The sequence below is a fragment of the Heteronotia binoei genome, chromosome 3 (assembly GCF_032191835.1).
Source record: "Heteronotia binoei isolate CCM8104 ecotype False Entrance Well chromosome 3, APGP_CSIRO_Hbin_v1, whole genome shotgun sequence".
Lineage (NCBI taxonomy): Eukaryota > Metazoa > Chordata > Lepidosauria > Squamata > Gekkonidae > Heteronotia > Heteronotia binoei.
In genome coordinates, this window is record NC_083225.1 from 165,026,258 (window position 1) to 165,156,592 (window position 130,335).

General features: G+C 43.1%; 1 protein-coding gene and 1 long non-coding RNA gene across 5 annotated transcripts; both read right to left on the bottom strand.

Moving 5' to 3' along the window:
* Positions 1–18,144: 18,144 nt before the first annotated feature.
* Positions 18,145–24,697, bottom strand: LOC132568993 (uncharacterized). The gene is made up of 2 exons (XR_009555234.1): positions 24,398–24,697; positions 18,145–18,360 (listed from the first exon to the last, which is right to left on the bottom strand). It is a non-coding gene; the product is annotated as an uncharacterized LOC132568993 (long non-coding RNA).
* Positions 24,698–27,570: 2,873 nt separating this feature from the next.
* ZMYM2 (zinc finger MYM-type containing 2) lies at positions 27,571–121,449 on the bottom strand. 4 transcript variants are annotated; one of them, XM_060234823.1, is made up of 25 exons: positions 121,288–121,449; positions 99,928–100,042; positions 92,051–92,544; positions 91,696–91,789; positions 82,636–82,921; positions 79,557–79,722; positions 74,497–74,709; positions 66,064–66,214; positions 65,194–65,309; positions 60,121–60,237; positions 58,390–58,540; positions 56,167–56,339; positions 55,277–55,442; positions 54,197–54,231; positions 50,586–50,715; positions 50,368–50,483; positions 49,026–49,203; positions 40,840–40,947; positions 39,398–39,492; positions 37,366–37,534; positions 36,828–36,979; positions 32,110–32,224; positions 31,521–31,772; positions 30,892–31,015; positions 27,571–28,490 (listed from the first exon to the last, which is right to left on the bottom strand). In XM_060234823.1, the coding sequence occupies exons 3-25, from the start codon at positions 92,468–92,470 to the stop codon at positions 28,298–28,300; spliced, it is 3,720 nt and encodes a 1,239-aa protein (XP_060090806.1). In that variant the 5' UTR covers positions 92,471–92,544; positions 99,928–100,042; positions 121,288–121,449; the 3' UTR covers positions 27,571–28,297. The 4 variants fall into 4 exon arrangements, 3 of the variants coding, with proteins under 3 accessions (XP_060090806.1, XP_060090805.1, XP_060090807.1); XM_060234822.1 differs by having other exon boundaries at positions 91,696–92,544; XM_060234824.1 differs by lacking the exons at positions 65,194–65,309; positions 66,064–66,214 and having other exon boundaries at positions 91,696–92,544.
* Positions 121,450–130,335: the final 8,886 nt, after the last annotated feature.

Consider the following 130,335-nt stretch of genomic DNA (forward strand, 5'->3'; position numbering starts at 1 on the left):
ACAGTTTTTTAGCTTCTGGCTCACACATTTTTGTCATAGCTCAGGAAAAACGGCTCCAGAACAAACTAATTTATGCAGTAGCTCACAATTTTAATGCCAGTTGCTCACAAAGTATAATTTTTGCTCACAAGGCTCCACAGCTTAGAGGGCGCATTGCTCTATGGTATGTTGCTATAACTGATAGTCATACCTTGGAATACAAAAAAAAGCAGGCCATAAAGACCATATAAGGTCTGTAAGGGTTCCCTGGTCGCTGTAGCTGATAACAACAAAAAAACTGGGGGATTGGGAAGTTCGGGGTTTTTTACCAATTTAGTTTTTTTCACTGGCACATTTCTCCAAGGGGATGAATCATGGCAAGGAGCTATTATACATCATCATCTTGCCAGAATGTAATATTTTAAAGTTCTGTTAAGGACAGCAGGCCAAGTGTTGAGGAAACACTTACTTAGGGAACCTGCACACACTTGTATCTCCAAATCTTTCTGTAGTGAAGGAGTATTTATGATCAAATTCACATTAAAACCTTTTGCAGCCCCTCTCATAGTTAGGGATTATGTATGAAAAATATAAAGGCATGTAGTTTTATCATATTTCTGAAATGATTGGTGGAAGGCTGATTACAATTACATTTCAGTTTCCCTGTGCTTTACAATACACATGTGATTTTGGCTTGGTTATTTCTCTTTTCTTTACAAGCTCTAATCAAGGCAGATCAGAAAAAGGATAATTAAAACCCCCCAAACTAGTATTTTACAACCTTTTAACTTCTATCAACTGTTTTTGTTCCTTAATTAATTTAATTAGATACTGTGATTGACCTGCTGGGTTTTTAATTGAAGAGCTTTAATGTACTCTACATTCAATTTGTCAAATATGCTCTGTATGTTTGGTTTTTCTGATATTTAGATTCAATTGTTGACGCTGCACATTTTTTTTTCCTTTGTGGGAATAACCTCTGTGTAGGGCAAGGCATGTACAACAGTTATGAATCACACGTGTCTATTGCATTGTTCATATATTCAGTGCAGGAACTGCCCCGATCTTAATGGTGTATAAAACAAACATTCTGTAATTTACCCCAGCTGCTTTTTCCCGTGATCAGGGGGGAAAGCAGCTATGGGGAGGTATGCGCAGGGAATATAGGGGGCAGGGGACAAGATTCAGTGCCCTTCAGTTTGGCTGTTTTTGACTAGAAGTTGTCCCAACCCATCCTGCTACTTGATAACACAGTCTTCTTTCCAAAACACTTAAGAGTCCAGTAGCACCTTTAAGACTAACAAGTTTTATTGTAGCATAAGCTTTTGAGAAACACAGCTATCTTTGTTAGATGCATCTGATGAAGGCAACTGTGTTTCTCAAAAGCTTATGCTACAATACAATTTGTTAGTCTTAAAGATGCTACTGGACTCTCTACTATTTTGAAGCAACAGACTAACACAGCTAACTCCTCTGGATCTATTTCCAAAACACGTATCTGCCACTATAACTCACAATAAGACTCTTGTTCCTTTTGGAATTGCACATTAAGCTTAAATAAAATGCAACTGAAATTAAGAGACTTAAGCATGCATGGAACTTGTTCATAGGAGTCAAGCCTTAGTCTGATTCCAGTCCATTGAGTTAATCAGGATTCAATCACAACTTGAGCCCAACCACCACCGGTATAGTAGCTGTTGAGAAACTCAATTCTCCACCAATGCCACAAAGGGATACAGATATGCTAAAGCTGATTCATTATGCAGAACTATGCATGCATTTACTTTTCTCATGCTGTGTGTGTAAAGTGCTGTCAAGTAACAGGTGACTTAGGATATTCAAGGCAAGAGACAGAGGTAGTTTGCTATTGCCTGCCTCTGGATAGTAACTCTAGACTTCCTTGGTGGTCTTGCATCCAAGCACTAATCAGGGCTTCCCCTGCTTCGCTCCAGAGATCTGATGAGATCAGGCTATCCTGGGCCATGTAGCTCAGAGCTTCATCCTGCTACTACAATATAAATTTTCTAAATTAAGGACTACAAGCACTCAAAATGCCTCTGTGATAGTATGTAGATGCTGATTGTCTGTAATGTTGGTTCCATGGCTTGTACTGTCTTTACTACATTGCTTTTTGTAATCCACCTTGAGTCTCAATGAGAAAGGTGGATGATAAATTAAATAGATAAGTAGTGTTGCATGTATGATCACCTTTCACAGTAGCACCTCTATGGATGACACCAGTAGCTGAGATCCATCACACACAGCTGCTACCACTGACAGCAGATATAAGAGTCAGCCCTAATATGTGCTTGACTGGAGCGAGTGACATACAGGAGGGAAGGCGCATACATAGAAGTAATAAATATTTTTTTTTATTTTTATTTTATTTATCTGAGATTTATATCCCGCCCTTCCCACCAGGTGGCTCAGGGCGGCTTACAACATGTAAAACTAACATAAAATATGAAATTAAGCATTAAAATTAACATTTCATAATTTATAGTTAAAAATCTAGGCAATTGTTATATACATAAACGTTAAAAACACACAGCGGTCTTAAAGCTACACTCAATTCAAATTCAATTTCAGGTTCAGTATCCGGTGTTCAGTGTTCAATATACAGTGTTCAATATACATCTGCTATTGTGCTGGACAATACTATGAAATTAAAATATGATGTATTTATTGTCTTGATTGGTCTTGAATGTTGCTTCTGAATGGAATGTAGAACTGTGAGATCAGTTAGGCTGACCATGAAGACACTGAAGGTACACTACAGAATTCCAACATTTGTGAAAAGCTCACTGGTGGTTCCTGACAGGACAACTAGTTGGAATCTCACATGCAGATTATAATGTATTTCCTACCCATGTCTTTCTCTCCTCCATCTCCTGTGTATTTTAGACTGTAAACTTCTTTGGAGTAGGAATCTGGGTTTTCTTTAGGGGAGAGGTCAATGTAGCTCTGCAAAACACCAGGTACGCTAACAGCACTGTATACTTTTATTTGTTATTAGACAGGGTTTTTGCTGTGCCTATGCTCTCAGAAAGCCATTGTTTAACTGGTGCTTTGCAGAACAAAAGGTTTGGCTTCCCAAATGATCCTTAGTATTGCATGAAGTAGCCTTTATCCGAAAAGTTTCTTTGCAGTGCTTGAGACTTTACATACAAATGTGTTCGTACTGTGAGCAGCACCTGTTCCAAGCACAACTTGAAATTCCAGACCAAATTTTAAAAAATTTAAATAATCATTGTATTTCTTCCACATGGGAAATATTTTCCCTTGCTGTAAGCCAACATCCTTTACTGAGAGTTCCTTTGAAATTAGTTTATTTGCATATGCAGAAATTGTTCCCTTTTGACAGGTACAGATGTGCAGGTTTTAGTTTAAAAATTACATCTTATATGAAAATCTAATTTCTGATGTTTCAAGGTGTTGCTATATATTTGAGATAAGTGTGCAGTTAATAAGCATTCCCTTTTAACTATTTCTCCCAGCTGAGGGCTATGTCGCATAAGAAGGTTTAATGTCACTTAAATTGTGTGTCTTTTACATAACCAAACCTCACAGCAAAAAATAAACGAGAGAAAGGTTTTTGAGCAGTAAGAGACTTGTAATAATTTTTTTTAAAACACTCTAGCAAGCTGTTCTAAGTGCTGTCTTTGAAGAAGTGCCTTGTATATTAATTTTGTGAGAATGAGTTAAATGTTCATTTACCTCAAATGTTTACAAACCTGTTACTAAATAAACTTTTGTACCATAACTTTGTGTCTTTTAACTTACAACAAAACAAACCCTATGCAACTGGCATCTTTGTGCTTCCTATAATTAATGCAGCTCCACCAATGATCAGACAAACAAAAAGTGGTCTCTTACCTCCAAGTGTGCAATCTAAGGGTTCCCAAAATGGCAGGAAATGTGAAAGGCAACAAGGAAAGTATGTGAGGAAAAGAGGAGCTCATCTTCTGAACCAGAGGTGGACTTTGCCCAATAGCAGCTCAGGTCTGTGTAGACAGAGTCTATTCTACAGTGCAGTCCTTTCCCTTCTAAAAAGAGTCTCATTGGGCCTATTTTTAAGGTATTGGAACCAGTGGGAAGCAGTCTGTTTGGTAAAAAAGGTGGTCCCCCTGTTGAATAATTTTAGCCTAATGGCAAGTTTATAATGACTACGGTTTGCATGTTTAGCACATCACACAATGGCTTGCATGGATTCACTAGCCAATCACAAATCAATAAGCACCAGACAGAGATTTCACGTCACCTCAAAGCACAGTTTTTTAATTCCACTGAAAGTTACCCAGTGCCACAACAGATGCACATCCCTAAGAATATCATTGCAGTTACCTTTCCCCATTTGTTCACCATACAAAGAATTTGTCCTTTTCTGGATAGTAATGTCAGCAAGTGCTTTTGGATCAGGAGGAAAATAAAGAATGTCAGGGTGCAGAAATTCCATACATTCAAAAGGAGCCAGTTTGGCTAGATGTGCAATCCTGGGGGGGCAGTTCCCTGCGTGGGCTGACTGGTTGGGGAGAATTCAGATGCAGGGGCGGGTGGTGGATCTCCTCTCAGCTATGTGGAGTCCCGGTTGATGACTTTGCCTCCATTCATTGTGGGCACCCCTAGGCTTTTCCTGGAGTGTCCCTGCTTCTCTCTGATTTCATGAAGCGAAGGCTCTCTGTACGTGCACACCGCTATGGGTTTGGGTACAAAATGTGAGGATGGTTTGGTCTTTTTCACCCAGTTCCTTCATGATCTGCCCTTCTTTGTTGAGTCCCATGAACCAAGCTCTCCCAGATTCCTGCTGCCAGTACAGCATGGAGGACTATATAATGTAGTAGTTTTCAAAGACAGACTCTTTAAATTAGCACTCTGGTGTAAATACGTCCTGGTTGTACATTACGAATTCACACCAGCAACGAGGTGCAGAGTGTTGGAAGGCACCTGTCAAATCTGAAGTCCCAGGACTCTCAGAGCATGGCCTTCAAGAGGATTGCATCCACAGTAGAGAGACACAGGGTGGAAAAATGCCAGAGATCTGGAACCGTCCTTTCGACTTGTGCCATACTTATGCCACTTGCTAAATCTTCCCTGAGAGAGGTGAACACCAGAGGTTCCTGGCAGATTTTAGTTAGTGAACAGTCAGTTCCTCCAGCATATTTTTGTGTTCAGTGGATATTTTCAGCATCATGCTATGAACCAATCAATTCTATCATCTTTCCATTGTGCTGTAATCCCATCAGTTCTATCATGTTTCCATCATCCTGCACCATGATATTTGTTGAGTGCCTTTGTCTGGCTTCAGTTTACAATTGCAACCATCGATCCTGCTGTGAACCCATCAGTTTCATAATCTAGCATCCTGATATTCATTGATTTCCTTTGCCTAACTTCGGTTTACAACTGCAAAAATCCAGGCACAATGGCAATAAACATCCTGGCAAGCCCCTCCCCCCTAATATTATCTACTCAGATTGGCAGTAGCAACTGTAGTAGCTCAGGTAGTGGCCTTTCACACTGTCTTTTATTTGATTCTTTCTTTGATCTGATCCCTTAGGTGGAGCTGATGTAAACTGAACTTGGGACCTCCTAAATGCATGGATTAGCTCAACTGGCATCAAAATATAAAGTGTAATGTTATCATATTTAAGATTCTATATTTCCCACTGATCTTTTAAACAAAGATTATGGAAAACTTGAATGCTTGGACAACTTGTTGCATTATTCTGATTGGTCATAATAAAAAGCACTACACAGATTCTGGTATGAGATTTTCCTGAACAGAACACAGCCAACCCAAAGGACTTCTCTCAACACTACTTAACAAGCTCATGGATCCAAGTTTAACATGATCAAATAGTACTAGAGTAGAAATAACACCCTGCTCTTTTGAGCAAAGATTACAGTGAATATGATTGTGTTGCTGGATACCTCAAAACCAGCAGTATTTATTTTTCCTGTGGGCTCTGTGTGTGTGTGTACTGCCTTTTGCACAAACTGCAGACGCAAGCAGCCAAGTTGAGCTGAGTTAAATAAACTGTGTTTCAACTGAGGATCATCCAGGGAAAATCATAGCTGGGAGAAGTTGTGGGAAAGGACAAGCCAAATGAAGTGAAAAAAGTGTTTCTGTCAACTGGCTATTTTAATGTTTATGTTACTTGGAGACCACAGCAGCTTAAAAAAAATCTACATACTTCTTACTCATATAACACTCAATGATTATATTAGCCATTAGGAATAAGTCTTAATCTCCTCCCCCTCACTGAAGGCAGAATGGTCTCTGTTGATTTTAAATGCCTTTACTCTTCATGCACCTGTGTCTCAAACTCATGCATTTGAATTATGAATGTAATTGCAAACAGACAAATAGCAAGGCACATCAACAGCTGCAACAGGGGTCACCACCAACAAATCATGAATGATCATTGATTTTGGTTTTCACTAGCTTCTAAGAGCATATTTGCATACGAGGTTAGCACATGCTCAGTTTGGTGCCTTACAGAAAAAGCCCAGCAGGAACTCATTTGCATATTAGGCCACACGCTTGGCACCAAGTCAGCCAGAACTGTGTTCTAGTTAGTTCCTGCTCAAAAAAAAGCCCTAGTGCCTTACATAAAGTTCTGTATCTACCATGAGGGCAGGCATAGGCTGTTAGAAACTGATGTGGTAGAATGACATGAGGAAACATTGTATGGATACAAACTTTTTAAATATGTGATTCATGTGCCAAAGCTGACATGCCTGAAGTTACTGCCCACCCTGCTCCAGAATTCCTCTCCAGGAAGTTTTCAAAAGGCTGATTCATATACTATAAATTACACAGCTTGAGTCAGGACCCCTATCCTATCTTAAACATTACAGTCCAACGTGAGTTGCATGCCTCAATTCCTGTGAGTCCAGTGCCCAATTCAAATCAGGATGAGTGCAGGTGGAAAAGGAGCTTTAGTCTTCTACTCCACAGAATTTTCCTGATCTGCAGTGGTCTCAAGGGCACACTGTACCCCAGGGAACATATGAGTGTCCCCAGTGGGCTAAATAATACCTCAGGGGTGATTTCCAGTTAAGAAAATGGCACTAGTGCGGGTGAGTGGCTGAAGCCCCCTTTTTTATCCATTCGATGGTCCTGATCAGAATTGGGAACCACACACAAAGGAAATGAGGAGAATCCACAACTCACTTCTGACACAAGATGGAGACCCCCAGACCAAATCCACGTACTTCACAGCATGCTTGTACTCTCTTCATGTGTTTAGATTTCAAACCTAGAATAACCCATGTATTCCATAGTGTGCAAATTGTACTATCGTCATATGTTCAGATTTCAAACTGAGAATTACAGTCAACACTTTTTCTAGGCAACGTAATCCCAAAGCTATACATTCTGCATTTGTGTGGTTACCTTTTCCCACTTCCCCATCAAAATTCCAGTGTTTAATCAGTCACCTTCCTAGCACCTTAAAGAATACCCATATTTATTTTCTGCAGATTAAAGTCCAAGAATATGCACTCTTGCAACTGTCTTTTTATCAGCCGTTTAGAGATGTGCACAAGAATGAATTGACTTGCCATGACCAGTTGGCTAAAATGGTACTAAAAACCTAGTCAAAATAGAGAGTGTATTCTTAACATCCGGTTACTTCCAGTTAATTGGAACTCAACAACAAAATAGTTCTTATTGTTTAATGGCCAAAATAATGAGCCTCAATAGACATTGCCTTTCATATAACAGTACCTTAGTAAGTGCTGTGATGTCCTTTCTCTACTCACACAGGGTTCCTATCATCCTCATTTCTCTCAGGTTCAAGGTTACTAGAGAGCCATGTCTATTTCACCTCTCAGGTCCTCTCTCAAACACTGTTCCATTCACATGATGCTGCCATTTATTCATGCTGAGACACACAGCTAACAGGGCTAAACAAAGAAGTTTACTTTTATTTATAGTTTGAACATAACACTGAAGAAAGTTAGATTGAAATTACTACATTGCCCCTCCCCTTTAACTTTTGAACTGTTTTTCTATTCCAGCATTTGGGATCTTTTGCTACAAATTAACTTTTTATTCAATTTAGAATCATAGAGCTGGAAAGGACCTCCAGAGTAATCTAGTCCACCCCCCTGCACAATGCAGGAACTTCACAAATACCTCCCCCCACCCCCCCTTGACCCTTGCTCCATGCCAGTAAAGGTAAAGATAGTTCCCTGTGCAAGCACCAGTTGTTTCCAACTCTGGGGTGACGTTGCATCATGACGTTTTCACGGCAGACTTTTTATGGGGTGGTTTGCCATTGCCTTCCCCAGTCATCTACACCTTGCCCCCAGAAAGCTGGGTACTCATTTTACCAACCTCAAAAGGATGGAAGGCTGAGTCAACCTTGAGCCGGCTATGCCAAGAAGATGGCAAACCCCCCTCTAGGATCCCTGTCCAAACTGGCCTGGAGAAAAATTGTTTCATGACCTCAGAGTGATTATCGGTATTTATCTGGGCATGTAAGAAGGGGGAATGAGAACAAAATCAGCATTGCTGTCAGATGGCCATCTAGCTGCTGTTTAAAAGCCTCCAAAGGAGAGCCCACCACCTCCCAAGGAAGCTTGTTCTGTTAGGCTTCCTGAGGAACCATTCTGTCAGGAAGTTTTTCCTAATGTTTATCTGAAAACTCTTTTGATTTAATTTCAACCTGTTGGTTCTGGTCCCATCTTCCAGGGCAACAGAAAATAACTCAACACCATCCTCTATCTGACAGCCCTTCAATTACTTGAATATGGTGATCATATCACCTCAGCCGCCTCCTCTCCAGGCTAAACATGCCCAGCTCCTTCAGTCTTTCCTCATAGGACTTGGTTTCCAGGCCCTTCATCATCTTCATTGCCCTCCTTTGGACACGTTCCAGCTTGCCTATATCCTTCTTAAATTGTGGTGGCCAAAACTGAACACAATATTTGACATGAGGTCTAATCAGAGCGGAGTAAAGCAATTTAGCTTTAAGCTGCTCTTTGCCTCAGTTTATCTTGGTCACATACTCTTTTCTCTCTCACTGCTTAACTGCTGTTTTCCAACTGTCTCTCACTAACATTCCATTGGTTCTCATTAGTCACTGTTAGGGGGAGGCGGAACCTAACCTGTTCATCACAGGTGCCTTGATTTGAAAAAGTTATGAGGACCCAGTGACTTCAGTGGACACTGAGATATAAACAGACCAGTCTGTGGACCAGCAACTTCAGTAGACACTGAGACATAAACAGGCAAGTCTGTGAAGCCCAGCTTAGATGCTACTGATTCATGCAGATTGCCAAAAAAAGTCCTTGGCCATTTCCTGTGTATTTAACAGCTGCTTAGTGCTTGTCTACTATGTGCAGGGGGTTTTTTTGGGGGGGGGGGGCAGGGGGGAAGGTGCCAGTACTCATATATAAAGTTGCAATGATTTCCACCAATTCCCCCCTGGGGACTTGTGAAGGCTCCCCCTACCAAAGGTGCCGATATTCAGTACCAGAGAATATCACCACAAAAATAGCCCTGACTGCATACATGAAAAGCTGGAGTTAAAGGCACCAGAGGAAGACCAACTACTGGTTCTGACTGCAAAGATTACAGTCCAGCCCTAAGGCCCACCACACTGGTATGCTGTGCTGACACTGGAGTGTGACTTTCTGATGTCCCACTGAGGATCAACTTGTTAAGAGACTTGAAAGAGACTCATCAGGTTAATCCACACATGCTTTTGTGTTCAGATATTTTAACTGATACAAGAATGCTGAAACCAGGATGCTGGCTGGAGTGGGCTATAGGGACCCTGACACTCCAGCCACCCACACTGGCTTCCAGTTTGTTTATGGACACAATTCATGGTGCTGGCCTCTGAAGCCCTACATGGATTGGGACCAACATAACTGAATGGCTGCCCTTATGAATCCACCTGACCACGTTGGTCTTCTTGTGAGGCTCTGCTTTGGATGCCCCTCCCTTCTGAGACTGAATGGGTTGCAACCCAGGAGAGGGCATTCTTGTTCATGGCACCAACGCTCTGGAGCTCCCTAAGAAGATTCATCCGCCCCCTTCTGTTGCCATCTTCCACCTGTGGGTAATGACTTCTTTGTTTCATTTGGCATTCCCTCCGTGATCACTCCCTGATTTGTGTTTTAATTACTGATTTTATGCATTTTAAATGTTTTTGTTTTAATTATGTGTCTTTTAGGGAGGGGTTGATTTCAATGGCTTTAACATGTGATTTTATCATATATGTTTTAAATTGTTTGACGCCTTGGTAGTCCTTGAGTGGACAGAAAAGCAGTATATAAAAGTTGTAAATAACAAGGTGACTCACAGAAACCGCTCACAGTCAAATGAACATGTTACCTGCTTCCTCGCCTTCCTTATCCCAGTATTCAATTCAGTCAACACTACCTTGTCCGCAATAAATAATTCATGTATGCAAGCCATCTTGAAGGCACACTCAAGTGATGAATGTGTATATGTAAACCTGCTCCCCAAAACCTCAATATGTCAAGTTGAGCAAAAACAGCTCAAGCATCCTTGCCCTTCTGCCATGTCAGCAAACACATTCAAACATACTGAAAACACAAGCACCACAACAAAATACCATGCATAGTTTCACACTTTTGGCTACACAAACTTATTTTATTTCAATAATACTTAGCAGTTATTTAATCCCTGCTTCCCCCCCCCCCTCTTCCTAAACAATTCTATGAGGGGAGTTAGGCTAACACTGACAGGGCCAAGGTCACCAAGCAAAGTTCCACTGTTTAGCACTTCTTCATGCTGGCTTTTGAACACATTCATTACCTCACTGTAATGAGCTAGAACATTATTATGCCCTTACAGCTGATGGGAAGCTGTGAGAAACGGCTTGCCAACAGGTATTTCATAAGACAGGCAAGATTTAAACCTCTTTATTTGTAACTCAGAGTCTTCTTGGTCATAACATGCCAGTTCCTATCTTTCATCCACGTCAACAGAGAGCACACTCCACAATTCCTAATCAAACAGTGGTAAAGATTTGCAATTACCAACACGCTAGGAAGCAGCAGCAGCCCTAAGATACAAGCCTCTAAATAGCTGCAGCTCTTTCCATTTCTCCACGTTGCCTAAGCTGGCCCACACTGCACTTGCTTTAAACAAAACCTTCCTTTAAAAAAAAATGCAGCAGTCATCCATTCTGTTCCTTTGGCAGATGAACACTTTGTTGTTTTATAATAAAACAGTGACATTAGTTCATATCATGTGATTAAAAAGGATTCATCAGCCATTAGAGCCCATAATCGCCGCCCATAGTCCCAGTTTCACAGTTCTCACTGGCATGGCCCACTTGACCCTGCATACTTCAGCACTTTCATTGTGCTGGCTCAAAGGATGAGAGATTGAGCAGAAACAAAAAAATGCAGGGGAGCAAATTGCTGTCACCACTCACCGTTGTGTGTTCAGTGCCGTCCTGGCTCCAGATGAATAGGGGGGAAAGAATGGGAGTCTAGCCAACACCGCTTGATAAGGATCTCCAAGCTCCTCTGACTGCCCAAATCTACCCCTTTTTCTTTTTTATGCCAAGCTGGTTTTGAATTAACTCATACCAGTTAACCAGGTAACTCAATTTTCAAAAGCGTTAGAGCACTGTTTAAGAAATTGTATGTTTGTGACCAAAAAGGACCACCTACAGTCAATTTTAAACTGCAAAAAATTGGGATGGGGGAAGACACTGTTCTTGGATTTGCATAGTTTGCACCACTGCTAGGGCAATCAGCTGTTCAAAGCAAAAGAGAGTTCAATTGGTGTAAACAAGCCTCTATGGGACACCTAAAGTGTTCTGTTTGGATCCTGGCTGATCCAAACAGAAACTGAAAACCACATGGAATTGGTATGAGTTATTCTTTTACTGAATTGAAAACTGATAGCCATTTGGCTACTGTGATAGGCTAGTTAGGCTGGTAAACTCATATGATGACTAAGTCTTAAAGACTCCCCCCCCCCCAGTGCTACTAAAAGTAATACAATTATCGTTGCTACACTTTAGTTGTACCCAAAAATCTGCAACCTGAGATGGGCTGCTATATTTTGCTGAATGGTAGGGCTGGGCTCATGAATTTATACCCCACCCTTCAGTACCCAAATCTCCTTTCCCTTCCCCTCCCCACAACAGACAGCCTGTGAGTTGGGTGTACCTGAGAGAGCTCCAACAGAAACTGCTCTTGAGGAACAGCTCTGTAAGAACTTGCGACTGACTCAAGGTCACATCACCCGGTGCATATGGAGGAATGGGGAATCACCCAGTTCTCCCAGGTAACAGTCCACATACTTAACTACTACACCAAACTGGTTCTTAAGAAGAAAGTAGGTTTTTATACCCCACTTTTCACTACCTTAAAGAGTATCAAGGCAGTTTATGATCACATTCCCTTCTTCTCCCCATAACAGGCACCTGGTGAGGTAGGTGGGGCTGAGAGACTTCTGAGAACTGTGATTGGTCCAAGTTCACACAGTTGGCTTCATGTGGAGGAAAAGAGGGGAATCAAACCCAGTTCTCCAGATTGGAGTTTGCCACTGTTAAACCATTGGCTCTCAAGATACGCTGAGACTCTTAACTACAAAGAAGTCCCATCATCTTATCAAAAAAAGGATACTAACCTGATTTACAGGATTTGAACCCATGGGTTTGTGGGAAGAGCAGTGGTGGACATAGCATACCATAGCTCCTCTATTTGGTTTTTCTTCGAAGGCAGGGCTTATTTAAATATTTCTACCCTGGAAAGGACCCTCCTAGCGGCTTACAGCAATACAATTAATTAATATACATAATATACTGTAAAAAGGCTGAAGAGTCTAAACAAGAACCTACGATACTGTCTATACTTCCATTGAAAGAGTTTGCATTAATTCCTCGGCTGCATCAACGCATTGTTGGATATTGTGCTAGAGCAGTCATTTATGACTAGGCTGTCTTGTTCACACAGGCGAATCTAGTTGCAAACTGTTATAATTGCAATACCCAACCATGCATGGATGCAGTCCTTGGCTCCACCCAAGCCCTTGGAAATGCATTTTGAAAGAAAGCTAAGGAGCTGGCACAGTACTGGGCCAAGACTGCAGTGACAGTTCTACAGGAAGGTCAGCCCTACATCACCATCTTGTGGCAGAGTGCATTCTGTACATGCAAAACCAACCCCATGGTCTAACAGGTCCCCTGGTTAAGTACCCAGCTGCTTCCTGCTCCATCTACATATTTTATTAGATAAAAGTCCACCCCCCAAAAGTGTTTCCAGTACTGGAGTACAACAGAGAAAAGCTCAATAGAGAAATGATTCGACGGAAACTTCCTAGAGCAACAAGTGATGGAATGTCCATCAGAACTCAAACCTACATCATTAGCAATTATAAATATTGAAAAAAAATGAGCCTGATTTGTACTCCTGCAAAGTAAGTTTACTCAGCAGTTGAACAAACACAGTATTATGCTCAGGTTTGTTCTAGGGGAAACTGCTATCATTAATCTTTATTAGCTGCACAGCACATTGCTTTATTAACTTAACTTTAACTTTTTAAAATTTCTATCCCGCCCTCCCCACCTTAGCGGGCTCAGGGCGGCTAACAGCATATTACAAAACATACAGTGATATTATAAAAACATTTAAATCCAACAATATAAAACATCAACAATAAAACTACTAACATTAAAAACCAGTTCAATGATATAATTATTCTGCGGTGTGAATCTTCAGACCGCATTGGCGGCTCCTTAATTCTTGATCTTCCTAACAGTCCGGATGTGCCAGTTTAAAAAGGACGGTCTTGCAGGCCCTGCGGAACTGCTCAAGGTTCCGCAGGGCCCGCACCTCCTCGGGGAGTCGGTTCCACAGAGTAGGAGCCGCACTCGAGAATGCCCGTACTCTGGTGCTCTGATGTTTAATCTCCTTCGGCCCGGGGATGGTCATCAGATTTTTCCCGACTGACCTCAGTGCTCTCTGGGGTTCGTATGGGGAAAGACGGTCCCTCAGGTAGGTGGGTCCTCGGCCATATAAGGCTTTAAAGGTAACGACCAACACTTTGTACTGGACTCGGTATATAATTGGCAGCCAGTGCAGTTCACGTAGCCCCGGCTGTATATGCTCCCGTTTTGGAAGTCCCAACAACAGCCTGGCCGCCGCGTTCTGCACTAGCTGCAGCTTCCGAGTCCGGCACAGAGGTAGCCCCAAGTAGAGGGCATTACAGTAGTCTAGTCTTGAGGTGACCGTTGCGTGGATCACCGTTGCGAGGTCCCGGCGCTCGAGGAAAGGGGCCAACTGCCTTGCCCGCTTCAGATGGAAGAATGCTGACTTGGCAGTGGCTGCTATCTGGGCCTCCATTGATAGTGAAGGCTCCAGTAAAACACCTAGGCTCTTTACCTGGCGTGCTGCTTTCAATAGCGCACCGTCGAAGGCCGGGAGAGCTATTTCCCTTCCCAGGGCGCCGTGGCCCACGCACAGGACCTCTGTCTTCGCTGGGTTCAGCTTCAGCCCGCTCAGCCTGAGCCATGTCGCGACAGCCTGTAAAGCCCGGTCGAGATTCCCTGGTGCGGAGTTGGGCCAGCCGTCCATTAGCAGATAGAGCTGGGTGTCGTCTGCATATTGATGGCAACCCAGCCCAAACCGCCGGGCAATCTGGGCGAGGGGGCGCATATAGATGTTGAACAACATCGGGGAGAGAACTGCTCCCTGAGGCACCCCACAATCCAGTGTGCGCCTCCGGGATCGTTCTCCCCCAATAGCCACCCTCTGTCCCCGACCTAGGAGAAAGGAGGAAAGCCATTGCAGGGCCGACCCCTCAACCCCAATGTCGGCGAGGCGGCGCGTCAGTAGCCGATGGTCGACTGTATCAAATGCAGCCGACAGATCTAACAGCATCAGCACTGCAACGCCGCCTCGATCCAGTTGCCGTTGGAGGTCATCCACTAAGGCGACCAGCACCGTCTCCGTCCCATGGCCCGGCCGGAAGCCTGACTGACATGGGTCCAGGACAGAAGCGTCATCCAGAAACCTCTGAAGCTGCTGCGCCACAGCCCTCTCAATAATTTTACCTAAAAACGGTAAATTAGACACCGGTCGATAGTTCGCCAATTCGGCCGGGTCTGCTGTAGCTTTTTTCAAGAGAGGGCGGACCAAGGCCTCTTTTAGGGGTGTTGGAAATTGCCCCTCTAAGAGGGACCTATTTATGATGTCCCGTAAAGGACATCTAAGCTCCCCCTGGCAGGATTTAATCAGCCAAGAGGGGCAGGGGTCCAGATCGCATGTTGTCGGGCGAGCAGCGGAGAGGATTCTGTCGACTTCCTCCAGGCTGAGCGGGTCGAAGTGGTCCAGCACTAAACCTGAAGACAGGCACGGAGCCTCAATTTCACTCACTGTATCCAAGGTGGTAGGCAGGTCTTGGCGGAGCAACGAGATTTTATCTGCAAAATATCTCGCAAATGCCTCACAGCCTATTTCCAATTCTCTAACATTTGGTTTGCCTTGAGGCAACGTTATAAGATCCCCAATTATTCTAAATAATTGTGCTGGGCGCGAGTTTGCAGATGCAATCTTGGTAGCAAAGTATTCTTTCTTTGCAGCCTTGACTGCCATCTCATAAGACTTCATAAACGTTCTATAGGATGTTCTCGTTGCTTCGTCCCGAGTATGCCTCCACTGCCTCTCTAGTCGTCTAAGCCCTTGTTTCAGCCGGCGCAACCCCAGGGTGTACCATGGGGCCAGCTTCGTGCGAGGGCGTAGAGGACGCCGGGGTGCAATTTCGTCGATAGCCCTGGATAGCTGGTCCTGCCAGATCTCCACCAGGTCATCGAGGGAATTGCCAGTGGGCCAAGGATCCCTCAGGGCCGTTTGGAACCGTTCCGGGTCCATCAGGCCCCGAGGGCGAGCCAAAATAGGCTCTCCGCCCATACAGGGTTGGGGTAGCATCCCCATACGGGCCTTAAGGGCTAGGTGATCCGACCATGGTACCGCTTCTACGGCGATATCGTTCACCAAAATCCCGGACGCAAAGATCAGGTCTAATGTGTGCCCGGCCTGATGCGTGGGAGTCGTGACAAGTTGAGAGAGTCCCAGTGTTGCCATGGACGACACTAGGTCCATCGCCTGAGTGGAGGCCGTGTCGTCGGCATGGACGTTGAAGTCACCCAGGACCATAAGCCTCGGGTACTCCAACGCCCAGCCCGCCACTGCCTCCAATAGTGATGGTAAGGCATTGGCCGGTGCGTTAGGCGGACGGTACACCAGCCAAATTGCCAACCCCTCTCCAACATCCCACGCCAGACCGGCGCATTCAATCCCATCAATCCTTGGGCCCGGGAGAGCCCGAAAGGAGTAATCCTCCCGTATGAGTAATGCTACGCCTCCCCCCCGCCCGCTACTCCGTGATTGGTGGAAGACCGAGTATCCCGGGGGGGACATCTGGGAGAGAGCTACTGTCTCCCCGTCCCTCACCCAGGTCTCGGTCACGCAAGCCAGGTCCATGTTCTGCTGTAGCAGAAACTCCCTAAGGGTCGCGGTCTTATTATTTATGGACCTGGCGTTACATAACACCAATGACAGAGGCGAGCAATTCTTCTTAGACCCACTACCCGCCACCATTGGGATGGGAAGTAGACTGGAAGGTGGCCGAGCACCGCTTTGTCTCTGTCTCCTTCCATTATATTTCTGTCTATTCCCACCGTCGTATGCCATATATTAGATGGCATATGCACATGCTATTGGGTAACAAGGCTTGTAATGTAAATTTAAATAAGTTAATTCAGAGGTCTGTCACCTTCACACCCCAGGAAGGCATTTCTGTAAATAGCACTCAGAACACATGATATTGGATTAAGAATTCTTACAGTGATGTCTGAATGGCTACCAAAGTGAAATACTGTTGCATTTTGAAAGAGAGCAAAACAATGCACCAGGAAGATGAAGAATGATGCCACTCAAAGTCAGAAAGACCAATTGGAAGCAAGAGTTGAAAGAACTCGGAGCCTAACAGGCTACTTTATTTGGAAATGTGAATTAAGCTGACATGCAGGATTAACAGGCCTTTCAAGCACAGATCTTCTTCATTCAGGGTTACAAAACTGCTTACAACGAATGCAGAAAATGAGGGGTGGGTGAATTGTGGGGAGGGGATATGGCAGGAGTGTAACTCATATAGGTTACAAGCATTACCACAGCCCACCACTGTAATTTTATTTGACTGTGCAGATCAGAGCTTAATTCAAGACCACTTAGCCAAAGTTCTCGTTTTTAAGACATAGTGATCAGCATGGGCTAGAATATTCCCCTGCTATCAAAACATAAAAGACCTTGATTTAAAAAAAAAGGCAGTAATCAGATTCAAGTCAAGAGGCTCGCACAAACTCAGTGGAACTTTTGACTTCTATCATTAAGCAGCTGATCTCCATTTGAACAAAAAATTCTAAGGTGTGTATGTTGTAAAATTATTTTAATGGTTCTTTGGGTCTCAAGTAACAGTCTGTGGCATTCTGATCACTCCAAGCATACCCACAGTACTTCATGAGGCCATGCTACATCTTTACCAGACACTGCAATGTAGTGCCAAGAGATCTTCCACAGCACAGAAAATTGAAGTAATATGGCATGATTCATGTCAAGTGCAACCACACTGAAATATTTCAGACACCACACAGTCAGTTACTCTGGTGCAAATGTAAGGGGTGGGGCCATAGCATGGCAGTAGAGCATCGATTTTATAAAATTAAGATTTGAATACGTGTTTTGCAAGTTGAAAGTTCAAGGTACAATCCTTGACACCTGCAGTTAGAAAAATGTAGTAGGCAATGTGAAAGACCTCTACTCGAGACTCTGGAGAGCCAACACCAGAATGAAAGACAATACTGACCATGAAACAGCAATGGTCACGCTCAGCACAAGGCAGTTTCATATGGCTTAGTAACTTAAGGAATGCTTATTTGTAAAACATAAGAGCAGGATTCTGACAGAATAAACAAGAATCATTACCTTTAAACCATGGATACTTGGGAAGATAAATATGTATCTTGCAGAAGAACTCAGTGGGTTTGTAACACCCTGATTCCAAACATACAATGTGTCAATTAGACTTTTGAGATGCACAGCAAAAAGTGTTTTTAAAAAGGTAATTGGTTGCACCGCTGCATTAATTCGCCAAGGCTCCATTGATGAGGAATAAAATTAAGTTTTATTCAAAAAATTAGACAAGTTAATAAAAACAAAACAGAATGCCACAAATTTTAATAACAATGTGTGTGGGGGGAGATAACCCTTATTATATGTACAAGAGCAATTATATACAGAAAAGTAACTGCAGTAATCCTCCTGATTGCCCTTACTGCATAGTATAACCCATTAACCATCAATCACACAAGCTTAATTCACCTGTTGATCTTCTTCGTGGTCTCTGTGCATCACACTTGTGGGATGTACTGCGCCTGCGCTGGTCCCCAGTCGGTATCTGTAAGAAAGCCCGGGAAAGATTTCCGCGGACGGCGCCACTGGGCATGCGCCGGCGCCCCACTGCGCAGGCCCAACGGCGCCACCGCGGCAATCCCACCAGTTCCTTTCTGACCGCTGCGCGAAGAGTTGTGTTTCCTCGTGTTCCCGGTCGGTGAGCTTTGGGTTTTTTCTACCCCTTTTTCCCCGAGCCTCCTGTAAATATTAGCCTGTTTATTGTTTTCTGTAGTGTAGTAGTTAGTTAGTTCCATAGTTAGTTAGTTTAAAAAAAAAAAAAAAAAAAAGTGCGTTTTCGTTCGGGTGCGTGTCGCGGTGGGGTTTCTTGTCCTCCGGGACTTCCCCCCCCTCGCCCCTAGTTTTTCCTCCTCTCAGAGGATTCTGAGAGGATTTTTCCCAGCGACCGCTGTCTATGGACAGTCGCTGGGGATTTTTTAAGAGGTGCCAGGCCTGCGGCAAGAAAATCGCCCCTCCCGACGGCCACTCTTTGTGTCTGCTCTGCCTCGGCGAAGGACACCGCGTGGAAGCCTGCCCGCATTGCCTCCGCTTTTCGAAGCAGACCAGAAAGAATAGAGCGGCTAGGCTCTCGGCCGCACTAACTGCCTCGGCACTTCGCCCTCCGAAGCAAACGGCGTCTTCCTCGGCATCGGTACCGAAAATGGCTGCCGCCCAAACCCCGAAGGCCCCATCGGCCGATGCAGCCCCGGTCGACGTTGTCCCGCAGAAGGAGCAGCAGTCGGCGAAACGGCCCACCGACGAGTCGGTCGAGAGGCCCCAGAAGAAACGACGGGAGGATTCGGGACATGAATCCTCTAAGAAGGCGAAGAGCAAGGAGAAGCGGAAACGGCCACGCTCCCCTCCGCCTCCCCCCGACGTGTCGGCACCGATCGGCACCGACCCAGTGAGAAGGGTTCCCCCCTCTCCTCTCCGCACCCCCGCTACTCCAGGGGCTAGCGCGAGAAGGCAGCGCAGCCCTCCGACACCAAGGGCTAGCGGCCATCGACCACGCAGCCCTCCAACTCCGCGGGCTAGCGGCCATCGACCACGCAGCCCTTCAACTCCACGGGCTAGCGCGCATCGACGTCGTACCTCCCCGACGCCTGGACCCAGCGACCATCGGCTGCAGTCCTCGACACACGACGTGGAGATCGACCTCACCCGTCGGTCTCCATCGGTGGCGTCTCGTCAGCGGAGCTTCGACTCGGCATCGGACGTCGAGTCTCTTCCACCGGTCGACGTGACAACGCCTGCGGCACCCAAGCGCGTGAGGCCAAGGGAGCCTTCGGTCGAGCCACGCCACTACCCATCGATGCCGCATTGGGAGCACCATCGATGGCAGTCGACGTATCCCTGCTGCCCCCAATATCATTGGCATCAGCCACTCGACCACCCGGACTGGGAGCATCAATCTGAGCTATCCTCGCTCTCCAGGACATCGCATCGGTCCAAGCATCCTCAGGGATCGGCCACGACTCCTCGGGACAAACGCGTCACACCGACGGAGCCTCCGCGCCGAACACCGACACCGACCCGGTCGCCGCGAAGGGAGCCATCACCGCGCCTATCGGAGCGCTCGGGCCGAGGAGAGTCCTCCCCGTCGGGGTCGGAAAGCGACGAGGAGAGAACCTGGGAGCCCTCACCGGACCCCAACACGTCAGAGGACCTCCCAGTCTCGCCCTCTGAGGACCTACGCTCCTATGCGGAGATGGTCAAAAGAATGGCAGCGACCATCTCCCTCCCCATCTCTCAACCCAAGCCAACCGTGGACGATAGTGTTTTTGATATCGTCCAGAAGGACACTTCTCCAGCCGTCTCCCTCCCAATGACAAAGGTCATGCTCCAGGCGCTCAAGGATCCGTGGAAGAAGCCATCCTCTGCACCGGTGTCTTCAAGAAAACTGGACCACATGTACAAGGTCCAAGAGGCGGGGGCTGAATTTCTGTTCACACATCCTAGACCAAATTCAGCCATCGTCTCCTCTTCCTCGAGGTCACGTAAGGTGCACTCTACCCCCCCTGACAAGGAGGGGAAGAAACTCGACGCCATGGGGAGGAAGATCTACTCGGCGGGGTCCCTCGGCGCCAAGGTATCGAACTATACGGCCTGTATGGCCAGATACCAATACGCCATGTGGGAGCAGCTGTCCCCCCTCCTGTCCTTCCTACCGGATGACAAGAAAACCACTGCCAAGGCACTGCTGCACGAGGGCCAGAAGGTCGCAAAGCAGCAACTAACAGCAGCCAAGCACCTAGTGGACGTTTCAGCTGCGGCAATCATGTCCGCTGTCTCCATTCGCAGGCACTCCTGGCTGAGATCGACCGCCCTGCAACAAGACACCAGGGCGCTTATCGAGGACCTGCCATTTGAAGGGGACGGACTCTTTAGTTCCACCACGGACACCGCACTGCAGGAACTAGATAAGAACCTTAAGATCTCTAGGAGCCTTGGGGTGCAGCCACTTCCCAGACAACCCAGAGCCAGACAGTGGAGCAGGTCCTGGTCGAGAAAGACTCCGCATAAGCCATCTTCGGACCAACAGTGGCGACCACGCCCTCCACAGCCCGACAAGCAGGCCTACTCGGGCAACAACAGAGGGCGCTACAGTGCCCAGCCATCAGGCAAACCGAAGGGCACCCGCCCCGCCAAGCAGGGGCTTTGACTTTCCTGCACCACGCGTCGTTGCCACCACCCAGCCCACCATCCGCCTTCGCCCTTTCCTGCCTGCCTGGGAGCTGGTCTCCTCAGACAGGTGGGTCCTCTCTGTCATCCAAGAGGGCTACAAAATAGACTTTGCTCAGATTCCAACACAGTCAGTGGTGATCACCACCCCCCCATCCCCACCTCTGCTGGCGGAGGTGGACACCCTCCTACAGAAACAAGCCATAGAGAAATTACCATCGGAAACCAGGACGGGTGGTTTCTACTCCCGCTACTTCCTAGTCCCGAAGAGAGATGGGGGATTAAGGCCCATCATGGACCTCCGGAATCTGAACAAATTCATCCTGTATCGAAAGTTCAGGATGTCCACACTGCAGTCCATCCTGCCCCTCATCAACCAAGGAGACTGGATGGCCACTCTAGACCTCAAGGATGCTTACTTTCACATCAGCATCCACCCAGAGTTCAGAAAGTTTCTCAGGTTTGCAATAGGCTCACAACACTTCCAGTTCACTGCCCTACCCTTCGGGCTCTCCACGGCACCCAGGGTGTTTACAAAGATGATGAGCGTCGTGGCCGCCTACCTGCGGCTGCAGGGGGTGATAGTCTTCCCATACATAGACGACTGGCTCCTGGTAGCCAATTCAAGAGAAAGTCTGTCTACCCACATCACAGCCACACTGCACCTTCTCGATGCCCTGGGCCTGCAGGTCAATCTAGAAAAGTCAAATCTCACTCCATCAAGGACAGTGCAGTTCATAGGGGCAGTGCTGGACACAAACCTCCATCGAGCTTTCCTCCCCGCCCAAAGGGCAGAGGACATCACCAACTCAGTACAGTTACTCCAGAACCAAGGCTGGGGCACAGTAAAGCAACTTCAGCGAATGCTGGGACTGATGGCAGCAACGACAAGCGTGCTTCTTTACGCGAAACTGAGGATGAGGGACCTACAGCTATGGTTTCTTCGCCAGTTTCGCCCGAACAGAGACTCACCTCGAAAGAGGTTCACTATTCCCCTTATGACGCTCCAATCGCTCCAGTGGTGGGGATCCAGAGACAATATCTGCCAGGGAGCTCCCTTCCACCTCCCACCGCCCTCAGTGACCATCACCACCGATGCCTCCCAGTGGGGCTGGGGCGCCCACATGGAAGGCCTGTGTGTGGGGGGCCAGTGGCCTCCCAAGCTGGCTGTGCACCATATCAACTATCTGGAGCTACTAGCGGTTCACTTTGCCCTTCGTTCCTTCCGCCCAAAGTTGATAGGGAGGACAGTGGCACTACTCACAGACAACACCACCGCTTTGGCGTACATCAACAGGCAGGGCGGGACAGTGTCCCGCCGCCTCTGTGCGTTGGCGATAGAATTGTGGACGGAATGCATCCAGCACGACGTCTTCGTGAAGGCCGCACACCTCCCAGGGGTCCTCAACATTCAAGCGGACTCTCTGAGCAGGGGGGGGGCCTCCCCGCACGAGTGGGAACTTCAGTGGCGTTTCCTACAACCAGTTTTCCAGCTCTGGGGGTACCCACAGCTGGATGCCTTCGCCACGGCAGGCAACAAGAAGTGCCCTATGTTCTGCTCCAGAGGGGGTGCAGACCCTGCATCCCTGGGGGACGGGCTCCTCATCCCGTGGGAGGGCCGCTTCCTCTATCTGTTCCCTCCTCTCCCTCTGCTGACCAGGGTAATAAACAAGTTAGCGAGGGAGAGGCCACGCTGTATCCTGGTGACCCCCTGGTGGCCCCGCCAGAACTGGTTCGCCTCCCTACTGACCATGTCGGGGGGGAACTTCTACCACTTTCCAGCGGAACCAGACCTCCTGTCGTCCCAACGGGGGCGGGTGCTACACCACAACGTGCCACACCTGAAACTGACGGCGTGGCGCATAGACCCTTAGAGTTCTCGGGTAGGGTCCAGGAGGTCCTGTTGAATAGCAGGAAGCCCTCCACCAGGGCATCCTATGACAGGAAGTGGAAGAGGTTCTCGGACTTCATGGCTGGCCGGCCAGTCGCACCTAGGGAGGCTGGCCTGCCGGCAGTCTTTGATTTCTTGTTGTCCCTAGTAGACGCGGGCTTGGTGTTTTCCTCCATTAAGGTCTACTTGGCAGCCATTTCTGCCTTTCACGAACCTGTGGCTGGGTACTCCGTTTTCGCCCATCCCCAGTCCAAGAAGTTCATGAAGGGGCTATTTAGACTGCATCCACCGTCCAAACCCCCCACCCCACTGTGGGATTTGTCAATAGTCCTAGACAGATTAACCAGGCGGCCCTTCGAACCCATGGCCTCATGTTCCCTGCAGCTTCTCTCCTGGAAGACTGCCTTCCTAGTGGCCATCACCTCCGCACGCCGGGTGGGGGAACTCACGGCGATGCGTTGTGACTACCCCTACCTAGCCTTTAGAGAGTCGGGCGTCTCCCTGGCCCCTGATATCAACTTCCTTCCTAAGGTGCCCTCCCAATTCCACCTCAACCTGGAAGTGTGGCTCCCCGCCTTCTTCCCTAGCCCCTCCTCGGACGAGGAGCGTCGGCTTCACTCCCTAGACGTCCGGCGTGCCCTGCTTTTCTACCTAAGCCGATCCAAGTCCTTCCGTAAGGGACAGCAGTTATTCGTTTCCTACACCGCACCCAGAATGGGTGACAAGATTTCTTCACAGAGATTCTCGAAATGGTTGACAGAGACCATCAAGCTCTGCTACCTCCTAGCAAAGAGGCCACTGCCTGGACCTGTACGTGGCCACTCCACACGAGCGATGGCGACATCGGTGGCGTTCCTGAAGGGCGTGCCTCTGGCTGATGTCTGCAAAGCTGCTACCTGGTCGTCCCCGCATGCTTTCATGAAGCACTACGCGTTGGACGTGCATGCTCAGCAGAGGACCCGGTTGGGGACTGCGGTGCTACAATCTGTCATCTCCGGTTGACCGTCTTCCCACCTCCAGGTATGACTTGCTTGCTAATCTCCCACAAGTGTGATGCACAGAGACCACGAAGAAGATAGACAGGTTGCTTACCTGTAACTGTAGATCTTCGAGTGGTCATCTGTGCATTCACACTACCCACCCTCCTTCCCCACTGCTGACGGTCTCCCTTCCTTAGGGGCTTTCAGCGGTCAAGAAGGAACTGGTGGGATTGCCGCGGTGGCGCCGTTGGGCCTGCGCAGTGGGGCGCCGGCGCATGCCCAGTGGCGCCGTCCGCGGAAATCTTTCCCGGGCTTTCTTACAGATACCGACTGGGGACCAGCGCAGGCGCAGTACATCCCACAAGTGTGAATGCACAGATGACCACTCGAAGATCTACAGTTACAGGTAAGCAACCTGTCTTTTCAATGACCCGGTTCTGGCAACATGATATTTTAACTCACTAATGAAACTGCTTTACAATGCCTCTGGGCCCCAGTGCACGCATTCTCAATCTGCTAGTCCATGGTTAGGAATACAGAGTTCTGTTTCCTTCCTCTTGCCCTATGGCTTGCAGTAACTATGATACAGTATCATGCCTGCATTAGTACTAAACATAGTTAACCCTTGTTAGACTTCCATGTATGACCAGGGTTTGAAGGGGGCTTGCAAAACCCTGGTCACAAGAGGATCTGGTTAGCACATGCTACATTAAAGCAAACCTCCATGGTTTGGAAAATGATGGAACTCAGTGGATGGGTGGTGGGTGGGTGGTGTTTACGTTGTACCAGACCACAGTGCTGCTTTCCTACCATAGCTTTGTAGTCCTGGGAATGCTCCCATAAAATATTCCCATATCTAAGAATACAAAATGGAATGAGCATAGCCGTGTGACCATTTCCTAGACTGACATTTTTTTGAATCAAACTGAGAACAATGTAGCACATACAAATGGCCTCTGAAGGATGCATGCAAATAAACCTGGGCAACGCATTGAAGAGTGGTTTTTGAGCGTACTCTTATGCTTAGATGTGAATAAAATGGATAAACGGAATTCAGATGTGGATAAAACGGATAAAAGTACTTCTTCACCCAAAGGGTGATTAACATGTGAAATTCACTGCCACAGGAGGTGGCGGCGGCTACAAGCATAGCCAGCTTCAAGAGGGGATTGGATAAAAATATGGAGCAGAGGTCCATCAGTGGCCATTAGCCACAGTGTATGTATGTGTGTGTATATAACAATACAGTAGAAGTCTTGCCCCAAGGAAAACATACTGTAAATGTAGATGGTACCGAGGGTCATACATTTGGAAATCTGTTCATTGGTGTAGCTATACCCAATATTTCCTTTGCTCCCTGAACATAGGCTTGCTGATCTTTGTGCTCAGTATTGTCCTACTGCACCTGGTTCCAACAGCAGAGGACAGAATGGTTGCAGAGAACTGGGACAGGTTATGGTGCAAATAAATGGCTATGTTTTGTGGCATATGCACTATAGGTTGCATCATCTAGCTGCACAATAACTGAAACACAATGATCTAGCCAAATGCAGCTAGACAAAAACAGCTGCAAACTGAATCCTCATGTTGAAATCTCAGCAACACACAAACGAGGTAGAGCAGGGGTAATAGAGCACTATTTGCCTGCCCCTTCATTAAACAAGAGGAACTGGTTTGCTCTAACTTTTTATAGATGGGTTCAATTTCTACAGCAGGAAGGGAAGGAAGCATCCCTGAGCTTCACTTATTGCAAAGCTGAATTCACTTTCTGAACTAAAGCATACCTTTATGAGGTTTGGTCTGAATATTCTTAGGAACTTTGAAAAATTATTGCTGCAAATCTTCCAACACTGTGGCTGAGAAAACTATAAAAGGATGGATGTATACATGAATAGCTTTTATAGTTTAACAGAGGATGAATTCAGAAAAAAAAAGTACTGAACGCTGAACAAAGCATATTTTTCCTGCAACAACACAATCCTTTAATGTGGAATTTTCAAAAAATTACTTAATTTTAAACCATGCACACAAGTGTTTTTTTGAATTTTGTTTAAAAAACCTTTTTGCTTACCAAGTAAAAATTCTAGGGTCTTACAAACAAAGGAATATCCACCTGCACTTGTCTGGTTTTAGACTGTCAGTTTCAATGGGATCACTGCTATACATTTGAACCAGGCAGCTTCCTCCCTGAACAGTTGTGTTTGGGAACACAAAGCATAGTGTGATTTCTCATAAATATATCAATGTGCATTTTGCTGAACATCAGCTATGAAATCATAACTTTGTGCCTTTAACTTAACGTGCATCAAAATGTATCAAGCTGGAAAACTCAAAATTAACTAGCCAGCCTGTAAAATGCTGTTATTCCTGACTGAAAGAATGATCATGCTAAGTAATATGCACAGAATGGATGAACTGCATTTTGAAACAAATTCCTAATGTGAAAAGCTACTAGAGAACAGCTACTGTGCAAACCCACTAAAACCAGTGAGAGGCCTTTTGCAACATAGGCTGATACACGTTATTCACAGTATGCACCTCCTCCCTGAAGGATGCATTTCCATTGCTGGGGATCTTGTATGAGCCAAGAATTCAAAGGAATGAAGATTCCATTACCAAATTTGAAGATCTGATTTGTCTTTCTCTGTTCCAGTCAACTGCACTAGCCATTTGTTCAAGTGGCTTGCATGTCCTTAAATCAGAGCATGTATCTGCCTTCCACTCTTCTTCCAAGCTCCCCATCACTGCCTCAGAACTACAATATCTGAAAGCCCTCCCTCCTTTCCTGCATCAGGGAGTGTACCTAGCAAGATATAGGACTGTTAAAAGGGCGAAACAGAACAGCTCTTCCTGCCTGAAGCAAAACAACTGCCACTGCTTACTTGCATATCTATGAGAAGTCATGCTTGAAAGGTGATTTGCCAGAATATCTCACAAAGGCCACGTTTAAAAGGACCATATGCAGAATGCTGCATCTGCGTTGGGACTTTCCCTTCCCTGCTCTCCCCCCTTTCCAAAGCAACCTTTCAAGAAGCATGGGGGACCTTTTAAAGCAGGATTCAACCAGCCACAAAGAGGGCAGCAGCAGAAAACAAAAACTGACAGAATCCCTCTTCTGTATACATGGGGCATGAACGCATCCCAGGCAAAAGTAAAGCTGAAGCATGGATACACATTGTACAGAGCAGAATGGTGAAATAGAGTGCTTTACTTTTTAACTTTTTACTAACATTCCTAATCAACAAAAAAGACAGGAGGAAAATGCTGTGAAGTACAATTTCATCTGTGTGCACACCTTATCTGGCATGTGTACTACTTGCAAAGATTTTCCAGACCTTTCAGATGTACACAAACCATCAAGTCAAGGATTTACCGTACGTGAGACTTTGAAACAATGCAATTAACGAGGGCTAGAAAAGTGCCAACTCTTAATAAGGTAAACACCATATTGGAAGGTTGTTACATTGCTATCAGAGACATAAATGTCTATTGTACACTCTATAACTAATGTGTCACATGTCTTCAAGCCTGTACTCTTATCCAGTGTACACTGTATTTGTAAGGGCAATTCAGAGAGTCACAAATAAGGAAAGGATACTAAGGTTTTCTTTTAATAAGGGCAACAAAAGAAAAAGAAAAAGAAAAAAAGAGAAATTCTTTTCACCAGTATAGATCCACATCACAGTACATCAATATCAACAGCATTCTCTTTCGTCTATTTTTGGTACATAAGATGGAACCCTCTCTCTACATAACCTCATAAGGCTTCAGTAACTAAGTAAAAAACCTATTAGTTTACAATTTATTTAAAAAATTCTGAAAAGACACAGCAAGTTCTAAACTTTAGTAGTGTTACCCATACACAACTACCTGGCTTCAGAACCCAGTAAAAGCCCAGATCCCCCCTCTTTCAGGGAAGCTCTGCAACAGGGAAGCTGTGCAATAGAGACGTTGCTTACTATGACGCCCCACCCCCCCAAAAAAAATTACACATGGCACATTCTCATTCAAATTTTGCAATGTAAAAAGCTAAACATACCTAACCAAATAAATAATAATTAAAAAAATGAATGTGTTTGTTAAGTATCCTAAAACCACTATGAAGAATAATGGCCACTTTCGCGCTCACAGATTATTTACATGGTAATACCCAGTGGAGGGTACACTGCTACAAAACATGTTAAAACAAAGAGTAAACTTGAAATGTTTCTTTCCCCATAGTAAAAGTCTAGCAGCTTGACTATCTAATGCTGTTTTGTGAGTGTGTGTGTGTATGTGTGTGTGTTTCCCCTGCACAAATGGTTTGGAGGAGTGTTCAATCCATGTCTTCATCCAGTTCATAATTGTCTTTATCATAAATATCTTTTACTAAAAGAACCCGTACAAGCATATTTTCCAAAGTATTGCGGTCCAGTGAAGTGGAGGTGTACCAGAATGGGTCATCTGAGGAATCAGGGCAGGCTGGTTGCAAATAGAACACATCTGTTCTCTGACTGAGGTTTGGTGGGCTAAAAGGGAGAATGAAAAGGTTAGCAGAGCAGTACTTTAAATACAGAATCTGCACATGTTTAGCAAGCAGGGAGCTTGTGAGAGCATGGCTGCCAGTTACAGAAGATCAGGACTGAGAGTATGTCTCCTCCTCTCTCTGTTCCAGGTGTTAAAATACAGGTGAGGCCAAAAGCACAAGCTTTCTGGCAATGCTGTTGGAAAGTGCCATCAAGTCACTTATGTGACTCCTTGGGGTTTTCAAAACAAGAGATGTCCAGAGGTGATTTGCCATTGCCTGCCTCCCACTAGCCACCCTGGACTTCCTTAGTGGTCTCCCTTCCAAGTACTAACCTGGGCCAACCATGCTTAGATTCTGAGATTTAACGAGATCAGGCTAGCCTGGACCAGCCAGGTTAGGGTATCTAGTAAAATCAAAGGGAAAGAAAGAACCAAAGGGCTCTTGGCCCTTAGCCTGTGTCTTTGAGTGAGCTGGCCAAATAGATGTAAGGACCAGCCCTGGAGTGAACTGAATTATTTTTCTTTTGCTGAATGCTCAATTGTATTGCTGCTTTTAAAATGTAAGCTGCTTTGAGTTGATTGTTGGGAGAAAAGTGACATAAAATTTTAAATACATATTTTTACACAGATATTAACAATGTATGGCCGTAGTTGCACTAGAATGAAATGGCATTAATGTACCTATTGATATAATCTAATATCATCTAATGATCTCAGCCATACAACTTAAGAGCGAGGACTGGAACAATGATATAATAGTTTTTAACTTGCATATTTAATAGTGTATGAAGGGGGGGAGGGGGAACCTGGAAGACAAATGCTTTACTGTATAAATCCCAGTGCATTATGAGGAATTAGCTCCTCATCAGGTAAATGGGAAATCACTGCACTAACTTGCCCCAGAAAGCGAATTATTAGACACAGATTTATAAAATGACTTCCATTCCTTATCTCTGTTGCATTAAGATAAGGGTGTTATTTGCCATAACCGTAAACTCAAATGATAAGAGTGAATACAAACATCAGAAGTCAAAAAGGTGACTGGGATCATATAAGATTTGGCAATTTAAAAAAACAGCTAAAAACATAGGAGGAATATTCAGTTTTAGTGTTTTCTTTTTCCCTTTGCTGACCGGAACTTTGCTACGGGTTTCCCAATATATGTCAAGTGCTCCCCCTACTGGCTTTCCAGCTAAACCAGAGCACTTCAAATACAAATAAAGCCACTTCGGTGTGGCACCTCCTTTTCCAACTGCTTCTGATTAAGAGCTGCAGCACTCAAGAAAAAAGGCAACCGTAGGATGGCTCAACTGATGCATGTTCCTCAAAGGTGCAGCTTTGTACAGATGGGTTGATGTGACTGGGCATCAGTGCAAAACTGCATGGACACACACCTGGGTAAAAGCAAAATCTGGCAGCTGCTGAGCACTGCTGATATTGAGCAGTATCCTCCCTATGGGGCCTTCTGCCAACTGAAGTGACTCTTGGGGTTGCCTTATATTGAATAATTGGTCCATCAAGGTCAGATATGTCTACTCTGACTGGCAGCAGCTCTCCAGGGTTTCAGGCAGAGGTCTTTCATACAGACTCATAGGCTCCTAGCTATGGTGGGGCCCCTCAGAGCCCGCCCGGACTTCTTCCCAAGGCCTCCGGACTTCTCATCCAGCACAGCCCCTCCAGGGGCTAGCTGTTGCTTGAGCTGTGGCACGTTGCTCTGGCCCTGGGGGCTGCCCTGGGTGGGTGGGGCAAGCAACGTTGGGCTCTGGCCTCTGGCACAGACAGCTGGAGGGAGCGGGGCTGGGCAGTGGATGCACTCTGGGCTCATTGCAGCAGCTGGCTTCCTCACTATGTATGCACCATGGGCCCTGCTCTCTGCTGTGTTTATCGCTTGCTGTGGCTGTGGGACTTGGCCATGGGATTTTTTTTATTTTTGTGATGTCATTTTTGGGCTCCACCACTGAAAATTTCTTGACTACTGGCCTGCTTCCATACCATCTAATACCTGTTTTTTTTAAATGCCAAGGATTGAACCCCTGACCTCCTGCATGCAAAGCAGATACTCTACCCACGGAGCTGCATCCCCTCCCTCTAGAGAGGGAAAAGCCAGTCAAGTTAGAGGGAGTTTTCATTTGAAGGCTCCATGGCTTAGTGGACAGGTAGGATACAGGCGGCTAGTTAAATTAAACAAAATTTGTGTGTGTTTTACAGAGCTGAAAATTTTGTTTATAACTTATGAGAAGTCACCTGTCTCCCATTTGCATGGAAGTGCAAAGTCAGGATTTGCTGCAAGTAGCATTCTATCTCCCTTAAAGAGGGCTGAAAATCTCTATTACTGTATATTGCAAACAGTTAAGAAATCTTCAGATTTTACAATACATACACCAACTGAAAGAAAATAAATACCTCTTAGATAAATAGCATTCAAACATTTTCACAGGACATCTAGAGGGATCTGCTGTATTTTCAATTTGTTCGAATATTGGCTCATCATCTTCATGCTTCCTCTTTCCACTGGCAATTTTATCTTCTAGCACAAGAGGAAAATTAAGAAAACCTTAAATCTTTCAAGAGACACAGTATCAGAATGGGATGAAGGAATTACAGCTACAGATGAATCACAGCTACAGTTACTCTGCTGTAATGGACAAGGTATGCTTATTGTTCAGTCAAATGTACTGGGATTCCTAATTTTTGTTTTGCAAGGTTTAGCTATAACTCTTTTGCCCTTCCTACTGAGGCTGAGAGATAGGAAAGCTAAATAGCAGGAAAGCCCCTATCTTCCCCTTAAATGTGAGCCAAAACTAAATGTTGGCCTCTGTTTCAAATGAGGTAAACACTACCTTGCTGCTATCTGAGAAGAGCAAATTAACTCTTGAATTGTTTTCTGATTTTTGTAATCCACTCTGAGTCTCAGTTGAGAAAGGTGAGCTATAAATGAAGTAAATAAACAATCAAATACATGTCCAAAAACCTCTAAAACAAGGGTGCCCATGTATGCTAAACAATATGGACTTCAGGAGGTTAACAAGTACCTTCATTGTCTGTTCCACATAGGGAGGAAACCTGATATCCAAGACAAGCTTTGCTTTCCATTGTTAGAGGGTTTTTCTTCCAATGTCTGTAAATGGTGCCGAAGGAAAGTCTTAAGTGCTGCTCCACTGTTTTCAGCCCAAAATACTTGGTGTTAAAGTAGAAAAGTGTGTTCAGAAGAGCAACTGGAGAGTGGGATCCTAGTTGTTTTATCCTCCAGAGGTAGTCTTCTTCAACTCGAGAAAATACTGAACCTAACAGGAGAAGGAAAAGAACAATGTGTGCTAAGAGTTTTATACTATAAACAAGCCCAAGCAAATCTGCCAGATTCCAAATGAAACTAATAAACTTGATTATATCATCTCCTAAACTGAACTACAGCTCTCAGCGATGTTTCACACAACAGATCCATAGTCCCCGCCTAACCCATTAGATATTTGAATTTACAATCAAACTAGGACTTTTAATAGAGCTTAAACAGTTAAATCCACATGTCAAAGGCTGATTTTTAAAAAAAAAACTTGCACTGATCTCTGAACTGCTACATAATACCAAAGAAAAGACAGAAACAACTATGACAAGAAAAGTTACCATCTGGAAGAATGCTTGGTTGCCAACTTCTGAGTACTTTATTTAATTCCTGCTCAAATGTATGATAATTTGGATCCATAAAGATATTATCTTTTCTATTGCTTCCATTGAGATACTATAGAGAAAGAGAGGTACTCAGTTCAGTACAGATAAAAAACAACAAGAAGATAGCAAACTATTCTAGGAGTTATATGCAGTCTTCTATTCACTCTTGAAGTAGCAACACAAAAAGGAGCACTGTTCAGTTCAGCATCTCTCAGGCACGTTAATGTATAAAAATATTCCATCTAAGGTTAAAAATAGGCCAGTATTTGTTACAAAGGCTGAATTAAGCCAATAACCTACGTTTAGCCCCACAGTCCAAGCACACTGAGCTGCAGATAGTTTGTACATATCACAAAAGTTTCAACATAGCACACTGTATTTCTTCCAGATTTCTATATTATTTTGTAGGTTATGATCTAAAGAGCGTTCTTGCATGGAAGGTACTATGACACTGAGTTCCAATTCTAAATAAACAGTGACACTGAGAATCCTGAATCATACACTGAGCAGCCAGATTAATCCACAATTATGAATACATTTGGTCAGCCTGGCACACAGTGCACTTTTTATGGATTATATTTTCCTCCCTTCTTTGCAAAGGAGCTTATGCATACATGGGGGACATGCCTACAAGGCAGGTCAGCCAGGGAAACAGTTGACTGACCTAAGGTCACCAAGTGAGCTTACGGCTGAATAGAGATTTGAACTAGCTTGGTTCAGGTACAACACTATTCAGTACAAGAATGCAAGCATCTGCAGTCCTTTTATGAGAGGGCTTATTTGTCACACAACAAGGAATCCCCCTCTCCTTCACCCTGGGAACTGACTACATTATAAGCAGCTTTAAAATTTCTTCCTCTCTTTGGCAGATGGGAGTGCAGGCTCAGAAATAATGAACAAAAACTACCTGCCTTTTCCCCCAACCCACCAATCTCCTTAGATTCTGATCAATTTAAAACCTTCTGTCAATAAAGCATTTTAGGGGGGCATTTCACTGTCTGGGTAATAAAAGCACTGCTTCCTAACATCCATTAGACATTACTTCAAAAAGACCATCCCATACTTTGCAAATTAAAAGCTTACCATGATATCTATATCCTATAAATAATAATAATAAAATTTTATTTATATCCCACCCTACCCGCCTAAGCAGGCTCACGGTGGCTAATAACATCCATAAAATATACAATACAATAAATATACAAGACTTTAAAATCAACATTGTCCAAAAACAATTCTAAATACACATTTGACATAATTTGACAGTAACAGTGATGTTCCTGGCGCTATTTATGTCAGTTTACATGATAGCGAGGGTCCCTGGGCCAAGTCATTTTGGCGGATCCATTTGTTTAGAGATCATAAATCAGCAGTCTGTAAAAGCTGACCTAAAAAGGATGGTCTTGCAGGCCCTGCAGAATTGGTCAAGACTCCGCAGAGCCTGCACCTCTTCCGGGAGCTGGTTCCATAGGCATGGAGCTGCGATGGAAAAGGCCCGTGCGAGGGTGTTCTGCAGTTTGGCCTCTTTTGGCCCAGGGATAGTTAGCTTGTTCTTCCCTGCTGACCTCAGTGCTCTCTGGGGCTCGTATGGGGAAAGACGGTCCCTCAGGTAGGCAGGTCCTTGGCCATATAGGGCTTTAAAGGTAATAACCAGCACTTTGTAGCGAACCTGGTATGTAACTGGCAGCCAGTGCAGTTCGCGCAGCTCTGGCTGTATGTGCTCCCACTTCGGGAGTCCTAGCAACAGCCTAGCCGCCGTATTCTGCACTAGCCGCAGCTTCCAGGTTCGGCACAAAGACAGCCCCATGTAGAGGGCATTACAGTAGTCCAGTCTTGAGGTGACCGTCGCATGAATCACTGTTGCTAGGTCCCGTCGCTCTAGGAAAGGGGCCAACTGCCTTGCCCGCTTCAGATGAAAAAACGCTGACTTGGCAGTGGCTGCTATCTGGGCCTCCATTGACAATGAAGGCTCCAGTAGAACTCCCAGGCTCTTGACTTGGTGCGCCGCTTTCAGGGGCGCACTGTCGAAAACCGGGAGAGGTATTTCCCTCCCCAGAGCGCCGCGGCCCACGCGAAGGACCTCTGTCTTCGTCGGGTTCAGCTTCAGCCCACTCAGCCTAAGCCACATTGCCACAGCCTGCAATGCCTGATCCAGATTCCCTGGGGTGCAGCCAGGCCAGTCGTCCATTAGCAGATAGAGCTGGGTGTCATCTGCATATTGATGACAACCCAGCCCAAACCTCCGGGCAATCTGGGCAAGGGGCGCATATAGATGTTAAATAACATTGGGGAGAGAACTGCTCCCTGGGGCACCCCACAGTCTAGTGTGCGCCTCTGGGACCGCTCGCTCCCGATCGCCACCCTTTGTCCCCGACCCTTGAGGAAGGAGGAAAGCCATTGTAGGGCCAACCCCTTAAACCCTATGTCGGCGAGGCGGCGGGTCAGTAGCTGATGGTCGACTGTGTCAAACGCCGCCGACAGGTCTAATAACATCAGCACCGCGACGCCACCTCGATCCAGTTGCCACTGGAGGTCATCTACCAAGGCGACCAGCACTGTCTCCATCCCATGGCCCGGCCGGAAGCCAGACTGGCAAGGGTCTAGGATGGAAGCGTCATCTAGAAACCTCTGCAGCTGCGACACCACTGCCCTCTCAATAATTTTAGCTAAAAACGGTAAATTAGACACTGGTCGGTAATTTGCCAATTCGGCCAGGTCTGCTGTACATTTTTTCAGGAGGGGGCGGACCAAGGCCTCTTTCAGAGGTGTTGGAAAGTGCCCCTCTAGGAGGGATCTATTTATGATGTCCCGTAAAGGACATCTAAGCTCCCTCTGGCAAGATTTAATCAGCCAGGAGGGGCAAGGGTCCAAATCACAGGTTGTTGGGCGAGCAGCAGAGAGAATTCCGTCGACTTCCTCCAGGCTGAGTGGGTCGAAGTGACCCAGCACTAAACCAGAAGACAGGCACGGAGCCTCAATTTTCCGTACTGTGTCCAATGTGATAGGCAGGTCTTGGCAGAGCGACGTGATTTTATCTGCAAAATGTTTCGCAAATGCCTCACAGCCTATCTCTAATTCGCTAACATTTGGCTTGCCTTGTGGCAATGTAGTAAGCCCTGGGTACTCCAACGCCCAGCCCGCCACCGCCTCCATCAGGGATGGTAAGGCGCTAGCTGGTGCGTTAGGGGGACGGTACACCAGCCAGATCGCCAACCCCTCTCCGACATCCCACACCAGACCGACACATTCAATACCGTCAATTGTTGGGGCCGGGAGAGCCCGGAAGGAGTAACCCTCCCGTATGAACGCCACCCCTCCCCCCCGCTATTCCGCGATTGGTGAAAGACCAAGTAACCCGGGGGGGGGTCATCTGAGAGAGAGCCACTGTCTCCCCGTCCCGTACCCAGGTCTCAGTCACGCAAGCCAGGTCCACGTCCTGCCGAAGCAGGAACTCCCTAAGGGTCGAGGTCTTATTATTTATGGACCTGGCGTTGCATAACACCAATGACGGAGACGGGCATTTCCTCTTGGCCCACTACCTGCCACCGTTGGGATGGGAAGTAGACTGGAAGGTGGCCGAGCACCATTTTGTCTCCGTCTCCTTCCTTTATACTTCTGTCTATTCCCACCGTCATACCTTCCCCTCCCCAGGAGCACTGGAATCCCTTGGCCGAGCATCCACGCCTATGCCCGGAATAATCTCACCAGTGGTCCCCAACCTTTTTGGCACCAGGGACCGGTTTTGTGGAAAACTATTTTTTCCAGGGACCGAGGGTGGGGCAGCAATGATTTTGGGATGATACTGTTATACACTTTATTTCAATTATTTTGGTGTAGTGGTTAAGTGCGCAGACTCTTATCTGGGAGAACCAGATTTGATTCCCCACTCCTCCATTTGCAGTTGCTGGAATGGCCTTGGGTCAGCCATAGCTCTCGTAGCAGTTGTCCTTGAAAGGGCAGCTGCTATAAGAGCTTTCGCAGCCCCATTAAACTCACAGGGCGTCTGTTGTGTGTGTGGGGGGGAAGTAAAGGAGATTGTGAGTCACTCTGAGACTCTAAAATTCAGAGTGAAAGGCAGGATATAAATCCAATATCATCATCGTCGTCGTCTTATTATTATTATTATTGCTACATTGTAAAATCCCTGGTCCAAAGGACATCTGGCTTGCCTCAACCAGGGCTAGTGCCTTTTCAGCCCTGGCCCCAACCTGGTGGAATCAGCTCCCCAAGGAGATACGGGCTCTACCGGATCTATTGCCATTCCGGAAGGCCTGTAAAACGGAGCTGTTCCGCCAGGCTTTTGGCTGAGGCAGACAGGCGTCCTCACATCATCTAATTGGCCTCCCTGCACTGACCGCATCCTGTGTTTTAATCTGTGAATGATGTTCATATCACTGATGCTGCCTTATTTTATTTTATTTTGATGGTTTTAACTGTTTAATTTTAACTGTTTTATTGTGCGATTTAACGGTTTTATTATGTTGTAATCTACCCTGAGCCCGACTTGGGAAAGGGTGGACTAGAAATCCACAAAATAAAAAAATAAAAAATATATAATGAAATAATTATACAACTCACGGCCCAGTTGCTAACAGGCCACAGATACTGGTCCACGGCCCAGGGGTTAGGGACCCCTGCTATAAACAATGCATAAATTTTGAGGGGTGATTTACCTCCTGAATCCCAAGACACAGATAATAAATGCTGTCAGGTGCATAGTTTTCTCCATTTGGTCTTCGGATTTCATTAACAAAGTGTGCCAATCCAAAGTTTAGCTCAGTCGGAGTATGTGATACAATATCTTCTTTTAATTTCACTGCCTTGGCTGAGATGGTAAGCAAAAAGTAAGCATTATGTAGCATAATACTTAATAGAATATAGCATCCTGCAGAAGAATACATGATGTAGAAAAACACAGCATCCAACAGAAGTAAAAAACAAGATGCAGACAGAGCTTTTTGTTACAACTGTCAATTTCAATAGAACTTTTCATGATTAACTAGCTTGTAAGCACAATAATTCTCTGCGGTAACAAACCATAACCCAAATGTTACTGATTAGGAGCCAAGACTGTGAGCATTTCCCCCCAAACCACCCCAATAAAGCCCAGAATCAGAAATCAAACACAGGTTAAAGTTCAACACACACTCTACTGGAACACACTGGCTGTCTGTTAGACCTAAGACTTATAGCTAAGGAGGAGATACTTACTTGATTTCAGCTCATCTAATACTGGCAGATCTTCATCTAGATTCCTAGTTTTTACCCAGTGTTTCCATGCATTTACACCATACGCATACTTGAAGGGAAAACTGCACTCTGAATTCTCAGAGCTATCATCCTGAGAGTGGCATTCTGACACTGCTTTTCTCTTCGCTCCCTGCCATTAAAACAGATCTGTAAATATGACTTAATAACATTGAACTTACAGTCAATAATTCTACTCTTTACTACAGAGAAACAAATGCCTAGTCAAACCATAACTACCAGCTGTCAACCAGATATCTGAAGACCAATGTAATGCCTGCAATTCATGAGCTCAAAGCAACTGGTTAGGTCCTTACACTATAATCTTTCACAAACCACTCTGCACCTCAAAGCACTGGCACAAGTATGCATTAAAATACATAAAGGATATAAAGAACTTTCTATTCTACAGCTCCTTTCCGCTAACGGCAGTCTTTTCCTCTGGTCCAAGCAGCCCTCTGCTAATGCAAGGAGTTTCTTCTGCTGGTATCAGAAGGTGGTCATATGCACCAGAAGAAAACGACCCACTGCCATTAGTGGAACTAAATCATAGGACCCAATCCTTAAAATATTGTTTACACATAGTGCTAGCAGCGCAATAGTATTCCCCCCCCCAAAAAAAATAAAATTGGTTTTCAACATCTGTACAAAGTTTTATTCATGTATTCATTAACATTTTAAGTTTACTTTGTATCATACACACTGTTAAACGGATACAAGGCCCACAGCAAAGTAGATCAAAAACACCATGCAGAACATTGTGAAATCTCAAATTTACACTCTGCCAGTTTGTCAAGCCAGCATATAAAAAGATACAATATAATATCCAACCTGAACATGCAGTCAGGGAAAGTATACTGTATTTCTCCTCAAAATCAAATCATAGGCTACTGTCAAGAGCTTTAGATCCCACATTAAGAAGAAATACCAGATAAGAATCTCCAAAGGAAGAAAATCCAAATGGGAATTATCTTGCCCATATTTGCATAGCCTTGACCTGAATTTCTGGGGTCATTTTCTATCATGGGTGACACATTTTTAAAAACAAAACAAAACCTCAACAATTAGTGGTTCCATTGTTTTTCTATTTTAGGACTTTGTTCCTGGTAGTCTGATTCATGTTATCCCCAAAGGAAAAATTAATTACCATTACCTTCCTATAGGCAAAAAAGTACTGAGGGTATGAATTTACCTCAGAAACAACTGGATTTTCCCATTGGGGTAACTCTGTACCCAAGCTTCCTCAGTCTCCTTAAATAATCACACAAAATGAGAGTTGCACAATTTGCCCATGTTCAAAGGATTACAAATGCTGCTGCCAACCTGAGAATTGTAAATGTTTCTCATGAAATCTCCCACTTCTATGTTCCTGTGCAGTAACATTTAAGTGCTAAAACCTGGAAACGGGTTGGATACTCTGTTGCAATGTTTGAAATATTTTGTTATTATGAACAGTCAGAATTCTTCACAGAACAGTATAAACTTCCGCTAAATTGTTCACTCTGTTTTCAAACAACAGAACTGTAACTTTTGTAAAAGAAATACAGAGAGCCTGTTTAGTGATTAGAGCATCAGACTAGATTCTGGAGACCCAGATTCAAATCCTTACTCTTGTCACGGAAGTTTGCTGAATAACCTTGGGTCAGCCTAACCAACCTCATGAAGTTGTTGCATCCATAATCAACTTTAATAGGGCCAAAATCTGCCTGGAAATCCCCCCTTGCAAATTCTACTAGAATGAAGGTGTGCAGCAGAGGGACCATGCCACGCTACTTCAAGACTCCCTGTCATTTCAGTGCCACCTGTGAAACCTATCTCTTCCCAACGAATTCTTCCCTGTGAGCTGTATCATCCGACATCTGAAGCAAGTGCTTCAATTTTCTGCATAATAGGTCTAATTCAGTCTATTATAATAAACAAGGCATAATCAAATAATACAATCAATCTGCAATGCAAAGCTTAATCATTTACACATATCAATCACATAAAGCTGTACCTTCTTTTTAGTTCGAGGTCTTGGTTGTTCCTCGTATTCCTCTCCAAAGACAGGAAGCAGCAAAAATTCACTCTCTGTATCAAGTTCCTCTGTTGCTGCACAAACAGTAAAAGTATATTTCCATAAGAAAGGCTTAACTACCGTGTGGTCCCAAAATGTTGTCAAGGTATATATAATTGAGAGCCCTTATTTGTCCAAATATTATATGCAAACACTGGCATTTATTAAAAGAAGTGCGTAAACTAAAATTGGTGTGTATGCCTTTCCTTAAAAAAGAAAAAGTAATTTTTTCAAGCTTGGTCTACAACAGATTCCTGGAATTCCTCACTTCAACCAAGAACCCCCCCCCCCCCCAATTCTGAACACACACCCTTTTCTTGCTTTACCTAAACTCCTCATTGGTTCTCTCCTATGTGGTGCTCACAAGGACATCATTAATACTTCCAGGCTTTTAACTTTTTGATACAAATTGCAGAAGAGGATATTGGGATGGTGGCTAACTCTGAATCCTTTGCACAACAGGGGATCTCAAGATGATAGTGATACCAGAGATGGTTTCACATGAAATGTGGATCTGGTGGAACGTATAGCTAAAAAAGTGGTCATGGGCAATAGTATAGATGGCTTTAAAAAGAATTAAGACACATTCATGGAGGATATCATAGTGACCTCTGGCTGAATGTGTATTTTCTTGTTGTACATCGCCTAGAGCCCGGCATTGGCTGGGATGAGGCGATTCATAAATTTAATAAAAACAACAGAAACATTTCCCACTTCAGAGGCAATTTGTACCAGATGCAAAGGCTACAGTTCCATGTGGTAGTGGAGAAGAAACTTGAGAGTCCCTTGGACTTCAAGAAGATCAAATCAGTCAGTCCTAAGGGAAATCAACCCTGACTGTTCCCTGGAAGCTCAAATACTTTGGCCACCAAATGAGAAGGGAGCACTCACTGGAGAAGATCCTGATGCTGAGAAAGACAGAAGGCAAAAGAAGAAGGGGACAGCAAAAGATGAGATGGCTGGACAGCGTTACTGATGTTAACTAACACAAATTTGAACAGACTTCAGAGGATGGTAGAAGACAGGAGGACCTGGCATGACTTTGTCCATGGGGTTGCAAAGAGTCGGACTTGACTGTGTGACTGAACAACAAAAAAATCAGTTCCATGCCATTGCTTGTGAGTTTCCAAAAGAACAATATGACTGGCTGACTGGTAAATGGGTGGACTTTTTGGCCTCATCCAGCAAGATTTTGTCATCCTTTCTTTATATGAAAACATGGAAGCAGAATTGTTCTAAGCCAATGGGGAGGATCTGAGAGAGATCTAAATTTAGGGCTTTGATATGGCTTTCCTGAAAGAATGGGAACAAGTAGTCTTTTTTAAAAAAGCTTGCACATACACACAACCTTAAGGTGATTCTTTTTTTAAAAGTGTACAAACCTCTGGGAAAATCAACCTCAATATCAAGGTCTGGTTCGTATGGAATATCTGGCAAGCTGCTCTGTGTTTCAGCCTCTGAATTAAGCAATTCTGCCTCAGTTATTACACCTGTAATTAGACAAATAAAATCTATTATTTTGGTTTCCTTCACAACGCAATCAATACAGTCCTTAAGGGTAGCTAGTTCAGAACTATAGGAAGGCAAAAAAAGGGTATGAACCCAACAAAGACTAAACCAGATACATTATAGTTACATCACATCCCACTACTTAACCCAACAAAAGTAGGTTTACAACAAAGCATTCAAAACAGGAAGAAATTATATTCCATAGCTCTCGGAGAAAGTGACACAGAGATCTCTGAAAAAGGAGATCCAGGGGAAAGCAATATGGCCAGAACAAGCCAGCTGGAATGAAACGGGAGCTCAAAGTAGATAGAGGCCCCCTCAACCTAAACACAAGGCAGCTCTTCAGTTCCCCCCATTGCTTATATGACACTTCAGGGCCGCATCTCCTCCTATCAAAACAGGAGCAAATCCAGTCAGAAGGCATCACCAAGGCAGTCCACCCAATCCAAGGTCCAGGGAGAGCAGTGCTGAGGGAAGACGGATGCCTTCTCTTTACATAGTTTAGCCTTTCACTGTTATGGCATTAGGGTGCCCCACTGGCACTGCCAGGTCGTTTCTAAACAAATTAAAAGGGTGGGAGGAGCACCTTTACCACACTGTTTATTCCTCTCCAAGGCTTTATGGAGTAGATCTTAGCGCTGACCTACTCCATCGTATCATTGAGTCTGGAACTCTGGAATGGCTCCTACAGCTAAGCTGCTTCCATATGGAGGTTTTTCTCTGGGCTTCCAAGCTTTTTTTAAGGCATACATTTGTGCCCATTTTACCTTTGTGGGCACCCTTTTACCACCATGTTTTGCTGCTGTTCTGCTGGAGGGGTTCTGCTACAACAACTGCAATAACATTTCGAATGCTCCACGACTATTTCAGTTTCAGCTTTTAATATACCCAAAATAGTGCATGTAGAAAAGAGGTAAGGTAACCCCAAAAAGGAGCTGGAATGTGCATGTTTGGACAACAAAGTACCACACAGTTTGTACGCAAGTCCACAGGGTGGCTTCCCTCGCCCATGGCAAATCCAACGAAGATTACTTCTGTGGGACCTATTAGTGTCTTTACTTGCTCTTCTAATCCATAATACCTGATATTTTCTTTGGTGGCCTCTCTGAAGCCATGCACTTTCTAATCAACTTTCACAGTTACATCAACCACAACAGCTTTTCTATCACGTGCAATGATCATGTCAGGTTTCCACAGTTCTGCTTTAGACATCCTCAAATGTAACACATGGTGGGTTGTCCAGTTGTTTTTCTTGACATATTCCATCAGGATCCACTCAGATTTTAATGCCTTCTTATTCTCATGTCCTGGACTGCTGAGCAATGACTCCAAAAACGGGAACAAGTCTCCAACCTGGCATTACCTTTCCTACAGTTACAGTAGCTGTCCTGCATGCCTTTCCCAAGGAATTATCTTGTAGCCAGGAGTGTAATTTAAGTGCAGCTCCAGAATTTCATTCTGAGAATCCCCTTTTGTTCCGAATCCAAGCATTTATCCTGAATCTCAAATTACTAATCTGGTTGTTCTTGAAAGACAGGTTGCTTACCTGTAACTGTAGATCTTCGAGTGGTCATCTGTGCATTCACACTCATGGGGATAGTGCGCCTGCGCCGATCCCCGAATCGGTATCTGAAAAAGCCCGGGATTTTTCCGCGCTCGGCGCCAATGAGCATGCGCAAGCGACCCACTGCGCATGCCCACCAGCGCCCGCGCGGCAATCCCGCCAGTTCCTCCCTGACCGCTGAAAGCCCCTTTACTGAAGAGAGACCGTCAGCAGCGGGGAAGGAGGGCGGGTAGTGTGAATGCACAGATGACCACTCGAAGATCTACAGTTACAGGTAAGCAACCTGTCTATCTTCTTCGTGGTCTCTGTGCCTCACACTCATGGGAGATTAGCAAGCAAAGCATACCTGGAGGCGGGAAGACGGTCAGCCTGAAGAAACAGCTTGCAACACCGCAGTTCTCAACCGAGTCCTCTGCTGAGCATGCACGTCCAGCGCGTAGTGCTTCATGAAGGCATGCGGAGAAGACCAGGTAGCCGCCTTGCAGACATCGGAAAGGGACACACCCTTCAGGAATGCCACCGACGTGGCCATCGCCCTTGTGGAGTGTCCACGAACAGGTCCAGGTAGAGGCTTCTTAGCCAACAAGTAACAAAGTCTGATCGTCTCAGTGAGCCATTTGGACAGTCTCTGAGAAGAAATTTTGGACCCTAACTTTGGGGCAGAGTAGGAAACAAAAAGTTGATTGTCCGTACGAAAACCCCGTGAACGGTTTAGATAAAACAGGAGGGCACGCTTAACATCTAACGCGTGCAGTCTGCGTTCCTCATCCGAGGAAGGGCTAGGGTAAAAGGTGGGCAACCAAACCTCTAAGTTAAGGTGAAACTGGGAAACTACTTTCGGGAGAAAAGTAATGTCTGGGGCCAGAGAGACCCCAGCCTCTCTAAAGGCAAGGTATGGGTAGTCACACCGCATCGCTGTGAGCTCCCCTGCACGACGTGCCGAATTGATGGCAACTAAAAATGCAGTCTTCCAAGACAAAAGTTGCAGGGAACATGTCGCCATAGGCTCAAAGGGGCGACGAGTCAACTTGTCCAGGACCAAAGTCAAATCCCACAGCTGTGGAGGGGATCTAGACGGGGGATGAAGGCGGAACAATCCCTTCATAAATCTCTTGGACTGCGGGTGAGCAAAGACAGAGTAACCCTCAACTGAATCATGAAAAGCAGAAATAGCTGCTAAATAGACCTTAATGGATGAGAATACCAGCCCCTCATCCACCAAGGACAAAAGAAACTCAAAAACTGTGGGCAGCCCAACAGTGTCAGGTGACATTGGAGAGTCAACCACAAAGTCACTGAACTTTTTCCACTTCCTCTCGTAAGAGGCACGGGTGGAAGGTTTCCTGCTACTCTGGAGCACTTGTTGAACCCTGGTGGAGAAGTCTAGTGGTCGATGAACCACGCTGTCAGCTTCAGGTGCGGCACGTTGTGATGGAGCACGTGCCCTCCCTGGGCCGACAACAGGTCCGGTTCTGCCGGGAACTGGTAAAAGGTCCCCCTCGACTGCTGGAGCAGAATCGAGAACCAGCCCTGACGGGGCCACCACGGGGTCACCAGAATGCGACGTGGCTTCTCCTGCACTAACTTGTGGACCACCCTCGTTAGCAAAGGTAAGGGCGGGAACATGTACAGGAACCAGCCCTCCCACCGAAGTAGAAGTCCGTCTCCCAAGGAAGCCGGATCCGCACCTCCCCTGGCACAGAACAATGGGCACTTCTTGTTCTGCGCGGTGGCGAAAGCATCCAGCTGTGGGTAGCCCCAGAGTTGGAACACCGGCTCTAGGAACCTCCATTGCAGTTCCCATTCGTGTGGGGAGGCTCCACCCCTGCTGAGAGAGTCCGCCTGTATGTTGAGGACCCCCGGCAGATGTGTAGCTTTTACAAAAATGTCCCACTGGAGACACTCCTCCCAGAGACCCATCGCCAGTGAGCATAGCCTGCGAGACACTGTCCCCCCCTGTCTGTTTATATAGCACAGGGCAGTGGTATTGTCCGTAAGCAATGCCACAGTCTGTCCCACCAGCAGTGGACGGAACGATCGAAGGGCAAAGTGAACTGCTAGCAGTTCTAGGTAGTTTATATGGCACCGGCTCAGTTTCGGTGGCCACTTGCCTCCCACACACAGCTCCTCCAGGTGGGCTCCCCACCCCCACATGGAGGCATCGGTAGCGATGGTTACTGTAGGGGTCGGCAGATGAAAAGGGGCCCCTTGACGGATGTTGCTCTCTGTTCCCCACCATTGCAAGGAGCGGAGAGTCCCGGGTGGAATGGTGAACCTCTTTCGAGGTGAGTCTCTGAGAGGCCGAAAGTGGCGCAAGAACCAAATCTGTAGGCCTCTCATGTGCAGTCTTGCGAAACGTAGCACGCTTGTCGTCGCGGCCATCAACCCCAGCATCCGCTGGAGCTGCTGAGCCGTGCCCCACCGCCGCCTTTGAAGTAGCTGCACCAGATTGATGATGTCCTTCGCTCTCTGCGAAGGGAGGAATGCTCGATGTTGTTGAGTGTCCAACAGAGCCCCTATGAATTGAACTGTCTTTGAGGGAGTGAGATGGGATTTCTCCAGGTTGACTTGCAGCCCCAGGGTGCCAAGACGACGCAGAGTGGTAGCGATGTGGGTTGTTAGACTCTCCCTCGACTTCGCCACAAGAAGCCAGTCGTCGATGTATGGGAAGACAACGACTCCCTGCAGACGAAGATGGGCAGCCACCACACTCATCAGCTTCGTGAACACCCGAGGAGCAGTAGACAGTCCAAACGGCAGGGCCCTGAATTGGAAGTGACGAGCACCCACTGCAAACCGTAGGAAACGCCTGAACGTGGGATGGATGCTGACATGAAAATAAGCATCCTTGAGGTCCAGGGTCGCCATCCAGTCTCCCTGATTGATGAGGGGCAGGATTGTTTGCAGCGTAGCCATTCTGAACTTCTGGTACAGAATAAATTTGTTCAGACTCCGAAGGTCCATGATAGGCCTTAGGCCCCCGTCCCTTTTGGGAACCAGAAAGTACCGGGAGTAGAAGCCTCCCGTCCTGGCCTCCGGTGGAACTACCTCTATGGCTTGTTTCTGTAGGAGGTTGTTCACCTCCGCCAGCAGAGGTGGGGAAGGGGGAGTGGTGACTACCACGGACTGGTTTGGGGTCTGAACAAACTCTATTTTGTAGCCCTCTTCTATGATGGACAGAGCCCACCTGTCTGTGGAGATCAACTCCCAGGCAGGCAGGAAAGGGCGTAGGCGGATGGATGAATTCCCAACGGGGACGACGACGCGTGCTTGGAAGAAGTCAAACCCCCTGCTTCTGGGAGCGAACCCCCTTCGACTTGCTGGGCGGTTGTGATCCATAACGGTTCCTGCCGTTACCCGAGTAGGGTGATCGCTCGGACTGGGCAGGGCGAGGACGCCATTGCTCCGGAGAGAACTTCTGATAAGGCTTCTTAGTCCAGGGTTTGGACCACTGCTTGGATTTGGAAGCCTTAGGAGCAGATTGGACACCCAAGTTCTTAGAGGTTTTGACACTCTTGTCGAACTCTTGCAGCGCCGAGTCAGTTGTGGTGCTGAAGAGCCCGTCACCCTCAAACGGCAGATCTTCGATGAAGGTCTTAGTGTCCTGGTGGAGCGTGGTAGACCTGAGCCAGGAGTGCCGTCGAATACAGACTGCAGACGTAATCTGTTTGGCCGAGGCTTCAACCATATGTTTTGCTGCGGCCAGTTGTTGTCTGGCCACAGCGAGACCTTCTTTTTGTAGCCTGGTTGCAGCAGCCCTCTTTTCCTCAGTTAACGAGGAAAGGAAGGGGGAAAGTTGTTCCCACACAGCATACTGATATCTAGCCATGCAGGCGGCATAGTTAGACACCTTTATGCCGAGTGCCCCCGCGGAGTAGACCTTGCGGCCCATTCCATCAATCTTCCTCCCTTCTTTGTCCGGTGGGGAGGAGTGGACCTTCCTTGCCTTCGAAGAGGAGGAGACGACCACCGAGTTCGGGCGCGGATGGGTGAACAAGAACTCAGCCCCAGTCTCTTGGACCCTATACATATGGTCCAGCCGTTTCGATGAGACTGGCGTCGAGGAGGGTCGCGCCCAAGGCTCTTTGACCACCTGGAGGATCACCTTGGTCACTGGCAGGGCAACCGCAGTGGATGTGTTCCTTTGCATTATATCGAACACATTGTCGTCCACTACTGGCTCCGGTTGCGTCACAGGCAGCTTGAGGGTGGCAGCAATCCGCTTCACAAGGTCCCCATAGGACTTCAGATCCTCCGACGGCGAGATCGGGAGATCCTCGGCCGTCTGGGAACCCGGTGAAGGCTCCAATCCCTGAACTTCACTCTCCGACTCCGACGACGAGGAGTCCTTGTGTGTGGAGTGCTCCGAGAGCATCGGGGTCGATTCTCGCGGTGGAAGGATCGGTGGTCTTCGATCCACATCTACCGGAACCAACTGTCGATCCAGGGGAACCGACGCCGACGCAGAGGCCTTCCGAGACCGATGGGATACCCTCGACACCGATGAAAATTGGGATGCTTGCTCCCAATCGTGGTAGTCGTCCGGGTACCAACGACAGGTCTCGTACCGGGAGTAGGGAGGCTGCCACCTGCGTTGCTCCCACGGTGGTATCGGGAAGCGTTGAGGAGGATAGAATGTGTCTCGCCTGACTCGGGGCTTGAATGGTGGGTCGATCACCGGTGCCGACGCATCAACCTCCGAGGCCGATTCGCTTTCGGAGCGACGACGGGAGCCCGAAGACGAAGACCGTTGGGTTAAGTCGATTTCCGGCTCTTGTTCCGACGCCGACAGGCGCTGCTGGTCAGCTGGGCTACGGCGCGGAGGCGTCCGAGGTTTTTTCGGAGGTTTTGTCGACGTCGATGTCGACGCACCGCCCGATGGGGAAGGAGTGCGGGGTCGCTTTCGCTTCTCCTTCGACTTCGCCTTTTTCGGAGGTCGGGTCCCCGAGTCCTCCTGGCGCTTTTTAGCGGGCGTATCCACCGAGCCCTCAAGGGAACGTTTCGTGGAGCCACGCTCTTCCGGCGAGTCCAAAGTCCGTATCGGAGCCGCATCGACCGATGCGAGCTCCAGGGCCGGGGTTTCGGACGACTTCGGTGCCGATACCTCCATCGGTCGATGGGGTGTAAGCGCCGATTCGATCAGTGCCGCAGATAATCGAGCCGCCCGGTTCTTCCTCGTCTGCTTCGAAAAGCGGAGACAATGCGGGCACGAGTCTACTCGGTGGGCCTCTCCCAGGCACAGTAGACACAGGGAATGACCGTCTGGAGGGGCGATCTTCTTCCCACACGCACGACAGCGTTTGAAAAACCCCCAGCGACTTTCCATAGAAAGTAGCCGCAAAAAAACTCCCCAGAACAATCTGAGAGAGAAAAAGAGGAGTGGGGGAAAAGCGCGGGCGAAGCGCCCCGAAAGGCCGTCCGGCGGGCGAACACAAGACGCTTTTTTTTTTTTTTTTAAACTAACTAACTAACAACTATGAACTACAACTAACTACTAAACAACAACGGTAAACGGGCTAGAACGAGAAGAAAAGGCGAAGCCAAAAAACTTCTCACCGACCGGGGAAACGGAAAGGTAAACCTCTCAGCGCAGCGGTCAGAAAGGAACTGGCGGGATTGCCGCGCGGGCGCTGGTGGGCATGCGCAGTGGGTCGCTTGCGCATGCTCATTGGCGCCGAGCGCGGAAAAATCCCGGGCTTTTTCAGATACCGATTCGGGGATCGGCGCAGGCGCACTATCCCCATGAGTGTGAGGCACAGAGACCACGAAGAAGATCTATATGATACCATGTCCCTGACAGATTTACTTATTTCTACATCTTTATAGTCCACCAGAGCAGGGTAATTTTACCTTCTCTTTCTTCTTCACTCATCTATTTGGTGCAACCAGTTAATCAATTGAGTTGTCCAACTTCTCTCATGTCTCTGGCATTTCATCACTAGACCCGCCTATTTGTGTAGCATGCTACCACAAGCACAAACAAAAAAAAGGGGAGGCTGATGATTCACTATGACAGCCATGACAATCACCCCACAGCAGTCAATACAGTGCTGCTAGAGAGCATTTTTAGAGGGAAACAGAGAGAGGAAGTGTGCACAGAAAACTCCTACACATGTAAACTCCACACTTAGTCAGGGTGTGGTTTCATTCCCCCTTCAGGATTTCCTTTTTCCCAGGAGAAGCAAGGAAGGAGGTATTGTTTCTGTCTTCCAATGTAGCTATTTTAGGTTTGGCTCCACCTCCCATGGCAGCCATTTTGGGGGGCAGGTCACCACCCCCTCTAAAAATGTCAAAGGTACCCACAGGTTCAAAAAAGTTGAAGACCCCAGCTGTATACTGTATCTGTGATCATCTGATGCAAACACTACACTTCTTCATGTACTGGAGTGCTCAATTATGGATGGATCAGGAGCAGCCACCTGGGCAAGAGAGGGAAAATGAACCCCAAACCACCAACAATAGCAATATTTAAAACAAAAATTTGTTAAGGCATACTTCTGATCTCAATGGCTTCTGCCACATCATCTTTTCCAGGCATCTCTTCTGCTGAAGCAACTGGTGAATCTTTAGTTTCCTCAGTGGGGGAAGGGATTTTATTCTTTAGTGCTTCTATTGCTTCAAGTATCTTCTCATTGCTATCCAGTGTAGTGGGCAGAAAAACTGGAACTGGTACCTAGTATAGGCAAGATTAAATTATTACTATTGTAAATTATAAACTAATACTCAATGCCAAACAGGTTAGAGTTAAACTGAAGCAGTCCTATCTACTACCACATTTTGAAAAGAAGAAACAAGCAAAAAGCAATGACAAGTGGTCGCTATTAAAAAATGCTAAATTCAATTAAGTCCTGCATGTAAGAAGTTCATTTTTCATAAATAGCTTCTGACATCCTATACCTTTCCTTTGTCTGCTTAGGGCACTTGATACACAACTTCTGGAAGCATCCATGCCAGCTCCACACCATGCTTCATCACTCCGAGAGAGGCAGGAAAACTGAGCTTAACCAAAGTTCTAACAGGACAGAAGGCATATAATGGACAACCCAGTGCTGCCAGGCAGAATGCCTGGCTTTTTCGTTCACATCTGACACTAGTGCAAATCTACAGAGGTATCTTTTTAATTTATCTTGAACTTCTGTAACACTGGAACTAATTGTAATGTAGCTTTCCCGCTCTCCCTTATGCCCCCCCCCTGAAAATGTGTCCCCAGCAGGAGCTCTTAGAAACAAGACAGGGTAAGGCATGGAAAGCTGCAGGCAAAAAGGTGTCAGTAGAAACTCCCCAGCCAGTTGGGAAGAAGTGTGCTCTTTCACTTGGCAGAAGGGCAGGCTGGAATATAAGCCATTAGAGCAACAGAACTCCTAATGAATGGCTACAGGAAAGAGAATCCCAACTCGTCTTTACATACTACTGGAGGCATTCAGATGTAATCACATCAGTCTGTCATGAGAACAAGCCTGGCTCATTTGGCTCCTCCTCCCCTTTGCACAAGGGGTTTGAAGATTTCGTAATGTCTGAATTAAGCCATTTAACCAACTGTAGTTTGTGTCTTGCCCAGAAGCTGCAATCCTATAACATGGTTAGATTGTAATTCAGAGTTCTAGTTTGCAATAAACAAACCAGTCACAATTTGTAAAAATGCTGATGTCAAACATCACAACAGATTGAAAAGAAAACCAGGGAGACTTCAGTCAAAGAGCCAAGCATGAGGAGAAGGGAGGGCATACAAATTTGAGGATTTCTGAGGCTCATTCTGTATTTTGCCACAACTGAGAAAGTGTGCACTAATACTAAACTATGTTTTAGATACATAAAGCAAATTAAAAGTCTTTCTTACTGGAACAGGAACAGTTGTAGCAACTGGAACATTTTGACTATACATGTGCATAGGGACTGGTACATATACAGGTACTGGAACGGGGACAGGGACATATTCTTTTTCCCAGTCATCATCTAAAATGAAAGGTAATATACTGTTAGATATGGGCATCGACTAAGATTATTGTTTTTGTCAATAACAACATAAAAGCACAGTTCCTTCCATCCAACAATTACCTGTTTGACAAGATTTTGTTTGCATGTGGGGTTTACAGTATGTGGCTTTCGTCATTGTCAGAGGCTTGCAAAGAACCGCTTTGTTCTTCATTTCTTTATTTGGTGTTGGGGAAGGAGGTGGTGCAGATCCCTGTAAATAAGGGAATCAACCAATATTAGCAGACCTCCCCAAAATGACCCCAAGCCCTACAGGTTTTCTGTGCAATTTGCATTACGATTTCTCCAAAATATGAGAAAATATCTGAAGGAGCAAATTAACATCTTGCTACCGGTTCCCAGAGAGCAGTTCCCATGTGCAAAACACATTCCATGATGAAAAATGTTTCTCTGATACTAAAGTTTCCCTAGAATCTAACATACACAAAAAAGGGTATTATGCAGGATACCAGCTGTTGCTTGAATTTAAAGTGCTAACCTATGTATAGGCTAACATCCATTAAAAATCAACATGGGTTTGCCACTGTTGAGGTATTCATATTACTATACACATACAGTACAAAACTAGAACTGCTGTTTTCAAGCATAGACAAGCTTCTGATCTGTACCAACGATGCAAACATTAAGGCATGGGAGGATGTCAGCATTAAACATGGTTAGTCTAATATGCTAACTGATCTCTCTCTTGTTCGTCCGTAGATTATATTACATTTTTAAAGTAATGGGTCACAAAAGCCTTGTGGGAATGATGTTGCCAACTTCCCCAACTGAGAGATCGACAAGTACTATACATGTCTGGGGGGAGGGGAGAGTATTCTGTGAGTGTGCATGCATGCCTGAATTTATTTATTCATTCATTTATCCCCAGTGGGGACCCAAAGTAGCTCACATCATTCTCCTCTACTCCATATTACCCTCACAACAACCTTGTGAGGTAAGTTAGGTTGCAAGAGTGTGCCTAGCCCAGTGAGCTTTCAAGGCACAAATGGGGATTCAAACTTGGGTCTCTCAAACAGTCCAACACTCTTAATCACTACACTACACTGGTCCTCATTCCACTCTTCTTTCTGAACAGGGGAGAAGGAATAGGAATGGAAGGCTAGTTTAGATTTCTAGTTTAAATCCATGTCTGAAAGAACTATCAGTGGTTTCTGGCCACAACTGCTAAACGAGTAGGACAATTCAAAGGCAGTATACCTCTGAATACCAATTGCTGAGAGGCAACAAGAGAGGAAGACTTTTGTTTCTGTTCCCCAACATAACAAGGCCCATAATGTTATACTAGATGGATCATTAATTTGATCCAGCAGGGATCTCGCATTATAACAAGCAGAACAGTAGGTATGCAAGCTGCTACTTTGCAGAGCTCTGGATTAGGGCCCACCCACTGCTAAAAAGAATTTTGTTTCCAGCAGCAGCAGCCTTTAAGGGAAATGTAAGTAAGCAAAACAGATTTTACACTGGGTCACATTCTGTCACTTTCTAAAGATGTAGACCCTGATACTAACATACATTCATCTATTAGAGAATTTAACTGTTCACAGAATAGCAGCATCAGAGAGTTGGAAGGGGCCATACAGGTAACCTAACCCAACCCCCTGCTCAATGCAGGATCAGCCTAGAGCATTTCCCACAAGTATTTTATTCAATTTATAGCCCGTCCTTCCCATAGAACAGGCTCAGGGTGGGTAACATCGTAGAAATAGCCAAATAGTTAAAACCAGATTAAAATTATATAAAATCTAAAAGTACAGAACTAAACACTGAAAGCTAAAAATGACAGATTCAGCCTCACAGGCATGGCCTATTGGTCCAGATCCAGCAGGTCCTACAGCATCAGGATGAAATGGAAGGGGGGAGGCCAATAACAAGTGATGTCCATTGCCTCAACTGAAGGCCCATCAAAAGAGCTATTTTACAGGCCCTGTGGAACTGGAGTAGGCCCCACAGGGCCCGGATCTCCAAGGGGAGCTCATTCCATCAGGCGGGGACCAGGGCTGAAAAGGCCCTGGCCCTAGTGAGACCAACTATCTGACCTGCCTCAGATGGAAAAAGGCAGATCTGGAAGTGGTGGTAACCTGGGCCTGCATGGTCAGCCCCCAAGTTTTTCACCCCTGATGTAGGCACCAGTGGAGCCTCGTCAAAGGATGGGAGCCTGATTTCTGATTCCAAACCCCCATCGCTTAGGCATAGGATCTCCATCTTTGATGGATACAGATTCAGTGAGCTCTATTGCAACTATCCAGCCATAGCTTGCAATGCCCTACCCAGTTCCTCCGAGGCCAAATCTGGGCAGCCATCCGTCAGCAGATAGAGCTGGGTGTCATCCACATATTGGTGATACCCCAGTCCATATCTCCGGATAATTTGGACAAGGGGGCACATATAGATGTTAAATATCATCTTCAGCAGAGGACAGACCACTGCCTTCTTCAAGGTCCTTTGGAATGTCCCCTTTGATAGGGACAAGTTGATAATCTCCCTTAGGGGAATCTGTACATCATCACTGAAGGCTATAACCAGCCATGACAGGCAAGGATCAAGGGGGCAAGTGGTGGATTTCACAGCATCCAGAATCCTGGTCCCACTGATGGCACCTTTTTTTTTGCCACTATGTGACACAGAGTGTTGGACCTGATCCAACATGGCTTCTCTTACATTCTTATGATCTTATCAACATCCTAGGAGAGCAGGCTGAAAGGGTCCAGAACTGGACCTGAAGACATGTCGGGCTTCCAGTTCCATTACTGTTTCAATTGTGGCTGGAAGGTTGCAGCGGAACAAGAAGACTTTATCAGCAAAATAATCTGTGAATGCCACACAGCCTATGTCCAATTCTCTAGCATTTGGCATACCCTGAGGCAAAGATGTTAAAGACCGAATTAATCTAATTGAGTATTTGTTCAGCAGCTGCTTAAAGACTGCCAGTGAGGGGGAACTCACCACCTCCCTAGGTAGCTGATTCCACAGTTGAACAACTCTTACTGTAAAAAAGTTTTTCCTAATATCTAGCCTTTCCACCCTTAATTTAAACCCATTAGTGCAAGTTCTATTCTGTAATGTGAACAGGAACAGCTCTGTGCCTTCCTCTAAGTGACAGTCCTTCACATACTTAAAGAGATCAAATCACGTCCCCCCTCAACTTCCTCTTCTCCAGACTGAACATTCCCAAGTCCCTCAGCCTTTCCTCATAGGATTTGGTCTCCAGGCCCCTGTCACTCTCCACTGCACCCACTCCATTCTGTCCACATCCTTCTTGAAGTGAAGACTCCAAAACTGCATACAATACTCCAGGTGTGGCCTAACCAATGCAGTGTACAGTGGGACTATGACAATGTGTGTGTATATATAAATTTTTTTTTGCCATTGTGTGACACAGAGTGCTGGACTGGATGGGCCATTGGCCTGATCTAACATGGCTTCTCTTATGTTCTTATGGCCCCACTGATGGACCTCCCGATGGCAGCTGGGTTTTTTTGGCCACTGTGTGACACAGAGTGTTGGACTAGATGGGCCATTGGCCTGATCCAGCATGGCTTCTCTTATGTTCTTATGATTTGGATGTTATGCCAAGATCGCATTAGCCTTTTTTGTTGCTGCATGTTTTTTGTTTACTCATTTACGTACAATTAAGGAACTAGACATACGTGTTGAGTAAGTTAGGTTTCACTTACTGTGACTTTTGTTCGGGGAGTCTGGCAACCCTGATCTACAAATGCAAGAAGAAGGAAGATCAGTATTTCAGAACAGTCCCCCGGCCCACAATGCTAATGAGTGGCAAGTTCTGCTCTGCATGCAGGCCCAGTTTCCCACCCAAGAAATAAGATGAGCTGCTGAGGCACCATCAGCATGGCAAGGGCCAGCACAGCAGAAGAAGGCAACAGACAGGGTTTATATCTCTTGTCACCTCCTGGACAGACACAGCTGCCAGCCAGGTCTTCAGGTGAATGTCTAAAGTGTTGGCAGTGCCAAAGAACCTCAGCTTGCTTCATGAATGTCTTGGTCAAGTACAACCTCCCTACCCCCACCCCCCATTAGAACACCAGCATCTTCACACATAGGACAAAAAAAAGACAATTGCCTAGACCTGTTTACACAATACAACATAATTATGCTGCAGTACTATTAGGATGTGAGCAAAGCAACCCCCCTTTTACAACAGGACTCCCAAGCTCTTTCAATCTATATTGAAACTAATGATAGCAAGGATTAGCAATATTCAAGAATGAGTAACACAGTATGCCCCTCCGGTTTTTAAAACAAAGACAAGCAATTTTTGACAGCCAGGTTCATTCACCATTCAGATTACTGATACCACATGGTGAGCATTAGGGTGATGGGTCTACTTCCACTTATTGGCTGTGAGCCACTATCCTGTCAGCTCTTTACAATAAAAAGCTGCTCCAGTTCTTCTGTATTTTTATGTGCATGTGTATGCACTTGGAAATCATGGTGACCTCTGGTGATTGACCCTACTGAGGGCCTGAAGGATATTCAAGGAGGTGGCTAAATAAAGCCTGCCCCTGCCTCCTGGTATTTCAGGGAGGTCTCCCACCCAAGTATTTGCCAGAGTTGACCCTGCTTAGCTTCTAAGATCTGACAAGATTATATTGCCAGGGCTATCTAGGTCAGGCCCAGTGTTTTGTCTCTGAAGACCTCTTTTGCAAACCTCAAAGCTTACATTGTTTGGTGTACTTCTCAGAGTTAAAGATAAATGGTGTACAGTGCTATTATAGTTAAGGGAAGTACCATACCATAGTGTAAGTTTTCTGGTCCTTTCTGTGTTGCCATGTTAGGTTCATTTTGTTGACAGTAGAAACGTAGAAGGCAGTGCTGGTCACAGAAATGTTTCATCTCCCCTCTCCACTGAACTTTCTCTTTAAGTGTTCCTTGTGTTTTACAACAGTCACATCTTGCTGCCTTAAAAAGAACAATTTCAGTATTGTTAACTAAAGTTCTTAGGAAAAGGATAAATTACAAACATGTTAACAGCATTTAAAGCAGGTGTTCATTTTTTATATATCAGCAGCCAAAAACAAAACATCAATACCAGCAGAAGGAATTCAAGTTCTTTTAACTTGCAGTATGATAGTAAATTCAAATGTGCTACCCAACAAACAGAAGTTTGCTTTTTAATATTTCTTAGAAATCTTGAGGCACAAATTAATTTTGAAATGCAAAAAGACCTTTCGTCAAAAATAAAAAAAGCCCTCAGTGGATTACCCATAATGATAATGTGACTAAATATATACCAGTTGTGCCAAGTTTGCACCCATAATCCTTAAGAGTGTGTTCAGTGTAATAAATAAATGAGCTCTGAAGTTCAGAGGTCAAATCTCATTTTAGCAATGGCCTCTGGAAAGAATACTGGCATCCTCATAAAGATGACAGATTGCACTAATGTTTGCAGCAACAAAAACACACACACCCCTACACAAATTCTGAACATCAGACAAAAGCCACAGGCTCCCTTCCCCATGCAGAACTCCCCAAAAGCTTATCCTCCCAGACTTCTAGCTGTGTATTACATTATGAAACACCTCTGTTTAAATAGCAGTGGCTGGATTTGGTGTATTTTGGGACAATATTTATTGATGTGTTTCTTTTCTTTGTGTTTGAAATGCTACCTTTAATATTGTGTTACCTTATAGTACCAGTCTTGAAATTTTCTGCAACACTCTTCACTACAAAAATCTCTCATTACTCCATCAAGTTCCTTACTTGCTCCCTTTTTACACAGCTGAGTACAATAGTTGCAAGTAACACATCTCAGTCCTAACCGTCTTGCAAAATCTTGTTTATACAGCAGCTTGCAACCTGAGATGAAGTAGAATACAAAGACAATCTTTAAAACCTATGCAGTACTGAATTTACAGTTGAAAAAAATGTTGCTGGATAAGAGCTTTCAGTTGGCCTGTTACATAATTTCTGCAAGACACTCCCGAAGAATTATGTTGAATTTTGTTTTTTTGTTTTTTAAGAGGAAATTTAGTCACATTTCCTGGGCTGATCATCCTGGCTTACTGCTTTAATATAACTCCTGCAATCAGAAACAACCACCTTGCTACTGCTTACATATGGGTATATTCAGTAAAAAAAGAAGACGAATTGCAGATTTATACCCCGCCCTTCTCTCTGAATCAGAGACTCAGAGTGGCTTACAATCTCCTACATCTTCTCCCCCCACAACAGATACACTGTGAGTGGGTGGGGCTGAGAGGGCTCTCACAGCAGCTGCCCATTCCAGCAACTACAAGTGGAAGAGTGGGGAATCAAACCTGGTTCTCCCAGATAAGAGTCCACGCACTTAACCACTACACCAAACTGGCAATGGATTTTTTCAGAATTATTTTTTCATTATGAACTCATTATGACTTGTTATCATACCAGGCAAAAGAGTTGTCAGACACAGTATCCAGAAAGTACCAAAAGCTGCGTCAGTAGAAACACAAGGGATCAGCTCATGAAAGAGGAAGCCGGTGCCCAGGTGACAGCCCTACAAATCCAGTACCTCTTTTACCCCTGCTGAGGAACAATCTATGTATCTACAATGGCAACACCTCATCAGCGTTTTCCACATTGTCTCACAGGACCTATTTGTGGAGGCTTTTCTAGAAGTGAGAATGTCTACAATATCCTGGGGATAGCTGAAGTCCTCAGAGCCTTCCTCTCATCATCTAAGGGGCAGAGGCCCTCTAGGCTGGGGTGAAAGACAGTTCACTGAATGCTTATATTGTATGTTGGGTAGTATGAATCACGGTGGGGAAAATGCTTATGGACACTAGATCTGAGAGCCAAGATTTTCCTGGCCAGTAACAGTACATTTCCTGGCCTTGTTCAGGTCTCTGAAAATTAACAGGTATCACAGGGTAGATGTTGAACAAGGGCATAGAACAGCTGAGACTGTTCCCCCCTATCAGGAACCCAGTGTAGGAGTCCAGTAGCACCTTTAAGACCAACAAAGTTTTATTCAAAATGTAAGCTTTTGTGTGCATGCACATTTCTTCAGACTAGGAATGAGGTACAGTGAGCCTCATTTGGGCCCAGGCTTACTAGCATTAGAATAATTAACAGATATTCTCACATTCTGACATGTTACTGTTTTGTTTCCCAAGCTAATGCTACCCAGATCAAAGGTTTTCGCAATTTGTTAATTTTGGTATTCTGCCATTGGATTTAAACTTTGTACCACTTTACATTCTAAACCTCTGCCCACCAGCTATATGTAGCTCTGCTCACTGTACCTCATTCCTAGTCTGAAGAAGTGTGCATGAATAAAACTTTGTTGGTCTTAAAGGTGCTACTGGACTCCTACTTTTATCTATTGCCCCAGAGCAATATGGCTGCCCAACTGGATCTAGGAACCCAGAGTATGTGTTGTGGGCTGAGGAGGCAAAAATGTCAAGAATTAGATGACAATCTTCTATTCACCTGCTGGAAAGTTCTTAGTTTCAGGCCCTTTCTCAGAGATCCAAGTCTCAGTGGCTGTCCTTAACTGATTAGTATCAAGCAAAGTAACAAAGATTGCACAAAAAGGAACCAATGGTTCCAAAAACAGGTAACACGCTACCTTTTATAACACTGAAGGGATTTAATATTATGTACCAAAACAACACAGGCAATTATGTACAGCACAGGCACAGGGAGGGACGGTGGCTCAGTGGTAGAGCATCTGCTTGGGAAGCAGAAGGTCCCAGGTTCAATCCCCGGCATCTCCAAAAAAGGGTCCAAGCAAATAGGTGTGAAAAACCTCAGCTTGAGAGCCTGGAGAGCCACTGCCAGTCTGAGAAGACAATACTGACTTTGATGGACCAAGGGTCTGATTCAGTATAAGGCAGCTTCATATGTTCATATGTTCATAACATACCTTCACTGCAGAATGGTCTCTTGATCCCAGAAAATTTCACTGTTTCATGTAGAGTCTTCTCCTCTTGACAGTATTCACAGTAGGTTACTATGCAATGCAGCTTCTTATAGTCATCAGAACAAATTCTACTGCAGAACTGGTATACTTTGTTCTAATAAAACCAACCAACCAGGAAAGAGGAATGAACACCTAACCAGGCTTCAAGCTGGTTAAACATTTCATCCAAGGAAACAGCAAAATGTTTAAAAATAGATCTTAGTTTATAAGTACATCTTTGTTTAGATACATCTATCTTATTTCTGGGAAAGCTCTTTTCTTTCTTTCACTCCTTTGAAGAGATTCCGTTTGGCTATTAGTTCTTCGAGGTGACAATTCAGCCAACAATATATTTGGTGCAGAATAGGTAAGGCCTACTATCTTTTTTCTACAGAACTTACTAAAAATGCTAGCTTTTTGACCACCAACATTTGATGAGGTTGCCAGGTCAGCAAAAAACTAAAGCTCCACAGCAGGGAAAGCAAAAACTTTTCTGACTAGCCCTGATCTAACACTGCTGCAGCCACCTAGTTACAGGAAACAAAAGTTACAGGAAACAAAAGGAGCTCTCTTTGCCCATTCCATCACATTTGCTTCTAGCTGGACAAAGTTTTCCATTGAGCCCAAAGTCCCTTAATGTGTTCTGTGCCTTCTCAAAAACAAAACAGAAACAACAGCTTGAAAAAAGATAAATGTGGAGGGACGGGGCTTAAAAAACACACACACACACACACACAACACTACTCTATGTTATTCTCATACTCAGTAACCAGGGCGAGAAGAGATGTTTAAATATATTTATAATCAATATAAATTGCAGGAGGGGAGGCAGCGAGATAAAACACTTATGGTCATGAAGGACAGAACAGCTGCTGAAACTTGGTTATTGCTCATTCAGAACAGGAGAAATAAAATAGAATTCATACATGCTCATGTAGATTCAAGAAAGAGTAAGGGTCATAAATCTAGTTTTTTTAAGAGCAAGAGTGTATTGGTTTTTAATCCAGAGAAAATGTGTTCTTGCCCAGGGAAGATGGGTAGTTTGTGGATCTTAAAAGTTAGAATGGTGGAAGAAAATACAGCAATGCTGGTGTTGGGCACGGAAAATACATTCCATTACTTCTGTTTTTAGAGCCAACCTCTTCAATTCGAAACAAACTGTGATTTAAGCAGGTGTCTTATGTACAGTGCAGGGACATAAAGTGCCCTTGACCTGGATGACTCAGGCTTGCCCAGTCTCATCAGATCTCAGAAACCAAGTAGGACCAGCCCGGATTAGTACTTGGATGGGAGACCACCAAGGAAGTCCATGGTTCCTGTGAAGAGACAGGCAATGGCAAACAATCTCTGAACGTAGGCTTGCCTTGAAAACCCTACGGGGGTCACCTTAAGTCAACTGTGACTTAATGGCACTTTCCACCACCAATAGGAAAGTGACTGGTCCTATGCCAATCAAAAAACTGGGCAACCCATATACAATAGAGGCCTCTAAATTCTTAAGTGACTTCCCTGATACACAGTAAGATATGACTTTTGTAATTCAGTCTGAATCTCACTGAGAAAAGAAGCCATAAACGAAATAAATAAGACTTAATATAATTAATCAAAAGGACACACACACACCCAGTCCCATGAAAACTGAAAAACTTCAGTCATGCGGAAACTTAGCATGCCACCAGCTTTTCATATACTTACTTCCCATTCCAGTACTTCAGGTTTTGAGCAGAAAGTGTTTTTGCAATAATTACATTTCAGCTGAATATCGCTTGGAGCTGCAAACTGGCCATTTGTTGAAGACTGTACACTAAGAGCCTAAAAGATATTTTTGAAATACATTGATCACTCTAGAACATCCAATATCATGTCTTATTACTATTTTAATGAGTGTAAATATGAACTGTGAAAAAGGTTTAAGCATTAATTTCTGCTTGGCAGTCAAGCACTCAACACAGGATCATTTACTAAGTTTACAATGCTTGTGTGTGCTAATATACTTATGATATCTTAGAAAGTTACATAAGCAGGCAGGTTCCTGCTCCATAGGGACTTCCAGTATGAACAAATATAAGCACCAGAGAAAGACAAGAAATGGTGAATGTGAAGAACCATTTTAAAATGTTAACTCTGTTTTAGTTGGAAAAGAGAAACTAGCTATTTGCTGAAGATTGTACACCAAGAGTCTAAAAATATTTTGAATACACAGATCACTCTAGAACATACAGGCTGCACAGAAGAAATGAGTTTTGATGCGTGTTTGGAAAAGAAGAAGGTGACATCATGTGCATGTTCTGGAAGGGAGCTGTAAGGTAGAAGAGGAAAAAAGGAGGAATAGTTGGAAATATTTAAGCAAGCCAAAGAGGACTACGGATTTGGAGGAAGAGAAAGTCCATGGGAAAAACATGAAACCAGGACAAGAAATCCAAGACCCCTCGTTATCGAAACCTCTATAACTATGCCACTTCATTCTCCTCTTTGCACTGTATAGCACTTCTTTGGAAATGCACTCATCACCAGCTCCATGATTTGGACTTAACATACAAGTAAGTCCAAATACATAGATCTATACCAATGCTTCATATTAGTAATCAATAGATGTACGATACACTTTGCAGAAGTGGTTAACCCAAACTCTATAACTCTATAGTCCCCAAGATATTACCCAGGGGAACAGTGGCAGCCACCAATGTGTTTCCTACTGAATGTCTGTTTCTCAATTCTTGGGCATAAAATCCAAAGGGTGTTGAGGGGTGTTTCAGATGGCTCCTTAACAACTGATTAGCTGAAATGTGAGGTGATTCCAGGCAGGTGTATCACACCCACGCAACCTCAGCTTGGCTTCACAATCTTTCTTAAGCCTCTGGACTTGGAAGCCCCTCCCTATAGCTGCACTGGGACCAATTGCATCCCCCCACTTTGGAAACAAACCAATCACCAGCTGTTCCACAAAGGTTTCAGATTTCCTCCACCTCTTTGGGGTAGGCAATGCATCAGAAACAGCCTAGCAGGCATTGCATGAGGCTGCAGGGAGTGCTCATTTGCAAACAGCTGCTACCAGTGATGATTCAACAATAGGCATCCCCACCTATGTCTGCTGCCCTAGGCCACAACCTTTTACTTTCTTCCCCATCACACCATGCACACCTATCCAGGAACTAGAGCTCCTAATGCTCCCTTCACTTCTCATTATGCAGCAGTCTTTAAACACTGAGTGGCTTGCTGCACGGTGTTTGAAGATGCCTGAGGAACTTGATAGGAGGAAGTCTGAAGTGTGCTCTGGCTTCCACGTGGGGTGGCTGGAGTGGAACAGTAGTAGAGATACAAACTGGTACTCTCCCCAAAGCCACCTGACTGTAGAGCACTTCACTGTAGAGCAGGCCATGGCTACCCCAGGACATCCAGCTTGGAACCTTGTAACACTGAAAGCATTGCATGGGAGAGCAGCCATTTTGTGACTGGGCATGGTCCCATGGTAGCATTGACTACAATTTCCTAAAGTTGTACCACAAACACAACAAGGCTGGGGACTATGGCTAGAGCAACTCACATGGATATTTAAATGAGAGGGGAATGAGAATGAGTAATATGATATAGTAACAATGAAATACCTAATAAATATCCACCCATTCATCTCTGGAAACCTGCAACACCATTAACTTTCTTTAACTCAGCCTCTATTCCCAACTACATATCAGTTCATGTTCAGTGTGCATTTTATTTGGAGAACATGGAAAGAACTTGAAGAACATGGACATTTGGAGAACATGGAAAGAAAGAAGGTTCGGTGGTCTAGCTCCTGGCAAGGCAAGGTGTAGGCATCCTTCCAAATCCACCAGCAGTCACCAACTTGCCTCACTGTAGACCTGCCCATAGAAGCCTCCATCATAGGTGAGGATTTGACTCAGAACTACTCAACATTGAGACTGCAACAGCCATTTTTCTGATTAAACCCACCACCCTTCTCCAAAAGACCCCAGGAAAGTTCTGGGCCTCTGAAAAGACCTTGTGTTTTTACGATGCATTACTGATCCGCCTGAGAGGAACAAACTAAATCCACAATTTAAGAAATGGATACTTTTTGCAATTTTTTGACCTGTCTGGAAAAAAAAATCAGGGCACACTAGATCAGCATCTTGCTCTCCTTTCCATAGGGTAAAAATCAGCATTATCATCCCCACAGATCATATAAGAATAATCCAAAGATGAACAGGTTTGAAATGAATGTCTCACTACTCTGACAATTGAAATTCAGGGGGAAAGAAGAGAAGGCTGAGCACAGCAGCCCACACAGAGTATTAAGAACAACAGAAGAAAGTGATCTACTTTGACTTCTGGTAGACTGAAAGCTAGAACAAAGGCATGCAAAAACAAAAAGGTGCTGTAGTAGTGTGAAAAGGCAGGTTTAGCTGACAATATGTGAAGAAGGTTAAAGACGGAACACAAACTGCTTGGACCATTTTGCACATTTTTGTTTAACAGGAAAAGGTATCAGAATTTAGATGACAGTCAGGTGGCCTCTGCTAAAGTGCATTCTGATCACTTCAGATGAACTTAAATCTTTCGAATCCCAATGAACTAGCTAAGAAAACATCACATCAGGAGGAAGATAGATTCAAGGTACTCCAGAAAAGCAGGGGATCTATTTTCAAGTATAAAACCACATCTAATAAAACTGAAAAAAGAAAAAAAATGTTTTAAAGCAACTAGGGATAAGCATCATTCCCGTGACAGAATTAACTTACTTTTAAAACAAAGGTAGGTGTTTGGTTGGTAAAAGGGAAACAGTTGTCCCATATAATTTGAATGCAGCAGTGCTTTTTATTAGTTTCATATTGTGTTTCTATGTGAACTACAGAAATATGGGCAACAAATGAAGCCATCTTGTACTGAGACTGGCCAATGATTCATCTAACTCAGTACTGATTATTTTGACAGAAGCAGTTCTCCAAGGTCTCTCTCAGCACCTGCTACCCTAACGCCTTTAAATTGGAGATGCCAGGTACTGAACTGGTATACCAAGTACTCTACTACTGAGCCACAGACACACTCCATGAGTAGCTTAAGAGTGACTATTAATAAACCAGTACTGAAATGGAGACAAAAGTCAAATGGGTTTCTTCGAAGTCTATGAAACACTCTTCACATTATTTGACAAAGTAACAGTAACTTTATTTGCAAAAAAGAGGAAGGAAGGAAGGAAGGAAGGAAGGAAGGAAGGAAGGAAGGAAGGAAGGAAGGAAGGAAGGAAGGAAGGAAGGAAGGAAGGAAGGAAGGAAGGAAGGAAGGAAGGAACCACAGACAACTACATGCTAAGAGAGGACTCCTGCGCCCTGACCTGTGTAGCCCACCCAAGCCTCAGATCTCAGAAGTGAAGCCAGGCCAACCCTGGTAAGTATGTGGAGGGGAGACCTCCAAAGGAATACCAGGGCTGGGACACCGAGGCTAGTGTATCAAGCCATCTCTCTGAAAAACATCCATCCCCCAGTAGGGGTCACTGGAAGGCACACAAGCACACACACACAAATCTAAAAAAAGCAAGGACTTAAACAAGATAAATCAATGACTTATAAAAACACTTAATGGTGCCTATTTTGTGCCCATTTTTTAAAAAAAAATTGGAATGCTATCCTTAAGCCACCACATAAAATTCTGTGGACAAAAGGCCCAAGACAGCAACACAAATTAAAAGAACATTCAACATCAAGCGTCATCTGCTCACATCAGAACTGAGCAGCAGCACTGCCAAACAGGATACAGAAGACCATGAAAAGGTAAACCTCTGAAAGATGCAGTAGGAAGTACCCTCACTAAAGCAAACATGCTTTAAAATTCAGGTGGTGAGCAACTCGAAGATACAGTCTACACGTAACTCATTTATCTCATCAGTCCTTAAACTGAAATGGCACTTGTTTATTGTAAGTCAGGCCAGAGGCCATACTATTCACAACTCTATCAATTAATATTAAGATCACTACATGCTAGCCTTGTCAAAAATAGAGCTTGCATATAGCTCTATTGCAGATGCTTTAGATTTTGGTATTATGGAAAAGAACACCAGGCAGTCTACAAAATTGACATTACAAACTAACCGATTGTTATGAATGATGGCAATTTCTTAAAGAAACAAAATATTTGCCACTGTTTTGCTGCTAGGCTTGACTTGTGTCTTTTCTTACACCTGAAAGAAGCCAAAAAGGAAAAACTTCCTTACAAAGAATAAGTGATTAAGAAGCCCACTGAGCATTTCTCACACTGGTTTTATAAATGGCAGAACAGGAAGATTGCTTCTTAGCTCACATTACATGGAACTGAATGCCTGAACCATGACATCTTGGGATTGTTTGAAAATGAGTTTGATATAAAAGGTCAAATGGGATCTTCCAGTTCAAATTTTCACTTCTGTGAATAGTGAGAAAGCAGGGGGCATAGTACTCACTGACAATCTCGGCATTCAGGGGTGAGGGAGGGTATATATCCAAGTAGAACCAGAAGAGAGGATTCAACATGAGAGACCCTGTGCCCTGAAACTTACATTTACCAATGTTTGGGCAAAACCAAGACTTGAGTCAAATTCATTTCTCCATATGCTGGTTTAGAGAATTGCATCATTTTGTCATTTATGAAGAGTAGCTTTTAACAGTAGCCTATCACCTATCGTGTAAAAATAATTATACAAACCCAAAATATGAACGTATCAAGATAACCTAATAATCATGCACACAAGTATATACATAATCCAAGAGGAAGAGGAGATTTAACGCAACAGCTAACCTGAAATTTAGCTACACAACTGGAGCTGCAAAAGTTGTACAGTATCCCATCAGGCATTGTGGCTTGATACTGAGGTAAAGAATTTCGTTTACAAAAGTGGCAAACAATTCCCATACCTACAAGAAAAATGTGGTTTACAGAGAAAATAAATGCAGTTATGAATTACAAGCTGGCATTTCTCAGAATTTTTATCAATGCAAAATCTATATTTAGTATCTAGATCTCCAAACCAGAAGTAGATCTAAATACTAAATTAGTATTCCTAAACAGTAAATTAGGAAGATGCATCTTCCTAAGAGTGCCTCATAAAACTACATACAGTATTTTTGCAGCTATCAAAATCTACTTGGTAATTTCAAGCAAGTTCATAAGATATCTTCCCAATTTACTACTGTTATGATCTCTAGAGCCCCTCTCTATCCTAAGGTTATCTTCATTGGAAAAGGGTTAAAAAAACATACCAAAAGTGCTTATATTGCATACTGAACTGTGTCAACAAAGACTATTTGTAGGTAATAATGAGTTTTCTCCTCTACATGTTTCTGCAACAATATTTCTTTTCTACTTTAAAACATGAGCTTTACAATACAAGAAAAACATTCAGGGTATGAGCCAATGCTACAGCTAACATCAATTAAAAAGAATTTATAGCTGATCAGAACATCGTCTGTAACATTAAAAATGTAGAACTCACAAAACTATTTATCAAGTATCTATAACTGTGATAAGTACAGTTAAGATATTTTAAGTCTCCATATGCCTCTTTTTTCAGAAGGAAATCAAATATAAGCAATACGTGAAACATGATTCCTCTACTTTGGAAAATGATCTTTGTCATCATTGATGAAAATCATCGCCCTTTTCACTTACTTTGTGATTTTGCAAATTTTGATTTGTGTGTGTTCATGCATGAGGTTGAGCAGTATGGCTCCATATATCCATTAGGTCCTATGCACTGTGTCATATCAAAAAACCTGCACTGAGTTTTGCAACCAGTACAAGCTGTTAATTTGCCATATTTCTAAAAGTAAATAAAAAACAACAAAAAGCAAAAAGTTACATTAGTTATGGACTTATGTAAATAATTATCATTACAGATATGCAGGAATTTTCTGACTTCCCCCCCAAATTTAGATCATTCAGTAATAAAGTCACCAAACACTAAGAGCAACTCAAAGTATAGAATCCACCAGCACCCTTCCCATCATGCATTTGGCATAATGCTTAAGTGGTATCACTAGTTGTGCAGTCCAATGTACACAGGCCATCCATGCTCTTTTACCCCCAAACTTTCAGCAGTAAAAATGACCTGGACTGGACAACATGTGTTGTCAACATATAACTGCAAAATGTTTCTGAGGACATTTGGGCCTTCTGGGCTGGTATGGATGACATGACATTTCCCAATACACTGGGCACTAATACACCAGAGCTTATGTGGGCTTAGCTTGGTCTTCTGTGAAGGAATTTAAAGGAAATACTACTCAAATTGCAATTTCATTTATTTTAATAGAACTTCTTAGTATTCATCCTGATGTATCTGATTTACTCTCCCCCCTACCATGTGCCAGCTTCATTCTTCATATCAGCTTCTCCTCGTTGTTCCCTCCCACCGAAAGTATGGGCTTATGGGGGACACTGTAGGGCATTCTCAGTGGCTCCCCCAGTATTCTGGAGTAGACTGCCAGTGAAGACTTCCTTCCTTACCTACATTTTAGGAAAACCCACAAACCAATTTTATTCCCAATCCTGATGGCTTTCTACTAAATTTTAAATTGCCGTTTCCGAGGACTTGAGAGGTTTTGGCCTATTTATTGCTGTCACTTGGAAGTATTTTATTATGGCTGCCTTCTGCACACCTCCATAAACTGCCTTGGGCCCACCTTGGATGAAAAGATGATTATAAATATTTTAAATAAGTGTTTGCTTTGAAAACAAGAACTGCCATAAAGAAACTATATTGAAGAATGTCTGTTGATTTGAGAGGTTCAGTACGAAGGAATCTTTCACTTAAAAGCAGCAGTAACAACTTTCATGTAAAAAAAGACAGCATGTCTACAAAAAGATATAGCATTGAAGATGGCTGCCCATTAAAGCTGACACCAAATCAGGTATCTTTAAAAAAAAAAAAAAATTCAAACTCACTTTATTAGTCACAAATTGAGAATTACTATAAATATGGAAAATATGTTCTCCTCTGAAAGCATACACATGTGCATACATAAAACCTCACGCTTTCCCAATATGCTTCTGTTTTTCTTGTGAAGTTAAGCATACTGCTGTCCTCAGTCTAGAAGTTAATGCTCCCCTCCTGCTAGAGCAACAGATGAACTATGCAAACTACCCTGTCATTCAGTCATCAATATCTACTTAGGACACTAAAAAGAATTTACCACTCTTCCTTTGCAATATTGGATTAAAAATCGATATGCGTATCAAGTAGAGTCTGCTTGACATGAAGTTATATTTCTTTTTCTTATGAGCTTGGGAAAAAGATACAAGAGCTTGCTTGGGCACCAGGAAAGAGATGTCACCTACCATTGATGGACAAGCCTAGTGTTTAATTTGCATACTGAAGTTCCCACAGGAAAGAGTTCTATGAAGGCAATATTTAGCTTTTAGGATAATGTAATGGCACTAACAACATAATAAATTTTGCTGACCAAGTATCTGTTACTATATTTGATTCATACCAGATACATAGTTCAGTATAGATATCATTTATTTCACCTAGCATAGGCAGCATAATGAAGCAGCAGCAAAAAAGCTACCCTTCCAAAATACGACTAAGGTAAAAGTGGTGAAGATTTAGGGGGCCAACACAAAACAGAACCACATAAAGCCCACTTTGAATAAGCCAAGAAAAATAAGGGAGTAAAGTTTGTTGGGATTTCCAAATTACCTAGCTAGTCCTGTGAATTACAGATTCCTGCTTCCTTAAGGTTGAGGTTTGTCATGTGAAATGGCTTTGGAGGACCTCGAGGAAAACAAGCTTGATTTGAAGGGATCTAACTTGATTCTGCTGATCAAATGTAAAACACTGAAAACATTTTCACTGTATTAATTCCTCATTCCATTTGTAAATTTGCTGAAACATTCATCTTTTTTTTTTAAAGAATCTGAAAAGGCTTCAGGGTACATTGTCTCCAGGCACTTAATTTAGTTGCCCATCAAGAAGAATAAGTGTTTGGGAAGGGAAAGTGAAGGGGCTGTGAAAGGCTAAGTATTAAAAAATTCCAGCATAAACTGGACAATGCAGTAAAATAAAGAGAACAGAAGGGCTTAATTTCCCAAAGTGTTCTTTAGATGATCCAGATGAATTTTCTACCTGTGGGCTACAAGTCTGCTCCTCTGCCATGAAACCTGCATGGTGCAGTTCACAAATGGATCACGATGTTCCAAAGGGCAATTACCAATTAGTACTTAATTCTGGTCTTCCAAAAAGGAAGCCAACATATGCAGAAAGTGAGAAAATCTAAGACTCAAGTGTCCATTATTACTTCCTGAGTAGCTGGCAGCTTGAGAACAGGTGATAGAGCGGTGATGAAATGACACAGGGAGTACAACATACCATAACCCATTCTTCCTTCATTTTTTTTTCCAAATTGGCCTCTCAGGTTGTTCATATTTAGAAATAGCAGTTGTACTCTAGTTAGTTAAGCCTTAAGCAAGCTATAATATAGACACAAACACTTCCTTGAACTTGTAACTACAGTAAACTAAAAAGGCACTAACAAAACAGGCGGAGCATTAGTCAGATGCAACGTTTTGTTCGTTATGTGTGACTCATAGAATACAGCATTTAAAAGTAGGAAAAGCTGACAATAACAGCAGGATTATAGGAAATGAAAGTGGTTGCTGCTGAGTAAACAACACAGGATGCTAGAGGCATGAAGGAAAACGTTTGACTCTAGTAACATCTTAAAGACCAATAAAGTTTTCCAAAGGTGAGTCTAAGCTAACTTCATCAGTTATCTGACAAAAGTAAGCTTATGCCCTAGAAAACTGTTGGTCTTTAAAGTGCTACTGGAATTTTGTTCCATTACGACAGACTAACCCACCTGAAATTAATTATCCAGGTAACAAGGTTCAGCATGCACTAGGTGTTTAGAACTTATTCATTTATTTAATTAAATTTTGACCGCCCTTCCCAATAGCCAGGCGCAGGGTGGTTCACAACAAGTCACAGTTCAAAACAAGATAAAAACCAATTAGGTAAACAATAAAAATATTACCGTTCCCTAAAAGTAGATAGTGTCAAGTCCAGGTGGTGCAGCTATCTTGCGGGGGGAGGTGGAAGTGCCAAATGTCCTCAGCCAAATACCTGGCTGAATATCTCAGCCTTGCAGGCAGTGTTCCCTGTAAGCTGAGTTGGTGTGAGCTAGCTCACAGTTTTTTAGCCTCCGACTCACATATTTTTGTCTTAGCTCAGGAAAAAGCTAATTCATGCAGTAACTCACAACTTTAATGCTGGTAGCTCACAAAGTAGACTTTTTGCTCACAAGATTCCACAGCTTAGAGGCTTGCAGTCCCTGCAGAATGAGAGTAGTTCCTGCAGAGCCCAGATGGAAGTTGGTGGAGAATTCCACCAGGTTGAGGCAAAGACAGAGAAGACCCTGGCCGAAAACAACCAGATGTCTCTGGGGCTGGGGAAGACTAGCAAATGTTGGTCAATGGAGGAATATGGTTCTCTTGGGGGTATATCAGGAGAGGCAGTCCTGAAGGTACCTGGGTCTCTGGCTGTTAAAGGCCTTAAAGGTTAACCTATTTGCACCTGAAAGCCCATTCATGCAGCTCATCGTGCATACTCAGCTAAAACTTTCCTTCCTAAAATCTCTCAAGTGTTTTAAGTTCCTTAGCTCAACACGAGAGAAGTGAGAAACCCTATGCACAGAGCTGAGGAAAACACTTGAGCCTATACAATGCCCTTGGAAAGGCAGGATACAGAGTGTTAACAGACAAGATAGCAGTGGAGAAAGCAGCAGACAATAAGAGGAAATACACTAAAGAATTATCTGCTAAAGAGTCGAGAATCATACTGAACCAGTAAAAGGATGGCTGATGATGCAACCAAAAATATACTGCAAGTTAGATTTACAGTTATTTACAAGATACAATGAGACATCTTCTAAATTGCCCTGCCATGTTTCATCTAGATGTAGGTATTAGTTTGTGTTTGGACCATCGTATCTGTTGTGATGTGTCAGCAGCGTGTAGGGAAGGAGGTCTGTAAACTTTTCAATACATGAATGAACTGTTACTGCTATCAGAGCAAAATCCATCACTTGCTCCATTCCTTTTCTGACATGTGTTGACTGATCAGGATACATATTAGACAGCTTCTAAACCACTACTGACACTCAACACTACAGACACTCAACCCTTCAGAATGATTCTTAATGTAATTCTTAAATTAATTATGAAAATACAGTCATCACACACTCATTGTACATCTAACTCCAATCAGCCATACAAACCATTTCTCTAGCATATGCAAGTAACGGATATTTTTTGAAGTGTTTGCCCCTCAAACTCTAATTGCCGAACAGAACAGAAATATATGCTTAGGTTTAAAATGCTATATCGTTCCTCAGCTTTTGTTTCTGCTTGGTTTTACTCCTTTTAGGACTACTAGAGTACTAAGGGAACAGTTTCCATTCTTCACAGGCATTGGTTCGTGTTTTAAGACTATCTCCAGCCTGGAAGGCGGGCCTTAAACCAGGAGTAACTCAGCTGAGCCATCATCAGCAAATGAAAACAGAAAACTCCTCAGTGCCACTTTTTTACAACCACATTTGGGAGGACAACATTCAGATTTTTCTTCTAGCACTGTCAGTTTCTGTAAGGGAAGAATAAGTGCAGCTTCTGCATTCACAGGGGGAGGATGGAAAGGAAGGGACTTACCCCTGTCATATTCTTAGTTCAAGTCCTAGAGATGCAAGATCCTCATCTCTCATGGAACCAAGCACCCCTAAAGGGTTCAGTTATGGTTCACCCCCTCTTCTGTCTTCTCAAAAACAGGGGGACCATAATATCATTGTAGACAAAGTTTCTCACACTTGTGTTGTATTATTTCAAACCTTTTTGAAAGACTGAATTCTGTCTTTTACATTAATTTTAATCAATCTAATTTTGCTGATCCCCCCCATATCTGTATTTTACATAATGAAGCCAGAACCTCCCAACTAAGCTTTGCTTCTTCTCAGCACCAAAGACAACCACCAGTTCCCCAACTTGACACAAGTAACTTCCCTTCTAAATGAATTCTTAGTCTGAGGCTCAAACCTGGCATCACCAAGTTAAACCAGTGGTCCAACCACAATAGATAGTCCAGAGATAGATGGGCATATGGTCTGACTTATACGTCATATACCTATGTTTGTGGAACTGTGTACTCTGAGATTGTCCATAAGACCAAAGCAATTAAAAAGGGAAGTGGCTGAATAACTTTTTAGGGCAATACAGTGAGAATTAACTAAAGGTTATCTTCTGGACTTTAATGTGGTGGCACTGAAAGTGTGAGGTGAAGAGAAAGAAGTTTTGCCAGACAACCATCAGGGCATTAGTAGACTTTCTGCATCCTGTGTGTACAAACCTACTGGTTACCTAGTTAATACTTTCTCTTCACCTTGTATGTTCAAGTGCAGCTGCATCAAAGGGAGGGAAAGGGTTTTAGAATTATTTCACTTACAGTGGTTGCAATGTAAGAAAACATGGCACTTGCAAGCCTACTAAAAGATCAATGATGTTTTAAGAATGGCTAAGATAAATTTTGCACTTAGAATGAAGCTCTATGTGAAATGGTAAAAGACCAAAATGAGCTGGAACTCAAGCAACTACTTCAAAAAAGTTATTTGTGAAAAATGTATTTATTTAAACAAAGATTACGTGGGTACAAATCGTGTGTATCAGTTCTATTTTCCCCTATTACATAAATGCCAAAATATTTATACTACTTTTTAATACAAATCTTATACTAGAAAAAAAAATGAAGACAGCATTTTAATAGCCTGTTGCATTTAGACAGAACTCCAGCACACACTGAGGCCCAAGGAAAAGTTTTAGAACAAATAATATCCAAATGTTTGCTTTCTTATAATATTAAATGCAAGAATCTTCATGTTTTAAAGACTGTATCTGTTTTATCAATGGTATATCTTAACTTTCAAATGTGAAAAAGTCTTAAAAAGTATAGCTTAACACAATCTATAATCAGTTTTATGTTTTTCTATCAAAAATTTAAGTCAAACTAATGCTAATGCATAAATGTGAGACAGAAGCTCAGTTATTATTATGGCTTTATCTTTCATAAGCATCTTGAAGAATATTTAGGTTATGCTTAATAAAGGCACTAAGTTATTCATCTTTTCAAATAAAAAACAATTAGTCAGCAATGTTTCTATATTAAAAAAACAAAAAAAAAAACCCCTTACTTCTTTTTGCCATTCTTTTCTCCATGAAAATAGTCATAACTCCAGCAGCAGGTCCAATGCCCCTCCTGCACCTACGAAGCTATTCAGATATAGGAACGAAACAGTCTATCCTTATCTCACTGGCTGGATATCAGGCCAGGTATTCTGCAAAATACTAATAATTTGGAATGGGATGCTTGTATGAACCTCCCACAATGAAATCTAGCAATCCTGCTACATGCAAGCTGTTCCTACCTCAGAACACAAATAGCCTGGACATGCACCCCTGTGCATGTACACCAAGAGGAAGGACATTATATTTTATTGAAGGAGGCTAAAACATCTTCACATTGCAGAACACAAAACATTTCCCCTCCCCCAAAGGAGTTGTCAAAGTGGGGTGGAGGGAAAAGAGAACAGGAATGCTCTATGACAACCCCTTCTTGCACAAGAGCAATTTTTTTTCTACAGCTTCCTACATCATGTTAAGCAGCTGCTCCAACAAGTGCTCCCCTCTCCTACAAAGAAATTTTAAAACCTAGGTCCAAAGAATAAAAAGTATTCCAATGAGACTGCAGAATGACCCACATATTACACCACCTCATCTTAAACATATGGAATGCCAAAAATCATATGAAGTAACTATACAGATGGGGGGGTGGGAAATGTCCATGTCACAATAAACTGATGATACACAGAGTCGTCATTCAACCTCAATTCCATGTTCACTTGGAATTTCAGCAATGCATTTTTGGTTGTGTGGGAAACTCCCAAGTTATTCTTGTATCTTTTGTGTGTTCCTTCATGAAATCTTATTCAAGGCTTCTCCAAGTCTCTCCATGGCTTCAGTGTATGCCTAGCATTTTTAGTATCTTGAATAACCTATTTTGCCCTTTTTGTTTCGCTGTATAATAAAAACAAGGCCCATGTTATGGTTCTAGAAGTGCTGTTTACAATATTACAAATAACATCTTAAAATTTAAACATAGAACAAAACAATACAGATAATGGGTAAAATGAGTATTTTTTTCATTCGGCACAAGGGTTTGTCTGTTCAAAACACTAATGTTAAAAAAACAACAAAAAAGTGGGAGGATCACCCCAAAACACCTAGCTTAACTAATTCATTAGGATGGATCTAAGGCTTCTGTGAAAGGAAGGAGTATGCACATGTTTCAACCAATACATTGCAGGGACTCACGAAGAAAAACTCATCACTCACTCCTCTCAGTAGGAGGCAAAAACTTCTGGGTGAATTAGTATTTCCAACAAAAATGGAAAGGCAACGAATGCCAAAACCTTTGTATGTTAAAACGAATGAATAAAATCTATCTTTACTGTCAAAAGCAGTGTATCAGACCAGATACATGCTCAAATGAATGGGAAATATGGCAGAATGCAGAAGTACCACATCAAACATGAAGTTACTGAATATTCTGTTTTACTGCACCCATTTCTTAAGCAAAAGGCACGTAGATCAGTGATATTCACTCAGTGGCATGTGCAGCTCTTTGTCATGCCACCTGCAGTTCTTCTTAGCACCACCATATATCTGGCATTGCCCCATGTTTCAGGAAAGTGGGCAAGGCCCTTGGCTGATAGGACTTGTGGTCAGCAGTTGGGTCCCACACTAAAAAAAGCCACTGCTGGAGGAACAAGTAAGGCTCCCTGAGATGTAGGCTTCATGCTGGGGAGGGAAGGAAATGTGGCTGTGCTGTTTTGTGGTAACTGTAAATTTGGCTCTCTGAGCCATGGAGTGAGTACCACTGATATAGATTAACAGAGTGTATATACTCCTGTGGATAGCAATTCTTAGCATGAAGTTTCACTGTAAATTGACTGAAGACTATTAAAAGTTTACTACTGACTACATTGAAAAAAGAAGGGTTACCTGTTTATATTCACCAACACAGTTTTGGCAGCAGAACCGTTTCGGCTCTCCATCAACCATAAGGATGTTGTTTGCTGCACCTTTACTAGGTAGATATTCCCCACAATGTTCACAACAATTCATTATTAAACCATTTGCCATTCGATATCGATTGAAGCAGTGGTCACTACACAGCTTATGTGTCATATTTTTAAAGCTAACTTCATGACGGATCTAGAAGGAAAAAGCACGAAACAAGACTCAGGTGGGCGACAGGCTTCACATTTTGAGAAACATGAGAAATGTAATTTCAGAAAAAAATACTGCCCTGGCACTTTAATCTTATTACCATTGCCGATTAGATGTGACTTGTACTATATAATCTGCCTTGCGTTTCAGCGAGAAAGGTGGACTATAATAAATAATTAACAAACAAGACCAGTTACAATGACATAAAACAGCGCTCAGACTTTCAAGTTCACCAGAACTCTTCCTTAGGGTAGATGTAAAACTTTTTAATACAGGAGAAGTGGATAATTACATTATACACAACTGAACTATACAATCATCCTACCGGTAAAGTTGGAGAAGCGTTCAAGAATGCAGAGCAGAAATACAAGTTAAGATTTTGTTAGACCAATCATCTAAAAAGGCTTCATTTTCTAAAAGCAATCATTTAGGTAGCTATCTGAAGATGTAAAATACAACAAGCGAGGAGCTAATACTGTTTGCCCCTTTGGTGAGCACTGTTTGTTCTTTGTCATGCCTCTCTGAATGATTTCACTCCTCTGAAAGATTTACAGTCTGTCAGAGGAAGTAAGCACAGCCCAGGCACTGTGCTTTTCAGCAAGAATCCAAAAGGATAGGAGAGGTTTGACCCCTTCTCCACCACTGCACCTCTATGAAGCAGCCTCAGCAACTTGTACTTAGAATGGAATTTTTTTTAAAAAGATCATGCAAATAAATGTAACTTCTTTCTTTAACCTAAACAAATTTAAGCTTGAGGTCTGAGGATATCCACATTAATATCCTGAAAAGTTTAACTATTTCACAGCAACCAGGCTGTAACAGATTTTTTAAAAAACAAACAAAATAAAACAGGGTAGCTTACTTGTAGTTCTTGCCCTTTGAGTGGTCATACATGCATTCACATTAATGGGCCTTATGCCTATGCAGAACACAGGTAAAAGACCCTGACACCTTGAAGAGTTGCTGCCGGTCTGAGCAGACAATACTGACTTTGATGGACTGATGGTCTGATTCAATATAACACAACTTCACGTGCAGAGCTACAAAACAGGTGCAAACCCCACCACCACTGGGATGTAGGCTTAGACCACAGATGTTCTGGGAAGCAGCCATACCTCTTCCAACTTGAAGTACACTGCTGCAAGTCAGAACATCTGCTGCAGACAAGGTGGGCAGGGTATATAAATGGACAGATGACCACTAAAAGAAGAGATACAAGCAAGCAACCTGTTTTTACTTTTTTGTGGTCTCTGTGCAACACATTGATGAGTGAACACGAGCAAACTGACCTACTTCCTGTATAAGGCAATGGAGAAGCAGAAGGTCAACGCTTTGTTCTGGGAGTGGCAAGTGCTCACTGTAAACCTGGGGCACTGACAATATTGTGTCTGATCATCTTTAAGGTTGCTAGAGGTCATGTTTGAGATTGAACCATGCTCTTGGTTTTAAGAAGGGTCACCATCTGGAACTGCTTGGTCTTAATTTGATGATAATCCTGAGATCAAAGAATTGGCAGAGGCCTCAAATCATTCACTGGCACAGTTTAGTGCCAGGAGTAGAGACACTGACACCTTTGGGAGCAAAGGAAATGTTCTATCACCTCTTTCTAAAAAAGAGGTCCATCTCTTGACTGAAGACAGGGGAGGATAGGCTGGGGCAAAAGCTGCTCAAGGAGGGACAAAAACAAAGGCAATTTCTTTCCAGGCTGAGAGATAATGGTAGGAACTAGGAAGAGACCACTGGAAAAAGTGCACAGAACTTTAAAATTGCTTCTCTGTCCCTGAGGATGTTTGGTGTAGTTTAAGTGTGCGGACTCTTATCTGAGAGAACTGGGTTTGATTCCCCACTCCTCCACTTACAGCTGCTGGAATGGCCTTGGGTTAGCCATAGCTATTGCAGGAGCTGTTCTTGAAAGGGCAGCTGCTGTGAGACTCCTCTCAGCCCCACCTACCTCACAGGGTGTCTGTTGTGAGGGGAGAAGACTGCAGATTTATACCTCGCCCTTCTCTGAATAAGAGACTCAAGAGCGGCTTACAATCTCCTACACCTTCTCCCCCCACAACAGACACCCCGTGAGGTGGATGGGGCTGAGAGAGCTCTCACAGCAGCTGCCCTTTCAAGGACAATTCCTGTGATAGCTATGGCTAACCCAAGGCCATTTCAGCAGCTGTAAGTGGAGGAGTGGGGAATCAAACCCAGTTCTCCCAGATAAGTCTGCACACTTAACCACTACATCAAACTGGCTCTCAGAAGATATAGGAGACTGTAAGCCACTCGGAGTCTCTGATTCAGAGAGAAAGGCGGGGTTTAAATCTGCAGTCTTCTTCTTTGAGATTAATTTTGTTTTAAAAGAGAAGAAATGGTATCCCAAAGGAAAGATTTCAAGGGGGACCTGCTGGAGAATAATTTGAAGCTTTTAGACTGTCTAGGGGCAGACAACCAGCATTTGGAATGCTGGGGCCTATACAAGGACTAAATTTGGCCCACTGATCATCTTCGAAGTTAGTAGAGGTCATGTTTGAGGTTGCTAGACATGAACCATGCTCTCAGTTTTAAGGGTCTTCATCTAAAACTTACATGGTTTTAAAAATTATATTAAAACAATAATATGTTATAGTTTTAATATTAATTTTAATATATTAACATAGTATATTAATATAATATGTATATACATTAAAATTATATTTTAATTGTATTAGAACTGTTATATGCAGTTTTTTTAACTAACTGCAGAGGGGTTATCAGTTTTTGACCTTCAATAGGTCCTTGATATGCCCCAGAAATCCAGCACTAGGTTTAAAGAGTGGAGCCAGGCATGCCCAGCTGGGGAGGGGGGCATGGCTGCCAGATCCAGGCTGGGAAATTCCTAAATATCTGGGGACCTCAGTGCCATAAAGTCCACCCTCCAAAGAATCCGCTTGCTTCATGGGAACTGATCTCTGTAATCTAGAGATGAAGTATAATTCCATAGGAATCTCCAGGTCCCACCTGGAGGCTGATACCTCTACAAGTGAGAGGATTTAAAAGGAGAACATGATACAAATAGAAGATCAGGATAAAACTGAGATGTCAATACAAGGGTGATGGTCTAACTCTAGGTGTTCGCAGGGTGCTGGAATGGCAATTGAAACTTGTGTGGTGGTGTCTGATTAGGTCATTAGAATAAGCAGAGAGGTGACAGACATGCCCTATGCATGAACAGACATGGAAATGTGAAGCTTTGTACAAGAAATTGACATGAACATTATGACATTTAATTGGGTCCCTGACTTGGCAGCTATAACAAAAGTGGGAATGTCTGACACAGCAATTAGTGTCATGAAGAATGAGAAGTCCAAACACCACAGGTACCAATGGAGGTTGACGTTTGCCCTGATACTCTGAAGATCAGGCTAACAGTTGTGAATGAGAAAGTTTTGTATGTCTATAGGAAGACTGGTGTGAAAACTGGTCCCAGGAATAAACTGAGACTGATGTTGAGGCTATTTTCCTTGTATTGGACATCACAGCAGTCTGAAATAATAACAGAATGATGATTGGTGATGAAAGGTGCAACTGTCCTTGGAATAATCCTCACTGACCTGTTTGTAATTGTGAAATCAAAGAGATTCTTGATACCATGCATTGGGGAAATTAAATCCTTTCAGTGTCAAAGGTCTGTGTGAGGTAACTTCAGCCCTGGTTAGGTGAGGACATCTTGATACTTCTTGAGGGGGATACTTCTCTGTATCAATAATCCCCATGGGATGCATCTCTGGGACATAATGAAAGCTCAGTATGATGATGGGCACAAGGGGAAGAATAAATAACTATCTGACTGAAAGTAGCTCCACCCAATGAGTCATAAGTTTGTTCCTCCAATAGGGGGAGATTATGTGAAAAGGCTTCCTTGGTATCTGTAGCTGAGTGGCCTCAGGTATGAGGAAGGTGGCTCTCCCATTAGGTCTAGGATAGGAACCTGCGAGTTCTTCACAGCTGCATGCATAGTCACTGATGAATGAATGTCATGAGAACAGTGTTTCTGCTTTTATTTCTTTTTCTTAAGTTGTGGTGACTTAGCCGCCTTCTACTTTGGTCTCAGAAGTGAAGATTCCAGAATCTCTTGGAGAGTCCTGACAGCAGGTCTGATTGTTCAGCATAGGCATAAAGCTCACTATTGTAACTAACTCACTTGTATAGTTCCAGAACACTGAAGAGCATAATTAGGATTACCTGCTGAATTTAAGAGAATGTCTGCAGGATTCACTATTATGAACCTCATCCAGACACAATAGACAGCAGTCATGGCCAACAGAGCAAAGTTTGCTACCAAAGTCGTGACAGTTTTTAAAAGGTCATCTTGTTTTTACCATGAAGAGATGCCAACAGAATCAAGGCAGCCTTGAAGAGAACTCCTCAATTGGTACTGAACTCAAACATAAGATGAAAATCTGGTGAAGCAGCTCTGAGGAGCAAGACCTTAAAGACATTCTTTAATGATGTCTCTGCTGTGCCAGACAAAAAGCAACTGAATGGGAGAAGTGTAACTCCTATCCCTGAAGCATTTGTAGTATAAGCCTATGCCGCCAGGGGATGAGATTTTTGTTGCCTATTTTGTAGCTCTAGAAGTTGCCAAAATCGTTCTGCGCAGCCATGAAGCCCATCAATGTAATTAACTCTCTTACATGGTTCCAGAGCACTAAAGAACACATGCAATATTAATGCATCTTTAAGTAAAATGTTATCTCCTGTTAAGAAATCCTACCCAGATCAATTAAACTATCAGTGGATTTTTGCCCATGTGAACACACAGTGGTACACATTTTTAATGAATATGAAAAATGCAAACAAACCTCTGTTAGTTTGCCGCAGATCGTGCATCTTGACTTATTTAAGATTCCTTTTGAGGGATTCTGTTTGTCTTCATAGAAGGACAAGCACGATGTACTGCAAAACTCCTGGAAGGACTCACTTGAATCAACCTGAGCAACAATGGTACCTTTCATCGTCGTTATATCTCTGAAAGATTAAAAACAACCACTATTACAAAACCCATAAGGGACTGGCTCATGGCCCAGCACTGGAGCACAAACATCACATGCTCACGATCTCTGGTAATCCCTAAAGTCTCAAGATAAGGAACAGCAGGTATTGAAGAAGATCCCCCTCTCCTACAGACTATGACTATGCCACAGCTAATTAAACAATACAGACAGACCAATGGCTTGGTTCTGTCATTTATACATCCATAACTTTATGAAAATCTTTATATTTACAAGTTTCACTATACAAAATCCACACCATAGTCATATCCTGCTCCTCATTTCCTAGAAGTTCTAATTTAACTAAATAGAGAATAATTTGACATTACAATTACACTATAAATCATATTGATATCTAAATTTCAATATTAAACTGCTTAGGGTTAAGAATACAAGTAAATAACTTTGATCTTTCAAGGAAAAACAAGACTCAAGCCATCTCTGCACTGCCAATTCTGAACTCCCAGGCTAAAGGCAAGTCCAGACCATAATCTGCAAATCAAGAACTAGCCTGGCCCCAAAGGCATACCCTCCCATCTAATTTTCCATCATTAACCATGGTTTTATATTACACACACAGTTTAAGAACCACGGCTATACATACCCTGCTCCCTTTTTAACAAAAGACAAAGGGGTGTTGTTACATGCAACCAATACATAATTAGATCTCCCATGGTCTTTTAAGCGCTATAACCAGCTGAGGGTGTGAGATGGAAATTCAGACGTGGGCTGCCGCATGGTGGGTAGGCTTTTTTAGCACTCTCCTCCCCCACTACCATGGCTAGGAAATGTCAGAGAAAAACATTCCACTCCTGATCAAGTACACATGCTCTCTTCCACTGTTCTCCCTTAACCCAAGGCTGCATTTAAGATGACTGTGAGAAATCTGCTCAAAGAATCAATACAGTTGAGTCTAGTTTGGTCCTGAATAGTCTGAACTGGATATGCAGGCTGGGTCAGTTATAATCAATAGCTCAGTGACTAGCATTTCTAATAATTTGAGAAAAACCTGAATATACCAGAAAAAAGATTTTGAAAGCACAAAACCAAGTTGTTTCTTCCCTCTCTCCTCTTATGTATAGCTGTGGTTCTTAAACTATACATGTAACAGACAGAGAGCCAGTTTGGTATAGTGGTTAAGTGCATGGAATCTTATCTGGGAGAACCAGGGTTGATTCCCCACTCCTCCACTTGCAACTGCTGGAATGGCCTGGGGTTCGCCATACCTCTTGTAGGAGTTGTCCTTGAAAGGGCAGCTGCTGTGAGAGCTCTCTCAGCCCCACCCACCTCACAGGGTGTCTATTGTGGGGGAAGGAGATAAAGGAGATTGTAAGCCACTCTGAGACTTTGATTCAGAGAGAAGGGTAGGGTATAAAGCTGCTGTCTTCTTCCTTCTTCCCTCCCCACCACTGACTCTGCAGGAAAACCTGGCAACATCCATGTCCCAGTAAAACTCATGACTTACACAAAGAACACTGAAACGTCCCATTCATGCTTCTCAGTTTTCAACACCATTCTGTTTTGCTTATTATAACTGCCAGAACACTGGAGTCTACATATTGCTTTTGATGTTTAAGCTACAACTTTCACTATTAGGTGAAACCGTTAGGTGGATCTGTAACTGGTTAACAGATCGCACCCAAAGAGTGCTTGTGAATGGTTCCTCATCCTCTTGGAGAGGAGTGACAACTGGAGTGCCTCAAGGATCTGTCCTGGGACCTGTTTTGTTCAACATCTTTATCAATGATTTGGATGAAGGAATAGAGGGAATGCTTATTAAATTTGCAGATGATACTAAATTGGGAGGGGTTGGAAACACAAAACAAGACAGAAAGGATACAGAATGACCTTGACAGGCTGGAAAACTGGGCTAAAATCAATAAAATGAATTTTAACGGAGATAAATGTCAAGTTCTCCATTTAGGCAGGAAAAATCCAATGCATGGTTATAGGATGGGAGAGACTTGTCTTAGCAGTAGTATATGCAAAAAGGATCTAGGGGTCTTAATGGATCATACACTGAACATGAGTCAACAGTGTGATGCGGTGGCTAAAAAGGCAAATGCAATTTTGGGTTGTATCAACAAGTATAGTGTCCAGATCACTTGATGTGATGGTATTGCTTTACTCTGCTCTGGTAAGACCTCACCTGGAACGAGTCCAGAGGAGGGCGACAAAAATGGTGAGGGGTCTGGAGACCAAGTCCTATGAGGAAAGGTTGAAGGAGCTGGGGATGTTTAGCCTGGAGAGGAGACAGCTGAGAGGCGATATGATCACCGTCTTCAAGTACTTGAAAGGCTGTCATATAAAGGACGGTGTGGAATTATTTTCTGTGGCCCCAGAAGGTAGAACCAGAACCAATGGGTTGAAATTAAATCAAGAGTATCCGGCTCAACATTAGGAAGAACTTCCTGACCATTAGAGCGATTCCTCAGTGGAACAGGCTTCCTTGGGAGGTGGTGGCCTCTTTCCTTGGAGGTTTTTAAATAGAGGCTAGATGGCCATCTGACAGCAATGAAGATCCTGTGAATGTAGGGGGGAGGTGTTTGTGAGTTTCCTCCATTGTGCAGGGTGTTGGACTAGATGACCCTAGAGATCCCTTCCAACTCTAGGATTCTATGATTCACTATAAGTGCCAGAAAAGGGCTTAGTGACCAAAGAGTACAGATGTTAACAGCCAATATCGGCATGCTCTTCTTTGCCAGATTTTTTGTGCAGAGTCGTATTACACAAGGAAAGGAATAATGTGAATGAGAGAGAAGCTACATTTTGTATAAATGCCATCTTTGCTTTACAGCTTACAACATTACTCAATACTTCAGTAGACATCTCTGATCAATACATCAGGAACACTGACAAGGATCAAAATGGTACAACATGGGGCTCTTACTTTTTGCACATAACACAGAGTTTCTTTGGAGCTGGTTTATGTGAGAACGATGAAAGGCAAGTAGTGGAGCAAAAAAGGTGAACTGATCCTTTCCGCTGATAGGCAGTCTGGCCCTTCTGTAAAGGCTTTTTGCAGTTAGCACAGGTCACTTTAACTTGCTTAGAAGGCTGCTGCTGTGTGGGAGACTGGAAGACCTGTTTAGGAAGGGAGGCCACCGGTGACAGAGTATCCACACCTGGTTGCTTCTGATTCCTGGGAAATGAAGCTGACTGAGATATCCAGGAATCTTTAAGAAATAAAAACAAAGAAAGTTAAGCAAAACAAATTGCTTAGTGCAACATGCTGGCAAGCAAGTGAAGCTGAACAACATTCCAGCCAATCTACTCAGAACATAAGCAGCGAATTTGGTATGAACATCAGGAATATACTAAATCTAGAGGCATTACCTCAAAAGAAAAACAGGACTAAATCTGAAAAAGATCCACTATGCTGATGTCTTTTGTTGAAGTACTATAAATATTTGGTAAAGGCTCAAAATTCTTTATTAAATATTTGAGGGAAAATGTTTTAAAACTGTTTCTCAGAGGTAGTTAATATAATACTGAATACCTCCAGTTTCCACTGGGAAAAAAAGGTGGGATATAAATGTAGTAAATAATTCCATAAAAGAAATGGTACATTGGGCCACTGTTGACTTTGGGAAAGGCAGAGTAAGTATTTTAATAAATAAAAATAAACAGTTAAAAATGAATGAGGTTTATCAGTGGGCATTGGACCAGTAAACAGATGCTCAATATCTTCTGACCCATTTTTTGTGCGTGTGTGTCATAGCTTCGTCTGGCGACCTCTACTGGGGCATGGAGGATGTTCAGAGAAGTGGCTTGATGCAGCCTCCTTCTGCCTCCCGCACGATATTCCAAGGAGCTCTCCCTTCCAAATGCTTGGCCAGGGTCAGCCCTGCTTAGTTTCTGAGATCTGGTAGGATTGGGCTTGCCTGGGCTATCCAGGTCAGGGCCCGACCCAAAAATCTTGAAGACTTTATGCTGCCAATTTCCTACCCTCTGAAAAGAACTGGTCCCTCGTTCCATAAGTTACTCCCACCGCACAAATAAATACTAGGGAAAACTGAAAAATTAGCATATTGGTACAAAATTATCTGATAATTTTTAATTTGATGATAATTCTGCACCGGAAGGGGGGGGGGAGCCTTGGCTAAACTGTTTCCTCAGGTTAAACTATTGAAAATTGTGCAAGTCAGCAACATCTCTGCTTAGCTATCTTGCCTTGTTAAAGAGGGAGAGTATCTAGACTCAGAAGTGTTTTATTTATTTTTTCCAATATAATTTTTATTATTTTAACAAGCAGTACAATAATGCTATATTGGTTGCAGTTTGCAGTCAAAATTGTAACTAACAAACAATGAGAATATTGCATTCCAATAAAAGTTCCTCATTTCTTCTGCTGTTTGAACCTCAATTGTTCAGACCACAACTCCAGCAACTGAACTTAATGAATTCTGTAAATCAAGAATAAGGCTTTCACATATAGCATGAGCAAGGAACACCACCTGGCCTCATTTATTGCAACTTATTCACATGGTAAAGAGTCCAAGGACATTTTCTTAAATAAGATTTTGTTCTCATCACCTGTGCCATAGTACAAATTACACACATAATGGAAATACAGTGTCAGATAGGAAAGAATGAAGCTCCAATTGCTGCTTTAAGGCACATGCAATGTATACCTGCCTTATATTGGACACTCTGGTATCAGTTCTCAAATACAAAACATCATGCTCTTCAAGTATATGAGTAGAAAAATGTAGTAAACAGAATAATCACTGATTACTTCCACCAAGCATCCAAAAATAACAATTTGACATTGATGGTGACACCGGAGAAATACCCAACACCTGAATTGTGTTTACATATTTGCTTTTAATTTCATACAAAGACAGGTGAAAACCGGTGTTAAACTATGTTATACAGATTTTTTCAGAACTTTACACAAAACCATAGCAGATCATACATGAATCAACCAACAAATACTATCACCATGCAGCTAAAACTGAATTGCACAAAACAATTTGTTATATACCAACAGAACCATTTCTATAAAAAGTAGTAGTAATGTCTTTCAACCAAAATTCAAGTTCTCTTCCTCGAAGAGCACAGTGGTAATGACACTCCCAGTAAACAAAATGCTAACTGTATTCTGTTTGAAAGACTGTCTTCAAACTGGAGTATCTACCCTTTTAAAAAATCTAACCTCTAACAAGTTCTGGGTTTTATCCCTGCTTTGCTACTAAACCTCCTCTTGAGTATTTAAGCCTGTTTTATCAATTTCTGAGTAGCAAATTAGAATGACCAACTGGTAAATGAAATGAGGCATTGTATTCTATTTTAAGCACTAATAACTGAATCAACTTCACTTTCTTACGGAATCATTCAATGTGAATCAGTATTTTTAGTGAAGTAATGAGGCATTTCAGTAAGCACTTAAATTAGAACACTGTTAGAACCAAATGAAACCAAAACAAAATCTTCAGAACTTTTATTTAAACATTTTAAACCCCACAACTTTTATTTGGGGGGGGGGTCCAAAGAAAGGATAAAGCAGTAAGAACATCAAAACATGACTGCCCTTGAGGAATCCAACATTAATGAAGACACAGACTGAGATCTGTAAGGATGTTTAGACTTTTTCTACCTTTAGCATGTATTTTAGTGGTTTATAACAAAAGTGATAGGTCAGTTAGAGATCCTGTTTTAGCTATCATTTTCCTTTAAATGTTATTAACAAGGATAACACTGACCTCTGAAGGACTGTTCATCATGGCAGACCAGAGAGCAAGATGAAGAGATACTAAGCTGTTTCAACAGAATAACAATACCTTCTTCCACAAATTTTCCTCTTTCTGTCTTGCCTCATGCCACAAAACACAGCATACAATTCAGACACATGCCCCCATTTCATTTTTTCTCTTATATGCAACCTGCACTTGTAAAACAAAGGATAATGGAAGGTCTAGTAATAGGTTCTAAAACCCCAAATGATTATTCTCTAAGAATCAGGAGAACAAGCCCCAAACGGCTATTGAAATATGTTCTAAAAGATTTCATACCATCAACAACAGCTAAGTTTCCCATGGATGTTTGGCATGTTCAGTATTTCCCCAGCATGGCCTAAAGAATACATTAAGATTAATTTCTAAGGAAAAATAAGAGGCTGGTTCAGATGCCACAACAAACCATGGCTAAGGAGCACACAGTACAATGGTTAAACTAGTTCTTGGAAACCTGGGTTCAAATCCCCATTCTGCCAAGAAGCTTGTTAGATAACCTTGTGTTAATTGTGTCACCTCAAGCACTCCTACCTCATAAGGCTGTTGTGAGACTAAACAGAGAAGGGAGAACCATCTGCTATGTATAACAGCCAGAGCTCCTTAAAGGAAAAATGCAATAAAATGCTCTAGATATATAGGATTAAATGGGAAACTTCAGAGGGGAAGGCACACAAAAAGGAAAAGGGAGCATGTAGGAATCTGCCACTTATCCATAAACTGAGCTTTCCCTAAAGAAAAATGCGTTAACAACCGAAATGCCAAAACAAACTATCAGGGGTTTCAAATACAGTAAGAGACGCCAGGGAAAAGATTGGCTCTTCATTAACCAGAACAAACTGAAACGGAATGTGTTAAGTGCTGTCAGGTCATTTCCAATTTATGGCGACCCTATGAATTAATGACCTCTCAAACATGCTAGTGTCAACAGCCTTGCTCAGGTCTTGCAAACTAAGGGCCATGACTTCTTCAATGGAGTCAATCTGTCACATGTTGGATCTTCCTCTTTTCCTGGCGCCTTCAACTTTTCCTAGCATTACTGTATTTTCCAGTCACTCTTCTCATAATGTGACCAAAGTACAACAGCTTCCATTTGGTCATTTTAGCTTCCAGGGAGAGCTCAAACTTTCTGGTGGTCCATGATATCCATAAAACTCTCCTTCAACATTACATTTCAAATGAATCAACTTTCTTCCTGTCAGCCTTCTTTGTTGTCCAGCCTTCACATCCATAAATAATAATGGGGAATGCCAGAGTATTTTTTTGTCACCAGCAACACATCTTTACTTACAGGACAGAAAAACTTAAGAGGACACGACTGCCCGTTTTTGGATAGAGTGGCACTGAGCTTGGGTGAAGAGCGTAGTTTTACTTGATCCTGATTTTGCTGTTTGAAAGAAAGCTTTCTGTGGAGTTGTATTTAACTAATTTTCAACCACTCTTGTGAAGAAGCAGTCTCCCCATCTTGAATTCTGTTAATCTAGCCATGCTGCTTTAAGCTTCTGTAACCTCAAGGCATGACTATTGCAATGAGTTCTACACAGAGCTGTTTTAAACACGATCCAAAAGTTCCAGATGGAAAAAAGTTTGGCTCCTCATCTGCTGACTAGAGCTTAGAGCTGTGACTGTATCACCTGCATTTTGAAATAACTTTACTGGTTACCTAATATGCTTCCAAGTTCAGTTCAAGGAACCATTTCAGAATGAACCTGTGTACCAGCTGAGGTCTTCTCAGAGTTCTGTTATCTGTTCCCTTCTTCTATCATTAAACCGTCAACAGCTCTAACTTGGGTCTTTCTGGCTGTGACACCAGGCCTCTGGAATGGCTTCCCCAAGGTCAGGAGGGGTCCCATGTTGGTTTGGATCAGAAGTGCTCTGAATGGCTGATACATTCATATGGCTTTTGATAGTGGGTAAATGGATCTTCATTGCTGCTGTGGTCAGGGAGGTATGCGGCTGTTTTCAGTTAATTATTTAGTTTTGCTAGGTTTTAACATTTGTCACTGGCTTTGTAAACTGCCTTGAGTTGCTGCTGAGAAGTATGATATAACTATTTTAATACAAAAGAAAGAAAGCAGTAAAGTTTGTAATTAGATATCCTCAAGTACTTATCTACACAATTTCCTAATTATTGAGAATTAGTAAGCACAAGGAGAGCCTCATATTGTAACTCTGGCACCAATACCACCCCTATTATATTAGGGCATAGCTATTAGATTTACAATTAAAAAGATTTCTCCAATTGGTAATACAGATTTTTTACTCAGTTTACAATTGTTTAACAAGGGGAAAGGAAGGCTGGATATTTTAGCTAATACTCTGATAAAAGGTTAAGAGGCACCGCATCTACATAAAATAGTGAAACAAGTCTAAGAATTCATTGATCTAATAGCATTAGTAGGAATTATAACAGCATACAGGAACAAGAATACAGCATGAGCAGTAGTATAAAGCTGCATAAAACCTGTAATCTGTCTCTGCAGAAATTCTTACTTAGAAGGCACGCACCAGAATTCAGCAATGTATGAAGTGGTTAAGCGTGGGAAAGGTAACTCCTTTGTAATAATCTGTCTTTAACATAAGTAACTGAGACTTTACTTCACAAGGTTGCTGTAAAGGGTTGTAAAATAATTTGCGCACTTAACAGCTCTACGGAAGCAAATGAAGTTCTTCAAGGGTTGTTTCCACTCAGGTTTATAGTCTAAGAATCCCAAGTGCCATTCGGACAGTAATTTTCAACACATCCCATTAACCCCATCTTGATCAGATGCCATTTACCTCAAAAGTCTGCAGTTGAAGGTCAGATGAAAAATTTATAATCTTGAGAAATTCAGTTTTCATTAGTCTCAAATCCCTCCTAGTTTAACTACAAGCAGAGCTTGACAATAAAACTTCAGAAGCCCAAGAAGGGTAGAGCAGGGCCTACAGTAGGACTGGACTTCTGTGCACCACGTGATTCCTTGTTCACTTCTCAGACTGCTAGTGAAGAATTTCCATTAATACTATTGTGTAAAGTTGCTTGATGAGAGCATCATTTTCACAAGCTTGACTTGACATTCATTTTGGCATGTAACAATCTTGATTCAAACACTCACTGTACAGATGTTTGAGAGAATCCTCTCCCCCATTCCCCTGGAAGAAAACTTTTCACTCTCCCATTTTACTCCTTGAAACCATGTTTCATTTCTTCAAGCCAACTGACTTCTCACCAGCAAGTTCTCAGCTGTTTCTCACATTTTTGCACTTTTCCTGAACCAAATCAAACTGATCTTAAATCTCTTCCAAAAGAACAAACAAGCAAATAATAACAAACACAGATTCTAGGTTCCCACTTTTCTTTTTTCAACCCAAAATTGTTCAACCAATACTTTCCTCTAGCTAGATACTGGAAAATTAATTCCTTTGCATTATTGTCATGAAAAGGCCTCGGCCTTTTCCTGATCTCTAAGCCCTGAACCAGCCACTGTGGCCTGGTGCGTAAGGATAAATAACACCAGCAGGTGGAGACGGCTGTTTAAGATCTAGGCTAGAAGGTAGAATGGCCTTGACTTCCTCCACCTGTGAGATACGCTTAATCAGGCCTAATGTGGAGCAAGGCTAGAAACTGCAGTTGACAGCAGTCAATTAAGATTGGTTGAGTCATCTACTAATTGGGAGCCTCTTCTTATTGGTAGTCCGAAATGCCTCTGGGAATTGGGATTCCTATAACTGTTCACCAGTTAGGGGGTATGATTGTGGAGGGCGTGGTAGGAGTTATGCGGCCCTGCTGGCCACTATCTTCCAGCCAATCTCAGGATGATGAGGTGCTGTCTGACTGAGGACTGAAGCTGCTGAACCACATGGTAAATTGCCTGTCCAATGTCTCTATGTTTAGTTAGACTGTTTATGCTAGTGTTTTTATTTTCTTTGGCACTGCCTTAATTACCTTAAAACTCTGACTTGCTTTTTCAATAAAAGCCTTACTGTTTCTAAAGCATCTGTCTGTGAGCTTGCCTATAAGAGCTACGCAAGGGTCCAGTGTCCTAGACATCAGGTCACACTCTGCCTAGCTAAACTGGGCGTGGCTGCAGTTAGGCTTTCCTGCAGCACTGCAAGCCTTTAATTCTGGTAAGGGCAAGGGGGTTTCTCCTTTTCTCCTCCTGGGCCTTAATCTTAAAAAGGGAGTGGTGGCAGAACTACCAGGGAGGCTGAGAACTATTCCAACCTGGGTTTCTCCAATAGCTCCCTAGCTGGGTTCGGTTCTGGTAAATACAGACTAGAGAGTTGGAAACAAGATTCCTGATGTGGTCATCAGCACTGAGGTGCCACAGCAGCAACCACGACAACCCATAACAAAGGGGGGGCAATGTTGAGTAAAAAACCATCATAATTATGTTTTCTTCAAGAACAGTAAAAAATTTTAATCAAGCTTGTAATATTTCACAATGCAGCCTGTAAAAGCCTTGTGTAGCAAACATGTAATTGTTCTTTGATTTTTCTAAAAGCCATAATCACATTCCATGATGCAGGGAATTATATCACTATAAGCAGACTGCAAAGACTTCAGTGTTTACAGGATAGTTTAACATGATGATCTGATTTAGACACTCCAGTCTTTCATATTTCGTATCAAGCATTTTAAGTGGTGTTCAGCAAGCAACCAGCATGTCTTCCGAAGTGAATAGAGGAGGTAGGGCCCTCAGGCTGTCCCCCCAGAATTCATGGTTTTTAGAATGAGCAGCACCCAGTTGTTTGGTAACCATGGATTATTGGGGCCTGTGGGCCAACCTTCTCTAGTGCCATTCCCTACCTCCTCTCATCACTTTGGAAAACACACTGATGGTGATGATACTCTTAGAGGCCATAGTTACATCAAAATAGTTTGAAAATATTAATGAAGAGGAGCAGAGGGTAAAGTGTGAGAGTCCATGGTGGACCCTGATTTGATGAATGTTTTTTTTTGGGGGGGGGAATCTGTTGGCAGTTGCATTATATCAGGTAAGTGTCTTAATATTAATCTCAAGGACTGTATTAACCCTGACCAGAATAAGTCCAGGCAAGTTCAAGCTCGTCAGTTTTCAGAAGCTAAGCAGGGTCAATTGTGGTTAGTGCTTAGATGGGTGACTTCTTTGAAATAACCAGTCAAGAGGTCAGAAGCAAGCTGTACTCAGACACCACTTTGAGGTATTTTAGCCACAGAGGCCCACAAACTCCAGCATCAGATTATCCAGCTATCATATGGGGAATGCACGGGAAAATCCATGTCTCCCAACCAATGTTCTCTCTAAGCCATGGAGTCTTAAGAGCAAAAATTCCACTTTGTGAGCTACTGGCATTAAACTTGTAAGCTACTGGCATTAAAGTTATGAGCTACTGCATAAATTAGTGTGCTCTGGGGCTATTTTTCCTGAGCTAAGACAAAAATGTGTGAGCTGGAGGCCAAAAATCTGTGAGTTAGCTCACACTAACTCAGCTTAGAGGGAACACTGCTCCTAACACATACTGGGAGCAGGTAGGCTGCAATTGTATGTTCACAAGCATATAGAAAATTAGCATTTTTCTTCCTACTGGACTAAGGTATGGTGATAACATGAACACTAATTGACAGAGCCTTGAAAAATCCCATCTTCATACCTCACTCTATGGAGATAAATTTTAGCAGAGTGGCATTAGCCTGGATCAATTCACAAAGTCCTCTGGAGCTATGCAGCACTTTCTCAAAATAACTAAGCAAAGGTTGGCTTGCTGAACCATTTACTGCACTTGCTGAAAACCACCAATTGTTCCCAAACTATTTACCACAGTCAGGTAAGCAGCAGATAAAAAATTATTATATTACTCAAGCATGTAATGTATGCCTTGATTTAAAGTAAGTTTTCTGATTACATTCAAATTGCCTTCATTTAAATCCATCTCAAGATTTAGGGAGAGACTGTAAGTCACTGGAAGAGTTTCTACCTAGCATGCAAAATATCACAGATTCAATGCCCAATATCTCCAGTTAAAAGGATCAGATTGTAGATGATGCAAAAGGCCTCAGCCTGAGATTATGGAGAACCACTACCAGCATACGTAGACTACACTGACTCTAAAGGACCAAGGGTATGATTGAGTATAAGGCAGCTTCATGTGTTCAAAGAGAAAACTGGCATACCTTAGTGATTTTTCATTTAAGAATCTCTCTTCAATGTAATTCTTATTAGCAGTTTTATAAGCAAAATATTTAAGGTACCACCTACCTGGGTTGTGGTGAGTCGCTGATTCTCCATTCTGAAAGACATCTCCAGCTACGCTCATTCTACCAGGATTGAAAGGTCCTACACCAGTCTTGGTCTGTGAAGTTAAAGACGGGGTGTATGTTTGTATATTAACACCAAAATTACTTGACTGCAGTCCGTTAGATACATCTCCCAAGTTGGTATTCTGTAGTGATGTTACATGTGTAATCATTAAGTTCATGTCACGCCCTTCAGTATTTTCTAAACGGCCAACACTCACAGAGCTCATACCTCTTTCTAATGTAGTAACATTAGCAATTTGAATTTCAGAGTCTGGTTCTGTGGTTATACCACTACCACCTATTCCTGCATTTACCTTACTTCTTGAAAAACTGGGTGTTGAGAATTCCATCTCATTGGCTCTGTTTTTACACTCTGGAAATCTTCGTTCACTGAAACTGGAATCATTTTTCTCTAGCCCTTGACTTGTTTCCATATCTTCTTCATCATCAATAATAATAGTCTCAGTTATACTTCCCTTCTGAGAGCTCAAGTCTTTCGAAGGAGTTGCTACTTTGGAGTCACTTCCATGATGCTCTTCGGTAGTCGGTGAACTAAAAGCAACATTTCTAGGGTCTGTTATTAAAGGAGCAGGAATCTGAGGAGGCTGTACAGGTTCAACGAACACCACATCATCATCATCTTCTACAGAAGGATTCTGGAACTTAGATCTAGAAACCAGAGAATTAGATGGACCTCCAAAAGAGTTTCCTACATTGGCCAAACCAGTTGCCATTGTGGTAGGTCCCAGTAACCAAGAAGAGTGTTCGGACTGTTTTCAAAGACCTTGCAGACCTTCCAGAAAAAAAACTGTTGTAAAAAAAGGAAAGCCGTTTTAGTACAAAAAATGTCCTAAGTATTTTAACACAAAATGAAGCATTTTAAAAACTTGTATAATCTTCCTCGCTGGTTTACTTGTCTCGTTTTCAAAACAAAAATATAACAATTGATCATAACCATTCCTTTGCACTATTAAAACTGACTCAGAAACTATGACTAGTCCAGAATGCAGCAGCCTGGGTCCTCACTGGAACCCCATTAACAGCACCAGCTGCACTGGCTCCAAGTTGAATACTGGATCAGGTTCAAGGTGTTGGTACTAACTTTAAGGCCCTAAAAGGTCTGTGACCAATGTTATCTACAGGACTGCCTCTCCTGATATACAACTTGAAGAGTATTATGCTCTGGAGAGAATCTCCTGGCGATCCCTGGCCCAAAGGATATCTGGCTGTCCTCAACCAGAACCAGGGCTTTTGCAGCCCTGACACTAACCTGGTGGAACTCTCTGCCTAATAACATTCGTGTCCTGTGGGACCTAAAGAAATTCTGCAGGGCCTGTAAGACAAGAGATGTTCAGCCAGGCCTATGGCTGAGGACAGCAGCTGTTGAGTAGCCTGGCTTACTTGATCTCCCCTCCCCTCCCATAGGGTAAAGACACAAATAGTTTCAAATGTCATCTGAGTCTGAGTGTTATTATTTTAAAATTGCTGTAAACTATTATTTATTGAAATGTTATAATGTACTGTTGAAATGCTGTTAACCACCTTGAGCCCCGCCTTGGGAGGTCTAGAAATCAAATAAATAAAATATAAAGATTCTTCTTTTTGGTCTAGACTCAGGCCAGTCTGATAACCACAGACCCCAAAATTCTTTAGATGGTTTGGGTACAGTGCTTGAAAGGTTCTTCAACAAAGAAGTGACAACTATCCAGAGACTAGGCAGATACAGACAGTATCATTGCTCACAAAGGACACTTTAGGAGGAGCATAATGTATATGCATTTATATGGTAACCTCAAGGGTAGACTATTTTAACAGGCTCTACATGGGTCTGCCCCTGAAGTCTAATGCTGTGATCCTACTACTATTGTTCACTGACAGTTTTATGCTGTCCAATCACACTATTTTATATTCTGTAATCTTCCTTGAATCTAAATGAGAAAGGTGGGCTATAACTAAAGCAAATAAATAAACTGCACACTGGAAAAGATACCAAGAAGTCCAAGAAAATGCCAATGTATAAATGTGGTCAAGGATGCTTATAAAAGGCAACAAATATATTTGAAATTGAGAAGTCTTGTTCAGGTCAGAACAAAAAGGAAGACAATAAGAGTTTACTGGAGGAGGATAGGGAGACTGCAGAGGAGCTGAATAAATTCTTTACTTGTGTCTCCACTGTGAAGTGTTAAGCTACCATGACGGAACCTTTTTTTTCCCCCAGTAGGGCATCTGAAAGTCAATAGAAGCTTCATCTTCGCAAGTTTCCTGAGCTTCAGGATTTGTGCCAGGGTCAGGATGGAAGCAAAGGACCAATTCCCTCCAACACCCCCTCCTTCTTTGCAGCTTCTAGTTATATATAATGTGTGTGTGTTTGGTGAGTTGGTACACAGGGCACACTAGTTGTGTGGCTCTTCTGGATGATGGTAATTACAAATGTAACTCTTTGCAAGTCATGGAGTGAGTAACACTACTTAATTATCCTTCTGAATTTATTCATTGGATAAGAACATATTTTAATCCTATGTCTAGGATAAACAGTCAATTATTTTTCACATTCCTTAAAGCTAGAACAAAATATCTAACAGGGATACCCTTACCTTTAGCTAATTTAGCAACCAAATCACTATCTTGTGTTATTAAGCAATAAAGGATATTTAAGAGATTCTTATGTGGGCATAAATCTATGCAGGTCACTCAAGAATCTTCAGTCTCCTCATTAATGGCAGTCATCATTTTGGCAGTAAAATGAACTGAAACAAAATTGACACCCAATCATATTATAACAGGCAATTCAAATAGTTTCCAAATCATTCGTATCTGGGCTTATTTCCTAGAGATTAGCTTAATAATGCATAGGAAAAAATTTCTGGTGACCAGAACTGACCCAGATGTTTAACAAACAGTAAAATGAGAAAAGAAAAATACTCTCAAAATTAATGTTTTCCTGGAGTTCTTTATGTTAAGAGGGCTGCTAATTCTAATTACACAAAAATACTTCAATAAGAGATACAATACTGCACTGGATCCTATGACTCGGTTTTGCTAAAAAATTGAAGGAACAATTGTCTATAGTGTGGCCTCATTTGTAATACTGTGTACAACCTATCTCAAAAAGAACGTTTCAGGGCTAGAAAAAGTACAGAGGAGGGCAACCAAGAAGATTCAGGGGTTGGAGCACCTCTCTTATGAGAAAAGGCTGAAGACACTAGGACTTTTCAGTTTAGAAAAGAGAAGACTAAGAGGTCTGTAAAATTACACATGGGGGGGAGAGTTAACAAAGATAATTTTTTCTCCATCTTCCAAAATACTAGAACTCGAGGGCATCCAATAGTAGGTTAAGGATGGACAAAAGAAAAGAGTGATTTAAATGTGGAATTCGCTGCCAGAGGATGTTGTGACAGACAAAAAACAGTCCCTAGGGAATGCTTGGAAGCTATTGAAAACCACATTAATGCGGTCCAAAGGTTAAGAAAGGCACTACCAAGTCTAAAAGAAGGCCTATGTGGTTAACAACGCAAGAAAGTCAAGAAAGCTATAAAAAGTAAACAAGCTTCTTTTAAAAAGTAGGAAGGTCTGCCCCAATTAATTGAACAGGAGGGTCCACAGGCTCTGACAAAAGAAAAGTAAGTCAATAATTAGGCATTCAAAAATCGACTGAGGAGTGGGATTGCTAAAAGCATAAAAACAAATATTTTAAAATATATATATATCGAGAAGGAAAGAGAAACAGTGAGGCCCCTGGATGCCAAAGGAATAAAGGAATTGCTAAAGGAAGATGGGGAGATGGCCGAGAAGCAAGATGACTTTTTTGCTTCTGTGTTCACTTGGGGAAGTCTGGGGGCACCTACCCATGCCATAGTCCCTATTTTCAGCAAGGGAATCTGAAGAACTGAGCCAAACGGAGGTGACCAGAGATGAAGTTCTAGATCTACTCTGGAAATTAAAAACCAGTAAGTCTCCAGGTACTGATAACATACACTCAACTCTATCTGTTGATGGACGGTCATTCAGACTCTGCCTCAGATCATCTGACCACAGCCTTAGAAGCTGTGGCTGGATAGTTGTAGTTAAGTCAGCTGAAGCTTAATCCAGATAAAACAGAGGTCCTGTACTTGTGCCATGGAGGGTTAGAGTCGGGCATCCGGCTCCCAACCCTGGATGGTGCATCTCTTGTGCTGGATCAGAAGGTCAAGAGCCTGGGAATGATACTGGATGCCTCACTTTCCATGGAGGCCCAGATCACAGCAGTTGCTTAATCTGCCTTTTACTATCTTTGGCAGATTAGGCAACTAGTGCCCTACCTGTCCTCCCAGGACAACTACAGTGATCCATGCGACGGTCACATCCAGGTTGGACTACTGCAACTCGCTCTACGCAGGCTTGCCCTTGAGATTGACCCAGAAACTCCAGCTGGTGCAAAATGCTGGTAACTGCATTGCCTTTACAAGCAAGCATCTGGCTAGCGCTGTATCAATTGCACTGGCTACCAACAGAGTACTGGATCCACTTCAAAGTTTTGATCTTAACATTTAAAGCCTTATGCTGCCTGGGATCGACATACCTGCAGGACCACCTCTCCCCATAAACACCCCAGAGATCGCTGCATTCTGCTTCGCTGCATCTTCTGATTGTCCCAGGCCTAAAGGATGTTCAACTTGCCTCAACCAGGGCCAGGGCCTTTTCGGCCTTGGCCCTGGCCTGCTGGAATCAGTTCCCTGTGGAGATCTGGGCTCTACCTGATTTAATGCCATCCTGTAGGGCCTGCAAGACAGCTATTCCGCCAGGCCCTTTGGTTGAGACAGCGGATGTCCTTATTCCATCTGCTTGGCCTCCCTTGCTTGGACGTATGGACGTATGAAGCTGCCTTATACTGAATCAGACCCTCGGTCCATCAAAGTCAGTATTGTCTTCCCAGACTGGCAGCGGCTCTCCAAGGTCTCAAGCTGATGTTTTTCACACCTATTTGCCTGGACCCTTTTTTGGAGATGCCAGGGATTGAACCTGGGACCTTCTGCTTCCCAAGCAGATGCTCTACCACTGAGCCACCGTCCCTCCCTGATGTCATGATGCTATCTTATTTTAATCTTATCTTAATTTATTATTCCATCTCTGGGCCTACTGCTGTACTGATATATAGAATGTGCCCAATGGAAACCACCGCCTGTGACATATATGCTGTTTGTTTTATTGTATTTTATGGTTTTAGCTTGTAGTTTTTAATTGTTTTAACTTTTGTTGTTATCTGCCCTGAGCCCACTCACGAGAGAGGGCGGAATACAAATTAACAAAAATAAAATAATAAATAAGAGTTCCTAAGGAACTTAGACGTGAGATAGTTGATCTACTTACCCATATATATAACCTATAACTAAATTCAGCTGCTGTACCAGAAGACATGAGAGTAACAAATGTGACACCAATTTTTAAAAAGGTATCCAGAGAGGAAATCAGAAAATTACAGGCCAGCTAACCTAACATCTTTCCCAGGCAAATTACTAGAAACTGTAATCAAAGAAAGTTAGGCACATAGAGGGACAAAGCCTTCTGAAGGAAAATCAGCATGGCTTCTGCAAAGGAAAGTCCTGTCTCACCAACCTTTTGGGAGTTCTTTAAGAAAATGAACAAGCATGTGGACAACAGTGACCCAGCACATTATATACTAGTACTTTCAAAGGACTTTTGAGAAAGTACCTTACCAAAAACTCCTGAGTAAATTTAGCAGGCACAGAATAAAAGAGGTTCTCTCAAGAATTAAAAACTGGTCAAATTACAGGAAGCAAAGAGCAGAAATAAATGGACAGCTCTCATGGAGGGAAGTAAGCAGTAGGGTTCCACAAGGATCAGCATTCAGGCAGGTACTATTTAATTTATTTATAAATGATCTAGAACTAGGGGTGAGTAGTGCAGTGGCCAGATCTGCAGATGACACCACATTATGCAGGATGGTAAAAATCAAGGCTGATTACGAAGAACTCCAAGAGGACCTTCACAAACTGGGTGAATGGGCAACAATGTGGCAAATGATGTTCAATGTTGGCAAGTGTAAGGTGATGAACACTGGGACAAAAAATTCCAACTACAAGTACAGGCAAATGGGATCTGAACTTGTTAAGACTGAGGGGAAAAGGTCTTCGGGTTGTAGTGGATAGCTCAATAAAAGTGTCAACCCAATGTGCTGCAGCAGTGAACAAAGCAAACTCTATGTTAGGGATTATTAGGAAAGGGACTGAGAATAAACCAGACAATACTGTAATGTCCCCATAAAGATCTAAGTGGTCAACGTTCCCTTGAAGTTGTGCACATGAGCAGCCTCTCATAAGCGTAGGAAGCCCCACTCAGCATCAGTCTGAAGATTCATTTAAATATCACAGCAGTTATATACAGCTCGCAATGTGAACTGCTCTAGTCAGTAGGACAAAAATTTTCTCCACTGAATGAGTTTGACACCAACTTATAGAATCAAACTTAGCATAAAGATCCAAACTATTATCATTAGAAATTTTTTTACTAAGAACTAAAAGAAAGGATTTCTATTTTATTTATTATTGAGTGAGAGAGTCTACAATGTAAATGCTTCTTGTTCTCCCAGATAGATAAATTTGCAATAAACACTAGTTTTCCCTCTATGCATGTGAAATTTTAGCATTATCTTAAGTGATTGCTTTCAGTGATAAGGTCTGTTTTAGAGATTTATAGCAGACTAATGGATTGTTAGAAACATATGAAATGTCAATACAGTTATGTTGCTCTGAGAAGCCTGACCTCAATACTACCTCAGAACTTCAGGTAATACTATGCATTCCAATTCTACCCTCTCTCCTAATTTTATTATCCCTTTTCAAATGGCCTCAAATCCAATATGAGACATGTGAAAGCTAACAGGATTTAGACTAAAACATTTCATAGAAAAATAACAGGATGTGGCCTCAAAGTCATCACTCTATCATCTATTACTTCAACTTAAACCATCACAAATTCTGCACGTCATATTTGGTTTTCCTTATTAATGTGTTTCACAAATGGCAAAATACTAGAGATGATTAACTGATAGTCAATTTAGTTTTGAGTTTTTTCATTCAACCTTATTCGACAAGGACACATTTCCAGTTTGGATACTCTGAATTGACAGTGTTAGTAGAACTGAATCTAACTGAAGATTCTGTCCAAAGAATAGCCTATGTACCACAGGATAGACAACAAACTTTGACACACAATGCCATAGTCAGGAGACCCAAAGAATGTCTAGAAGCCTTAAGTTCCAGCTATTTTAGCACTATGCACCACTAGGTGGCGAGCTAGACCTATTTGGGGAGGCTGAGAAAGCTCAGAGCTATGGCTGACCCAAGGTCACCCAACTGGCTTATGTGGAGGAATGCAGAATTGAACCCAATTATCCATTTCCAATACAAATTACATCTCACAACAAAGATTGGTATTTCCAAGGTGCCTGCTACTCAGGACCATTTATCAGATAAGAAAAATAAAGACAGGATTTAACAATATAACAATTGTTAATATAAACCTGCAAGTGAAAGTCTCTTCAATATAGGATTTGCTACTAATAAATCTTCAATATAGGAATTGTTAATAATAAATCCATTATATCATCAATATGTATTACATCCTTTAGCTAATTCTGATTATACTGTAAAACAACTTTACTGGACACCCAGAAGCTTTACTATCATGAAAGATGTGAAGACAATTCCACATACTTGCTTCATGCCGTTAACAGATCTTTGGTTTTTCCTTATTCATTTTTTTAAACTAAAAATGCCTAAACATTAGAAAAAAGCATCTACCCTGTGATGACTGTGATTATGTACTTCCTTTTTTTTTTTACAAAAAGACTGAGCCACCACAACTGTTAAAACATGCCACCACTGAGCCACCACAACTGTACCATATTTATATTAGTATTAAAATCTTGCCCAGTGACTTTCAATTATTTTCATTAACATTTAAAATGGATCTTGATTTCTATTAAAATTAGGGCCTAACAGACAAAGGCATGTCTTCAACTACAGAGCCAAGTATCAACTTACTTTTCTCAGCCTCTTGGCTAACACTAATATAACCAGTACTGCTATTTTAATGCTTCTGCTAGTTTTGTTTATTGTACAGAGTACTTTTAGACCTGCTGATTTTTAGAATTTACACAAATTACATTTATATTCCCAATCAAAACACTTACCCATTCAGAATAGTGCAGTAATCTGTTAAATTTAAGATGTCCCAGCGTTTCGCCTGTGCTGGAAATGTGACTCTTATCAGAAGAGAATGAAGACTTTTGGCTCAAAATATGTCACCTGAAAAAATTCAATCAATATTAAGAATGCATTATTCAAAAGCAGACATTCCTTTAGCCACAGGCAGCTAAAGCCATCCTCATAACCTGGTAACTTAAAATTCCCAAAGTTCTCCACCACCTGGAAATGCTGTCATGTCCATTAAGACAAGGCTTCATTTAATGCATATTTTTGCTAACCTGTGATTGCTTGGTTTGCTAGGGAAAAGATGCAAAATCCCAACATGACAGCACATTTTCTGACAGAGATTACATGTCTACAGTATACACAGGAATTTTTTAAAACACTGCAGAATCTACACACCACACATTTTGAGAAGGAGAGTGAACTCTCATTTAGAAAACATTCCACTCTTTTCAAAAAAAGATTACTTCACAGGAATTTTCTTTCCCAATACTGTCCAAATTTTCTAATTTTGGGGCTGTGGATTTTTTCCCAAAAGGCCCCAGAAAAAGTGCATCTTTTTCTCTATAGAAATGAAAAGGCTAGGAAGTGTTACTGATGAAATTTGCTTACCATTACATAGCTATATTTTTCAAAGCAGATGTCAGACTGTTAGAGAGCCGAAAGTCAGTACAAGGCACACTAACATTAATCAGTAATACTGCAATGTGGCTATCGTTCCCCAGAGGTGTCCATTTGTTACAAGGATATGAAATAGGAAGATTCCCACAACCTTAAAAAGGCTTCTAAAACAGTTCCTTCCCCCCTTTTCTAAGCATTTTGTTAATTTCACTTCATTAGCCACATAAAGGTTCGAAGATTTTAACCTAAAATTAGCGGATCTGAAGGGTTACTAGTTTAATCCAATTCTGATAAAAATTCACTCCATGACTTCTCATAGGAAAAGCAAAGGTCCCCTGTGCAGGCACCAGTCGTTTCCGACTCTGAGGTGACATTACTTTCACTTTTCACGGCAGACTTTTTACAGGGTGGTTTGCCATTGTCTTCTCCAGTCATCTGCACTTTCCCCCCAGCAAACTGGGTACTCATTTTACCGACCTCGAAAGGATGGAAGGCTGAGTCAACCTCGAGCCGGCTGCCTGAAAACCCAGCTTCCACCGGGGTTCGAACTCAGGTCATGAGAGTTTAGGACTGCAGTACTGCAGCTTTAACACTCTGTGCCACGGGGCTCATAGCGTAAAGCAAATTTATGCCACACACACATAAATAATCTTTAAGCAGACACACAGGCAAGAGATCACCGCTCCTCTCACTGTTATAACCTAGTTCATACCTCCTAAGAGCTGAAAATTTCCACTGTACAACCACAAGTAGTCACATGCAGCATATAGTCTACCCTTTTTTATGGTCATCACTGTTATTTCACACTTACTGAAATTATATTATTCATTACTGTTAAAGGACTTCTCTTATCACCATTTTGGTCTGCAGTGTAGAACTTTCATTTTGCTTCTACACAGGGGTCATTTTGTAGAAAAATAGATGGTGGAGCTCATCCAGGGATTGTTATACAGCTGCACATACTATTCAATGGACAAGGAGGTGGAATTCTCAGAAAGGTTCAGGAGCTGCGCTCCTGTGAGCTCCCACTGAATCCGAGGCCTGCTTCTACATATAATACCAGTCTCCACTGGTATCTTGAAATACTTAAATTGTTGATCAAAAACTAGATGTGTGTTAGCACATTTTTGTGCCAGTATTAGAAGTCAGCCTCCCACTTGTTTTAGGGTGGCTAGGTACAGGACCAACATTTACCAGACATCTCTCACTTTGCAAACTCTTTAATGTAACTTTAACTGCCTTTTGGGAAAGAAAGAGCTTTAAATGAGACATAAGACATTTTAGAAGACTGGTATGTTTTGTTGTTCATTATTTCTTTCAATAATCCCTCTAGAAAATTTTCCTTTGATGTCAGAGATATTCCCTTTAATACTGCTTTAGCTGGATACTTATTTGCTCCATATTAACCAGTTTGAAAAATCAATTAACCATCCCATATGTTATAGAAGTAGTGTTGTTAGAAAGGTAGCCATAACAGCCACAAGGGTCTATCTGTTATTAAAACTGCTCAAAAATTAAACTTGTTTAAAAAAAAAGCTGGCAGACCATCTTCTACATTGAAAGCACATTATAACATTGGAAATAATTCTTCAAGCTTGTTACTAGAGTATAGAAAGGATTGACATGGATGCTTTTAGCTGAATTTAAAAGAACTCATGAAACATCTCTGTTTCTCCATTAGAATTTTTTAAAAAGCACACTACGTTATCTTTTGTGACTGTGACAAGGATTTACATAGAAGCCACAAAAACAAGATTAAAGACGAATCAATAGAATTAAATATTGGTGTCAACTCAGAAGCAGGTACTTGCTTCTCTGCCTCCCCAAACAAAGGATAAAGAAGCAAAAAAAAAAGATCAAACAAATATGGCACCTAGCTGGATGCTGGCACAATATTTCCCCACTACAAAATGTGATTTACAGAAACACAATAAGTATTAAACCACAGTGTGAGGACATCTCATATCACTCTTACATTTCTACACAAGCATTAGACCCCAGGCTGCTGTTTTAAGATCTTTTATAAGAGTGATTCTGAGATCACAAGAATACAGAATTCAACCCTTGAAGGTATCATTTTAGTATGGCTACAGAATACAACAGCTGAGGGTTTAGAAACACAATGTAAGCTCCTCTGCCTATCTTGTTTACAAGGAAGAGAATTAGCAATTTCCCTGTGCCTTAAAACCCACAACCTTAGTGAGTCAGTTTATAAATTCTAAGTCACTTGGAACAGTCAATAGTTGTGACTTCATAAAGTAGCTGTCATTAAATGACAGCCCATTTACTACAACACCAATGTACTGACACTTCTGAAGTGACCATACAGTATAAGCATGGACAAGTTACCAGAATCACTTAAAGCTAGTTCAAGACCTTAGCTAATTTTAGCAACACCTTTCCATTTTGTTTAAAAACTACATATTGCATGACCACTATATGAGACAAATTGAGTTTGATATCAACCATGCTGGAGAATAAACAAAACAGATCTTCTGTCTTTGTATTCAATACATATTCTAACAATGAATTTATATTTTAATGAAAACTAGCATATATATTCATCTTGGCCTGTGATTCACAGCCTGGGGATCAGGCCTGAGGACCCTGCATTGCTCTAGATACCTTTAAACCACTAACCAGTTATGAAGAAAGAAAGCCAGCAGGGGCTATCCAGCATTTTCCAGAGTGCCAGGTATGGTTATCTGTGTACTGGGTGGATATCGTGGGTGGGCTCGCTCTCAGGGAGTGGGTTCATTCCCTTGAGGCTAGGGTTGCTGACTTGGAGAAGATGAGTCAGAGAAAGGTTTGGGGAAGAGATCCTTAGGGACTTAACAGAACAGTCCCACTCCTGTGCTGATGGATCTTCTGCTGTTGTCGAGAGTGAGAGTCTCGAAGTCAGAGGGCATCAGTCTGAGGAATCTGTGATCCCTCAGAAGGCCCCCCTTCCTTGAGCGAATGAGCAATCCTCTCCTACCGAGGATACCCCTGGGGGGAGGTGGGCTTCTGGTAGTGGGTGATTTAATCATTAGGAATATAGACAGTGGGGCCTGTGTCAGACGTTTTGACCACATGGTGAGTTGCCTGCCTGGTGTGAAGGTTGCAGACATCACATGGAGTCTAGATATGTCGATAGATAGTGCTGGGGAGGAGTCAGCAGTCGTGGTGCACGATGGCACTGATGACATTGGGAAATGCAGTCATGTGGTCCTGGAGGAAAAATATAGGTCACTTAGGCAGAAAGTTAAAGACCAGGACCTCAAAGGTAAAGACCAGGACCTCAAAGGTAGCATTCTCAGAAGTGCTGCTGGTTCCACTCAGGGCTAGCTAGACAGGCACAGATCAGGGGTCTCAATGCATGGATGAGAAAGCGACACCCAAAGGAAGGGTCTGAATTTGTTAAGCACTAGGGAACTTTCTGGGACAAGCTGAACCTGTAGAAAAGAGATATGCTTCACTTGAACCAAAAGGGAACCAGGCTATTGGTTAATATTAAATAATAATAAAATTAATATCATGAAGGTGGCAGAGCAGCTGTTAAACTAATCCCAGGTTCCAGACAAGTCAGTCCAAAGGGATGATTACATAAACACTCAGGTTAATATTGATAGGAATGTAACAGAACTTAGGAGTGAGGGCATGATGGTGACTAAGGGGCAGTGGGAGGCAAGGGGTACTGGAGAAGTAAACACTTTAGGTATCTATACGCCACACTAAAAGTCTCCAAGCCAAGATGGGGTAGCTGGAGTACTTGGGGTTCAGTGACAATTTAGATATAGTAGGTATCTCAGAAACATGGTGGAATGGGGAAAACGTGTGGGCTAAAGTCATTCCTGGGTATAAGCTCTATCAGCATAACAAGGGATGGGTTGTTGGTGGTGTAGCATGTACATCAAGCAGGGCATAGAATCAAATAAGTTAGAAACGTCACGGGCATTAACTTCCCAAAGGAAGCTATATGGGTGGAAATACTGGGCCTAAGGGTTACTTAAAAGTAAGCATGTACTATTATCCACCTAATCAAACCCATGAGGCTGATCTTGAGATGGAGAAGGAAATAAGGTGACTAAATCAGACATTTAACTGGGAGACTTCAACTACCCTCACATTGACTGGGTAAAATCTGCTGAAGTCATGCTCTATAAATGAGGTTCCTAAACATCATACAATGACTGTGTACTAGAACAGCTGGTTAGAGCCAACCAGTGGCAGTGATCTTGCATATGGTTCTGAGCAGGTGTCAAGACATGGTGAGAGATGCAAAGGTTATTACACCAAGTGGGATCAGTGACCACAGTGCTGTTAAATTCAGCATTCAGATCAATGGAAAGTTACCCCTAAAGTCCAAAACTATAACATTTGATCTAAAAAGAGGAAACTTTACAAAAACGAGGGGAATAATAAAGGGTAACAAAAAACAGTCCCTAGGGAATGCTTGGAAGCTATTGAAAACCACATTAATGCGGTCCAAAGGTTAAGAAAGGCACTACCAAGTCTAAAAGAAGGCCTATGTGGTTAACAACGCAAGAAAGTCAAGAAAGCTATAAAAAGTAAACAAGCTTCTTTTAAAAAGTAGGAAGGTCTGCCCCAATTAATTGAACAGGAGGGTCCACAGGCTCTGACAAAAGAAAAGTAAGTCAATAATTAGGCATTCAAAAATCGACTGAGGAGTGGGATTGCTAAAAGCATAAAAACAAATATTTTAAAATATATATATATCGAGAAGGAAAGAGAAACAGTGAGGCCCCTGGATGCCAAAGGAATAAAGGAATTGCTAAAGGAAGATGGGGAGATGGCCGAGAAGCAAGATGACTTTTTTGCTTCTGTGTTCACTTGGGGAAGTCTGGGGGCACCTACCCATGCCATAGTCCCTATTTTCAGCAAGGGAATCTGAAGAACTGAGCCAAACGGAGGTGACCAGAGATGAAGTTCTAGATCTACTCTGGAAATTAAAAACCAGTAAGTCTCCAGGTACTGATAACATACACTCAACTCTATCTGTTGATGGACGGTCATTCAGACTCTGCCTCAGATCATCTGACCACAGCCTTAGAAGCTGTGGCTGGATAGTTGTAGTTAAGTCAGCTGAAGCTTAATCCAGATAAAACAGAGGTCCTGTACTTGTGCCATGGAGGGTTAGAGTCGGGCATCCGGCTCCCAACCCTGGATGGTGCATCTCTTGTGCTGGATCAGAAGGTCAAGAGCCTGGGAGTGATACTGGATGCCTCACTTTCCATGGAGGCCCAGATCACAGCAGTTGCTTAATCTGCCTTTTACTATCTTTGGCAGATTAGGCAACTAGTGCCCTACCTGTCCTCCCAGGACAACTACAGTGATCCATGCGACGGTCACATCCAGGTTGGACTACTGCAACTCGCTCTACGCAGGCTTGCCCTTGAGATTGACCCAGAAACTCCAGCTGGTGCAAAATGCTGGTAACTGCATTGCCTTTACAAGCAAGCATCTGGCTAGCGCTGTATCAATTGCACTGGCTACCAACAGAGTACTGGATCCACTTCAAAGTTTTGATCTTAACATTTAAAGCCTTATGCTGCCTGGGATCGACATACCTGCAGGACCACCTCTCCCCATAAACACCCCAGAGATCGCTGCATTCTGCTTCGCTGCATCTTCTGATTGTCCCAGGCCTAAAGGATGTTCAACTTGCCTCAACCAGGGCCAGGGCCTTTTCGGCCTTGGCCCTGGCCTGCTGGAATCAGTTCCCTGTGGAGATCTGGGCTCTACCTGATTTAATGCCATCCTGTAGGGCCTGCAAGACAGCTATTCCGCCAGGCCCTTTGGTTGAGACAGCGGATGTCCTTATTCCATCTGCTTGGCCTCCCTTGCTTGGACGTATGGACGTATGAAGCTGCCTTATACTGAATCAGACCCTCGGTCCATCAAAGTCAGTATTGTCTTCCCAGACTGGCAGCGGCTCTCCAAGGTCTCAAGCTGATGTTTTTCACACCTATTTGCCTGGACCCTTTTTTGGAGATGCCAGGGATTGAACCTGGGACCTTCTGCTTCCCAAGCAGATGCTCTACCACTGAGCCACCGTCCCTCCCTGATGTCATGATGCTATCTTATTTTAATCTTATCTTAATTTATTATTCCATCTCTGGGCCTACTGCTGTACTGATATATAGAATGTGCCCAATGGAAACCACCGCCTGTGACATATATGCTGTTTGTTTTATTGTATTTTATGGTTTTAGCTTGTAGTTTTTAATTGTTTTAACTTTTGTTGTTATCTGCCCTGAGCCCACTCACGAGAGAGGGCGGAATACAAATTAACAAAAATAAAATAATAAATAAGAGTTCCTAAGGAACTTAGACGTGAGATAGTTGATCTACTTACCCATATATATAACCTATAACTAAATTCAGCTGCTGTACCAGAAGACATGAGAGTAACAAATGTGACACCAATTTTTAAAAAGGTATCCAGAGAGGAAATCAGAAAATTACAGGCCAGCTAACCTAACATCTTTCCCAGGCAAATTACTAGAAACTGTAATCAAAGAAAGTTAGGCACATAGAGGGACAAAGCCTTCTGAAGGAAAATCAGCATGGCTTCTGCAAAGGAAAGTCCTGTCTCACCAACCTTTTGGGAGTTCTTTAAGAAAATGAACAAGCATGTGGACAACAGTGACCCAGCACATTATATACTAGTACTTTCAAAGGACTTTTGAGAAAGTACCTTACCAAAAACTCCTGAGTAAATTTAGCAGGCACAGAATAAAAGAGGTTCTCTCAAGAATTAAAAACTGGTCAAATTACAGGAAGCAAAGAGCAGAAATAAATGGACAGCTCTCATGGAGGGAAGTAAGCAGTAGGGTTCCACAAGGATCAGCATTCAGGCAGGTACTATTTAATTTATTTATAAATGATCTAGAACTAGGGGTGAGTAGTGCAGTGGCCAGATCTGCAGATGACACCACATTATGCAGGATGGTAAAAATCAAGGCTGATTACGAAGAACTCCAAGAGGACCTTCACAAACTGGGTGAATGGGCAACAATGTGGCAAATGATGTTCAATGTTGGCAAGTGTAAGGTGATGAACACTGGGACAAAAAATTCCAACTACAAGTACAGGCAAATGGGATCTGAACTTGTTAAGACTGAGGGGAAAAGGTCTTCGGGTTGTAGTGGATAGCTCAATAAAAGTGTCAACCCAATGTGCTGCAGCAGTGAACAAAGCAAACTCTATGTTAGGGATTATTAGGAAAGGGACTGAGAATAAACCAGACAATACTGTAATGTCCCCATAAAGATCTAAGTGGTCAACGTTCCCTTGAAGTTGTGCACATGAGCAGCCTCTCATAAGCGTAGGAAGCCCCACTCAGCATCAGTCTGAAGATTCATTTAAATATCACAGCAGTTATATACAGCTCGCAATGTGAACTGCTCTAGTCAGTAGGACAAAAAAAAATTGAAGGAACAATTGTCTATAGTGTGGCCTCATTTGTAATACTGTGTACAACCTATCTCAAAAAGAACGTTTCAGGGCTAGAAAAAGTACAGAGGAGGGCAACCAAGAAGATTCAGGGGTTGGAGCACCTCTCTTATGAGAAAAGGCTGAAGACACTAGGACTTTTCAGTTTAGAAAAGAGAAGACTAAGAGGTCTGTAAAATTACACATGGGGGGGAGAGTTAACAAAGATAATTTTTTCTCCATCTTCCAAAATACTAGAACTCGAGGGCATCCAATAGTAGGTTAAGGATGGACAAAAGAAAAGAGTGATTTAAATGTGGAATTCGCTGCCAGAGGATGTTGTGACAGCCACAAGAAGAAACAGCTTCAAAAGGGGATTAGATAAGAGTCATGGAGAATAAGTCTATCAATGGCTACTAGCCACCGAGGCTGAGGTAAAGCTCCATATTCAGAGACACTAAACCTCTGAATCCCAGAGCCAGGAGGCAACATCAGAGGAAGGCTTTGGCCATTATGCCCTGTTGCTGACTGTCCAAAGGAACTGGTTTATGGTTGCGTGAGACAGAATGCTTAACTAGATGGGCTACTGGTCTGAACCAGGACGACTCTAGAGAGAGGGTCTGGTGAGTGCCCTTGCTGTCTTCCCACCCACCTACGTGAAGGCATTTACTCCCCCCACACACCTTTTCAACTAACCCTGCACCCCTGACACGCCAGTACCCCACCTGCCAGTGACATTCACTCATCCCCCTCACCTCTTGGCATTCACCTCCCCTTGCTGTCTTCCCACCCACCGCCTACAGCTGAAACAGATGCTGGCTCCCCCCCCCCCCCATGGGTATGTGTATTCTCCCATGGCTCAAAAGCTGTGAAAGAGGCCCAGAATGGAGATAAGAATAATTATGAGGGGCACGGGGAGCATGATGACAGTCACAGACGCTGAAGCTCAGCATTCCTTTTGTTTACCGTGCATTGTTGCTGCCTTTCCCTGTCATATTCAGCCTTGCAGCGTTTAGCATCAGCATGAGCTTGTGACATGATCTGGATTTTTTGGCCTGATATGGTGGTGTTGTGACATATAGAGCAGGGATGGCCACACAGACTAAATGTCAGATGTTTGAAAGCCGTGAGACATTAATGTCAATTGTTTGAGAGCAAGCAGGCAGGCAGGCAGGACGATAGATGGGGAGGTAGAGGGTAAAAGAAAGCAACTTTAATTTTCAATGCATTTTCCAAGCTGCCGAATGGCTTGGCTTGGAGAAGCAATTTAAAGAGAGAAATTCCATCTCCAATCCAGCTGATGGGATGGTGGGGGCTTCAAGAGCCACACAATATATGTGAAAGAGCCACATGTGGCTTCTGAGCCAGTTTGGCCACCCCTGTCATAGAGTATGTGCCTCAAGGCAGCTGTTTTCTGTAGGAGAAATGATCTGTCCTCAGCTTTCCATCTCCTCCCCCTCCCTGCAGCCTCTACCAAGGAAAAGTACAGTCTTTTTCCACAAGTGGTGACCAAAGAAGGAAGGAAGTAACCTCAGCAGGGTATAATGACACAGAGTCTACCCTGCAAAGCAGCTATTTTCTCTAACAGACACTGGGGATAAGAACATTAAAGATTTGCAGAAAGTGGCGCATATGCTCGATAATGTTAACTTGCAGGTTTGTACGGAAACTAAACCCTCAGGATGAATAAAATGTAGATTCTGATGTCTCTACACTAATGCACAGAGTGTGGGAAACAAAGGGAGGAAATGGAAGTCCTAATAAAGGAAGGAGACTATGACATAATAGGCCTTACTGAAACTTGGTGGGATGACACTCACAACTGTAATATTAAGATTCAGTGGTACAACTTATTTAAAAGGGGCAGGCAAATGAGAAAGGGCAGAGGCGCAGCAGTATATGTGAAAAAGGTATATACTTGTGAGGAAATATGTGAATCTGAACATGGCAGCTCAGTTGAGAGTCTCTGGGTAAAAATAAAAGGATTAAGAAATAACAGTGATATTACCGTGGGGGTCTGCTATAGACCACCAAGCCAGGCAGAGGATGAGATACTTCTACAACAGATTGCAAAGTTCTCCAAGAGAAGGGATACAGTGATCATGGGAGATTTCAATTACCTGGACGTCTGTTAGAAGTTGAACTCTGCTAAAAATTAAAAGTCAAATAGATTCCTGTCTTGCTGACAACTTTTCCAGAAAGTGAAGATGGAAACAAGGGGATCTGCTATCTTGGATTTGATTCTCACCAACAAGGAAGAATTGATTGAATAAGTGGAAATAGTGGGCACCCTGGGCAGTAGTGACCATGTGATTTTGGAATTTACAGTCTTAGGGAAGGGAAAAACTATACGGTCAGACTTATAGGCTGGAAGAAAGGCAAACTTTGATAAACTTTTTTTGCCATATTGAGCACCATTTCGATAAACTTTGATAAACTTCAATAAACTTAGAACTATGCTGGGTAAAATCCCATGGTCAGAAATACTTAGGAAGAAGGGGGTTCAGGAGGGGTGGGAGTTTCTTAAAAGTGAAATACTGAAAGCGCAATCACAGACGATTCCTATAAGAAAAAATGGAAAAAGCCTAAAGAAGCCGAGTTGGCTCCATAAACAGCTCTCTAAAGACTTGAGAAATAAAAAAGCCTCCTTTAGGAATTGGAAGGAAGGCCTTATAACCAAGGAAGAATATAAACAAATCACCAGTGCTTGTAGAGAAAAAGTTAAGAAAGCTAAAGCTCAGTATGAGTTTAGGCTGGCAAAAGTTGTTAAAAACTACAAAAAAAGGGTTCTTTTCTTATGTTCAGAGTAAGAAAAAGGGCAGGCGGAACTGCTCAATTCCTACTTTTCCTCAGCCTTCTCTTCTGAGGGAAATGGTGCTCAACATAGCAAAAACAGAACATATAAGGAGCAATGTTCCCTCTAAACTGTGGAGTCTTGTGAGCAAAAATTCTACTTTGTGAGCTACTGGCATTAAAGTTGTAAGCTACTGCATAAATTATCGCGCTCTAGGGCCATTTCTCCTGAGCTGAGAGAAGAATGTGTGAGCTGGAGGCTAAAAAATTGTGAGCTAGCTCACACTAACTCAGCTTAGAGGGAACACTGATAAGGAGGGTATGAAGTTCCAACCTAGGATCAGCATTGGGGTAGTATATAAACACCTGGTTTCTTTAAATGAAACTAAGTCCTCAGGGTCAGATGAATTACATCCAAGGGTTCTAAAAGTTTGCAGATGTAATTTCTGAGCCTCTGGCTATTATTTTTGAAAATTCTTGGAGAACAGGAGAGGTGCCAGAAGATTGGAGGCGGGCAAATATTGTCCCCATTTTCAAGAAGGGGAAAAAAGACAATATGGGTAACTACCGACCCGTCAGCTTGACGTCTATACCTAGAAAAGTTTTAGAGCAAATCATCAAATAGTCAGTCCTGGAACATTTAGAAAGAGTGGATGTGATTACTAAGAGCCAGCATGGGTTTCTCAAGAACAAGTCATGTCAGACTAACCTGATCTCTTTTTTTGAGAAAGTGACTACCTTGCTGGATCAGGGGAACGCTGTAGATATCGTTAATCTTGATTTCAATAAGAATTTTGATAAGGTTCCACATACTATCCTTGTTGGAAAGTTGGTAAAATGTGGTTTGGATCCTATTACCGTTAGGTGGATCTGTAGCTGGTTGACAGATCTCACCCAAAGAGTGCTTGTGAATGGTTCCTCATCCTCTTGGAGAGGAGTGACAAGTGGAGTGCCTCAAGGATCTGTCCTGGGTTTTGTTTTGTTCAACATCTTTATAAATGATATGGATGAAGGAATAGAGGGAATGCTTATTAAATTTGCTGATGATACTAAATTGGAAGGGGTTGCAAATACAGTAGAAGACAGAAACAGGATACAGGATGACCCTTGAAAACTGGGCTAAAACCAATAAAATGAATTTTAACAGGGATAAATGTAAAGTTCTGCATTTAGGTAGGAAAAATCCAATGCATGGTTATAGGATGGGGGAGACTTGTCTTAGCAGCAGTATGTGCAAAAAGGATCTAGGGGTCTTAGTGGATAATACACTGAACATGAGTCAACGGTGTGATACGGTGGCTAAAAAGGCAAATGCAATTTTGAGCTGTATCAACAGAAGTATAGTGTCTAGATCACATGAAGTGATGGTATCGCTTTACTCTGCTCTGGTAAGACCTCACCTGGAGTACTGTGTTTAGTTTTGGGCACATTTTAAGAAGGATATAGACAAGCTGGAACAGGTCCAGAGAAGGGCGATGAAGATGGTGAGGGGGTCTGGAGACCAAGTCCTATGAGGAGAGGTTGAAGGAGTTGGGGATGTTTAGCCTGGAGAGGAGGCGGCTGAGAGGTGATATGATCACCTCCTTCAAATACTTGAAGGGTTGTCATATAGTAAATGGTGTGGAATTGTTTTCTGTGGCCCCAGAAGGTAGGACCAGAACCAATGGGTTGAAATTAAATCAAAAGAGTTTCCAGCTCAACATTAGGAAGAACTTCCTGACCATTAGAGCGATTCCTCAGTGGAACAGTCTTCCTCAGGAGGTGAAGCCTTCCTTGGAGGTTTTTAAACAGAGGCTAGATGGCCATCTGACAGCAGTGAAGATCCTGTGAATTTAGGGGGAGGTGTTTGTGAGTTTCCAGCATTGTGCAGGGGTTGGACTAGATGACCCTGGAGGTCCCTTCCAACTCTATGATTCTATGATCTCTGCCCTCTGGAGTGATTTCCATCTGAGTGATCTCTAGCCCTTACCTGGAGATTGGCAAAAATGGTTCCCCAGGAGGAAATGGCTGGTTTGGAGGGTGAAGTCTATGGCATTGTACCTGTCTGAAGTCCCACCCCTCCTCAAACCCCACCCTTTCTAGGCTCCACCCCTCAGATCTGCAGGAATTTTCCAAGTTGGAATTGGCAACCCTATTTCCTCAGCCAACTGTCAGCCTACCTTTATCTGCCTCACTTTCCATCTCCTCCCCCCTCCCTGAAGCCTCCACCCCAGAAAAGTACAGTCTTTCTCCACAGTGAGGATCAAAGCAGCTTATATCCTTCTCCTCTCCCCCCTTTTATCTGCACAACAACCCTGTGAGGTAGTTTAGGCTGAAAGTCTGTGAGTGGTCCGAAATCACCCAATCAGGTGCCACAGCAAGAACCTGGCTCTGAAGCATTAACTCCTATGCCACACTGGCTGTCATAGGGAGGCTACTGCTTAACAGTAGCAAGCAGCAGGCCTAGGGCAGCCAACCTCCTGGTGAAGCCTGAAGATCTCCTAGATTACAACCAAACTCCAGACAACAGATCTCTCTCTCCCTGGGGAAAGTAACTGCTTTGGAGGGTAGATTGTAAGGCCTTATATTCAGCTGAGGCCTCTCCCTTTACTGACAAAACTAAGCTTGATAGCATAGCAACAGCCTCTATTGAGCAGCTTCCCCAATCCTGCTCTGTCCTGGAGTGAGTGAGGCGGGGGGAGAGGGAGTGACAGGAAAGAGGTGACTGTCATAGCCTCTGAGGAAATGCTCCGAGTGGGGCCAGGCCTTCCTGCTTAGTCACATCTACCTTCGTTTCCTGTCTCTTCACCATCTCCCTGCCACCGCCACCTGCTATCTCTTCTGAATTCCACAGTGGAAGACGACAGTGGGTAGGAAAGAGGAATGGACTCAACCAATGGAATGCAACGAAACTTGAGTGGCAGCTGACAGGTCAATGGCTGATGAAGCGCACACCACAACCAATGGGAGAGCCAGAAAGTGCCATTACACTTGCACTTTTATATATATAGAATGCCAGCTAAGTAATTTTTTCCCTGGGGAAAAAAACTAAGACCATACACCAGCCAGCAACCTCCAAATTCAGCCTGGTCAGTCAACTATGATCAGATAGAAACCTTTGTGTGGGCTGCTTACTGCTTCCTTGCCCCAGGCCATTTTATCAGCAACAGCAGAATTAGTCAGTACAACGGGAATGAACCCTATACAAGTATCCAAAAAACATGCCTCGTATCCTGAATGCATACATGTAGGGTGTAATATTTTAATAGGACAGACATCATAAACTGTCTTGAACTTGTTTGAGGATGTATTATAAGAAAAAATATGAATGCAAACCTGTGTTTATATTTAGGATACCTGCCAGAATATTAGCAAAAAAAGTCAACAGCATTTCAGCTGTTCATTCCCATGCCATTTACTCAGCAGTCTTGTGTTCAGTACAACTAACCCCAGATGTCTCAGGACTACTTCCTAATTTTTACTTTGCCTCTAATATTTCTTTATTATTGGGATAGCTCAAGGTCAAGAAACTCACTGGCTCTCAGTTTTAATGCTCCCCAACTGTAAAAAGGAACTAACGGTGATACCTTTGCAAGAGAAGACCAGTACTTTGATTCATTTTATTACCTACTATGCATATATTTTAAAACTATTTTTGATTAACTAACTGTCCTTGGGATCAGCCTCACTGCACTCTGTTTGCCAACTAAGTACACACTGGGCATACACTGGGCCCTCAAGTCTAATTCACGAGCACAAATATCCAATAAATTCAGCTGAGCAAAGTTACTGAAACAAAGCTTTGATATGCCCACTTTGAGTCCTTTGGAAGAAAAGCAGACAAGTGATGTAAATAAATAAATGTTCTACTACTTTAAGAGACATACTTTCGAGTTAAGCAACTTCTTTTGTGCTAGTTCTGTAATCAATAAAACTGCTTTTAAGTGAGTGAAGAATTAAAAAGTAGAATCACTCTTGCTCTACAACTCAATTGATAACTGCAATTTTAAATTTGAAAGCAGCAACCTTATATTAGAAGTGATGAGCAAGAAGACTGGTGGCTTTTAGGAAAGAACATGCACTTACTAAGATTTGAGCATATGAACATATGAAGCTGCCTTATACTGAATCAGACCCTCGGTCCATCAAAGTCAGTATTGTCTTCTCAGACTGGCAGCGGCTCTCCAGGGTCTCAAGCTGAGGTTTTTCACACCTATTTGCCTGGACCCTTTTTTTTGGAGTTGCCAGGGATTGAACCTGGGACCTTCTGCTTCCCAAGCAGATGCTCTACCACTGAGCCACCGTCCCTCCCCAATAGTACTATTTGAACCAATAGTACAGTATCAAGTGTAAAAAACTTCATAGAAGTTGTAAGGAGTTTCCTTTATGAGATTTCTGCTACAAATAATGGTTGAATACCCTATTTTCTATTAAGAAAAGGCTGATATTACATAATTTTCTTCCACCCACAAGTTTTGATATCAACAAGAGAAAATGAGGTTCAAAGAGCCAGGGACTTACATCTGGGCTCCCAGTCACAAAGCTCCGGGGTGACCTTGGACCAGTCATTCACCCAGTCTAATACCTCTAAGAGGGTTGTTGTGAGGACAACTTCTGGGAGGAAGAACAGGCTAAAAAATGTAACATAACAAAACTCACTGGCAAAGTCTAATGCATTATTTATTGACAGAAAAATAAAACATCAGCACTACTAATTTTTAAAAAATATTTAACACATTTTTATTCTGCCATTCCACCTGAATAGGGTTCTCAAGGCAACAATTAAAAGACATTAAAAGTCAACTAAAAAAATGAGTTGGATCCAGACTAAACTGGAGATCTCCTTTGCAGACCCACCTTATGCTGATCTCAGCGAGCCCCCGTGTGCTCCTGGAGCAGTATTTCATGGAGAGCAGAAGACTGAAGTGGGAGGCAGGAAAGTTCAGTTACTCTGACAGAAAATTCAGTCTGGATGTTACTCAGTATGAAACAGCAATTAAAATGTAAACAAAGAGGAATGCCAGGTTTCCTTTTAAACACAGGAGCAGTCGCAGCCAGATCACTGGATAAAGCTGGTAGAAGGTTCTCCTGGCAACTGCTGCCACCTGTTTATGCAACAAGGGACCCAAGTCCAGCAGTACCTCCAAGCTACAAACTTGCTCCTTTAGGGGAATGCAGCCCCACCTGGAACAGGATACATCTTAATTCCTGGGTCCATCCTTCTGTCTACCAGTAGCGCCTGCCATATTATCAGGATTAAGCTTCAGGTTATTATCACCCACCCACCTCACACCTGTTTCCAGGAACCAGTTCAAGGTTTCCATAGGTTCCCTGAGTTCTGCTGGAGGAGTGAGATGAAGCCAAATGATGACCCAGCCCAAACCTCTGAAAGACATCACCTAGGGGCTTCATGTAGATGTTAAAAGCGCAGAAGACAAGATGGAACCTTGCAGAATCCCAGAGGCCAAGGAGTCAAACAGCAGTTCCCTGCAACTTAAATTACTTCAGAACAACAGAACACCATCGTGGATGATTAGTAAGATCATATATCGCTGTAATCTTAATCATCAATGTCAAAAATATTGACAAATTGTTTCTAGGATTAGCCCAAAATCCCTCAATGATGCAGAACTCACAAATAGTATACAAATATACCACTTTGAATTTTACTTTCAAGAAATATATATCATAAGATAAAAAATACTAATCACCTTAAGCATGTTTAAACATGCTAAATATATTTAACCTTAAATATATTTAAGAAGTCTATTATGTGACTACCTCCATGAAGCAAAGTTATGTGGGGAACAATCACTCATGCACATTCTCAGGCGCTGTAACTGTGAACAGGACCAAACAAGATTGAGGGGTCCATTCAAGGGTACATCCAGGAAATAACAGTTCCCATACAGTTTTTATATGGAGACACCTATATGGCCATTTTAATGTCAATCTGCAAATTCTAACTCCACACAGACCCTAAAAAGGAACAGATAAAACAATCTTCCCCATACAAAGTTCTATCATCTTCAGTATTTAACTAATTATGCATCAAGCACCTCATCTACCTAATCATATTACACCAACTTTATTTCCATAAACTGTTTCTAGAGGGAATTATCCCCATTACAAAAACTAGGTATCTTAAAACTGCTGAACTATTAAGTTAAGTTATTAAGTTAACTATTAACCAAATTAATCCAATCCATTAGTTAAACAGAAACAACTCTAGTAAAATCAAAGGAACACAAATTATATCACAAGACACAAGGGCTTGGATCATTAAAAAAAACCCATGAACAGAAAAACTGCAAGGTTTTTTGCAACTTTTGACCTTCCTGCCCCATTTCTGTAGGACTGAAGTTCATCAAAAACAATACAATACAGACAAGAGGGAGAAATTCACAGAAATCACAACACTCACTATTTTAGGATCCAATCTGTTGACTATTCTGCCTACTAACATGAAATTTAGGACAGGCTTACATTCAAAAAGAGGCATAGCTTGCGTGCATCTGAACCTATTCCTGGGATGGCAGTGAGTCACAAGAAATCATGATAGTATATACACCACCCGTGTAAAGGCATTTGTTCATGTCAATTTTCATCTCTTAAGCAAGGTTTTCAGGAATGCTGCTTTTCATCCTGATAACGCCCCCTCAAGAAAATGAGAATGTTTTTATAGATGATTGAAACTCATTTAAAAAAAAACCTAAAAAAAACACTCTAGGGCACAAACATGTTTAAGACAGTCATGCAAATAAGTCAAAGACAACTTGCAGAAACTTTTACTTGCCCATTATCTGTGTTAGGCAACTGTAGCTTCCAAAAGAATTGCAGGATCTGACTAAGAGCTTTGTTTGCCTGATCACCTTGAGACAATTCTTAATTCCCCACAGGCAAACAGCTGTTTACAAACTTGGTTGAAAGGGGGGGGGGGTATTATGATGACCTAGCAAGACAACCAGTGACTGTACCTAGAACCATAAAGCAGCCTTAAACAGCCTCCTCATCTACTTAGAACAGTATTGTCTACCCATGATCACACAGAGACCATATCAGGTATGAAATGCCTGTATACACAAAATGTCATTGGAACTACAGCACTATGTATTAGAATCTTTGACATCTCTTTGAAATGCACAGAATTATCCTGTTGTTTTAGGGTAAATAGTGTGCAGATTACACAGCTAATTTTTGAATGAACATGATGTGTCCAGGTTATCTCAGTTTAACCTGCTCCCAAACAATTCAGAACAGATTAACTGTTTATGTTATAGCCTTCATGGAACTGACCACACTATTTCCTAGACTTGTACAATGTGCCAGTTTCCAGTCACTTCCAACTTCTATATCTCTTTATAAAGCAAAGTGTGCTATAGAGTCATAGCCGACTCATGGCAAGCCCATGAAGTTCCACCTCAATGGGCTTTCAAGGCAAAAGATATAGCATGGAAAACCCTTGGCACTCATTTTATCATATCATTCTTTATTATCCATGCCCCTGCTAAAGAAAGTCAGAAAGCATAAAAGTTAACAAGTCAAATGAGAATCTTTAGCCATTTTCACCTGACAGTTTTACAGTATACAGTTCTCCACAATATTTTACACACATTGGTCACAAATGAAACACGTAAGCAGAGTATCTCACATTCAAGATCATAGCCTGCTCAAATGGCTCTACACAGGAAATATTCTTTAAGAAAATATTTATTCTTCTGCTGACTTTGAAAACTCTGGCCTAAGAGCTTTGTTTCTAATCTAGATCTTTATATTTGTTCTAAAGAAAGTAACTCTTGAGAATCAGACTCCGAGTCTTTGCAGTAACCCAATTACAATGAACTGATAGAATAGATGCCCACCCTGGCTAGCAATATCCTTCCTAAATCAATTATGGCAAAAGGAGTGATCTTGAAACATTAAATCCTGTCTCTATACTAGTTTCATGCAAGCTCATACTGAAACATTGCCAAAAAATTCTTGCAGTGGCCTCTAGTGGAGATTAACTGCAGATAATTACTAATTGGTTCTGGTCTCCTTATGGTGGCCTTCAACTTTTCCAAATCTGAAACCCCTCATTAGGCCCCAGTCCCAGCATCATGGGACTCACTGAGATACAAGCACTGATATCAGTTACATGACATGAAGAAAGGGAACCAGGATTATGATCTACCTCATGTTAAGGCCAGGTACAACTAACCAAAAGACCCAGGGAGATGAAATAGTACCCAAGCTCTATTACCAAAATGAGGAAGGAGGCAGGAGTCATGGAAGAATCCTCTCCACTTCATCTCATTGTCCTGCTGCTACTCGCAGCATGTGTTCAAAGACAGACGGGAAGCATGGCACCCTTGGTCTCTATGCATGCACACTAGCAGCTGTTCCTTCCAAAAAAAGGGGGGGGCTCCATAGAAGCGTACAATTGAGCATTTTGGGCCTTCCACAGTCCACTTGAGTGTCTCAATCTACAGGGTGAAGACCACATTGTTTTAAAAAATTGTCTTTGCAAAATTGCTTTGCTATTTCCTAAATCAATTTCTTCAAAGTGATGAAGAAGGGTTAACTTTGATGTCCCCTGAATGTAAAAAGGCTAGCAATTTTCCTTTGACCTTGCTACTCAGCCAGGTATGCATGCTTACTTGTAAGCAAAGTCTTCTGGGGCTTACTCCCAAGGAAGTCTGCTTAAGACTGCAGCTGTAGCCCGTGGAAAAACAACTATAATACATTTGACAGTTTCACACAAATGAGACAAGTGCAGGAGTGACAATATCTGGGTTTCTCAATTAATCCTGGGAGTTTAGAGAAACAGGGGCAACGAAGACAGTTGCCTTTAAAACAGAAGGCACACAAAGACACACACAAAAAATGCCAATGACATTCATCTATATTCACTTCCCATCTGTATGCCTCCTGCAGGAAATCCTGAACAAGAAAGAGGCAGGATCCATCACACAAAAGGCAAAAGCTAGAATATGATTCACAATCAGACTGGATTGTTTTAAGTCTTCTCCCTCCTGCCTGCAGAAGTCAGGTAAGGATCTGGTAGAAGAATCAATTTGAAATCTAGTTAAGTGCTCCAGAACTCTAGAGGGCGCTCGAAATATACCCCCCCACCGCGCTCGCTGCCGAACTGGGTAAAAAGCGAGCAGCGGCAAGAGCCCGTCATCTGCCTACGGGTGTTGGTATTGCAGGAGCGATGTCTGCAGCAGAGCCCACCCTGCGGGGGAGGAGTCGCCTTACGGCCATTACCGAGGTTCTGCTCCAGGGCAGCAGCAGTAGCTGCTGCACCCCACAACTCCCCCCTCTTCTTTACCCTGGAAGCACCTCCTCTTAACCCCCTACGCCTATCCTCGTGCCAGCCCCCCCCCCATACTAGTTTTTTAAAAGAGTGATCTACCTCCTCCTCCCCCAGGCAGGTCTAACCGAGGCAGAAAAACATATATAAATAGCACTCACAATGGAGCGCCTTCTCTTTGCTGGTCTTTGCCAAGGCTGCACCAAACTGGCCTGGGGGGGGAGGGGGCTGGAAGGTGGGGTCTTACCAGGGTTACTGGGTAGCCAAAAGCGCCTTTCCCTCTTCCTCTCCAGGAGACGCCCTTCCCCGGGGGCAAAACAACCTGACCCTCCACTTGGGGTGAAGGGTACCCTCTCCCCTGTGGGACATGAGCCAACTGCCCCACAGGCCACATTCTAGCTCCTCCCTCGCCTCCCCACAAAGGAGGGACCGGGGCCCTCACAGCTCCCCCAAGGGCAGCCAGAGGAAGGCTCCTTCGCTGGAGGCGGCCCACAGACGTGGGAGGGAGGGAGAGGGCAGAGAGGCTTCCCCTCTCACACACAAAGCTTCTCCCCCTTGGGGGAGACCTCGATGGCTAGGAAAACTCAACCCCCCTCCCCCCAGCTAGCCCGATCCTGGCGACCGCCTCGACCAGTTGCCCCGGGTTTGGCCCCCTGCAGTCAGCCAGCAGCACTGCCGCCTCCAGTCGGCCGCCATTAAGGGAGACCCAGCCAAACAATACGGGAGGGGAGCCACGGAGGGGGGGGGGAGAGGAGGATCCGCGGAGCGCAGCGCTGGGCGCAAAGGGACCCCAGTGAGGAGAAAGAGATCCAGGGGAGGGATGCACAAAAAAAACACACGCAACAACAACAACACCACCCCATACCCGAGGGAGTCTGGAATAAAGCTGCGCTAAAATGGACCCTCCCCCCCCTTGCCAGATACCCCCAAGGCAACCCCCCCCCCGCTATTTCTGCCCCCTCGCTCCTGAACCTTCCCATTCTTCTTTCGCCCCCCTCCTTTTATTGCCTTTCCCAATCCTGACTGACGGAGACGCGGGGGGGGGAGGGGAAAAGCAGCAGCAAGAGCGACACGCAGCGGGGTATTTAGCCCGGGTTGCTCTGAGGCACGGCTGCACTGCTCCTATCCCCGCCCTGAAGGGGCAGCGGAGCTTCAGCCCGCTCTGGAGAACCGGACTCCGCTCCCTCTACCACCACCCCTTCCTAGTGGCCCTCACCGATCTGGGGAAAAGCCGCTGCCTTCCCCCCGCGAGTCGCATGAAGCCTGCGCGGCTCCTCCGGCGCTTCCTCAACTCTAACTCGGTCCAGACCCGGGCTAAAGCGCTGCTGCTAGCGAGGAGAAGGGACAGGAGCCAACCAGCCGAGCTTAGGGAAAGGCCGCCTCGTGTGCCCACCCATTGGCTTTTCCAGGAGGCGGGCTTCGGCAGAAGCCAGTCCCATTGGAGCATCGACCCGTCTCACAGCGTTTCCCGAAGTTGGTTGGACCGGGTCTTTGTCAGTGTGGCGCTCACGCACGCCTACGGTCCCGCCCTCTTTGGTTCTACCAGGTTAGAGAAAACCCGAATTGCATTGCCCACCACCAACAGCTGCAGCACCTCTGCCTTTCTCCTGGTGGAGGGGAGGGTTTGGGGTCTCAGTGGTTAGTGCCGCTGAGCACTTTCCTGGAGAAGTTTGTACTGTTATTTTTTTTTTTTTGCAATAAAAAACAATAAAAAATTAAAGACTGAAGATTTCCCCTCTGATATTTTTACCAGTGAGGGAGGTGTTGTTTAACCCTTTATTTTTCCACACTTTCCCTCTGGGCAATAATTGCTACGGGGGCATTAGGTGAGAGCACGGGTGTAAGCACACCCACCCCCATCTGGGAGGAGGTAAGGGCAGGGCACACTTAATCCCCGTTCCCTACCTGCGTCCGCCCTCGCAGCAGGGCTGGGGATCTGGAACCATTTCCTTGAGGGGGGCAGAATAATGGGAACACTCCCACACGCAAGAAGGAAGAACCAACTAGCTCTTCCCTAAGGGCAAGGTTCCCTGTGCCCACTGGGCATGCTCCCCCCCCCTTGCCCTCTTTCTCCTCGGAAGGGAAGGAAAGGTATGGCAGCAGCCAGCCCAGCACGGCTCCTGGTGGTGGTGATGGTTGGTAATGGTGGTGACGTCCTCCATTTTGTCGGAAGCTGCGGGGAACTTGGGACCACTTCAAACCAACATGGGGCTTTTTGAGACGCATGTTTTTAAGAACCTGCTGCCTTAGGGTCAGGGCAAAGCCTGGAGGACACCCTTGGCAATACCCAAAAGGTGCAGAATAGAACTCAGGGCTGCCAAGGCGGCAAACACCGAGAGCCAAGCTCCCCACCCTCCCTCAGCCAAAATGGAGGATGCGCACTTCCCTTGCGCGGTTGGTTCCCCCTTCTCTAGCCATGGGTTTGACGCCCGCTTCTTCGAGGATGGGGGCGTGCTCAGTCTTCCGTCTGGTTGGTTAACTAACCCATTCACTATTTCCTCGTCTGACAAAACGGGGAGAAAGAGGCGGGAAAAGAACACCACCACCACAGCCTTTCCCCTTCTCTACCTTGCGGTACTTCTAGCATAACAGCATTTTATTCCCTGGAGAAAAGCTTCTGTATGTGGAAAGAAGCCGGGCTAAAGCTGCTGGCCCCGTTTCCGTTTCGCTGTGCAAATCTCCTCGCAATGCCAACTCCCTGGACAACTTGAACGGGAGCAGTGCGAACACAGTTTGAAATAGTTTAGTTAGGTCTTTTGCCCTCGGTGCCGTGTATTGCTTGCTAGTTCTCCTAAGCCGCGCTCCTCAAGCCCTACGCAAACACGCAGGCGATAGTCAACCGATCTAACCAAATGGAATGAGAAACTATAAATAGGATAGTGCGATTTATGAAAAAAACGGCAACTTTCATTTCTAGACGAACACTCAGCACAATGTCTGGAGAGCCAGTGGACAGTGGGGGGGAAAGGTCCATAATATGACGGAGAGATAGTGAGATGGTTTTTCTATGGTTTGGCAACAGTTTCCTGTATTAGTATGAGTTGAAATATGATATTTTGTGCAAGTCAAGACACTACTCTTGTTGATGCAGTCAGCATCTTCGTGATTTAGGAGCTTTCAGAGTTATACTGAAACTGAACTTCCATTGCTTTCTCTTATTGGAATGGGGTTACTCTTAACTCAGTACTTTGAAACATTCAAGTTTAATTTCAAGATAAAGTGGAGGTGAGGGGAACAATGCAAACTGCTTTGGGTTCCAGTTGGACACTAAGACAGGGTATAAAAATTACAAAATAAAGGATTTGTTTAAGCAGTGGAAAGCTAGTCCAAGTGAGGTTAATAAAAGAAAACACAGGCTGTGGCAAATAAAATGCAAGTATGTGATCAGGCAAAAATTGACTGTGAGGAGCATATTGCAAAAAACATAAAGACCAATAATAAAAATTTCTTCAAATACATTAGAAGCAGGAAACCAGCCAGGGAGGCAGTGGGGCCCTTGTATGACCAAGGGGTAAAAGGATTACTGAAGGAGGATAGGGAAATGGCTGAGAAGCTGAATGCATTTTTTGCCCCTGTCTTCACTGTGGAAGATTAGAAGTGTTTGACCACTCCAGAACTGTTGATTTCAGGAGGGGTGTTGAAAGACCTGAGTCAGATTGAGGTGACGAGAGAGGAGGTTCTACGACTGATAAACAATTTAAAAACTGATAAGTCACCAGGCCTGGATGGCATACATCCAAGAGTTCTGAAAGAACTCAAAGGTGAAATTGTAGAACTCCAGACAAAAATATGTAATCTTTCATTAAAATCTGCCTCCGTTCCTGAGAACTGGAAGGTAGCTAATGTTACCCCCATCTTTAAAAGGGTTCCAGAGGACATCTGGGAAATTATAGGCCAGTCAGTCTGACTTCAATACCAGGAAAGTTAGTGGAGATCATTATTAAAGAGAGAATTAGTAGGCACATTGATGAACAAAAATTGTTGAAGAAGACTCAGCATGGGTTCTGTAAGGGAAGATCTTGTCTCACTAACCTGTTAGAGTTCTTTGAGGGAGTGAACAAACATGTGGACAAAGGGAACCCAATAGATGTTGTTTACCTTGACTTCCAGAAAGCTTTGATAAAGTTCCTCATCAAAGGTTCCTAAGTAAGCTCAAGAGTCATGGGGTAAAAGGACAAGTCCTCTTGTATATCAGAAACTGAGTAATTAATAGGAAACAGAGTGAGTATAAATGGGCAATTTTCTCAGCAGAGGGTGGTAAGCAGCAGGATGCCACAGGGCTCAGTACTGAGTCCGATGCTTTTTAACTTGTTCATTAATGATTTGGAGTTGGGAGTAAGCAGTGAAGTGGCTAAGTTTGTGGATGACACTTAATTTGTTCAGGATGGTGAGAACCAGAGAGGATTGTGAGGCACTCTGTCAAGGCTGGGCGAGTTGGCGTCAACATGGCAAATGAGGTTCAATGTGGCAAAGTGCAAGGTAATGTACATTGGGGCAAAAAAATCCTAACTATAAATACAAGTTGATGGGATGTGAACTGGAGGAGACTGATCTAGAGAGAGATCTTGGGGTCGTGGTAGATGACTCACTGAAAATGTCGAGACAATGTGCGACTGCAATAAAAAAGTCCAATGCTATGCTGAGAATTATTAGGAAGGGAATTGAAACTAAATCAGAGAGTATGATGCCTCTGTATAAATCAGTGGTGCGGCCTCATTTGGAATACTGTGTACAATTCTGGTCACCACACCTCAAAAAATATATTATAGCATTGGAAAAAGTGCGGAAAAGGGCAACTAGAATGATTAAAGGGTTGGAACACTTTCCCTATGAAGAAAGGTTAAAATGTTTGGGGCTTTTTAGCTTGGAGAAACGTCGACTGCGGGGTGACATGATAGAGGTTTACAAGATTATGCATGGGATAGAGAAGATAGAGAAAGAAGTACTTTTCTCCCTTTCTCACAATACGAGAACTCATGGGCACTCAATGAAATTGCTGAGCAGTCGGGTTAGAATGGATAAAAGGAAGTACTTCTTCACCCAAAGAGTGATTAACACATGGAATTCACTGTCACAGGAGGTGGTGGTGGCTACAAGCATAGCAAGCTTCAAGAGGGGATTGGATAAACATATGGAGCAGAGATCCATCAGTGGCTATTAGCCACAGCGTATTGTTGGAACTCTCTGTCTGGAGCAAGTGATGCTCTGTGTTCTTGGTGCTTTGGAGGGGCAATAGGGTGAGGACTTCCGGTATCCTGGCCCCACTGATGGACCTCCCAATTGCACCTGGGTTTGTTTGTTTTTTTTGCTACTGTGTGACACAGAGTGTTGGACTGAATGGGCCATTGGCTTGATCCAACATGGCTTCTCTTATGTTCTTATGTTCTCTTCTTTCATATTAACTGTGTTTTTTTAATCGGATTTTTTTTTAAGTATGGTGGCTAGGTTGATGACCCTGGAGTCAGGAAAATAACTATTTGTATCCTTAAAGGCACAGTTGACTGTTATCTCCCCTAATCCAGAACAGCAATGAAAGTACAGGTTCCAGGCCATAGCCCTGGTCAATTGTTATCATAAGAATATTTTTAAAGGAGTCTTTCTGTGTCAGGCTGGACTAGTCCAGGGTTCTAGTCCAGCCTTGTAGGACTAACTATCAGGACACAGATACCCTGTTATTGCCTCCTTTACTAGGATCCAGATATTAACTTCTGCTAGATTTCGAGATTTCCTTTGTCACCATGGCTAGAAGCCGCTAACAGACCTATCCTCCATGAGTAGGGTTGTCTAATCTACAGGGCCGGTGCTAGGCTTTCTGGCGCCCTGGGCGAATCACCGACTAGTGCCCCCCATTACTAAAAATATATATAGGGAAAATGAAGAGCACCAAACTTGAAACTTCACATTTTTAATTTACTGATTTTTAATTTTAATTTTAAAAAATGTGATAAGTTATAAAAAAAAATTGTGAGAATAAGTCCTTGCCGGCCATGCCAGGAAGGAGGGTGGTGGGATAGGATGAGGTGGGAGGCCAACTCACACATCGGGGACAGGGGAGTGACTTTGCTTTGCTGAGGGCAGCTTGGTGATGGGAAAGGACAAGGTGACAGTGGTTAGGAGCCAAAGTCATGTGTCGGAGAGGGAGTGCCCAGTGGCGTACCTAGGCCAGGTGGCACCCTAGGCAACTGCCTACTTTGCCTACCCCCACGCATTGGCCCTGCTGATCTGGTTTGGGAAACTCCTGGAGTCTGGGCAATAGAACCCACCTTCCAATGCCTAAGTTTTTCCAAGACAAGTGATCTCTGTAGTCTGGAGAGCAGAGATGTCCAGGCCCTACCTTGAGGTTTGTAACCAAATCCAATAATCTAATTTCCCTTGTAAATTATACCAATACGTCCATTGGCAATGACTTCTATAACGTAATCACTTGTTGAGTAAAAAAGTATTTCCTTTTATCCATCCTGAATCTATCACCATTTTATAAACGTCTGTCACCCTCCACCATCTTTTTTTCTGAGCAAACAAAAAATCCCAGACTCTTCAGCCTTTTCTTATAGAAAATGTGCTCCAGCCCCTAACACAGTAGAAAAACTAAACCACATTACTGTATTGATCTTCTTATTTTCAGTCCTTTTCTTAACAATCCCATGCATAGGGTTTGCTAACATTTTCATTGATCCAGGGCTTTTTTTGAGCAGGAATGCACAGGAATACAGTTCTGGCTGGTTTAGTGTCAGGGTATGTGGCCTAATTCCCTGCTGGGCTTTTTCTATAAAAAAAATCCCCTGTGTGAAACAATAGTGATATCACTAATATGCAAATAAGCTCCTGCTGAACTTTTTCTACAACCCCCCCCTACACTGAGCTATCCACTATAACCCCAAAATCCTCTCACTTTAGCCAGCATATAATGTACTATATAATAAAGTATTTTTGTTCCAATATGCACTACCATATGTTGTTGTTCAGTCACACAGTCGAGTCCGACTCTTTGCGACCCCATGGACAAAGTCACACCAGGCCCTCCTGTCTTCCACCATCCTCTGAAGTCTGCTCAAATTCGTGTTTGTTACATCAGTAACGCTGTCCAGCCATCACACCTTTTGCCGTCCCCTTCTTCTTTTGCCTTCTGTCTTTCCTAGCATCAGGATCTTCTCCAGCGAGTGCTCCCTTCTCATTTGGTGGCCAAAGTATTCACCATATACTTATCTACAATTAACTTTCATTTGCCACATTGTTACTCACCCAATTTAGAGAGATTCTCCTAGAGCTCTTCATAGTCCATACCATCTGCAGACCTGACCACTACACTGCTCATCTCCAATTCCAAATAATTTATAAACAAATACTGCTGCTGACCCAATAACAAACTTTGTGGAACTCCTCCACTTAAATCCCTCCGTAGTGAGAAGTGTTCTTTTATTTCTGTTCCTTTCACCAATGTTTAGAACAGAAGGGACACATCTTCTTACTCCTTGACTCCTATGAAGCTTCCTTAGGAGTTTTGACTAAGTTGTTTTATCTAAAGCATTTCAAAAATTCAAGTATATAATATGTACTGGATCACTCTTATTCATATGCTTGTTCGTCTTTTCAAAGAAGCCAGCTTTCTATTGTAGAAGCCATGCTTATTTTTTCTTAGAAAACTTTGTTCTTCTGTGCCCCAGGGCCAAACCAAAGAATATGGTTTTTGAAATTTTGTTCTGGGTTTCTCTAAACCCACCAATCTTGGAACACTGGTTCAGGAGTGTGACAGATATGGCTGATGGTATGAGAACTGGAATAGAGGAACCCTGATCTGACTCTCAAAGATCATATTTGCACTTAAAAATCTTATCTTAAACAACAGTTTCCACTAATGTTCCCAGAACAGATATTAGGCTTGTAGGAACTTGCAATGTTGACTGTACACGAAAGAAGAGAAGCTCCAATAGGAGGAAGCATGTGGAGAGCTAGTCAGATAGAAATGTGGGGTCTCTACCTTCTTCCTCTGCTATGAGTCATTTCCTTGTGCGTCCCACAAAATGCTATTCTCAGTCTGTATCCACTTTCTTCTTGGAAGCTCTTTAACTCTCTCTTCTCTTGAGCCATGTAGGTAGCAGTTAGCTCTCTCTCTGTAGCCAGTAATGTAAGCTTCCTAAATAAACATCTGTTTCCTTAAACAGTTTCTCTTACTGCTGCAAATTTCACTCTGCCAAGAAGGCTAACTGTCCTGTAATTTCCTGGACCCGCCCTCTGACCCCTTTTTAAAAATCAGTGTAATGTTTGTTCCTTTCCAGTCCTCCAGTATGGATACTGATTTTATCAACAATTTACATATATTGGTTAGCATATCAACAATTTTGCGTGCAAGTTCCTTAGGAACCACTGGGTGCATGCCACTCAGTCCCTGAGACTTCTTAGTTAATTTGTTCAGCAGCCTTTGAATGTCATCCTTTCCTTACCAGCTCCACTATCACCATGAGGCCATGGCACTAAGAAAATATAGGAAAGCGGCAAAAAAGGAGAGACATACACCCTGATTCATAACATTCCATTGTGCACACAGGCTTTAGGGAACAAATTCCCCACAGCAGTAGTAAGAAAAAGGCAAAGTGAGTACTTTGAGGCATTTGCTCTCTTTTTTCTGTAGCTTTACACATGTTGCCAAGATGCTTCCCTCTCCACCCCTACTATACTTTGCCAGCCTTTGATCATTCCCAACTAATACTTTTAGATTACAGAGTAATTGTGTTAGCATGTTGTAACCAAAGCTACCAAGTCTTGAGACATCAGACTCAAGACTGATGCAGAACACTCGCACACGGGCCTTCTCTATTGTAGCTCCATGCCTATGGAACCAGCTCCCGGAAGAGGTGCGGGCCCTGTGGAGTCTTGACCAATTCCGCAGGGCCTGCAAGACCATCCTTTTTAGGTTGGCCTTTGTGGACTGCTGATTAAGGATTGCTGAACTGATGGATTCGCCTAAGTGATTTAACTGACAGAATAGCGCCAAAAATACCACTGTTATTGTTAAATTATGTTAATTATATTAAATGTGAATTAGAACGGTTTTTAAGATAATGCTGATTTTAAAGTTTTTGTTTAACTATCGTATGGATATGTGTTAGCCACCCTGAGCCTGCCTAGGCGGGGAGGGCGGGATATAAATAAAATTTTATCATTATTATTATTATAGAAAGACCAAGTCTTGAGACATCAGAAAGACCAAATATATTGGTGGCATAAGCATTTGGGAGACAAAGTGTAGTTCATACATTTTGACAACATGCTGTGTAACTCACATAAGCTTATGTCACAATATATTAGTGTTTAAGTGAACATGAGGCTTTGTGGTCCTTGTATTGTGAACCAAATTCTTTCTGACTTTTGTATAGCACCTAGCATGTAATAAGGGTTAAATAAATGTTCAGTGCTAGCTAAATTTGCTTTTGACAAGCATCGTGTTTCAGTCTATTTTCAGTGATACGCTTTTAAAAAACTCTTCCAGGTATTAGGAACATAGACATCACAGAGCATCTGTATGCAAATAGAAGATTGGAAGGAACAGTTCATCTTACCTATCACATTAAGCCCAGTGGCACAAGTGCTGTTTTGAAGAAGAGCCAGAGTGGCTGTAGTGGTTTAGAATGTCATAGTAGGACTGAAGAATCTTGGATGAAAATCTCCAATCAGCCATGAAGTTCACTGGGTGACTATGTGCCGGTCACTATCTCTCAGCCTAACCTTTTTTCCCCTTCATTTTAAAACAATTTTTATTGTTAAATGTATTTTGATCATAAATCATAAACATTAACCTTAACTTTAATAATCTTGCTATGTTTACAAATCTATGTCATTGGTCATTAGTAAAATACAAAGTTTACAAATTTCTCTGGAAGTTTACATAAAGTACTTTGGTGGTTCTGAACAAAGTCAAAGAAAGGAGACAATTTTTCTATAAAGTTATTAGTATCATCGTTAGCATTTGATTGTTGTGAGTTATATGCAATTTTATCCATAGTAATTATATCCCAAATTTTTAAAAACCATTGCCTTTTGAATGGCAGAGATGTTGATTTCCAATGCTGGGCAATTAACATTTTGCAGCCAATAAAAGCATTGTTAATTCAGATTTATGTTTTGGAACATCTTCATGCTTCCATAGGTTTAACAAAATAGATTCAGGAGAAAAAGGGATCTTGTGATTAATAACTTGCTCTATTGTTGGTAAAATTAATTTCCAGAAATTCAAAATTAATGGACATTCCCACCAGCAATGTATAAA

Excerpts from the sequence above, each read along its gene's own strand:
- ZMYM2 (XM_060234822.1), bottom strand. The coding sequence starts at position 92,470 with ATGGCAACTGGTTTGGCCAATGTAGGAAACTCTTTTGGAGGTCCATCT. Across the intron at positions 65,310-66,063 it reads AAAATTTGCAAAATCACAAA|GTATGGGAATTGTTTGCCAC; the intron begins GTAAGTGAAAAG and ends TTTTTCTTGTAG. Across the intron at positions 36,980-37,365 it reads ATTAGATGAGCTGAAATCAA|CCAAGGCAGTGAAATTAAAA; the intron begins GTAAGTATCTCC and ends TTACCATCTCAG.